This window comes from Pinus tabuliformis, chromosome Q, assembly GCF_031772625.1.
Source record: "Pinus tabuliformis cultivar Carrire ecotype Pingquan chromosome Q, CPIR1, whole genome shotgun sequence".
In the NCBI taxonomy this organism is placed as follows: domain Eukaryota; kingdom Viridiplantae; phylum Streptophyta; class Pinopsida; order Pinales; family Pinaceae; genus Pinus; species Pinus tabuliformis.
The window spans coordinates 1018822685-1018966863 of record NC_142296.1 but is presented as its reverse complement, the minus strand read 5'-3'; the positions used below and the strand labels follow the sequence as shown (position 1 = coordinate 1018966863).

The 144179-nt window shown below is 38.7% G+C and overlaps 1 protein-coding gene across 1 annotated transcript; it reads left to right on the top strand.

Annotated features, from left to right (window-relative positions):
- Positions 1-58511: 58511 nt before the first annotated feature.
- LOC149222956 (uncharacterized) lies at positions 58512-122033 on the top strand. The gene is made up of 3 exons (XM_089387734.1): positions 58512-59326; positions 112865-113152; positions 121928-122033. Exons 2-3 carry the CDS (start codon positions 112926-112928, stop codon positions 122031-122033), a joined length of 333 nt encoding a protein of 110 aa, XP_089243860.1. The 5' UTR covers positions 58512-59326; positions 112865-112925.
- The last annotated feature ends 22146 nt before the right edge of the window (positions 122034-144179 follow it).

The following is a 144179-nucleotide window of genomic DNA, read 5'->3' as shown; positions in this document are numbered from 1 at the left end:
CAACCTTTGCATGTATCCATTTGCTCCAGTTTTCCCTTGGGAAGTCCGGTAGAAATCAGTTGCATGATCTTCAAGGCCCCATGGTGCAAGTGGCCCAATCTTCTATGTAATATCTCGCCAACATCTTGGCTCTGCACCAACTCTGCTTTGGAACTCAATGCAGCACAGTCGTCTACCTCCAGCTTGTAGAGATTCTTTACTCGAACCCCAATCCTCTTGGTCTCTCCAGTGCCGATATGCCTCAGGAATGTCTTTTCATTGCTAAAGACTACACCATAGCCTTTGTCTTCCAGCATAGCGACGGACACAAGATTCTTCTTCAGACCCAACACATACTTTACATCAGTCGGGGTGAGAGGAGCTCCATGCTCCCTCTGAAAGACAACCGTACCTTCATCTGAAACATGGTACTTTTCATCATCGCCCATCTTGATCCACATCTGGAGGTCCTTCTCCTCCAAGGTACTGAAAATATTTTTGTCGTCGATCATGTGGAATGAAGCTCCATTGTCCAGGTACCAAAAACACCCCACCATCAATGAAACCATACATGCAATGAGGGTGAAATCCAATTCGAACTGTGAGTCCAGTGCCTCACCATCTGATCCCTTCGAGGATCCCTTCTTGGATTTCTTCCGTGGACAATTCGTAGCATAATGGCCCACCTCATGACAATGAAAGCATCTCACTTTCGATTTGTCAATCTTCTTCCCACCATGGGAAGAACTAGATTTGGAATGGGACACCTTCCCTTTCCCTTTCCTCGCCTTACTCGCTAAGGTTAGATTTTCTTCATCATCTTGCTTTGATGAAGATCCACCTCTGGTGCTTCTTCTTATCTCCTCCTTCATCAGATCCGACCAAAGTCGTTCCCAATCTGGAAGTTTCTCTCTTCCATTTACCGAGCCTTGGTAGTTATGCTAGCTCTTAGGAAGACCGAGGAGAGCAAGACTCACCATGTCATCATCGATTGTCGTGATCCCTACACTTCCAAGCTCATCCCTGCAGGTGGTGAGCTTGCTCAGATATGTAGAGATCGTGTCGCCCTTTTCACACTTGATTTTCCAAAGCTTGTCTTTCAGCGCCATCTTCCTCTGATTATTGTTGTTTTGATATAGATCCTTCAATGTTTTCCACATTGAAAATGGTGTTCCTTCCCTTGGAGACTCGAGACTATGTGGTCTCGAACTCCCTCCAGAAGGATTCTCCTCGCTCTAGCCACACATTTCTTCCATTCCGCCAATTCTTGGGCATTAGCAACTACTGGCTTGGGGACTTCTTGATCAATGAAGTCCTTCAAACCATTGTCCTCTAATATCGCTTCCATGCGATCCTTCCAGGCTATATAATTCAAGCTGCCATCAAGGGCATACTCGAGTCTCAAACCGTTGAACGCCATTGGTGAAATTTGAGATGTGATAAGAATTCAAATTCTATAATCAGGAACTTCAAACTTCGAGCTTCTCCCTTCTCTGTATATTGTTCTTCGCTTTGATCACCTTCGCTCTGATACCATATAGAATTTCCCACTGTAGATCACCTGATAATGCAATATACTAAAGCAAAATACTTGATCTACTTATACAAACAAACTTGCGGAAGCTTAATCGATTTTGAGCAAGATCAAATAGAACACATATAACAGATGAAGAAGAAAGCAATCACACATGAACATAGAAGAATACTCTGGGGAAAGCCTCAGTTAAAAACCCTGATCTCTGTAATATCATACAAGTGGAAATATGTTCGGATTACACAAAGCTTTAGCTCACAAGCTATCCATCTTTCAGTACAATCCCTCAATGTTGCTCATAGACTGAATACACACAACATATGCCTTCCCTCAGTCCTCTAAGCCTCCTATTTCCTTGCACAGTTTCTCCTGGGTCCTCTGGCTGCCACCTGTCTGAATTGACCTCTCACACAACTCACCAAACTCAGAAGTAACTGCGCAATCTCCAAGGAATGAATTCCTTATGCATGCAAGAGATATCCTCAATGGAATATTATTGAAACTGATAATACATTGTCCCATCATTTGATCTCAACTGGGTCTCTGACTGAACTGCCATACATGAGTTATTTATGAAAGAATATTCAGTTATCTGAAGTGCAGCAGTTACATGCATGCATGCATTAACTAACTAAACTCACAATCAGTTCCACAAACTGTTGGAACTAATCTAAGTGGACTTAACTCAGTTAACTGAGCTAACTAATTACAACTCAAAGTACAACTCATCGTGATCTCCTTAATCAAGGGATAACTTCCTCAATCAAAGGGGAAAATGTTGCATGTCTTCACATAGACTCATGTTTGATTTTCTACAACTAATTAACTCAAGATGAATAAATTAATTATTTTACAAACTGCTGCTAAAATCAAATTCGAATTTTAATTCTCAATTTTAGTTCAGGGACTAACTAAAATTGGAATGTATCCCAAAATGCTATTTATAGCAGTGCTATTTCTAGCACTTCTATTTTTAGCGTTTCTTCTTGTTATTTTCAACATGGAATTTTCCTAAGACCACCTTACCCGGTTCCCCTTCTCCTTGCTTTCCTTTTCTTTCCATTTTCCTTCCTTTACTTGCTTTCTCTCTCCTCTTGGAGCTCTCTCTCTCTCTCAAAACTGATCTAATCCAAAACTGAGAAAAATATGTGAATTGTTTCTCTAATGCCTTTTTATTATTGATGTCTCATTTTTCTTAATTTTTCCTCTAATTTCCTTAGCATGAAATTATGTGTCTATTCACCTTCCTTTTCTCCTATTTTTCTTTATTTTCATAAATAAATGCCAATTGTTGTCTCTTTTCCTTTGTCAATTTCCATAGCCATACATAAACTAAAAGTGATGCCCACTATAATGTTTGCCCAACATTCAACTTGGAATATGTGTCTCATGACCTTGGTCTTATTTTTCCTTTATTATCCTTTATTACATGAAACTTTAACTCAGGGTTGTTACAACCATAATGCCATTTGCATGCCATAAAAATGGAGTTTTGATCACTAGAACAAATGCTTCCACAAGTTTGATTTTATAGAGGTATGCAAGCTTACACCTAGATTGAATGTTTTAGAAATGCAAAATTGAACCTTATCATAACTAGGATTTGACCCTTCTCCATAAATGCTTCAGATCACATCAAACTTTGATTACAAAAATCATATTAGGCTTAGTTACCATAGACTTTGGTGGCATTTGATCTAGACCTTCTTTCTAGTAGACTCACAAAATTATCGTAGATATACGGATTAACCTTTCTTGTAGACCTTCATATGTGAGAAAAGATAGGCATGTATAGTTAGAAGACCTCAACCTTAAACATTAACTTGCTTTTCAAACGTGTCATGACTAATTTAATGAGACTAGACTAAATTCAAATTATTGAACTTGATTTAGATCACATTGATACCTAGGTTTTTCAATGAGGTATCATGCCTTGAATATAAGCCCTTTACAACTGTCACATGCCTTCTCATTGGTGACAGTACTAGGGCATCTAAACAACCACTAAAAAACCATAGAGGTGTTCATAGATATACATGAACCATCACCATGCAATCATCTATATAAAAGACATGTCATCATACCTTGTACTGAGGTTTGTACCAACCTCAAAATATCTTGTTTTAGAGACAAGAAGGTTGAGTTTTTTCGGCCCTAGTTAGGGCACCTATTACAACTCCACATTAGCCTCAAAACCTACGCAAACGTCAACTAAATACTCTCATCTTCCTTGTCGTACCTTGATGAATTTCGATCCCTTTACACAGCTCCAAAGTTCAACAAGAAACTCGACCCTTCCTCAGGCCACTAAAGAAACACAACGTTATCTCAGAGATTTCTCTGTCGATTCAGCCAGCTAGATACTAAGGCAAGACACATTCTTCTCTCCTTGCTAACTACTCTTCAACCTACGCTCTGATACCATGTTGAGTTTCCTAGGAAATTGTTGGGTAATTTAATTGTTAGTTAAATTACTTGTCATTAAATTGTCAAACCCAGGGTTCATGAACTTGTGAAGTATACTTGTACAATATATGCTAGGAATCAACTTTCAATTTCAAAAGAGAATCCTATTTTATTAAAATAAATGGCAAAACTAAAATAAAACCTATTCATGAAAAATGTCTAAGATGAGTATGTACACACTTTCCTTTTCAAAAGCCTCAAATTCAGAACTTGGGAAGAAATATTTTAATTTATGAAATTGAGATGATAATTGAAATGAAAGTAAACTTACTCTATTGAAATGAAAATAAATCTCTTATAGTGACATGAAATTCTATTTTACCAACTTGAAAGTAAATATATTATAATGGCTTGAAAGCGGAAAATCTTATACTAAGAAAGCATTGAATTATGAAACTATTAAATTTAAAGGCAATCTATTCTGAAAGCAGTGAGAAATCAATTGATATTACTAATGTGTGCATTATCAAATTAGAATAATTCATGAGTATCTATCAAACAAATTGAAAAGCAATGGATCTATGAAATGAAAGCAATAATGCTTAACCTGCAAAAGAAGATAAATAGAATGAGCATGAAAGAATGTAAACAATGCATCTAATCAAAATACTTAAAATGAACATAAAGAAACTAAATAAAACATTATAATACATCCCATACTCATTAGGTGGCCATTCCAAAGTGCATGAGAGGTGGAAAGTTGAGAAGACTCTTGATCAAACACCAAATGAAGGCACAACCATATCAAAGTGAACTACAATGGTATTCATTACATCAATCATAAGCATAATGTCAATCCTTAACATCCAAAACTCTATATTGAAGCATGAGCATAGCTCCCAAACTTTTTCACACCTTTTGAGAGGAGAAGACTCTCCTATTTATACAAAAACTAAGATAACTAATTCAAAAATGTAGATCCAAAAATATCTCATGTGGTTACAACCATTTGTTGACATATAGCAATTAACATCTCTTCATATCCTCTCACAAATCTCTCCTAGCTTTGATAGAAGACACTTATGAAAAGTTCCATGATCTTTCTCCATGAAATGTGTTTGACCAATGATCTCAATTCTTCAAAAGTTTGATCCCGGATGCGGGTGAATAGGGAGGCGATCAGCGTGATGGGACAGGGGTGGTGGGAGGCGGCTCGACACCTGCCCACCCTGTACGTGAAGTGTAATGTCAATCGGGGGAGGGTAGCCTGGCATGCAGGCCATTACATTCTCCCGTTAAGTGCTACAGGATCTGCTGTTATGGCTTCGGCTCTCGCACGCTGTGACCTGCAAGCGATGGCGGCCTCCATCAATGAGGCAGTTATGGTGTGGGTTAATCGAGAAAGGGCAGACAATTATAAGGAGGGGTAGGGTAATGCTAGCGCGATGCAGCTAGGTGAGGTGTTAAGCTGGGTCCTCTCTGTCAATTCTGAGCCTGAAGCGGAAACGTTGTGTCTGGTTTTTGCTAATTCTCTCTGGGGCACTAGCCGGAGTTCGGGCTCTGGGAGGTGGCCTCTGATTTCGGGTCTCGGGTGTATTGGTCCTGTTTCGCGTAAAGAATTTGAAAAGGGGGGGGGACATTGAAGGAAACTGCCTCTCTGCTCCCGTTCGGTCCTATTCCATCTCTGTTGGCTCTGAGGTTTTTAGTTTCAAGGTTGGCGGCATTCCTTTTGTTATGTTATCCGGCTCTGGAAGGAGGCCTCTGTATTTTTCTTCCCTTAGCTCGAACCTCCTGTACATTGGCCCTGTTTTGTGCGTGGTCCTGGAAAGGGGTGGGTGGAAGACAGGGGAGAACAAGCCATCTTGTCTCGTTCGGTCCTCTCCCACCTCTGTTGGCTTTCAAGGTTTCAGTGTGGTGTTTGGTGAATATCCGTCTAAGGCCCCTCCTATTATGGCCCACCTTCGACAAAGAATGGGTTGTTGTCGAGGCCAACCCAGGCGCGCCCCCAATGACCCCACTTCGGACTCGCCGGCCACCAGCGAGTTGTTCACTGGGCGTTATCCGAGCACCCATAGTGGGCGAGGAAGGCGCCGCGTCTCCAATCTGCCTCCAGGGCCACCTTCGACAACTGGGTCAGCCATTTTTACTTTCAACAGTTCGCTTCATCAGCCACGGGTCACTGCACACATCTCTGTGGTGTTTTACGAAACCACGCAATTGGAAGGCTCTGATAGTCATACGGGAGGTTTGGGAGCTGCTGATGGTCCTCCCCCTGCGTTCCAGCTTGGCATTGGTATGATGCCACAGCCTGCACAAGCGGAACCAGGGAGAGGTATTCAGGACACGGAGATGCAGCCTGCCGATCCCGGTCCCTCTGCTCAGTTCAACGCTCCTTTTGAGGATGAACCGGAATTCGGCTGGTGCCGAATTGTGGAGGAACGGCCTGATGAGTAGCATGCTTCTGCTGGAGGTGATCCTCCTTCTTTTTGATCAAGTTTTTGGCTATCCTCGGCTGCTTCTTAGTCATCTGGGTTATGGGTTTCTTCCGGCTGCTGACGAACGGGTCTCCTGGTTTTGTTTGGGATGTATGGGACTCCATGGGTGGTTTTAGAACATGGTCATGTGTTTCTTCTCCTCTGGAAGGAGGCTTAAGTTGGTTTTTTGGAATGATGGCTCTCTTCAGAGCAATGTACTGACTTCGGTCACCCTGTAAATACCTTCTCTCTTTCTTAATAGAATTAAATTTACTTAGAAAAAAAAATTCTTCAAAAGTTTGAAGAGGAAATTCGAATTTGAGTCTTAAAGGCCAAATATGATTGTCTTGGAATCTTCAAATATGGCTACACATGTCACAAAATTCATCCAACTTTTATACATAAGTGAATACATGTTATTTTTCTAATATTTAACCATAAATTCACTCAAACTACCAAAATAAATGTATTGGAAAATCATTTCTCTAAACCCATATTTAATTAGGAAGATGGTCTTAGTGCATGGTTATGGAGATGTGGAATATGGCAAATTCTGAAGCAAAATGAAAGAAAAGAGGGTGAAATGAATGATATTTTGGAGACCCAACATTCCCCCCAACTGAAGATGTTGCATTTCCTCGTGCAACTTTGCATTGATTGTCTTAGATTATAGCAATTTGTCATTTTGTGACTTTGAGATACTGTGTCTTCTTTATCTGAAAGATGTTTAATTGGCAGCTCTTATGGTTGGTTCTTTTGTGACAACCATAACTATTTCAAGTGTTGGTTCTTGTGTGATAACACTTTTCTTTTATTCCTCTTCTTGTTGCAACTTAAGAATGTATTCACAATGAAGACCTACTCATATACATATAATTTTATCCTTACTCATAATTTGAATCTTTTACAAAACATATCCATATTTAGAGAACCAAACATAGGAACAACATTCAATTGGGATATGCACGTTGTTCAAGAATGTATGAGGTTATGGAATATGGAAATGAAAATGGTAATGAATATCCTCCCGCTAACTAAAGGTATTTTTGTCTTTTGAAAATGAGGAAAGCAATGTCACATGGGAAATTTTCCAAATATATGTCTTTTAACATTCAAGGAATTAATGATTAAAGATTAGAAAACAACATACCTTCACCTACCTGAAAATTTGATAAGCTATGCATCTGTGAGATCTTGGACGTTACTGCTATATCATAGAATGTGGAGTGAAAATTTATGATATGATTCTTCTTCTTTTGGTTGCATGAATAGTGGATGAAATCTGAAAGTGGAATCTTTGTGCCTTTTTTGGAAACTAAATCTGATTTATTGGAGCACTGCTGCAAGCTACTGAAATCATAGTCTTCATTCATATCCGCATTGTGGCATAATTCTTATCTATGTGAATAAATTTTGTTGATGTCAAACATATAAATAAATTGTTAGATTACTGACCATTAATGAATGTCGTTAACCAACACGATACTACTCACCATTAATGTCAATGAGAGTCAAGATGCCCAAGTACATCTTACTAGGTACGAATAAATGAGTTGAAGTCGAGTCACCTAGAAGATCCAACAAATAGGGGACATTGATGTATTCCCACTGTTCATTGGCAAGAGAAATTGCCATTAAGACATGCAAGCCTCAAGGCACTAAAAATAACTCTAGTCTCAAACCCAGATAATGTGTTGAAGCCAATGGATCAAGACTTGCTAAAAGGAGGGCCTTAATGAATCCCCCATCATCTAACATGATTATAAAACAATGATGTAGAGGACCACAGATGAAAGAATTGCATTTATGTTTATTTTGCAAAAGGAAAAACAACAATGGGGTAACTCAACATTGTAAGTGAGCTAAATGAATTTATTCATGGGTTAGGGATGAAATGTAAGTGAGGCGAGAAAGTGTGAAACTTTCAAAGGAAAATGATTTTGAAGTAATTCTCTAGGAAGATAGAAATTCATGGATGAACTGTAAGCTTAGGGGAAGAGGAAAATGAATGAGTAGCAATTACATGATTGGATGTGATATGACTTGGACTTGACTTCTTCATGTTCTTCCAAAAAAGATATTGGTCTTTGAGAACCACTTGTGCATAAATTGATCTTTGTGGAACCTGCAAAAACTTAGCACTTATCTACAATAAAACATAAGATTATCGAGTAAGAGAGGTGATCAATTTCTCTCCATTCAATATATACACAAAAATTTACAAATAGTGTTAATAAAACAAATTCAAGAAAGATAAATAAAAATGAAATGCACTTTTTACCTTGCAGGAAGTGGTACCTTAAACAACTTGTCAGTATTTTGTTGATAATTTCTCAGTTTGATATCGAATTTGAGAGATTCAAAAACCAGGTTAAAGCAAATTCATATCAGAAGCATGTTTAATGATTTGATGATGTTTTACAAGTCCAATTGCTGCAAAATCCATAAAAAATGATCATTTTTTATTGTCTCAAATGCTAATGAAAACTATCCCATTGTGTAGATCTCATCAAGATATTTCTAACAATGCTTGAATCACGTCAAATGGACATCGTATGAGAAAGTTATGGATGTTTGAAATTTTAGCAAAACATTAAAAATGGAGGCATGGGTTCCACATGGCAGCACCAGGGAGTGCCACGTGGCAGCTCCAGACTCTGATGTGGACGCTGACTAGGTAAGTTGACGTGGAATGTTGATTGGATAGGGTGATGTGGTGGACAACTAGGCGATTACTGTGCAATGTTGACCAATATTATGCTGCCACGTGGACCAATCCAATGTCATCGCATCGTAGCAAAATTTTTGCCTAGTTAAGAATTGTCTAAATTGTCAAATAATTAACGAATTTTGGTTTTAGTGGATTTGAATTCATGATATCTCTTCTACAAATTCAAAGACTTACCAATAGACAACAATTCAAATTTGTAAAATAAAAGTCATAAAAACTTTGTTATCCCTGCTGCGCAGTTTATTACACATTTGATATGCGTTTGACCATGAATTAATCTAGTTTGACAAAAAAAATTAATAATAGTTTATAAAGTTCACATTTATGAGAGATTTTTCATCATAAATCACATGATATTTCATTTGTGGACGCATTTCGAACCAACCAGTGTGGTTCATCGTCAGGACAAGTTGGTTTGAAACGCATTGACAAATAAAATATCATGTGATTTACGCCGAAAAATCTCTCATAAACTTGATATGGATTACAGAACCCTCAATACAACAAAGTTCACATTATAAACCATTTTCATTTATTTTTCAAATATTTTAATTTTACATTTTTCTACATTTTGATTGGCTATGATTTTTATGGTCTTATTGAATAATGATGACAATGTACCATCATCTGCTGATAAATGATAGATCGATGTTAGTCACATTAAATGTGAAGTTTGCATGATAGATCGATGTTAGTCACATTAAATGTGAAGTTTGCATGTTTTGATGTATCTAAAAATTACTTTATACCAAGGTTTGACTACCACTCTCCCCTCTTAATTAAACTCGGGGACAGTTTGTCGCAAAATACAGCGGCCCACAAAATATTCGGCACGGCATGTTTGTGCTTTTATCCGTAAACTAATAATGCAATCCAATGATGACGAGCTCTCTAATTATTTTTCAAGGGCAAACAAAAGAAATGGTTATATCGTTATAGGAGGGGATACATTAATTAAGTTAAGACAAACAACACAACGCTAAATGAAGCTAAGAAGTCAGCTCTCCGTTTCATATTTTTTATTATAATATTTTTAATCTATAAATAAATTAATAAATAATTTTTAAATATAATAAAAATAATTATTTTATAAATTTTAATATTCAATTTTAAAACTTATTTTATAATTTGATATCAAATAAAAATTTAATTAATTTGTTTATCCATTGGTATAAGTATCATAAGATTTTGATATATTTTTTAAAGGTGATAGGGGTGGATGATGAGTGAAATTGTATTAACGAACAAGAGAATATTTCAAATCGCTGAAAAATAAATTTAAATTATTTATAATATATTAGATAAATTTAATTTTTTAAGAAAAGTATTTCAGCAGAAATTACATAAGAGAAATTTTTGGCCGATGCGTTTCGAACCAACAAGTGTGGTAGACAGAGATGGCAAAGGCTTAAATAGAGAGCAATGTAGAGACTATAATTTCAATTAACGACTATATTTGAACAATAATATTTAAATTATGATATTAATTTAATAATATATTAAAAACAAATATTGTTAAGTAACGACTGTATTAAATGGTTATTTTTTAAAAAATAATATTTAAATTATGATATAAATTTATTAAAAACAAATATTAATAAGTAACAATTATATTAAACAGCTAGCTTTTGAAAAATAATATTTAAATTAATTTATTAAAATCAATATTATTAAAAAATTCTACTACTGGAAAAAAATAATAATAATAAATAAATAAATAACAAGAATAAAAAAATCAAAGTCAAACTCCAAATAAGGAGGGAAGACAAAAATTATAAAAATGAGTCAAGACCCTAATCAAAACAAGATCATTTAATAAATAAAAATAATTAATGGAAATAAAATAAACTAAAATAAAAATAATTGATGAAAAATAAATAAAACAAAACAAAAATATGCACGAGTCAAAAGAAATATATATATATTCAAAGAAAAATAATCAATAAATAAAACATGGTCAACAATAAAATGCGGGGCTAAGGCCCATTAAACAATAACAAAAATACTAAAAGGAGTTAAGAACCAATAGGATGATAAAATACCTAAGAAAACACGAAGGATCAAGAATATAAACTCCAATGAAGAATAAACCAACAACAAATACTATAAAAAGGACACCAATACCTACATAGATAAATAAATAAACAAAATAAATCCGAAAAAGAAACTTAAAAAACTAGGAGGACAGGACAAGGACCCAACTTCGATTAATAATCCAACCATTGTCTCTATTCAAATTATTTGGTCTTTTTTCAATTTCTAGAGCCTCCCTCAATTTACGATGATGGAAATGACTAGCCGTAGCAACGACTGGGGCCTCCTCAATGCAATTGTGATGCTTAGATTTATTTTGCATACTCTCCCAAAGCAGAGGAGCAGGTCATGCCATGCTTGATGTCAGCGACATGCTCACGAATCCTTTGATTAATCAAGCGACCAATCTGACCAATGTAGGGAGTCTCACAAGAGCATGGGATAACGTAAACACCCTTCATATTAAGTATTGGGGGTTTTCGCAATGCAATATACTATATATCATTTTTGGGATTTAACTACGTTAAGTAAGTCATTCATCTATGACCATTTCCATGGAGAAATAGTCGTAACTGACTAATTTCTCATGAATCCACTAGGTCTTGACCCTTCATATTCTTGGGGTCCATTAGGTCTTTTACAAATCTAAGGGAGCTCTGGATGGTATTTAAAGGCCTAAAGGTTGAAGCCACCTTATGCTTCCTTAATATCCTCGCAATCTTGTTAGTGGTCCCTTGGATAAAAGGAAGATGAATACCAGAAAATCGATTTTTGGTATCTTTCTTAGCACTAGGACCTTTTTCAGCTTTGAGGAAAGTCTTAGTACATTGATGTCTACTATACCCATTATTAAATAAAACACTTAGGAGATGTGCTTTCTCTTCATTGGGATGGTTGTCATTAGAAACTCTTAAAGCTCTAGCCGCTAAAGTGTTGAGAACACCAAGCTTTTGAGCTGGGAAATGATAAGAATTAGCATGAAGATATTTTTTCGTTTGAGTTTTCTTATGAAATACCTGATGAGAAAAAGAGTCATCACAAAAAGAGAAAATGAGTTTTTTTTAAGTAAGTCAAAATTATATTTTAATAATTTATCAATATTTTCAAAATGTTGATTTAAATTAGTTTAAAATAGGTGAAAATTTTTAAATCAAAATTTTCACAACTATACATGATTAATTATATCAAGAATATGATATCGAATCGGAAGATGAGATCGGCACTACACTGCTGCTGCGCGCGCGCCTGAAACCTGCGCCTGAGCCTGCCTGGAGCCGACTGATCGAGCTGAACCATGGATCCTCCAGATCCACCCAGTGGGGATCCGGAGCTGCAACGAGCCTTCTCAAACCTGGTGAAGTCTCTCCCTCTGCAAAGACCTAGACCAACAACGACCAAGTTCGTGAAGAAGCTGGATGTATTACAGGAAGTCCTTCTGCCTCCGACCATTCCACGCATGGCTGCCATTTCCTTAGCAGAGAAAGGGTTAATCGGACAATTTACAGGATTATGGCCATCACCCAAGACAGTGCAAAAATGGGTCGAAAGAAATTGGTCGGACAAGATCCAGGGCAAAATATCCATCAGATTCTGTGGTAGAGGATATTTTACCTTTCATTTTGAAACCAAAGAGGATAAAGATCTCATATTCAGAAACGGGCCTTACTTTATGGATTCCAGGGGCCTCTATCTCAATAAATGGACCCCGGATTTCGACCCTGAACTAGATATACCAAGTGCGGTTCCAGTCTGGGTTAGACTACCTCATCTCCCGCTTCACTGCTGGGGGGATGACTCTGTGAAAGCAATAGGGAACGCGGTTGGAAAATACATAGACCGCAGTGAACCCAAAGACAACATGCAGGCTTGTGCGCGGATCTGCGTTGAGGTTGATCTGGGTCGAGGACTGCCGGAAGCAATCAAACTGAAAGTAGATGACTGGTGCCATATTCAGCAGCTGGATTACGAGCAAATACCCTTCAAATGCAAGGTATGCCACGAATATGGTCACTTTGCAAATAGATGTCCTAAAATAGTTAATGTTGAACCAGAAGAGCAAGATGGGCAATGGGAAACTGTTAAAAGGAAGAAATCATCCCTTCCCCTCAAGACTTCGGACTCTGAAGCCCCTGGTCCTTCCCATCAGCAACCTCCCCTCCAACCCTCTTCCCTTCAGCATCCCTCTTCCTCCTCCCAGCAGCCCCCCTTACATCGTCCTTCTTCCCCTCCTCGGATTCCCGATCCTCCCATCCCTCCATCCTCTAATCCCTTCGCTTCCCTCTCTGAGGAAGAATCAGTGCCTGATTTCCCCTCCTCTGACCCTCCTCTTCACCCCTCTCCCCCCCTCATTTCCCACCCCTCTCCTGACTCCCCCTCCACCAGGATTACCAGAAGTTCATCAAAGGATCATGGGGCGCCCAGCGATGTTCCAAAGAAACATGGGCCTGGCAGAAAATCGGCCAAACAACAGACAGAAGAAAGTACCCAGAAAGACATTGCAATGGGCTCTCAGACTCCTATAGAATCCTTTATTCTTGGGCACTTTGATAAAGAAAATAATAACAAGGGCAAAGAGAGGCGAGCAGCTCTCCATGTAACCAGTAAATCATGATGAAAATACTATCTTGGAACAGCAGGGGATTAGGGCACCCCTCCAAGATAGCAGTCCTCAAGGATCTAATCCAAAGCGAAAATCCTAAAATCGTTCTTATCCAAGAAACAAAGCAAGATCAGTCAGAAATTAATAAAGTCATCAACCAGCAAAAGCGTTACAGTGGATGTGCAAGCAAAGCAAGAGGAGCCTCAGGCGGCATTCTAACAATGTGGGACAGTAATAAATGGAACTGCAACTCCACCAGAATTCACCAGAACTGGATCCGTGCTAACCTAGAAAGTAAGACAGATGGAGCAGCGGTGGTAATCTACAATATATACGCTCCGAACCAGTATAGAGAGAAAGAAGTATATTGGAACGCTTTGGAAGCTAGTATAGAAGAAGAGCGGGACAACAATCCCATTATTGCAGGGGATCTAAACTTGGTATTGCATGCAAACGAGAAAAGAGGGGGACATTTCACCCTAGATCCTTTCAGAAATCGACTTGAGAGTATTATGCAGGAACAAGACCTTGTAGATATCAGGCCTAAAAATCGAAGATACACCTGGAGCAACAGAAGAATAGGAGTCGGCAATATCATGGAGCGCCTTGACAGGTTCCTCATAAGCATAGCTTACCTGTCCACTTTCACTACTGGACAGTCAAATATCCTCAATGTCTCCGCCTCTGATCATTATCCAATAACGCTCACTCTGCATAGTCAATGTCAGCTTGGACCTCTTCCTTTCAAATACTGTTCCATTTGGAATCGTATTCCTGCAGCAAATGACGTGGTGTGGCAGGCTTGGATACAACACGTGGAAGGCTCCCCAACTTATATCTGGGAGACAAAACTAAAGAGAGTAAGACAGGCTTTAAAAAATTGGGCAAAGAACAATTACCAAGAGCCTGAGTTGAACAAAAAGAAAATTAAGCAAGATCTGGAGGAAGTGCAGCAAAACATTGAAGCCTTTGGGCTGACCCAGCAAGCCAAAGAGAACGAAATAAAACTATACTCTTAGCTGAGACAAACTATAAAGGACAAAGAAACAAAATGGAGATTGAAGTCTAGACAACTCTGGCTTCAGGAGGGAGACAAAATTACTTCTTACTTTCATAAGCAGGCTATAGTTCGAAAGGCTAGAAACACTGTGAGCACAATTAAGGATAGTGAAGGGTACAGCTACAATACTCAGGACTCCATAAAGGAAGTAGCCACCAATCACTTCAAGCACCTTCTGACTGAGGATAAAGGTGAGGAGGACTACTCAAGTTTGTTACAGCATCTATTCAAAGGAGTCACACAAGAAATGAACAGCAACCTCAAGAAAGAAGTGGAAGAAGAAGAAATCCAAAAAGCGATTTGGAACCTTCACCCAGATAAAGCTCCAGGACCTGATGGGTTTCCAATCAGCTTTTACAGAGAGTATTGGCAGATGATCAAAAAAGATCTCGTCAAGATGATACGCTGGGTTTTAAAGAAAGGTAAAATGGGGGGATTTACCAACTCCACCTACCTAGCCTTAATCCCAAAAGAAAATAGACCCTCCACCTTTTCAAGATTTCGGCCAATATCTTTATGTAATTCAGCATACAAAATAATCACAAAAATCCTGTCAACTAGGCTCAAGCCCCATCTTCAATCCCTGATCTCAGAAAACCAAGGAGGCTTCCTTCCCAATAGGCACATTTCTGACTCTATCCTTCTTGTGCAAGAGGCTATCCACTCAAGTATAAGCAGAAAGGAGAAAGGATTTGTTCTAAAGCTGGACCTTGCCAATGCCTTTGACAGGGTAAGGCATTCTTTTCTCTTTGTTGTTCTTCACAAAATGGGTTTTGACTCCTCCTTCATCACAATGATCAAAGCCTGTATATCGGAACCCTGGATCTCTCCTCTGATCAATGGGAGGCCGTGTGCTGCCTTTCAATCCTCTAGAGGCCTTAGGCAAGGCTGTCCCTTGTCTCCTTACTTGTTTATCCTCATGGCCGAGTCCCTTAGCCAAACCCTGGACTTCAATAGGAGAATAGGTCTAATCACGGGCATCAAATTTGAGCAAGGAACAAAGAACATCAACCACTCTCAATTTGCGGATGATACCCTCCTGATTGGAGGAGCGTCCACCACTATAGCAAGGCGCTTCAAAAAGATCTTAGACCAATTCATGGAATACTCAGGGGGAAAGATCAATCAGCAAAAAAGTTGCATATATGGTTGGAATACTTCAACTCACACCATCCATAGCATTGCAAGTATATTAGGAGTCTCCTACAATCTTGTCTGGAGCCACTTCACCTATCTCGGGATGCCAGTAAGTATGGGACCGCTGAAAGCTAACACATGGAATGAAATCCTTGACAAAATAAAGAGAAAAATCCAACAATGGGGCACCATGTGGCTGAACCCAGCAGGACGGCTTGTTCTTCTCAAATCAGGTTTGGCCTCTCTTCCCATTTATCGTTTTTCTTTATGCCAAGCCCCTGCTGTTTTCCATCTTAAAATGGAAAGAGCTCTCAGACATTTTCTTTGGCAAGGAGGGAAAACGGAAAAAAGAAAATTCAACCTTGTCAGCTGGAAGAATGTCATCCAGTCTCAGGAAAGGGGAGGGCTAGGAATAAGATCCCCAAAATTGCTGAACTTGGCTCTTGGAGCTAAAATAATATGGAGAATGATCACAGGACCTACAGCATGGTGGAAGAAGGTACTAGAGGCAAAATACTTGAACAGCTCAAGGCAACAACTTCTGGAAACCAATATTCCAAGCAGAGATAGTACAAAAATTTGGCAACTCTGCAAGAAAGCCATACCCTTTATGTCTCAAAATATCTCAAAAGTCCCAGGAGGGGGGAGTAGCATCAATTTCTCCACAGACAGAATTCTAGGACAGCATCCAATTGAATCAAAAGTGGAGGCAACCCCTGCCATAAACTGGTTAAATGGAAAAGGAATATGGTATTTAGATCAAATATCACAATGGGACACCCAATCTCAAGCATGGATAGGTTGGAAGTTCCCGGATTTCCCCAGGGAGCTAGAAACCAGTCTTGCTGCCTTAAAGAACCTCCTTCACAGCAAAGCACCGATTCAGAAAGGCAAGCAAGATGGTTATCGTTGGGACCCAACCGGAACTCAATACACGGCCAAAGCGGGGCACCAGCATCTATGTGACAACACCTTCCCTCAGGATATATGGAACCAATGGAAACTTGTTTGGAGAGCAGAAGCACCCCCCAAGGTCAAATTCTTCATTTGGTTGCTCCTGAAAGGGAAAATACTAACAGCAGAGAATTTAAAGAAAAGAGGCATAATGGGACCATCAAGATGTCCGAATTGCTGCAGGTCAGAGGAAACAATACAACACTTGTTTATAGACTGCCCGGTTGCTGATGAATGTTGGAGACAGATGGCCTCAATTGGGGATGCTCCATGGGAGCCTCAGGCAACTATTGCAGATACAATACACAAATGGAGAAAGAATTGTCCATGGAAAGAGAAAAGTAGCAATTTGACGCAAAGGATATGGAATGCCATTCCTCTAACCCTCCTATGGCGCATCTGGTTGGCACGAAATAGAAGGGTTTTCCAGGAGAAAGGCTATAATATCAGAGCTATGTGCCACAAGGCAAAGCACTTAGCGTTGGAGACAGTCACAATCCACATCAAAGGTAAGATAGAGACGAATAACTACAGCATGGAAGAGAGGAACCTGGTCAGTTATGTCCAAGAGAACATAACTAGCGCACAGGATTTAAACCAAGGAAAGACTCAAACGAAAGAAACAAGCAGGGCTTGGAAGATGAGACTAAAGGAAGCGGAATTTGCAAGCTGGTTGAGAAACTGTAATAAGTTCTACTTATTCTTTGATGGCGCCTCAAAATCAAACCCGGGCCAAGCCGGTGCAGGGGGTCTAATCTGCAATGCTAACGGAGAAAGAATACTTCAGTTCGAATGGGGACTGGGGGAGCTGTCCAACAACAGGGCAGAGGGGTTGGCTTTGTACCAGGGCCTCACTCAGCTGATTAAGTTAGGGATAAAGAAGGTAATAGTGCTTGGGGACTCAGCAATTATCATTAGACTCATGGCGCAGAGGTTGAGCACGCCGAACATCCTTCTTCAGCAGATAAACTATAGGAACCAGATCCTTAGCGCCTCATTGGAAGAAGTCTCCTTTTATCATATCCTCCGTGGACTGAATAAGGAGGCTGACAAGTGCGCCAACAGAGCTTGCGAGCGCTCCAAAGGCATTCTGTGCTGTAACAACAATTCCTCCTTACAACCGTTACCATGATTACTTCACATCTAGTCAACAGCAGGTGTACCGTGGACAACAGAATCTATGACAGCAGACAAACAATCAACTCAGTTGGCAGAATAGGTATGGTAGGTAAGATTTTGATCAGAAACAAGATTGGGAGATCTACTCAGAATATGGGAATCAAGCGAATCGCAGGTGAAAATCGTCCTCGTCGACAGACCACCTGTGCAATTCATGATAAGCCTTTGAACATGAGCTGGAGCATTGGGAGATGTAAATGGGCTCCTTCCCGCTCCTATAGCCTGCGGATAGTTTCTATTTATAGATTGGGCTACATGCCTCCCCAAAACACTGAGAAAGCCTGTGCCCACGAGCAGAAGAGCAAAACTGCATCCGTCTATCCTCAGGCAGTCCGTGGGAGTCAACAAAATCACAGCAGCCCTGCGCGCGCTGTGGAAGTTGCTTACAATAAGCAGAGAAACCTGAGCTCCTGTGATAAAGTAGTGAAAAGAAAAGGCCAGACCCATTCGGCGACAATGGAGCGTTCAGAAGACTGCTTTCACTGTAGAGATCTACAGGCTGAATTTGAGGAACTGCGAGCTCAACAGAGGGCTCTGGAGGACCAAGTGCGAAGTCTGGAGACAAGACTGGAAGACCAATACCGAATTCTTAATGAGAAATATCGGGCTGAGATAAATCTATTCCTTCACAGAGTCAGCTCCTTATATGAACAGTTTAACAGCCTGGCCAATAGATGTAGCCATGCTGAAGAATCGATTACATTCCTCAAATCCATGATGGACAAGAAGTTCAAAGATGCTCCTTCCTCTTCGAGTGCCAAACAGAATGAGCCAGATCCTAACCCAGAAGCGTCCACTGCTAGGAAGATCAGTCACATAGAGATAGATTAATTATGTTATGTAGTTGTAAATTTTGGTGTCTGCAGTTTGTCCGGATTTACAGTAGTTTAAGAAGCCTCAGAGGCAGGAATACTAGAAAAAGGATCAAGGAAGAGAACATTTTTGTAAATCCTTGGATCCAGAATGCTCAAGAAGCACTATATGTATGGCGAACTGCCTTCTCTTTTTTTCAGATCAATATATAGCACCCGAACTTTGCCTAAAAAAAAAAAAAATTCACAACTATCATTTGTCAAAGAATAATCTATAAAAAAAATAAAAAAATAAAAAAAAAAGTTTATCTACTTATTAACTTGCTTATAAAAGTAAATAAATGTATATTTATTTATTGATTAACTTCCTTATAAAATTAAAATTTAATCAATTTCACAATTTCATTTATTGATAAAAGCATTCTTCATAAATAATTATAAGGGTTAAAAACCTAATTTCTTTCTCTAACATATTAGATATGTTACAATTGAGTGTAACGTGTTAGATGGAATCTTTTATTAATAGATACAAATATTTATTCAACAAGGTATCCATTTTTATTTATTTGTATGGTAATCTACAATAATAAATTGATTTTAAGGTTATAACCGGGGCTATATCAAATTGGCTTATGAGACTCTCTTATGTGTGAGACAAGGGACTTACCTCTGTGCAATGATTTGACTACTAGATCTAGGAAGGTGTACATATCTAACCACTCTAAATTATAATTTGTGATCTCTTAGGAGGAAAGGACATGTTCTCAACCATTACGCCCACTCAAGTATTTTTATAACACAAAGATATGTCACTTGGAGAATCAAATGTAAAATATGTTTTTAATGGATATAGATCCTTAATCAAAGTTTAGATAATGACATTAAAAAAAGGAAGAAGTTCCTATTGGTTTTGTAGGACAATACAATGTTACCATGATACATCGATACATTAGATACATTGCTTGGAGAATCAAACACTTTTTTTTTCTAATTGAAATAGATCCTAAACCAAAACATTAGACTCACATTCAAATGTAGAAACTAGTTCATACCTTTCAAAGTTCAATAATTAAACTAAGTAGCAAGGAACGCTAGCTATGCGACCTTGTTTAAATGTAAAAATATTAACCATTCGACAAAATGATTAATGAGGCAATAATTTGACAAACGCCTAGCAAAATAAATTTGGGATTATGAGAAGAAAAAAATCCAAGTGTCTAATCCTGGGCACTTGTCAAGCAATTTCATGCCACCAAAGTGTTTGATTTTCAATTGAACTCATGCTTTTCCAAAAAAAATGGATCTCACAACCAATTTATTCTATAAAAATTGGGAAATATTCAACCAAAACTCAGAATTTTTGTTGCAAATTTTGTTTGCAGGTTGATGGAGCAAAAATTTGCCTAACCTCTCTCTCTAAAAATTTGCTAAATTTTTATTTTTATTTTTTTGGAAGTTCTTTTTTATTTTTTCAATTAAAAATTTCTCACTCCATAGTCATGGCTTGCCTACGCTGTTGTGTGGGGTCTTGGCTTGTGCTGGGCTTGCGACATGAGGGTTTGCGTTGGGGCTTGAGGCCTTGGTCATGCTACGACTCAACGTCGGCAACCTGCACTGGGGCTTTGTCGTGGGTCATGGCCTCCTTTAGCATCAGCTATATATGTGTGGCCACATCTTATGGCTTGACCTCACATATGTATTTAGGCTAAAAGCCATGGGGCTTGATAATTTTTTTTTATTAAAATATATATATATATATATATATATAATTTTTTTAATTTTATTATTATTATTTTAATTATTATCAAAAATAAATAAATAAAAATAAAATTATTATAGAATTTTTAAAAAGGAAAAAAAATTATTGTAGCAAATTTATTTCACAATTGGAGATCAAATTTTAAGTATTTATTTTTTTATTAATGGTAAATTTAGATTTCTTAGTCATTTTTTTAGATCTATGAATTTTATTGTGAAATTTCATAGCTAACTTATCCAATTTTCCTTTCTGATCTTCTAAGTCGCAACAAGGCCCAATAGGAAAGCATACTCAACAATTCTTTATCTACTTGAAATTTGAAATTTGAAAAGCAATATAAAAAGAATTTGATTTCAGACCTCAAATTGTAGTTTTTAACACTCTAATGGTTATCATTCTTCACACATCTCTCTTCTCTTGTAAATGTTCTTGCCAATAGTTAGTGAATGAGGTGGCTCTTACTACACCACCAAATGAAAAATTTCAAGAAAATGAAATCAAAACAAAAATTCAAAAACAAAAGCATGGTTTTATTCCTTTATTTTATCCTATTCTATTTTGAGCAAGAAAAGATTTTATCAAGTGTAAGAATACTTCCAATGGAATCATGTGCGTAATAGGATGACAAATACACTCATATGCAGGTTTAAAAGATATGTTTTTATATATACCAAAATATGAGAGTATAGTTGTTTTGATTGAAATGTTGTCAAGAAATTTTGAAGAAGATAATGATGATCCAACTTAATGATTGTCTCGAACCAAATTTCAATATAGTTGTGATGATCTTGGTTCATTTGTTGATCTAGATCATTATGTATGTGTTGGCATTATGATACAAGTGTTGTCCTTGATGGCAACTCACTCAGAGGTATGATACAGGTGATGGTATCTCAATCAGAGGACAGATCTTAGTACAGCAGGTCAAGAGAGAGATATACGCAGGTTCATCGTGACCAAGCTGCGTATACACATGGGTTAGCGGAACAAAAGGCGCGTATACATACACAAGCGGTTTCACAGAAGTAAAGGTGCGTACATGTTGAAAACCATGGTTTTTGTCCGTGGTATTTGGTCCACGGTATTCTGGTATTAGTCCATGGTATTTGGTCCGAAGTGATGACCCCAGGTAGTGGGTCCAAGGTATTGGTTCAACATGGTTTTAGACCATGGTATTGAGAGAAGCCTAAACCTATATAAGGAGAAGATCATTAGGCCAAGAGGTAGGAGAGAGCAACTGATGAATATCTGATGAAGTGTGAGATCCAGATGTTGGTTATGGGTTGGTGATGCCTTGCTTGATCTGAACCAAGGTTGCACTCATGTGGAGGATGATGAACGATGGAACGAGATCTTAAGGCTTGGAATGATTATCATTATATGGTTTGATTATGGATAGACTAGATCTATTGACGCATGTTTATTGTATGAATGTTATGATCTGGGTATGACTGAGGTCTGGAACAGCTGCAAAGTTATGAGTAAATATTTGCAGATCTGTACGCGGGTTGGCCTTGGTAAAAGCACATATGTACACGAGTTTGGTTCATCATAGTAGTGTATGCATTATATTTGAAGTTGCAGTTGGATCTGGTTATTGTTGTAGAGTTCTGTTGTCTGTTATGTGATTGTGTTGTTGACAGGGTTTCACTGTTTCGGTATTGGGTGATTCAGAGATCGGTGATGCAGGTGTAATTGATGGATGTCTTGCAGTGGTGATTATTTTGTATTTATGGATCCAATATGAAAATGTATGAAACGTTGTCCCTGGATGATCATAGGTTGGTGCCTACGTACTGGTAAACATATTGGCCAGTACAAGAGCCAGGGGGTTGTAGCTCCCTTCCAGGAGCAGCTGGAAAACGAGTGAAGGTTGGAGCCTTCAGTAGGCCGGCGCCTACGTACTAGTAAATGGATCGGCTAGTACAAGAGCTATGAGGGTTGTAGCCCTCTGCAGGTTGCAGCCTGTGTGCTGGTAAAGGACTGCACCAATACATTATAAAAGAAGTTTCTTATTAAAGGAAGATAGAAACAAATTGCAGCAGGTGGTTTTCACCCACATTAGGTTTCCACCTTATATCATGGTGTTCATGTGTGCTCTTTGTGTATGATGATCTGTTCTGTTTACTGCACCTGTTGACTATTCATATGATTAATAATGTTCTAATGCACTCATTAAAGATCAACTAACTGAATCATAAGTTTACTGGATAGACGCTAGTTGCATTAAACACAGTCGTGTATATACGCAGGTATCCTTAACTAAAGTAGCATATATGAATCTTAATATGGAAATGAAAAAGTCTTATTGATTTAATAATACTGATTCACCCCCCCCAGTATTATTTCCAACAGTTGGAATCAGAGCGGGTCCTTTGGTAGAAGCTTGATCGCTTGAAGGAGATCCGTAGAACAATGGGAGAGAAAGCGCGTCAAAAGAAGAAGACAGCTCAAAGGAACAATGACAACCTGCTATTGAGTGGAAGCAAGTATTCAGATCCTGAATCACCTCAGATTGAAGATGGACAAGCAAATGGAGCATCAGACAAAATCATAGATCAACATGATCTACCTAGCAAAAGGAAGAGTGCCCTCGAAGAAGAAATTATCATCTTAAAAGCTCAGCTGGAATGTGCCTCCAGAGTACGACAAATGCTGTAGGTGCTAAATGAAGAGCAAGAAAATGAGATTCTCAAACTAAGGCAACAAGTGGAAGAAGGAAGAAAGTCTGAAGAAATTTTGAAGAAAAAATGTCTTGAAAAGGAAGAACAACATCAAATTGAGGTAAATATCTTGAAAGGTAAAATAGAAGAAAAGGATAAACTATTACGATTTCAAGATAGTACTAAGATTTTGGATGATATTCTTAGTAGTCAAAGGTCGCCTGCTATCAAAACTGGTCTTGGTTTTCATGAATCTATTGAAGGTGAATCTAGCTCACAAGGAGAGGCAAGGAACTCTAATGAGAAATCTAAAATAATCAACAAGGAGATGAGAAGACAACCCCATTAACAGCCAAGGAAAGAAATTCTTCAAAGGAAATCTTTTACTCCTGCGATGAATAATGTTGAATGTTATGTATGTCATAATCTTGGACATGTTGCAGCCAGATGCGGAAGAAGAATGGTTCAAGACCATCACTCAGGAAGATCATCACGTGCCAGGTACTTTAAGGGATATTGTTTTGCTTGCAATATGTTTGGTCACAAAGCCATTGACTGTTTTAGGAGGAATATGAAACATGTAAGATGTTATGCATGTAACAAGCTGGGACACATAGCGAAAGAATGCAGGAGAAGATTGTGGACACCAAACCAAAAAACACCATCACAGTTGAAGATATGGAAGAAAAAGGAAGTACAGCCAGAAAGATGTGGCATAGCAGTATACACAGACATGACAGACTCAGAGGAAGTTGAAAATGTGGAACCTCTGTGTTCTAAATCTCATACGCTTGTTTCATGAAGACAAGTCGCGTATATACGCGAGTTATATGCTGCACAGTCGCGTATATGATGTTCTGAAGAAAAGCAACAGTACAGAAGTCTGATATGGTTCAGTCACTGTTTTGATGATGGCATGGCACAGGTTCAGGGGGAGCATATACTTCAAATAATGCATTGTTGGCATTATGGTTAGAAGTCTTTGGTGATGATGCTTATTGACATATCTTGCTTGACCAAAAGAATGGATTGCAGGTTACAAGTCTGGATGCTAGATGCTTATAATGTAGATCATATGGTGTATGATAGCCGCTGATAACTATCATGGTCTTGTTTAGGTCCTTGGTCTTTGTGAGTCATATGATGTATTTTGTTACCCCACTATGCATGGGATGGATGATGTAATGAGTCATGTATAAACATTTGGTATATCCCCACTTGGTTGGGTGGATGAGTCAAAAATGGTGTATTCCCACTTGATTGGGAGATTGATGTATGTATAGAGTTATGTTATGCTTTTGCAGACCTTGCATGTGCTCAGGGGGAGCATGGACGGATTAGTACATCTTGGCATATACAAAGGGGGAGCTCAATCAAAAACTTCAGCATGTACTCAGGGGGAGTATGGACAGCAGAATGTATATCAAAGAAGAGAATATCTTGGTCTGCCCTTTGCCCTTGATGTCAAAGGGGGAGAGTGACTTGGTGTGGTGGTTGCCATCAAGTCCAAAGGGGGAGATTGTTGGCATTATGATACAAGTGTTGTCCTTGATGGAAACTCACTCAGAGGTATGATACAGGTGATGGTATCTCAATCAGAGGACAGATCTTAGTACAGTAGGTCAAGAGAGAGATATACGCAGGTTCATCGTGACCAAGCTGCGTATACACGCGGGTTAGTGGAACAAAAGGCGCGTATACGTACACACGCGGTTTCACAGAAGAAAAGGCACGTACATGTTGGAAACCATGGTTTTGGTCCGTGGTATTTGGTCCATGGTATTTTGGTATTAGTCCATGGTATTTGGTCCGAAGTGTTGACCCCAGGTAGTGGGTCCAAGGTATTGGTTCAACATGGTTTTGGACCATGGTATTGAGAGAAGCCTAAACCTATATAAGGAGAAGATCATTAGGCCAAGAGGTGGGAGAGAGCAACTGATGAATATCTGATGAAGTGTGAGATCCAGATGCTGGTTATGGGTTGGTGATGCCTTGCTTGATCTGAACCAAGGTTGCACTCATGTGGAGGATGATGAACGATGGAACGGGATCTTAAGGCTTGGAATGATTATCATTATATGGTTTGATTATGGATAGACTAGATCTATTGACGCATGTTTATTGTATGAATGTTATGATCTGTGTATGACTGATGTCTGGAACAGCTGCAAAGTTATGAGTAAATATTTGCAGATCTGTACGCGGGTTGGCTTTGGTAAAAGCGCGTATGTACGCGGGTTTGGTTCATCATAGTAGCGTATGCATTATATTTGAAGTTGCAGGTGTATCTGGTTATTGTTGCAGAGTTTTGTTGTCTGTTATGTGCTGTTGACAGGGTTTCAGTGTTTCAGTATTGGGTGATTCAGAGATCGGTGATGCAGGTGTAATTGATGGATGTCTTGCAGTGGTGATTATTTTGTATTTATGGATCCAGTATGAAAATGTATGAAACGTGGTCCCTGGATGATCGTAGGCTGGCGCCTACGTACTGGTAAACATATTGGCCAGTACAAGAGCCAGGGGGTTGTAGCTCCCTTCCAGGAGCAGCTGGAAAACGAGTGAAGGTTGGAGCCTTCAGTAGGTCGGCGCCTACGTACTAGTAAATGGATCGGCTAGTACAAGAGCTAAGAGGGTTGTAGCCCTCTGCAGGTTGCAGCCTGTGTGCTGGTAAAGGACTGCACCAATACATTATAAAAGAAGTTTCTTATTAAAGGAAGATAGAAAAAAATTGCAGCAGGTGGTTTTCACCCACATTGGGTTTCCACCTTATATCATGGTGTTCATGTGTGCTCTTTGTGTATGATGATCTGTTCTTTTTACTGCACCTGTTGACTGTTCATATGATTAATAATGTTCTAATGCACTCATTGAAGATCAACTAACTGAATCATAAGTTTACTAGATATACGCTAGTTGCATTAAACACAGTCGCGTATATACGCGGGTATCCTTAACTGAAGTAGCGTATATGAATCTTAATATGGAAATGAAAACGTCTTAATGATTTAATAATACTGATTCACCCCCTCCCCCCCCCCCCCCCCTCAGTATTATTTCCAACAATATGTCTTCTTCTATCATGTCATTCAGATCTATTATGGCATGGTTGATCTCTTGGATGCATAAAAGATCTAATGGTTTCTTTTCATAAGATGTGGTCCATGATTCTTTAGTCTTTTTTTTTTTTTCCTCGAAGTTGTTCTTTAATGACATCAAGAGAATCTTTTCTTTGCAATACTCTTCCCGATCTAAGATAAATATCATCTAGTTCAAGAGGATATTTATCAAATTTTGTGCCTTAACATTGTAAGTGGGTTGAGGTATTTTATTCTTGGAGTTCAGAAATGGTTGTCCAAGTAGTGGAGTGGATATGGATCTTTGAAGTGGTTGAGTAGATGATGATGAGATAAGTTGACCATGTGGTTGTGGTGGAGGTGAATAGTACGGATAACAATGGGATTGGTATTGAGGATAATGAGAAAAATATTGAGGATATGGTGGATTTCTTCCATAAGGCCCTTGCCAATCTTGTTGCCAAGATAGGTTTTGGGGTTGAGATGGCCAAGGTTTCCAAAGAAAGGGTGTGTTCCAATTACTTTTATATTGTTTTACATAACCATGTGACTGTAAATTAGGATTTTGCATCATATTGGTTTGATAAGGATGCCATAGTCTTCTTGGAGCTTCATAACAAAGTTGCACTAGTACTTGATTTGTTCCGTTGTCCTTCCGGTAAATTGCCTTCAACCTTGGTAATGATGGACAATCTTTAGTAGCATGTGATTCTGCACAGATAAAACAAATTTCAATGTTATCAAGTGGACATTCATGCAAAGCAACATTCTCAACTTTTTGCATTTTCAACATCTCTATTTGTTTACTTAAATTGCCAATAATGTCTAGCAAATTGCCAAGTTTAGTTTGACTTACCGACTCTGATGCCAACTTACTTACTCTTGCCATAATTAGATCTTGATGGGAGTTGCCATACTTTGCTTTTCCTCTTGATATGTTCTTACATAATTCATAAATCTCTTCAAATATTAAACAAGAAACATCTCCTTTACCCATAAGATTAAGGATATTTATCCACTCATCCCTAATAGTTCTAAGTAAGAGGGTTTTTAATATATCAGATCTAGAATTGTGTAATTTTGCCCTCTTAACATTATACATAAATATTCATATCAAATCCTCCAATCTCTCATCTTATTTCCGAGTCATTTTAAATCTTCTTCTCTGAGATCACAATGTATACAATAGTCTTCATATTTTTCTAGAAATATTTTTTTTCATATCATTCCATGATCTTATTGAATTAGTGTCTAAACTCACGAACCATTTAAGAGATTTATCCTTCAATGTTGCTGAAAACAATTTCAATTTTTGAGTATCTAAGTAAACATAAGATCTACAAAGTATTTCAAGTTCAAAAAGAAAGGTTTTCAAGTCTTCTGATTCCATACCATGGAGGTTGGGAAGTTCAGATGGAGAAATGTTCTTCATGTGGACATTCATGTCAGTATCCTGAATGGGAAATCCAAAAGGATCTTCCTCATCTCCATCCATTTCTTCTACTTCCTCTATCACCTGGTATTTTTCTACCTGCAAAAGTAAGAATTCATGGTGTGGGGGTGATAGGTGATTATGGGATTGATTTTATTTTATTTTGGTCCTGTAATGAATCTATTTCTAGAATGCACTAAATAAATGAAATTAATTTGATGCAACTAAGAATGTAATAAAACTAAGAATGAAATGAAATTGAAAACTAACACCTATGTATACCTCTTCGACAACTACACCAAAAATGTTGGGTAATCTAATTGTTAGTTAAATTAATTGTCATTAAATTGTCAAACTTAGGGTTCGTGAACTTGTGAAGTATACTTGCACAATATATGCTAGGAATCAATTTTCACTTTCAAAACAGAATCTTAATTTATTGAAAGAAATGACAAAACTAAAATAAAGCCTATTCATGAAAAATGTCTAAGATGAGTATGCGCACACTTTCTTTTTCAAAATCCTCAAATTCAGAACTTGGGAAGAAATCTTTTAATCTATGAAATTGAGATGACAATTGACATGAAAATAAATCCCTTATAGTGAGATGAAAGTATATCTATTTTACTAATAATAAAGTAAATCTATTCTAACGACTTGAAAGCAGCAAACCTTATACTAAGAAAGCATTGAATTTTGAAACTATGAAATTTAAAGGCAACCTATTCGGAAAGCAATGAAAGATCAATTGAAATTACTAATGTGTGCATTGTCAAATTAGAATCATTCATGAGTATCTATGAAATAAGATCAATAACACTTAACCTGCAAAAGAAGATAAATGGAATGAGCATGAAAAAATGTAAACAATGCATCTAATAAAAAACACTTAAAATGAACATAAAGAAACTAAATAAAACATTAGAATACATCCCATACTCATTAGGTGGCCATTCCAAAGCGCGTGAGAGGTATAAAGTTGAAAATACTCTTGATCAAACACCAAGTGAAGGCACAACCGTATCAAAGTGAACTACAATGGTATTCATTACATCAATCATAAGCATAGTGCCAATCCTTAACATCCAAAACTCTACATTGAAGCATGATCATAGCTCCCAAACTTGTTCACACCTTTTGAGAGGAGAAGACTCCTATTTATACAAAAACTAAGATAACTAATTCATAAACGTAGATCCACAAATATCTCATGTTGTTACAACCATGTGTTGACATATAACAATTAGAATCTCTTCATATCCTCTCACAAATATCTCCTAACTTTGATATCAAAGCTAGGAGACACTTATGAAAACTTCCATGATCTTTCTCCAGGAAATATGTTTGACCAATGATATCAAATCATCAAAAATTTGAAGAGGAAGTTCGAATTTGAGTCTTAGAGGCCAAATATGACCGCCTTGGAATCTTCAAATATGCCTACACATGTCACAAAACTCATCCAACTTTTATAAATAAGTGAATACATGTTATTTTTCTAATATTTAAACATAAATTCACTCAAAATACCAAAATAAATGTATTGGAAAATGATGTCTCTAAACCCATATTTAATTAGGAAGATGGTCTTAGTGCATGGTTATGAAGTTGCGAAATATGGCAAATTTTGAAGCAAAATGAAAAAAAAAGAGAGGGTGAAATGAATGATATTTTGGAGACCCAACAGGCACAAGCTAGAAACAATTCCTTCCATATATAACTACTTCCAATGTTTTAGTTATCATTTAATTTCACATATCATTCATTCAGTATCATTAAGTAGTTGTATAAAAGAAAATTTAACCATAAACATGAAAGCGTAGTAAAATAGCTACGAGATAATGAGACAAGAGACACAAAAATTAGGCTTGAGGCGAGGGCAAAACCCACAAGGGGAAAACCCATAAATTCTTCCTTATGAGATAGAGAGAGAGTTCATAGTTCATCGATACATCAGAAACAACATCAAGATAGTAGCCATACTAGTAACCAAGAACAAGAGAAATGCCAAGCCAAGTCCCATAGCCTTCCTCCAAATTTCCGGCCCCCTCCTTCTGCTCCCAACTTCGCTGGATCAAAGATTCTTGTATGACAGATCAATGTGTCAAATGAGGAGAGATGCTCTCGTATAAATAGACGTTCAATGGGGTCGAATGGGTGCCTCTTAGGGACCCAACTAACTTGAATAAAAATTGAGGTCGACTTGAATAATTTGTGGATGCCAAATTTAAAAATTCAAATTTCCAATTTCTTTTCAAGATGAAAATATCGACCATGGCTACGGAGGACCTTAGTCCATCGTGAGTGCAAAATGGTTGGAAGAGTTAAGTTGTGGTACCAAGAAGAGAAGGGGACATTAATGCATAGACAAACAATGTTGTGGATCCATAAGGCGTCCAATAAGGTAGCTCGACCACCATCTAAGATGGTATGCCAAGTTGTGACAAGACTGAGCCTGATATAAATAGTAATTCACCTAAAATGAGGCATCTTCCATTCAAGCCTCAATTGATGGATGACTGTTGTGGTCGCATAGAGGTTTATTTCAATTTGGGAACAATCAATTGTTATGTCATTGTGCTCGGAAACATTTGAGTAGCACGTAGGACAAACTCTTCAAGGCATCTGTTGCTTTTGGGCACTTGATCCTAGACAATTTCTGGTGGCGAAAGGAGGCAAGTATAGTTCATAAAGGTGACTTAGATTAGGCCTGCGTTGATTTGTTACAAGTTGGTAATAGTCTAAATCCTTTTCAAAATCCTTTGCATTATAAAATTCAATTGTGTAAGACCATAGTGGTCAGGAGCTATCTCATAATTATAGTGTTAAAATCATGCTTTAACTATGGGTCAACTCTAATAATTATAGGTGCATACCTCCATGTATATCCTCCTTCAATTATGAATAACTATATTGAATGCATAATATTCTATCCCCAACATATTAAGGAGTGGAAGATTAATGAAGTGTTTATTATAAAGAAGGTCAATTTAGATGGTGTGCCCTGGGGGTGTTGTGTGCTCCAGGTGGAAGTTTTGCTAGTGAAATTGAGGAAGCCTTTGCCACTGTGAGGGGCGTTCGAACAATCACACTTGACTTTTCCATGCTACATATAAATTTCAAAATGGAACCCATGAAGGCTCAACTAGACAAAATAGAAGAAAATGTTGCTATCTTGCTTTTGAAATTTAACCAATTAGTCACTATAGTCATAATTCCATTCAGGGGACAATGATGGAAAACATGTCACAAACACAGATAAAAAATGATGAGATTGATAATTTATGCCAACCACTAGAGGATTGCAATATTTCCTTAGCACAATGAACCTCCACTCCCCCATTGTTCGTAGCACAAAAAATTATGAATGTAAGACAAATTTTGGCTTGCACATGCCCCTTTTGAATGAAGGAAATACCGAAACACAATATATATATATAATGGTTATGAATATGAATCAATATTTTAATTTATTTTAATGTAATATGCATATTATGATTTTTTATTGGAAAAAAATGTTTGTAATTTTATTAATAAAATCAAAATTACAATATAACAAATTGAATTGAATTGATTTATTATTTTTATTACTTCTTACATTTTTTAATTGTGTCCACATTATTATTATTATTATTATTATTATTATTTTATCTAATACTTCATTTTATGGACACTATAACATCTCTCTCATGTTTAGCCAACATTTAAATGTTTACACTCATTTACAATTACTACAACATCTCCCTATATTGAGTTGTAGAACACCTCTAGAAGCAATAATATTATTCTATATCTCATTTTTAGAATGATTAATGTTCAAAAATATAGGAAATACCTTAAGTTAATACTTAAAGAAAAGATATCTAGCTAAAATTAAACTTATATGTGCGGAAATTTTCAGTAAAAGTTTAATATATAAATTTAATTTTCAAAGAAAATATTTTAAATGAAAATAAGAATTGGACTATAAAAATATAATATTATGATATTGAATATATCAAATAGCATTGCAACATTTTTATTTTCCCGAAGAAAAAGACACACGTGATCTTATTCATCAAAAAGAAAAACAAAATTACATTTTGTATATGTTAAATCTGGAAATATGCCTCACCACATTGAGCTATGGAGAAAAAAACAACAGATACAAAAATGCTAATCAAGAAAAACATACAAAGCTAAGTGTGGAAAAAATCATTTAATTTTTGCCTTTCCGTTTTTGCACTTTCTTGATGATGATATTGTGGGTTATTTATTAGAATATGAACTATCGGATACATGTGCTCATTTTGTGCCCCTAGACTCATCAAGTGCCTGAATATTTATTGAGACAGTGCCCATCTGATTTTGGACTACACTTTCAAACCTTTCCACAATACCCTCTTTTGTAGGGTTACATTGTTTTGTCTAAACATCTACATCTGCTTTACTCGGTTGACTTTCCACATTTCCTTCTTCTTCTTCTGAGAGGTAAAGCTCTGATAACTGCCAACCTTTTGGCATATGGACCGACCTCTTTTTCTTTTTTGGATTCCTTTTTTCCTGAGGGCATGAGTTTTGCAAGTGATTTGTTTGAAAATATGAACAACCTCTAAGTGTTTTCATAATCTAAAATTTGGGTCCATTTGAAGTTTTTATGATTTAGTTGAATGTGGTCAGGTAAACCTTTGCTAAATTTTATCTCAACACATATTTTGTCAGAAGAGGAGACCTTTTTAAGTTTTTTTAGATCCATCTTTTTAAATTTTCCCAGAGTATTTCCATTATCCTCTAAGACTTGATGGTGCCAGAAACGAAGAGGGAGATTTGGAAGTCTCACCAAAATTGGCATAGTTGTGACCAACATATTTTTAGCATCAAATTCTGGGAACCACGGGGTAATGAAGAACCCTGCTCTACCCCAAAACCATGGTCGTTCAATCAGGACATACTCCAGGTCTTTCTGTGTATCAAATTCAAATAATGAAGAAGCCTTTTGAACACAAATAGTGGTCATAGTTGGATGTCCAAGAGGAAAAAACCCACTAGTGTAGAGCATCAAAATTAGGCTAGAAACCATTAAACCTACAAATAAGAGCCTTGGTTTGGAGAGAAAATAGGAGAGAGTTTACATCTGGAAAATTTACTTCCATGACTAAACCATGTTCCATTTGCTCTACAATATAGGGGCCTCGAATATTTTGGATCTATTGGGGAAAAGGTCAGCAAAAGGCTTTCGATGAGTTAAAGAAGAAGATTAGTGAAGCACTAGTTCTAGCATTACCAAACTTGCAGTGGCCCTTTGAAGTGGAGACAGATGCGAGTGGGTATGTTATGCGAGTTGTCTTGATGCAAGGAGGAAGGCCCATTTGCTACCATTCTAAAGTATTTCATGGGGCAGTTCTTAACTACCCTACCTACGATAAGGAGCTCTATGCCATGGTGAAAGCTGTGAAGAAGTGGAAGCACTATGTGATGGGAAAGGAGACAATAATCCACACAAATCGCCAGTCGTTATAGTACTTGCAGGCCAAGAGTAAGTTACAACAGATAAGGCATTACAATGGATGGGGTTTTTACAGAAGTTTCATTTGGTGATCAAGTATAAGAAGGGAAGCACAAACAAGTTGGCCGATATGCTTTCAAGGCCACCCACATCAAAGATTACAGCTTTGGGGACTCTTATGAACATGGATCCATTCACCCATGATGCATACATAGAGGCATATTTAGAAGATGAGGACTTCAAGGAGGTGTATCAACAATTGTAGAGTCAGAGTCATGTGCACGATGGCGACAACACCGTTGACTACCATCTCCAAGATGGGTTACTCTACAGGCTGGATAAGCTATGTGTTCCTAAAGGTGAGTGTTTGCAGTTGATTAAAGAGGCTCACACCTCCAAGGTTGCAGGGCACTTTGGTGTAGGGAAGGTGTGGCTAACTTGCATAGGTATGTGTGGCCCAATATGCAAAAGCAAGTAGCTAGGTTCATAAGAGGATGCATGCTTTGTTGTACCAGCAAGCCTAGCAACAGGAAATAGGGTTTGTATCATCCCTTACCTGTACCTACTCGTCCTTGGGAAAGCATTTCCATGGACTTTGTGGGAGGTTTACCGACAACCAGGAAGGGACATGACTACCTGTTCATGGTAATTGACAGGTTCAGCAAGATGTGTGTTCTGATGCCCTGTAAAAAGACCATAAGCAGACAAGAAGCAACAAACTTGTTCTTTGGATAGGTTTGGGTGCACTTTGGGATACCAAGGAGCATCATTTCAGACAGGGATACATGATTTATTAGTGCATTCTGGACTACATTGTGGGAGAAAATGGACACAAAGTTGAAGAGATATAAAACATTCCATCCACAAACATATCACTAAACAGAAGTAGTCAACAGGACTTTGGCACAAATTTTGAGGGGATATAACCAGAAGCATCCGAAGACCTAGGATGGAAATATGATATATATACAACATTCTTATAATAGAGCAGTCCACCTTCACCTTTGGATATTGCATATGGGTAGCAAGGAAGAGTGGGGGAAGATCTTACATGAGATGCTTTGAGGGCTGAAAAATTTACAGAGAAGATCAAGCATATCCATCTACAGTACATGAAACACCGCAGAAGTTGTAGGAGAAGTATAAGGCCAGGCACAATCAACACAAAATAGAGAAATCATTCAAGGTGGGAGACATAGTATGGCTAGAGTTGAACAAGGAGAGGTTTTAGGGGCCTGGTAAGAAAATCAAGGCTCTAAGGTATGGTCCCTTTGAGATACTTGAAAAGGTGGGTGATAATGCATATCGACTCATTTTACCACCATATATGCGCATTTACCTAGTTGTGAATGTAGAGAATTTGAAACTCTATGAGTCTTCCATCCTAGATCAGGAAGAGGAATAAGTCCTACCTTTTATGGAGGATTTGGCACTAGATGCTCAGGAAAAGTTGACTAAAGATACAGTTTTGCAGAAGAGGTCCAGAACTACAAGATAGGGGCAACATGACCTTTGATGGATTGGGTTGAAGGGACAACTTTCAGGGAACGCTAAATGGTACACCAGAGAGAAGGTGGAGGAAAAATTTCTTCATCTTATTTAGTAAAAGATTTCAGGGACCAAAGGCCTCCCAAAATGGGGAGGTATGATTCGAATTGGATCATTATATTGTTTGTCATCCATCTCGATGCATTTGGAGTGGAAAAAGTGGAGGAATCAACTCACGAGATTGTTTTTACTAGCGGGACCCAGTTTGGCAAAACAACGACCAAAACCTTCCGAGAGCGTTTTGAGGCTTCAAATGACATTTCTCGGGGGTAAAAGTTCCCCCTCCTTATGCAACACCTTTTCATGTTATTATACACACAAAGAGATTTCCAACGATGCAAGAATCGTGTCAATCAGAGTCTGTATGCAAAATTTATGCCACTCATAAGTTGACCTTCCTGTTTTCACACCTATAGTTCGAGAGGATGCCACGCCAACCCCCATTATTCATGGAAAAGGGGCTAGCCACGTGTTTGTGATGTAGAAGCCTCTAGAATAGTCTATTTTGTAACTCTAGTTAAGAGTTGATGTAGTCAAACTTAACCGCTAGTAAGCTATTGGGTTGTGTTATAACGGGGCAACTAAGAGGAAGAGGCATTCCATTCTTTCAATAACATTTTGTTCCATAGTTGAGCGAAGATAACCAAAAGAGATAAGAGGTAGAGAACACAGAGAGGATCAGTGCATTGTAGCAACCCATGGGCCATAGGCATTACTTATTTGTATTTGCAACCATATTTCCAGACGGAGAAAGAGAGTTAAGCAGCCTCACCTTCCAGCTGGATTTTTTCTCAAAAGGGTTCCCCAGAGAGCATATCTTGTGTCTTATGTGTTTGTGAGCTTATTTTGTCATTCTCTACTTTTCTTCTTGATTTACTTTTACACGCATGCACTAATTACAGTAAAATCTACAGATCTATAAATGAAACAAAATTATAATAGTGTAGAATCTCAAATTTTTAATATAATAATATCATATCTGTTGTGACGAATTGTCCAGTGGAATATCCATGGCAGTTTACGTATCAACCTTGATCTCCCAAACACTTGCAAAACACTATCGGATTTCGACTGAAACCCTCGAGTCACATGCATGATGCCTACAAGGGAGTGACTACAATGTTTTTCACCCAATTTCGTGCCTGCGATTCCGGGTTTTAAGGCACTTTTTTCAGGCTAGCATCCAAACCTCTGCCCAAAATTTAATGAAACTTTCCATAACCATGAATGATACAAGGAAAAAGCGTTTCATACAAATCTTAGACAAGAACTTGACCTAACAAGGCCTAGCCATGACAGACATTCCATCAAACATACCATGAACATGAAATCCACATGTTATAAATACACATATGAACATAGGGATCTCATACTTATATGAGAATCATCAAAGAGCACTGATAGCCCCTCACAATAGTTGCATTGTTATCTATTAATTCATTCATTCATTAACATTTCATATGCTAACCAAAACATGATGAGAGGCATACATCATAACTGTCATAAAACATGCTTATAACAAACAAATAACCACAAATATATCAATGTGGAAACAACCATCAAAGCCACATAATGACAAGCAGATATACTCATAAAATACCAAAAGAAAAGGAGCTCTTATTAACATAGGAAAATCCAACCAAGTTAGGGACTTCCATGTACCACCCGACCATAGATTGGGTTGAACCAAATCTCTCTCTCAACCAATCATCCCCACACCATATTCTAAGCATGAATGTGGGATCTCATGAAACAAATCCAACAAAACCAAACGAGGGATTCCAGAGGCCAAACCACCTCAACCCTTAACCAGTGATTCCACCTCACGGTCAAACATCACTAACCATCACCAAATCAATCTCTACCTAATTTGTCAAGGGCTCTAAAGCATTTGTTCCAACCGAGACTTCCATGACTAGTAACTCAACCCACAGCTGCTACCGAGCTTTAGAGCGTTTATCCAATCGGATCTTCCAGGATCAATAACTCAACCCACCAAGGGCTCCAAAATATTTTTCCAACAAAGGCTTTCATGACTAGTAACTGAGCCGAAGCTGTTACACGGCTTCCATAGCGTTTGTCCAACCAAGTCTCTAGGAACTAGTAACTCAACCCACATCCAAGGAACATGAGCACCAACCAGAAAACAAAGATAAATCCCGCAACACCATGGTTATCCAGGAAATGGCAAGGCTAGGCAAAACCACTGTTAATCCAAGCAAACCTCTATGCCAATGAAATATCATAACCAAGAAACCATATGCATGTGTCATGCATGCCAAAACTAGCAAGGAAACCATACATGCAACTCGATACCTGTTGAGTTCCAAAACTACCTCTTTTTCAAGCAATTTCTTCATCCTTCTTCTTTGTTTTCCCATGCCAGTGCATCCTAAACCATCAAAAGCCATGGAATGTTGATTTCAGGAGTACATTTTAGTGATTTTCAAATTATAGTATTATGTGTGTTATTTGGATAGGGTTTTTTTTTTAGCTACGGAATGTAGCCACTTTCTGCAGCTAACTAGCCATTCCGCAGCCATCTTCATACTTTTGCAGGGTACAGGTGTCGAGAAGAGAAACGAGCCACATGGGTAGTTGAGAAAATGTCAATACATGGATGGAGTCCTATTCATTTGATCAAATTCGAGGAGAAAGACCCCAGTCAAAGGGGAGTCAACAGAGAAGTCCTACAGCAGCTAGAACTTTGTTTTGGCACGCAAATGAATCCGAAGCATGTTCCTGAAGCCGAGGATGTCATTTTCCACTTGCTTGCCACCTGCATAAGCAAATCCAAAAACCACTATTTAGAGATTTACTGTTCAAGCCAGCCAAAGACTAAATTCTCGGATGCACTACCTGTTCATGTGTCTATTGTAGAAGATTTTTCTCTTAAAAACAGTTATGAATTTTTCCTATAAATTCCAGCTTTTGGAACGCAGAACTAGTTAATGTTTTTGTTGCTGAAGTAGTGTAATTTCCATTTGTAAGAACGAGACATTCAGTACTCTGTTTTCAATATAAAAACTCTGTTTTTTTCCATATGGATACCTGAGCGTGTGAAGTGATTTTGCGTTGCTAGTCCTAGGCCGTGCAGAGGGCCCTTGCTTGGTCGAGGTTACTTTCATTTTTGTATATTTCCATTTGTTATTTTCTTTCGTTCAGCTGTACATTTATTGTGTTTTTATTTATGTCTATAATCATTTCTAACACTGTGTTTATTGCAGCTTTTGTCACTTGTTTCTACTAACTCAGATAGGTGCATTCTAGTTTAGAAGTAGTTCTTTAGTTTCTTTCATGCTCTAGCTTCTTAACTGTAGTTTTTAAATTGTGTCAAGTAGCATCATTTCCTCTGTTGTTCTTTAGTTTTTAAGCTTTTGAATTTAAGTAGTTTCGTGCCTTTGCTTATTAGATAGTCACTCATTACATAAATGAATGTTTCCACAACCTTTCGTTGTTGGTTTACCCTCAAACTAAATGGTGAAATATGGAGTTTATGAATGAGATTTTCTTGTTGTTCAATACCTTTTCCTTCTTAGCATAGTCACTCATGTTATAAGCAAATATTTCCAGAGCCTTTCGTTGTAGATTGATCTTCAAACTAAATGGTGAAGTGTTATGTTTATAAATGAGATTATTTGTTGTTCATTAGTTTAGAGTTAGATAGTTTGATGTCATTTTCTCATGATAGAAGCTAATATTTCCAAAGCCTTTCGTTGATGATTGATCTTCAAACTAAATGGCGAAGTGTTATGTTTATAAAATGAGATTACTTGTTGTTCATTAGTTTAGAAGTAGATAGCTTGATGCCATTTTCTTGTCAATTTAAGCAACTCATGATTTAAAGAGATATTTCCAAAAACCCTTCGTTTATGGTTGAACCTAAGACTAAGTGGTGAAATGCCTTACTAATGGCTGAGTTTTTCCTTGCACTTTTAATGTTTTTAGAATGGTGAAGAATGGAATCTCTCAATTGTTGCTATTATAATGAGTCAATTCTCCCTAAATTATATGGCAGAGTGATAACAATGCTTCATCTAGTTTTACTTTCACAAATAATACAGTTGCAGTTTCAGTTTTATTTCTTTCCTTTAGTTTAATTGCAGTAGTTCATTAGACTTTAATTTTGCAAATAGAATAGACAACAGAAGTAGTTTTTGCTTCGAGTATTTAATTCTTAATTTGATATAGATAGCTGCACTTCCATTTTCTCACTTAAGTTTTGGTTTTGTAATTAGGTAGACAACAGTTTTAAGAGTCTTTTAAGCTCATCCTTTGGAAACCATTACAATAGTAAGAAGATAAGCTTTGTCTTCACTTTCTTGTTTTAAAAACTCCACTTCCAAACTTGGCCTAAAAAGCACTTATAGACTCTCACTTCAGCAGCAGATTAAAATTTCAATTACATTGCAAAACTTTAGGAGTCAAAAAAAAAAACCCCAAAACAACATAAACTTGAAAATAATGAGGTAAGAAAGGGTTATTTAGCACATACAGTGCACTACACTTCATTAGTTTATGACACCTGGATTGATAATTTATGTAGCAATTTAGGACACTAAATTGACTAAACATTTTGGCACGGTTGACGGGGAAGTGTAACTAGGTAGCCTTACTTTTTACATTCAAAAAACAAAAACAAAAAAACAAAACAAAACAAAAATGACATGCATAGAGAAAGAGATTCTAGGGGTAGATTTATAGCTAGGGTCAGAAGTTCGATTTTCACAACTCCAACTACTCCACCAAGGACTAGAAAGGACACACCTCCATCCCAGACTCATACTCCCAGCCTTAGGGTTCCTGGAATTCAAGGGGCAACAACTCAATTAGGAGATTCTCCCACTTCATCTACTAAACCAGATCTAGGAGAAGAAACCTTTTTCTCCTCTATAGGGGAGCCTATTGTATTTGAAGAAGTAGGAATACCTAGAGAAGAAGAAGAAGTAGAAACTCTCTCTCATCAGCCATTAATAGAAGAACCAGAAGATTATGAGGAAACTATCATGGCAGAAGAAGAGCACGATGGAGAATTTTCATTATTTGGAGCAGGGGGTAGAGGTAGAGGTAGAGGAAACAATGGAGGAGGTAGAGGAAATAGGGAAGGAGATAACTCATTTGGATTCCCTATAGTAGATGAGGAAACACATACAACAATGAAAAACATTTCACCATCTGTCCTCCCAAACTTTTATGGGTTGAGAAGTGAGGATCCTAAAACATTTTTGTTTGAGTTTGAAGTCTTATGCCGAACTTATGACTATCTAGAACACTCTCAAAATCTCAAATTGTTCCCTTCAACACTAAAAGGGGCTGCTCTGAAATGGTTTATGGGATTAGTCACTCAATCCATTAGGACTTGGAATGATATGAGGCAAGCATTTTTGGATAGATACTTGGATTATTGTATGTCTACCAATCATAAGGATGAGGTATTCAAAATGATGCAAAAGGAAGATGAAAACTTAGAGGATTTTCTTGAGAGGTTTAACTACAATTTAAAAAGAGCAAAAATGAACAATTTAGATGAACAAACCTTGAAAGCTCTTTTGTTGAAGGCCATTAAAGATAAATGGATAGATATCTTAAACATGATTGGGAAGGGAGACATCTCTCAACTTCCATTGAATGATATAGCAGAACTATGTGTTCATCTCTCAAGAGGAAAATCTAAAACTGGGAAAGGACCAAGAGACCCTTCTCTTATTAGAGAAAACAAATCTGCAACTGGAACTGTAAGTAGGGCAGAAATTGGCAATATGCTTGATGAGTCCAAAACTGATATTTTAGGGAGCCTTACTGAGTAGTTAGACACCCTCAAAATCCAAAACAAGTAGAAAACAGAAGCTGATGCTTTAGCCATCCTTTGTCCAAAATGCAGAAAGAAACATGCTCCAAGGGAATGCCCCTTAGATGCAAAAATTGTAGAAACTTGTATGATTTGTTCAGAAAGTCATGAGACCAAGGATTATCCTTCAATCCCAGGTCTTAAGGTTGTCTTTCAAGAGGAAGTAGTCCCAAATTCTGTAGAACCTCTTTGTTTTGTTGCAAGAAGACATTGGCAAGGGCCACAAAATCAAGGATTTAACAATCCAATGAATTTTCAGTCCCCACCAAACTATAATTCTTGGCAACAGCCTTGGCCTCAACCTCAAAATCAGTATCAATCTCAACCATGGACACAAGGGGTACAAAATCCTTATGATAGATTTGCTCAATATTCTCAATATCCTCCATTTTATCAGAGCTATCCTCCCCCACAAAATCAACAGCAAAATCAACAACCACAACTTCCAAATCAAATCCCTCACCTTTCATTGCCATTTCCACAACAAAGTCAAAATCCTCAACTCTCACTTCCATTTCAACAAAAACCAAATCAACTACCAGCCCAACCATTGCCAAACCCCAATAATAAAAACCCTCATAATGCTTACATGGTAAAAGGACAACAATTTCCTACTTACATGATTGTTCCTCTAGATCTTAATGATGTTCAACTTAGATCTGGTAGGATTTTAGAAAAGGAAAAACCTTCTATAGATATTCAAGAGCAAGATGCTTCTGAGGAGGACTCTCTGGAAGTCAATAAAAGTTTCGAGGGGACATCCCTTCAAAACCAAAACATTCAAAAATAAAAACAAAAAGAGTCAATAAAAACAACTCCTATAATTGAGCAACCTGCATCCACTTCCACACCTCCTTTTCCTAAGAGATTACAAATTGATAGAGGAGTGGAAAAACAGATCTTGTTGCCTAATTATGATTTCCTATATGAATTAAAGAATGTATGTATCAAGATTCCCTTGCTACAAGCCATTAGAGAAATTCCTATTCTAGCAAAAACAATAAAGGAGTTGAGTATCAAAAGACCAGCAAGAAAACCAAGAGACACAAAAAGAATTCACCTGGTAGGAAAAATAGCAAATATCACGATGGGAAAGATTTCCATGCAAAAATATGTGGATCCAGGAAATCCAATTGTCAAGACACACATAAATGGGATTGAAATTCCAAACACATTGATTGACTTAGGGGCAGCTATAAACATTATGAGTAGACAGACTATGGAACAACTTAAACTTCTTGATCTTCTTTACACACCTACCTTACTACAACTTGCAGATAGATCAGTAATCAACACAGATGGTGTGCTAGAAGACATTTCAATCTCCTTAGATTCTTGGGAATATCTCGTTGATTTCATGATTTTAACTCCCAAGAATAATCTAGGTGGACACCCACTTATCTTAGGAAGACCTTGGCTGGCCACAGCTGATGCTTTTATTAGTTGTAGATCTGGTGACATGTACATTTCTGATGGTAGTTCAACAAAGAAATTCACTTTGTATCCTCTAGCAAAAGCAATCACAAAAATAGATGACAAGGAATGGATCGATGATGAAGATGTTATACATCCTATCTTTACTATATCAGAAATTAGTGAGGATATTCAAATTTTGAACACATTAGAAAATTTTGAAACATCTTCATAATATGATCATGCACAATTTCAGGTAAAATCTAATGTAGAATACTTGTCATCTAGGCAGATGTCTCTCTATTCTACGGAAGAGTTTGGTAGCTCTACAATTGAATTTTTTCCAGGTAGAACATTGAACATAAACAAAAACTTGGAGAAATTACAACAAGAGGAGCTAACCAAAGTCTTACAAAAACATTCTGCTACATTTGCATGGGAGTATACTGATATGAAAGGAATTGACCCTAAGACTTGTATCCATCATATCTATATTGAGGAAAACAATAGACCAATCAAACAACCTCAGAGAAGGATTAATCCAAATCTTAGGGAGATTGTGAAAGAAGAACTCCAAAAACTACTAAATGTAAACTTCATTTACCCCATCTTAGATAGACAATGGGTTTCTCCTTTGGTAATTGTGCCTAAAAAGAATGGTAAATGGAGGGTGTGCATTGATTACAAAGAATTGAATAAAGAAACCTTGAAGGATCACTTTCCTTTGTCCTTTATAGATCAGGTATTAGATACATTAGCAGGTAAAAAGTACTTTTCATTTTTTGATGGTTTTAATGGTTATAATCAAATTCAGGTAGCACCTGAGGATCAGGATAAGACCACATTTACTTGTCCATGGGGAACTTTTGCCTACCGAGTGCCTCCTTTTGGATTATGTAATGCACCTGCAACATTCCAAAGGGCGGTACTAGGAATTTTTTCTAATCTAATACATGATTTTGTAGAGGTATATATGGATGATTTTACAGTCTATGGTAACACATTTGAAGAAGCCTTGTAAAATTTGCAAAAAGTCCTTAAAGGATGTAAAGAAACAAACCTTTCATTAAGCCATGAAAATTGCTTTATGATGTTTACGGAAGGTATTGTTCTAGGACATCACATTTCAGGAGATGGAATTAAAGTAGACAAATCTAAAGTGGAAGTCATCTCTAAGTTACCAATTCCAAATTGCCAAAAAGATGTTAGAAGTTTTCTAGGATTTACAGGATATTACAAAAGATTCATAGAAAACTTTACTAAAGTAGCATCTCCACTCTTCAAATTGCTTACAAAAGATTGTGAATTTAAGTGGAATCCTAACTGCCAACTAGCATTTGAAGCCTTGAAAGCAAAAATATCTGAAGCACCTATCTTAAGAGGACCAAACTGGAAACTTCCTTTCCATATTTCTACAGATGCTTCAGATACAGCTCTAGGATTTGTACTAGGACAAAAAGATTTGATTCCTTATGCCATTTACTATACAAGTAAGAATTTGACTCCCACTGAATTGAATTATATTGTGACTGAAAAAGAGTTCTTAGTTGTTGTTCATGCAATTAACAAGTTTAGACATTATATAATAGGCTATGAAACTTTTGTTCATACAGATCACTCTGCAATTAAATATTTGATGAATAAACCTATTACTAATGACAGAGTTACAAGATGGCTTTTACTTTTGCAAGAATTCAATATTATTGTGCTAGATAGACCTGGAAAACAAAACACAATTGCTAATTTCTTGTTCAGAATTCAGAATATCAAAAGGACTCTTTGGTTGAGGATAAGTCCCCTAATGAATATCTATTTGCAGTAACTACTCAAACTCCTTGGTTTGCAGATGTTGCTAACCATTTGGTTACAGGGAAGTTACCTTCACATTTATTTCCTAGAGAGAAAAGAAAGATTATTCAAAATAGTTCAATATATTCATGGATCTCTAACGAATTGTATAAAACAGGGCCAGATCTTGTGATCAGAAGATGTGTCAGGGAAGATGAAATGCCTGATATTCTCAAAGCATGTCATGATGAGCCATGTTGTGGACACTTTTCTGACAAGAGGACAGCCTATAAAATCCTCTCTTTAGGATGTTATTGGCCATCCATATTCAGAGATGCAAAAGAATATGTCAGAAGGTGCGACAGCTGCCAAAGGGTAGGGAAACATGCTCCCTCAAATGAGATGCCATTACAACCTCAGATACTTATCGAACCCTTTGAAAAATGGGCTTTAGACTTTATTGGACCTATTAATCCTCCATCCAAGCAGAAAAAGTATATATTGGTATGTACTAATTATGTCACCAAATGGGTAGAAGCCAGAGCATTACTTTTTGCTAACGAAAAGACAGTAGTTAGTTTTCTTTTTGAGGATATTTTTACTTGCTTTGGTGTTCCAAGAGAAATTGTGACAGATCAAGGATCTCAATTCACATCCAAAATGATGGAGAGGCTTATGGAAGAGTACAAGATCAAGCATAGGAAATCCACTGTATAAATTTCACCTGTAGATCAAACTGATATTTGCAATGTACTAAAGCATAATACTTGATCTAGTTCTATAAAACATTAAGCGGAAGCATAATCGATTTCATGAGCAACATCAAGCATAAACACATATAACTGATCAAGAGAAATAATCAACCATAACACAAGATATATCACTGGCGAAAGCACCATCATAAAATCCCAGCACTGTATTATAAATCAAGTGGAAATCCTCTTCAGGTTACAAAAAGAATCAGCTCAAGAGCTATCCCGCTCTTTCTGGAATCAGAAGATGAAGATCATAGACTACCTAGGCCTCGATATATAGGCCACAAGTCCTCCAATCTCCTATATCATGTAATTCTCTTGGAAATAAATCCTTCTCCATGCAAGGAATACTTATTAGAAATATCCTAGCAACTGACAGTACAATGTCCCACCATCTGAACTCAACTGGGTCTCTGTTTGAACTACCATGCATCAGTGATCCATGAGAGAATACCCAGTTATCTAAAAATAATAGTTGTCACATGCATGCAAGCATTAACAAACTATATCTCATTATTTTAACAACTTGTTAAAATAATCTACTGGACTTGACTAGGATAAACTAAGTCAACTGATTCTCTCATTATAGAACTCATACTTAATTCCTCAATTAGGGGAGAGAATCAAGGATAAATTCCTCAATCAATGGAACAACTAATTGCATGTTCTCACAAAGACTTCTAGTTTATTTTTCCATAAGTAATTAACTCATGGAGATTAATTAATTAATATTTTAAACTGCTTGTTAAGACCAAACTCATTTTTACTTCCTATATATATACCAGGCACTGGTATAAATAGGAAGGGACCCAGAAATGTTATTTTTAGAACTTTCTATTTTTAGCAATTTTACCTCTCACCCAAGGTGGCCAATGACCTCACTGGCCAAACTACTATTTTTAGACATGCTATTTTAGGACTTCTATTTATAGCACATTCTAAATTTAACATTTCTTGTTGCACATTTTTCAACACTCCATCTCAACAAGAAAGGGATTATCAGCAACCCCGATCTTGTCTTTGTGGAACTAAAACTTGCCTTTTGACAATGCCTTTGTCAAAATATCTGCATCTTGTTCCTCGGTCGAAATGTACTGCAACATCATGATCCTCTTGACCACACAATCCCATAGATGATGATAGTGGATATCTATATGCTTGGACCTGTCATGAAACACTGGATTCTCATAGAGTTTAATGCAACTATGATTATCACAATATATCACTGTAGGATCCATCATCTGACCAAACAATCCCACTAGAATCTTCTGCATCCAGATGGCCTCACATGCAGCTTGACTAGCTGCCATGTACTCTACCTCCGCTGTGCTAAGTGCAATTGATCTTTGTTTCCTGCTATACCAAGAAACTGCAGCTGACCCAAGGTTGAAAATTCTTCCAGAAGTGCTCTTCCTGTCTGATGGACTACCTACCCAATCTGCATCCGTGAAGCCTTGGATCTTCACTCCCTCTATCAGCTTGTACCATAATCCATACTGTGTAGTGCCTCTAAGATATCTCAGCACATTCTTTGCCGCCTTCCAAAACAACTTGGTTGGCTGAACCATAGCTTGACTCAGCTGGTTCACCGCAAAGCACAAATATGATCGTGTGTTCACCAAATACATGAGTGAACCCACAAGCTGCCTATAAACACTAGCAGCTACTACCTCACCTGAAGTAGCATCCTCCTTCCTCCAGTTTCCTCCTAGAGGAGTCTCCATGGGCTTGCACATCTCCATGAGGAAGTGCCTGAGTATCTCATTGGCATACTTGCCTTGAGACACAAATACTTCCCCATCTCTCTGCCACACCTCCATGCCTAGAAAGTAGTGCATGAGGCCCATTTCCTTCATCTCAAACTCTCTTGCAAGGTCCTCCTAGCAAGACTTGATCAACTGATCATCACCTGTCAAAATCAGATCATCGACATAAAGTACAATAATCAATAGCTTACCTTTTACCATGATGTGGTAGAGGTTTGCATCTGCTTAACTCTTGGTGAAGCCCAACCCAGTGAAATAGATGTCGATCCTGGTATACCAAGCACGAGGTGCTTGCTTCAGCCCATACAATGCTCGCTTGAGCCGACACATATGTGACTCACGATCGAAGGTCTCAAATCCCTCTGGCTGCTCTATGTATACCTCTTCCTCAATCTCCCCATTGAGGAATGTTGTCTTCACATCCATCTAATGGATCTACCAACCCATCTGAGCTGATAGTGCTAGAATCGATCTAATCGATGAGTACCTTGCAACAGGAGCAAAGGTCTCATCATAGTCAATCCCCTCAACCTGTGAGAAACCACGGGCAACAAACCTTGCCTTGTGTTTCTCAATACTACCATCAGCTGCCTGCTTTACCTTGTAAAGCCATCGGGAAGTAACCACTAACTTGTCCCCTGGTCTAGGAACAACATCCCACACACTGTTCCGCATGATAGAATCATACTCCTCTACCATCGCATCAACCCAAACTGGCTGCTGCACTACCTCCTCAAAAGAAGAAAGCTCGGTCACTACACATTCCCCAACCAGGGCCATGTAGCCAGTGTATCTCTCGGGAGATCTCCTTTGTCTGCGCTGAGAGGATGGCTGCCCCACATTCTCTCTCGCATCTTGCATCAATCTGTCAGCTTCCCGCGAGCGTTTCCACCCATCTCTAGAAGACTCTCCAACAGTGGTGATCTCCACTACTAGAATCTCTGCATGCGGCTGATCCGCATCATCAGGAGGCTCCTCCTCCTTAATAGTTCCTCATCATCACCATGCAACTTGAGCTCCCTCTCAAGTGACACTCACATGGCTCACTGCTCATCGAACATCAGATTCCTGCATACTATGGTCCTCTGACTGGCAGGCAGAAACACACGATAGCTGTGAGGTGTATCCGTGTACCCCATAAGTATTCCCAACTCAGTTGTTGGGTCTAGCTTCCTCCGAGCATCTTTGGTCACATGACAAAAGACTGGTGATCCAAATATGCGAAAGTGACTCGCATCTGGTCTCTTCCCCGAAAAAGCCTCCATAGGTGTCTTCATCCCCAAAATATGATGAGGACTTCTATTCTGAAGATATACCACTGTATGGCATGCCTAAGACCACAGATGAAGTGGTAGGCCTTGGTCATGCAACATTGATCAAGCTGCGCCCACAATAGATTTGTTCTTCCTTTTGGCCACCCCATTCTATTGTGGGTTATGAGGTGCCGTGAGTTCCCATTTAATTCCTTCTGAAGCACAGAAGTCCTTAAACTGCTAGGAAACATACTCTCCACCGTTATCACTCCGCAAGGCCTTTATCTTCCTCCTTGATTCTTTCTCTGCCAAAGCTTTGAACTCACAAAACTTCAAGAAGGTTTGATCCTTCTTTTGCATGAAGTAGATCCAACATCTACGAGAATATTCATCTATAAAAATAACAAAGTACCTTTGCTTCGCGATGGAGGTTGTAGAGAAGGGCCTGCATACATCTGAATGAACTCGCTCCAGAATTGCTCCTGCTCTACCATCTCGATCATGAAAGGAAGATTTTGCATACTTACCCAAAGTACAACCATTGCATGTGCTCGTTTTCTCCAGCTTGCACTTGGGTAATCCGGTAGAAATCTGTTGCATGATCTTCAAGGCTCCATGATGCAAGTGGCCCAGTCTCCTATGCCATAACTTGCCAATATCTTGGCCATGCATCACCTTTGCTTTGGTACTCAAAGCAGCACAGTCTTCTACCTGTAACTTATAGAGATTCTTAACTCAAATCCCTATCTGTTTGGTATGTCCAGTGCCGATATGCCTTAGGAAAACCTTTCCCAAACTGAAGACCACATCATAGCCTTTATCCTCAAGCATAGAAATAGACACAAGATTCTTTTTCAGCCCTGGTACATACATAACATTAGAAAGAGAGAGGGGACAACCATGCTCCCTTTGAAACACAACCGTACCTAAACCTGAGACACGATACTTTTCGTCATCACCCATCTCGATCCGTATCTAGAGATCCTTCTCCTCCAAAGTGCTGAAAATAGTCTTGTCACCTGACATGTGGAAAGAAGCTCCACTGTCCAAGTACCAAACACATCCCATGCTGGATGAAACCATGCATGCAATAAGTGAGAAATCCATCTCAAATTGTGAAGTTAATGCATCACCAGCAGATTCCTTGGAGGAACCCTTCTTGGACTTCTTCTTTGGGCAACTATTAGCATAGTGACCCAACTCATGACAATGAAAGAATCTGACTTTCAACTTGTCAAACTTCTTCCCTCCTTGAGAAGACTTGGATTGGGATGACTTCCCTTTCCCCTTCTTAGCTTTAGATGCTAAAGCCAAGTTCTCTTCCTCATCATGCTTTGATGAAGAAGCTCCATCTCTAGTGTTCCGTCTGATCTCCTCCTACATCAAATCCAACCATAGTCGTTCCCAATCTGGCAGTTTGTCCCTTCCATTAACTGAGTCCTGGTAACTATGCCAGCTCTTAGGAAGGCCAAGAAGTGCTAGACTCACCATATCATCATTAGCGGTAGTGATCCCTACGCTTGCAAGCTCATCTCTGCAGTTTGTGAGCTTGTTCAGGAATGTAGTGATCGTATCACCGTTCTCACACTTGATCTTTCGAAGCTTGTCTTTCAGTGCCAGCTTCCTCTGATCACTGCTATTCTAATATAAATCTTTCAATGTTTTCCACATTGCAAATGGAGTCTCCTTCCCATGGAGGCTCGAGACTATGTGATCTCGAACTCCCTCCAGGATGATTCTCCTAGCTCTAGCCACATTCTTCTTCCAGTCTGCAACCTGAGTAGCATCAATAGGCTTAGGGACATCTTGATCAATGTAGTCCTTAATGCCATTACCTTCCAATACTGCCTCCATGCGATCCTTCCAAGCCATATAGTTTGAGCTACCATCAAGGGCATACTCAAGCCTCAAACCAGTGAAGGCCATCTGGATGAAATTTGAACTAGATATCTATATCCCGAATAATAAACTTCAAACTCCTTTCTCTTGCTTGTATACTGTTCCTTACTTGATTACCTGTGCTCTGATACCATGTAGAATTTTTCTACAAATCGGATAGCTCCGATACCATGTAGAAATTTCACCTGTAGATCAAACTGATATATGCAATGTACTAAAGCATAATACTTGATCTAGTTCTACAAAACATTAAGCAGAAGCATAATCGATTTCATGAGCAACATCAAGCATAAACACATATAACTGATCAAGAGAAATAATCATTCATAACACAATATATATCACTGGGGAAAGCACCAGCATAAAACCCCAACACTGTATTATAAATCAAGTGGAAATCCTCTTTAGGTTACAAAAGAATGAGCTCAAGAACTATCTTGCTCTTTATGCAATCACAAGATGAAGATCATAGACTACCTAGGCCTCAATATATAGGCCACAAGTCCTCCAATCTCCTATATCACGTAATTCTCTTGGAAATAAATCCTTCTCCATGCAAGGAATACTTACTAGAAATATCCTAGCAACTGACAGTACATTGTCCCACCATCTGAACTCAACTGGGTCTCTGTCTGAACTGCCATGCATCATTTATCCATGAGAGAATACTCAATTATATGAAAATAATAGTTGTCACATGCATGCAAGCATTAACAAACTATATCTCATTATTTTAACAACTTGTTAAAATAATCTAACTAGACTTGACTAAGATAAACTAAGTCAACTGATTCTCTCATTATAGAACTCATACTTAATTCATCAATCAGTGGAGAGAATCAAGGATAAATTCCTCAATCAGTGGGACAACTAATTGCATGTTCTCACAAAGACTTCTAGTTTAACTTTCCATAACTAATTAACTCATGGAGATTAATTAATTAATATTTTAAATCGTTGTTAAGACCAAATTCATTTTTACTTCCTATAGATAGACCAGGGACTGCTATAAATAGGAAGGGACCCATAAATGCTATTTTTAGAACTTTCTATTTTTAGCAATTTCACCTCTCACCCAAGGTGGCCAATGACCTCACTGGCCAAACTGCTATTTTTAGACATGCTATTTTTAGGACGTCCATTTATAGCACATTCTAAATTTAACATTTCTTGTTGCACATTTTTCAACATCCACCCCCTATCATCCACAAGCAAATGGTCAAGTGGAGTCTACAAATAAAGTGATTGAGGGAATCATCACCAAGACTGTGCATCTACATAGAAGAGATTGGGCAGAAAGGTTTCCTGAAGCCTTGTGGGCTTATAGAACTACATGGAGGAACACAACAGGACATACACCTTATGAACTTGTTTATGGTAAGCAAGTCATGTTCCCCATTGAGTTCCAAGTCAAAACTTTCAAGATGGCAGTTAAGTTGGGGATGGATCTATCAGAAGCTCAAAAGCATAGACTGGAGTAGTTGAATGAACTTGATGAAATTAGACAAGAAGCAGTTCAAAGGACTGGTCTAGTTCAGCAGCAGAGAGCTAAGTGGCATGACAAGTACATCAAGGACAAAAGGTTTCAAGAGGGAGATTGGGCATTGCTATTTGATTCAAAGTTCAAGGATTTTCAAGGTAAATTTCAAACTCATTGGCTTGGGCCATATGAGATTGAAAAAGTTTTTAGTAATGGAGCAGTAAGAATCAGAACCATAGATGAGCATCAAACTCCTCTCCTTATGAATGGTCATAGGTTGAAGATTTATCAAAAGCCAATCTCAAAGGAGGAGTTTATCAAGATCTTTCAAAATAATTCTGAAATGAAGTTGGTGAAGAAGAATCATTCTTCTCCACCAACTTAGTCTTTGTTCTTTTCATCAATTAAAAAAAAATGAAAAAAATGTATAAGGTTGAAAACCAATCACTGATTGGCATCCTTATACAGAAAATATAGGGTGAAAATCAAAAGACTCTGACACCCTATATTTTCCAAAAAAAGTCCCTCATTATATTCATGGTTTATTTCATTTTTAATTCCATTTTATTTCTGCAAATTTCACTCTGTTTCACCACCACATTCCATCAATAAACTTTTCTTCGGTATTTCTTCATATCCACTTTTCATTTCCATTCTGCCATATTTCATCCACACAATCATTTTCTATTTTCATTCCATTCATCAAGTCATGTTTTGTTCACTGTGTTACATTTCGCAGTTGTTCTCCAATTCCGCAGTTGTTCTAATTTCGCAACTATTCTAGTTCCACAACTAATCCTGTTTTGTAGCCAATCTGACCCTGCAGTAACAGTTTGATCATTAACCAAATAAAAATAAAAGGCCAGATGCAGGTATTGAAGGAGAAATCAATTTTTGAAGACACATCAGCACCCAAGCACCTATAAAAGCAAACAATCAAAGGTTAGCAAATGGAAGAGGTATGATTCTAGAGGTGAGAATAAAACCCATTTCAAATAGCATTATAAAAGCATAAGTTGTATAATTTGAATAATCACTACTCCTTGTCATCATGCGATTTGATTGTTGTCATAACTCCACCATGCCTCCCGATTAATACTTAAGGGTCTCATGATTTACTCTCCGACTTTAACTTGTACCTCACTGTACTTTTCTACTCCACCTGTTTAAACGACTAATTATGTGAATGAAACCCAATTCGATACAGCTTTTTTACACACCGAGTTTTTCATTTTTCCTTACTCCCGCAGCCTTCTTATAAACGCAAAGCACTTTGACTTTACATGAAATTTTTGGTTCTGTGTATACTCTGCCTCCACGCAGTCTACGTGTGCACCAGTCCTTATAGCCTCCACACTGTTCCTATGCATACAGTCTTCCTGCTTCGTATAGCCTCCATAATCCATTCTCATATCCATCGTTTTTCCCAGTTCCATATCCATCGATTTTCTCTATAGTTCTCTACCATTTCCGTCCCTATAACTGCTCTGTTCCCACATAACCACCATTTACAGAGTTTCTACATAGTGAAGAAAAGCATAATGGGTCTCATTGTAAGAACAGAGCCCATAGGAGTCAAGTTTATGGAGGGATACCCTCAGTTGAAGGGGACATTGAAGAAGGTTGGCTGGCTGAAGTTTATCAAGAAATTCAATGGCCATCACAAAGAAGTCACCAAAACATTTGCAAGATCTTTTGATGGGGTAGAAGTGGAGATTGGTGATATAAAGTTCTCAGTGACTGAGTCTTCCATTGCAGCTGCAACCAAACTTCCAAAAGATGGAGAGAGGTGGTTCAAAAATAAGGAATTCAATGATGAGGCTTGGAAAGTTATTCTCCAAAACCCAGGTATGGATATCTCAATTTTCAAAAGAGGAATCCCCATCTCTGCATTAAAGGATAAATGGAGTAGTTTGCTCTTGATTATTCAGAAATTTATCACATGTGAGGGTAGATATGGTTCAATGTACATGTATCACATAAGGTTGTTGATGAACTTTTTGGAAAACAGAACCATCAATCTCCCTTACTTTCTATTGAATAGCTTAAGGAAGATGTCCACCACTGTTCAAAAGAAAATAGAAGATATAGAACCTCACCTTTATCACCATGGTCTCATAAAAATTCTAGTTGAAAATTACTTGAAGGATATAGGAGACACATGGGAAAACTTCTTGATCAGGAACTTTTTCCAAGATCCACCTGAGTTACCTGAAGGAAGTTCAGTTAAAAAGAGTAGGAGGAGGAGAACAACTCTAGCAATTCAGAACACTCCTACAAGTTCAACAAAGGAAAACAATGAGGAAGAACCTCTCTCTGAAACTCTAACCGAGATCATGAAGCAAACAAAACAGAGAGGAAAAACAAAAAGAAAAGTTGAGGAAATCTATCAAACTCCTGAGCCTTCATCAGAAGAGGAACAATTGCTCTCTGAGAAATTAGTCCACATTAAAGAACAGTCCAAGAAAGAAAAAGAAAAAGGGAAAAGAAGACATGTCATAGAAGAAGAGAACATAGGCTCACAAAGTCGAAGAAGAAGCTCTAGGCTTAAAGGCAAAATGAAGAAAACAAGGACAAAAGAAGCCCAATTCATAAACTTGGGAGGGGAGACTCCAACTCAATCACTAGATAACACCTCATTTGAGCAGAGTCCACAATATTCTCCTCAACTAGACTTTGAAAGTAGTCCAAGAAGAGCATCTCCAGAGATTGACCCAGCTCAGCAGCAGATCTATGATTATATTGAATCATTGGAGTAGAAGAACACAACAGTAGATCAGGGGACTTCATCTAACCAACGAGTTACATCACAAGAAACTCTGATTCACTCACTAAAGAAAGAAATCTATGAATTAGAGGTCTTAAACAAGCATATTCAGAAGGAAAATGAAGCTTTGAAGGAACAAAACAAGCTGGACAAAATCATTCATGACAATACCATGCTTCATTTGGGTCTGTGGCATAAGAAAAATAGAAAATTGAAGAGGAAAAATAGGAAGCTAAGCAGGGCCCTCATCAACCTTAAATATAGATTCCTTATGAGAAAGCCTAGAATGGCAGTGGTAGCAAAGAGAAACAAGAAAAGGTTGGATGTTCTAGTAGAGGTTTCAGAGCAGATGCAATAGAAGAAGGATTGTTACAATTTTAGTTGCATGAGGACATACAACAACTTCACAGTGGGGGTATGTTGACTTCCAAAACTGCCTCTTTTTCAAGCAATTTCTTCATCCTTCTTCCTTTGTTTTGCATGCCAGTGCATCCTAAACCATCAAAAGCCATTGCATGTTGATTCGAGGAGTACATTTTAGTGATTTTCAAATTATATTATTACGTGTGTTATTTGGATAGGGTTTTGTTTTTCAGCTACGGAATGTAGCCACTTTCTGCAGCTAACTGGCCATTCCGCAACCATCTTCATACTTTTGTAGGTTATAGGTGTCGAGAAGAGAAACGAGCCACATGGATAGCTAAGAAAATGTCAGTACATGGAAGGAGTCCTATTCATTTGATCAAATTCGAGGAAAAAGACCTTGGTCAAAGGGGAGTCAATGGAGAAGTCCTACAGCAGCTATAACTTTGTTTTGGCACGCAAATGAATCCGAAGCATGTTTCTGAAGCTGAGGATGTCATTTGCCACCTGCATAACTAAATCCAACAGCCACTATTCAGATATTTACTATTCAAGCCAACCAAAGACTAAATTCTCCAATGCACTACCTATTCACGTGTCTGTTGTAGAAGATTTTTCTCTTAAAAACAATTATGAATTTTTCCTATAAATTCTAGTGTTTGGAACACAGAACTAGTTAATGTTTTTGCTACTGAAGTAGTGTAATTTCCATTTGTAAGAATGAGACATTCAGTACTCTGTTTTCAATATAAAAACTCTATTTTTTCCATATGGATACCTGAGCATGTGAAATGATTTTGGTTGCTAGTCCTAGGCCGTGCAGAGGGTCCTTGCTTGGTCGAGGTTACTTTCATTTTTGTATATTTCCATTTGTTATTTCCTTTTGTTTAGCTATACATTTATTGTGTTTTTATTTATGTCTATAATCATTTCTAACACTGTGTTTATTGCAACTTTTGTCACTTGTTTCTACTAACTCAGATAGGTGCATTCTAGTTTAGAAGTAGTTCTTTAGTTTCTTTCATGCTCTAGCTTCTTAACTGTAGTTTTTAAACTGTGTCAAGTAGCATCATTTCTTCTGTTGTTCTTTAGTTTTTAAGCTTTTGAATTTAAGTAGTTTCATGCCTTTGCTTATTAGATAGTCACTCATTACATAAATGAATGTTTCCACAACCTTTCGTTGATGGTTTACCCTCAAACTAAATGGTGAAATATGGAGTTTATGAATGAGATTTTCTTGTTGTTCAGTACCTTTTCCTTCTTAGTATAGTCACTCATGTTATAAGCAAATATTTCCAGAGCCTTTCGTTGTTGATTGATCTTCAAACTAAATGGTGAAGTGTTATGTTTATAAATGAGATTACTTGTTGTTCATTAGTTTAGAGTTAGATAGTTTGATGTCATTTTCTCATGATATAAGCTAATATTTCCAGAGCCTTTCATTGATGATTGATCTTCAAACTAAATGGTGAAGTGTTATGTTTATAAAATGAAATTACTTGCTGTTCATTAGTTTAGAAGTAGATAGCTTGATGCCATTTTCTTGTCAATTTAAGCAACTCATGATTTAAAGAGATATTTCCAAAAACCCTTTGTTTACGATTGAACCTAAGATTAAGTGGTGAAATGCCTTACTAATGACTGAGTTTTTCCTTGCACTTTTAGTGTTTTTAGAATGGTGAAGAATGGAATCTCTCAATTGTTGCTATTATAAGGAGTCAATTCTCCCTAAATTATATGGCAGAGTGATAACAATGCTTCATCTAGTTTTACTTTCACAAATAATATAGTTGCAGTTTCAGTTTTATTTCTTTCCTTTAGTTTAATTGTAGTAGTTCATTAGACTTTAATTTTGCAAGTAGAATAGACAACATAAGTAGTTTTGCTTCCAGTATTTCATTCTCAATTTGATATAGATAGATGCACTTCCATTTTCTCACTTATGTTTTAGTTTTGTAATTAGGTAGACAATAGTTTTAAGAGTCTTTTAAGCTCATACTTTGGAAACCATTACAATAGCAAGAAGATAAGCTTTGTCTTCACTTTCTTGTTTTAAAAACTCCACTTCCAAACTTGGCCTAAAAAGCACTTTTAGACTCTCACTTCAGCAGTAGATTAAGATTTCAATTACATTGCAAAACTCTAGGAGTCAAAAGAACAAAACCCCAAAACAACATAAACTTGAAAATAGTGAGGTAAGAAAGGGTTATTTAGCACATACAGTGCACTACACTTCATTAGTTTACGACACCCGGATTGATAATTTATATAGCAATTTAGGGCACTAAATTAACTAAACAATACCTGCAAAGCAATCTAGCTATAACCGCTGATCCCGCTGCCACCTTGCATATTCTTGCTTTTCATTTGCCTTCTTGCTCCAAATTCCAAGTGTGCCACACTCCTCCAAGAGTGCTCCAAGAAACTTAATTGTCCAAGAGTATGAGAGAGAGAGAATAAAATGAGAATGCCAAAGACTGCATTGAAAAAGCCCGTGAACTAATCCTTAGAAGCCTTTTTATCATTGAGGCCTCTATTTTCTTCATTTTCCTCCATTTTTCTTTCAATTTTCCTCTTATGCAAATTTTGTGACCTTTCACCTTCCTTTTCTCCTATTTTCCATTATTTTCGTAAATGAAATGGCAATTAAAGCCTCTTTGCCTTTGCCCATGCTTTTGCCAATTTACTTAGCCATAATAAACCAAATGAACACCCACTAGGATGTTTTTCCCGCCATAAAGCTTGGAATACCTATCCCATGAGTTTGGTCTTATATATATATTTTTACATGAATTTTCAACCAGGGACTGTTACATAGTACACCTCTTGCCCCACTTATCCTAGGATCCCCTTAACAAGTATCATAAAAAATTCCCATGCATATGATTTCTCGATGTTTAGACTTACAACTATCTTTGGGGACTTTAAATTCCCTATTTTCCACAACACTCCATAGGCATATCTAATTTCATGGATGGCCTATATATCAATGTTATGGAAATTCATCTAAATCTTGGATGGCCAAGTGGCCCAATATACTATATATGGTATGGCCATGTGGTCTTTAAATGTTTTATTCTTAAACTAATTGTCCAAATAGATAATTACAATGATTCCTTGCGATATAACTCTTCCATTAGTTAGCTGCAATGCTTCCTCCCTGACCACTTTAGTGAAGGGATAGTCTACCAATAGGTGAGTTATAGTCTCATCATCATTTTTATAGAGAATACATCTTTATTGCCCTGACTAAACTCTTTTTTAAATTTTTTTTATGTGTGGACTTTTCTAGAGAGTGCTAATCAAAGAAGCATTCTCATTTTTAAGGGAACTTTAATTTTCCATATGGGCTTTTATGACCACTTTTGTTGCCCTCCATCCTCTTCTAGAAACATTGCCTTGTAACTTAGCTTTTCAATGAACCTCATCAAGGACCTATTTTTAGACAATACTATTTTATCATCTTCTTCCCTAATCCTTATTGCACTATGTTGAAATCTGCACAAAAAGTTTCCATATTACTGCTTCCTCTTTGTGAAGTCCTAAAACAACTTCTCCTTTTCATCCTTAGTTTCAAATAGAAGCACCGTTTGGGTTTACAACATCTGCAAATTAATGAATTCCCATTAGATTTAGTGTGTTAATCAATGACTTAAGTAATCTATATTATATAGCACAACCAACTCAAAGATCCCACTTATTTTTACTGTATCTCTATTTCCCACTTTTCATGCCAAGTGATTTCCCACCACAGGAAAAGCTGCTTTAAGCTGTTTTGACTAGAGCTTTTTAATTTTCACTTTCTCTCTATTTCCCACTTTTCATGCCAAGTGATTTCCCACCACAGAAAACGCTGTTTCACTAGAGCTTTCCATATTATAAAGGCTCCTACTATTGTTTTAATTGGAAGTTTGATGCATTCGTGAAGAAAGATCATTGTATTTTTGAATCATCACTCCCTTCCATAATTCATCATGCTTTAGAAACCTCTCTAAACTCTTTGCTTCTAGAGCTTAGCCAAAAAAATGTATATTAGTCCATGTTCTCTTGCTTCCTTTGGTTTTACCATCTTGTTCGATTTCACTAGGGGTACAACTTCCGTTTCCTTTTTCTTTTTTTTATAAAAAATCTCATTGAGTAATTTTAGATTCTTCTTGAGTTTGCTCTTGCTAAAATTGGATGGCAATTGGTTATGCTCTGTTATAGTGGCAGCGTTCATTTGATCCTGGGTCTCTCCTAGATTAGGCGGGAGTTACCGATTCACCATGGGTATAGCCTTTTTGGAATTTTAATTCTTCTAATATGCCTTTTTGGATGGCAATAAACAAGAATAGTTCTACGGACTAAGGATGCAGCTCAGGGCTGGTTTGATAACCAGGAAGACATAATTTGTGTGATTTCCGTGTGTAACGAAGTCACCTTGCGGATATCCTACTTCTACCGAAGGTCTGTTTTAAGAAGCCAGGGTTCTCTGTGTGACCCTGCGACCTCTATTCTAATTCGGTGAAGGGCCACCCCTGCGCAGTTGATGAATGCCGAATTACTGGACAAGACCCCGAGTTCTTGTTTAGCAAGCGAGGACGTACTCAAAGTCGGTGGTGTTGGAGATAGTATTTGGAGCAGCGGATATTTGTCAGGTCCGAACAAGGTTCTATAGTACGCTACGACTCATTTTCTGACCTTTGTGTGCATCCGCTCTGAGGTTGTGCGGACAAGGTTATCTGATCAGTGGTCGAAGTAAGACAGTGGTTTTAGCCTCCTGCGGCAGTGTCAAGCTCCCTGAAAGTCACCCTGAGGCCTGTAACTCACAAAGGGGCAATCAAAGTGCTCTGGAGTTGAAATAGAAGGTAGCAAATCCCCGCACTGTAACAGGCTATTGGATATTTAATCATCGCTGCATTCAACTGTTCGGGTCTCAGGATTTCCCACGTAGATATCTGGTCTCTGCGGCTCCCACAAGAAGGAGGTTCGGCCCTGGAGACAGTAAGCTTTGAGCGAAGTTCTGGAGGAAGTCGAAGGCCGAAACAGGGATTGGATCACCCATTCTTAAGCGATTCGGATATCCTTATGTACATGACTCGAAAAAGGTTTCCTTTTACAAGTCGGGAATCAGTCTAGAACGGCTCGGATTCTGGTTAGTTAAGCTCTGTTTAATTCAAGGTCACACTGGAATTATTTGAAATATAGCGGAACTGTTGAATCTGGACTATTTTGGTACTATTGGCTTTGTGACAGCATTATATTGAATGATTATTGTGTTGTTGAAAAGAACAGTAACGCTATACTGAAGAATACATTTTTTTTTCATTTCCTGAAATTAAAAAGGAAATTTTGTGAAACCCTAGTCCTTAAGGAATCCCAGGGCAAAATTACCCTAGAATATTGCATAGTGGATTTAGGAGTGCATAGGTTTCTTATGGTTCAACAACTTCCTTGCTTCGACTTTCATCAGATTCTGAGGACTTGCTATTTTTTTTTTTAACACATGGTGAATCGGTAACTATCAAGTTTAATCCACGGGAGACCCAGGATCAAACCTCATAGCTGCCACTATAACACCAAGAGCATAACCAACCACCTGCAAGTCGGTATACTAATAACCTATGATTTTAGCAAGAGCAGAGCTGGGAAGGGTCCGCTCCTCTAGCCGCCACCACAGCAGGTCAATGTACTCAATGAGATTTGAACTTCGGTTTGGGCTTCACCCATGTGACTTACCGTCAAACCACACTTTTTTAGGAGTAAGAGTTCTAGGGCTGGCATGAGAAAGTGAGCTATGTATTCATTGTCCTTGTGAGCTCACAATTCCTATGGGTCTTCTTCCAGTGACATGCAAGGTATTCTATAAAATTGCTATATATAACAATCAAGATGACGGGGTTTGCATGTCAAAATGGAGCACATATTTGGGTTCATTATAGGTAGACGAATCTAATGAGACCATCTTCAGGGACATGTGAGGCATTGCTCTTTTTAGTATTGTCTATTTTTAGATGTGCTATTTATAGTAATTATTGTCATCATTGTTATATTAACATTTCGAGACTCCTATTTTTTAGGATGTGGCACTGCTTCTTGTTGGCATTTCTATTTTAGCAGGTGGAGGGGCAATATCAAGGTTTTGAGGTGTAGTGCTGGATTTGTTTTTCGGTTTTGTTTTGGATAGGTTACAGGTAGTGTGGTTTGATTTCGGCTTAATCATCATCAAGTGGAACTTGCATCATGATTGGACATGTCACATCTATGTTGCAGGAAACTTTGGGCAAGAGGGCATTTCAGTAAAAAAATGAAACTGAAAAATGTTTCGTATAGGGCCTTGAAACGCGTTTCAGGCCATACTGGCACATTTCATGAGGCTGAAAAGTGGTCCAGTATGGTCTGAAATGCATTTCAATGTCGTATGACCACGTTTCAGCCAAAAAGTGACTCTTTTTTTCCATTTGTTGCCCTGAATATTGAGGACCGAGAGCCTAGAAGTGGAATTGGCCAATCATCTTCTTCAGCTCCACCATCCATTGTTGAGCATGCTTTTGCTTTTATTTTTGACAAGGATTATGATGATGAGGAAGAAGATTGAAGACAATTAGTTTTTAGTCCTTATGGTACTTGCAACCTCATAGTATTTATTGTACTTGCAGCTTCATATATATAATAAAGGTTGATTTTGAAATTTGGATATATAATAAAGGTTGATTTTGGATATTGCTATTTCCATTATGCGATTATTCATGAGCAAATGTGATGTAAATTTAAAGACTTACAATTTATGCATTGACCTTGGACAACTTAATCATAATGTAATAAATTATAATGTATAATGTATGCTTTATGATTGCACATAACATTTCTTAAATGTTCTAACATATATATATATATAGTGTTTCCCTGTTTCCAAAATGGGGGGGGGGTGGCTCATGTTTCGTAACCGTACCCGTTTCTCCGTTTCCGAAATTGGGGGGGGGGGGGGGGGGGTCATGTTTCGTACTCGTACCCGTTTCTCCGTTTTCGAAATTTGGGGGGGGGGGGTGGGGGGGTCATGTTTTGTGCCCGTACCCGTTTCCCCGTATTGTGCAACTTAGTGTCACATCTAAATATAGATGTCAGAGCACTCATGAGATATTGTTGATTTGTGAGATTGCATGTATGACATCATCTAGAAGGAGCGAGTCCCTTTTTTTTCCAGTTATCTTTAGCACTCCTTGGAGGTTCAAGTTGACTTGATAGACATGCATGCATGCATGTTACTTTTTCGAGAAAGTTCAAATATGGAAATCATAAAATAGAGCTTTACATAAATGCAGAGTTCACTTGTTTTAAAGGAGGCCTTGCATGCATTTGTGGAGGTCTAAATTTGTCAAATCCCAAGATTAGGTAGTGTCCCTTGCTAAGGGCAGATCCATCTTATCTTTATCACACTTCACCTTTGATAATTCGGCCCCTAATTCACTCTCCTACTTTTAGCTAGAACATGTGCCATAAAAGCCTTAACTCCATATCTTGTATGTGAATTATTAATGGAAATATCCGTTGAGAAATAGCTTGGACATGAATTTCTACATAGTTTTAGTGTGAATGTGCGAGAAGTAGTTTGAGATCTTTTCTATTTTTAAAAATTAATTCTATTATATATTGCTGTTGAGTCTAAAAAATATATTTCATGCATGCATGACTTGGAGTAATTTCAAAAGTAGATTAGGGTTTTGGTCTCAGCTAAAAGTATTAAGACAGGTGAAGATATAGGGTTTATCACAATTGAGGAGGTTGAGCCACTGGGAGGGAGAGAGGCGGGTAAGAGAGGGAGAGAGAGCAGGGATTCAGGAAAGAGATGTTTTTGGGTAGTAGGTAGAGACCATAGGGAGTTGTATGGCATGGGCAGGTTTGTATAGTCCATGTATCTAGGTTTTGTAGTGGTACAACAGACTGTACAAACTTTGTTCAAGATGATTTATTAACTGTGCAACTACTAGTTTTTAGTAGATTGTGGAGGTTTCATTGTAAGTTCTTCAAATGAATGAAAAGCTTATTTAAAGGAGAAATTACTTGTGTATGTCTCAAACTATTTTCCAAGTCCACTATTTAATTTCCAACTATTGTGTGAGTGATGTTATGGTCTGAATTTAATTTCTGCATTAATTAGATTCAAACAATTTAATTATTTAATTGAGATCATAAGGACATTAGTCATCTAGGTTTGTAATTTTTACATGTATCATAACATTTTCTTTGATTGAGATTCTTAAGGATTTGCTGTTATAGATCTAACCCAGAAATATATGAAAATGCAAATAAACTCAAGAAATAACAAGATCTGAATATAGAAATTCTTATTTATTGATATCAAACCCTTAAGGTAGGGCAACACCATACATTCACTCCTTAAGGAAGGAGAACACTCCACAAGCCATATGCCTGTTCATACAATAATCTTTGACATCCCTCAATGTGGAGTCTCTGACATCTATATAAGCCTCATACATACAATACCATGGGTCATTACCATGGTTCCCTCAATACCATCTATCTAATACCATGGGCCCATAACATTATTACTAACTACTTGTGGTCCCTTACATGATACGGGTTAACCACCTTATTTATTACTATGGTCCATCCCATTATTACATTATTCCCTTGAGTACCTCTCTTTGTACCCCATATTAGCCCCCCTAGGTATATAACATTCCACCCCCCTTAGCATGTTTCGTCCCCGAAACTTGGGAAAAACACAAATAATAAGATCTACTCAAAAGAGTAGTCCATTGGTACCATGCACGTGCATCTAGCCATCCAAGAAAAAGGTGAATCCTCGATTTTGCTGGTGCCTCGCTCGCTTGAGATGGAAGTTGACCTTGGCAGCTCTTCTGTGTTGATGTATAGTAGGTGGATCTTTGCTCCTCTCTATCTGTCATTTGGGGTTGTTGTCCTTGCGGCTAATTGGTTGCCATCTTGTTGGTTGTTTTCTTGCGGGGTGATGTGGGTGATGATATGTTAAAGTTTTAACCCACGTTGTCTTTTTCTTTAATTCACCCTTTACTGGAGCCTGACTGTAATCTGGTGCATGTTGTGGTGCTTGCTGTGGTGTCTTATCTTCCAATATTACTTCAATCATTGAGCCCTCATCTGATGTGTTAGCACCTGTAACCTTTTCTGCTTCAACTTTGTGTTTGATTGTCAACCATCAACTGCTCATCATCTGATGTGTAAGTGTCCTTAGAGCTTTGTGCTTCTGCCTCCATAGTCTCTACTTGGGTCTTAATGGAAATATCTTACAATGTAATTTTCTTCTTTTTATACCAGAGCTTCAGGAATTTCTTCTGCACATTAATATTGATAGTACCCACAGATTCCATCCAAGGATATCCCAAAACAACATCCATGTTATCCATATTTGAAGTATAAAAATCACCATGCAACACATACTTATCCATAGAAAGCTTCAAATCCTTATAAACTTGAACATCCTCATCATCAACCTGTGTGTTTTCAATGTGTTTTGCTGGTACTTGCAATTTTTTGCTAAGTTGACATTTATGAGATTTTGCTTGCAACTTGGATTTATAGACAATGATTTTCTCCTTCTAAATCAATCCATGAACCTGCAATAAGGAGACACTAGTAGAACATAACCTTTGACGTGTCTCATTCTTTTTTCTAGCACAAGACCATTTGTCCATAAGGAGTTTTTCAAATTCTTCATCCGAAAATTTGGACAAGTCTTTGATGCCAAGTGAGTTCCACCATATGGCGGCCTCTTCTTTCAAACTAATTGGTACGATAGACTTCCAAAATACTCCATATATGCTCTTTAGTTTTTGTATGAATTCTTCAATAGTAGGGTTATTATCTTTTCCTGTAAAATTTTCCATGAAGAGGGTTTGAGAAAAATTCACTTACTTAGCGAAAATTTGAAATGGCCACAATTCCGTCAATATTGCTTAGAATCTCTATTATGACCTATTTTCTGAAATGGAACAACCATTCTGCATCTACCCATGTGATAGAAATCCTGATTCGGGCACTGGAATTTTAGATCTGTGCTTCAACTCTCCCGCCGTCACCAAAATTTATGAAAAAAGAGCTGATTTTAAATCAGCGATATCTCCCTCATTCGGACTCCGATTCGACTGATTTTTTTTCGAAATTGGGTAATTTTTCACAAACAATCCAGATCTGCAATTAGATTCTGCAGATTTTGCACCAAGACGTCCACATTTGCGCCGCAAATTCGCTGCCCTGAAAAATTGTCTGCAATATTACTGATTTTTAAATCAGCGATATCTCCTTCATCCGGACTCTGATTCGACCGACTTTTTTTTGAAATCGGGTATTTTTTCTCAAAGAATCCAGATCTGCAATTAGATTTTGCAGATTTTGCCCCAAAACATATAGATCTAATCTGCAAACTCACCGCCCTAGAAAGTTCCTGCAAAAAAATTAAAAAAATTCTCCCACTTTTGCCCAAGAAAGTGCTCTGATATCACTTGTTATAGATCTAACCCAGAAATATATGAAAATGCAAATAAACACAAGAAATAACAAGATTTGAATAGAAATTCTTCTTTATTGATATCAAACCCTTAAGGTAGGGCAACACCATACATTCACTCCTTAAGGAAGGAGAACACTCCACAAGCCATATGCCTGTTGATACAATAATCCTTGACATCCCTCAGTGTGGAGTCTCTGGCCTCTATATAGGCCTCATACATACAATACCATGGTTCCCTCAATACCATCTATCTAATACCATGGGCCCATAACATTATTACTAACTACTTGTGGTCCCTTACATGATACGAGTTAACCACCTTATTTATTACTGTGGCCCATCCCATTATTACATTATTCCCTTGGGTACCTCCCTTTGTACCCCATATTATCCCCCTTAGGTATATAACATTTGCAATAGTAAATTAATTGCAAGGAAGAAGAACCTATTAATTTCTAACCCCAACCATTGGTAATTTATCACCTAATAAATTCTCTTGTTGCAAATTAATTTAGTGCAAATCTATTAAATAAAAGCAGTGCTGATATTTTAATAGTTAAATAAAAGATAAACAACAAAAGCAAAAATAACACCAATCTCATACACATGCACACAAATAGCTTGTAATGTTCCTAAGAAATTAATTGCCCAAGAGATGAAGTAGCCTATTTACCCCCCTATGCTATAGTCTTAGATAAAGAGGAAAACCCCAAAATACCCAATGTTTGGGCAATAGAGGGCAAGTTTTTGGCAGATGGGCAAAGAAACCCAAATTGGGGTTTGGTGTGAATGTTACTCAATTAATTAAGGAGAGAATCCTCTCAAGGGAATCTATAAATACAAGAGGGTTGAATTCATTTCGATCATCATTGGATTGGATCATTATTTTCTGTTTTTCTTTGAGCCTGAGGCTCTGAGAGTTTTAAGACCCCTTTCCTCCTATCAATTTCAATGGTGAAAGATTCCATCCTAGTTGATAAACCTATTTTCTCTTTATTTTTCCTATTTTTCTACTTTTTTTGGCACAAGTTTCTCTTCATATAAGAGCAACAAAATCTACCTTAAGTTCTGCAATGACGTCTTGAAGCAAGTCAAGCTCTTCATTGAAACCTAAATCTGGGCAAATTGTAGTTCTTTGTGAAATGGGCCGCAATTCCTAAGATAGACGGATTTTTGAATTATAATATTGGGCAAGATAATCTTCTTTTGGTTAATCTACTTGCGGTTTTTGTTTGAAGACAAGTCGTAGCATGAATTATGGACAAAGTTGAGCATTGAACAATGATACAAACTTTCTATGTGCATCACCCTAAAGCAGATCACATATTCTGAGTAGTCACATAATCTGAGCGTATTCTAATTTGTGCATTAGTTGGTGTCAAGTCGTAGTTTGAACTTTGGACAGTCCCCCTGTGGTCGACCAAAAGACCAAATCTAATTCTAGGGGCGTTGAGTTTCTTGAGGTAGGAGCGAGGAGGGTTTTTGAGATTCGTTCCATAGGACCAAAGCCCTAACAATAAGCGAAGATCCTGTGCAGTCGTTTGATTCTAGGGACATCGAGTTTCTTGAGGCAGGAGCAATGAGGGTTTCTGAGCTTCGTTCCATAGGGTTGAAGCCCTAACAATAGGCGAAGACCCTGTGCAACAGGTTCAAGAAATAGGCCGAGCACAAACCTAAGGTCAATTCGGGTATCTAATGTAGGCTGGGTTGAATTAGTTGTTAGTTTGCAGAGAGGTTAGGACTACATATTAGGACATTTTTATGCTATTGAATTTGGGAAGCGTTTGGTTCACTTTTGGAATTTCACTGGTGGTTGAACTGTTGAATCATATTATTAGCAATTTGAAGACATAACTGTTATTGGGATTAAGTTTTGTGTATTTTGAAATTTTATTGTTTGTATATGAAAGAGAAAAATTATATTGAAACCCTAACTATTGAACAAAATCTAGGGCAAAAGCTCCTCATAATATTACAGTGGTATTAGTGTTGGCTCAACCTGTCAACTTTTGAGCAATTAGGTTGATGTCATGAGCCTAAAGCCTTTAGGAAAGGCTCAATGGACAACGAACAATATTGGGAACAGTTAGGGCAGTAGCACCACTAGATGTTGTCTCAACTTCCTGCCCCATTTGGGATTAATGCAAACAACAATCAACATATCCCTAGCACTGGGATCAGTTTACAACGATCAAAGATTGCAAAAGATTGCAAGGGACATAATTCAACTTGTATTTCAATGAAGAAACTGAATTTTGAATTATGATTTATCACCCATTGGTCAATCATCTCAACTTGCATGTCTTTTTGGGTCAATCCCATCACTAGGGTCAACTCCTGCATAAGAATCAAACACACCTCTTAGAATTACTTAGTCATTTGGAATGTTTTAGTCTTCAACACCAAATCTTGGTCAAAGCACTCCCGTTTTTGGGAACAACTTGTTCTCTAGCAGCACATCGACAATGATGTAATAGAGCAAGCCAACAAGACTTGTCCAATCAACTCCTTCCCTTTGCAATGGCCTTGAATCACCAAATCATGCCCTGACATATAGGGTGCATTTTCTTTTGGTAATTTTGGGTAGGGCATCTTTGGGCAACCCACTCAACAGAATATAATGGCTGCCACACTTGTGATTTTTGAGATTGATCAAACACCTGAATTAAAGAATAAGGGCACACAACATAAAACAAGTATATGGAACTATTTTTTGGCTAGTTACAAGAAAGATAAATCGAGCTATACTGATCATAAGCCCAAGCCTATAAACCAAAGTATAAGAAAAGCTGAAGCAAAGGCAAAAGTATGGACATGGTTGTATCCCCCTAAAGAGAAGAGTACGCAATTAGCCAAACTTATTTGAAAGGAATGAAGATAGTGGTTGTGATGGATTGCCAACTTTAGCTTCCACAGCTAGTGCACCCCTTGATTGTGAAAATGACATGAATTTGGGGGCATCTTGATGATGAAAGTGGTACAGTAGGCAATGATTCTTTTGTTGGATTATAGGATGGACCACTAAATGGAGAAAAACCTCGAGTTGGGTTGCAACTTGAACCTCAAGGAAATCTAGATTTTGTGGTTCTAAACTTGGGCTCACGTGTGGAAGGGAAAAAAGGAATGGAAGGCCTTTCTATTGACGTGGGTGGTATTAATGAGACAAAGGATATAACACTAAATGTATTTTCACAACCTTGTTTTCCAGTAGGTGAAATTAACAAAGCAGATGTTTTAACACAAGGTGATGCAGGAAATGGAAACAAAGTAGGCAATGGATTGTTTATTCAATCACATGATGAGTTATTGAATGCAGGTGTTGAGACGGTGGACACGAAAGTCAATGATGGATTACAAAATGGGGCAAATGAGATTCATGATGATTCTGGATTGTTGAATGGTATGAATAAAATTAGAAGACAAGAAGGATCTCAAAATTTGTCATGGCAACCACCTGAAGAATCTGTGCAACATGTTTCAGGGAACAATAAGGGAGAGAAAATTGTATTTGTTCAAGAACATAGGGAGAGTATTTTAGTCTCCCAGGAGGAGACGGGTATAGGTGGAAAGCAACAAGAATCAGATGCAGTGGACTTTATAGAGAAAGAACACCTTGTAGAGCAAGATGGTGCTTTAAGAGAGTTGGCGGTTGAACTTGTCGAGCCTAAGGAGCCAGATCAAGATGGAGACTTCAAGGCCACTATTATTGACCAAGGATGTTGTCAGAACAGTTGTGGGACTACTGTGGAACAACATCAGGAGAACAATACTTGTGTGATTGAAGTTTGTCCAACAGTAGGCCACGTTGTTGAATCCCACCTCTTCTTGCCTTTGGTTGATGAAGTGTTGGAAGGAGAACTTAGAGACCAACCTTCTAATGTGCAACATGACCCTATGGTGGGAAACTTAAATCCATGTGTAGAACTAGAACCAAATCATGCCTTGATGCATTTGCTCCGTCAGAGGAAGTGGAACTAAATGAACAACTTCAAGGTGAAACACAAGTCAGTAACACTGAAAAACCCTCTGTAGAAAAAGTTTCTATAAATATTGGTTCTGCAGCAGTACATTCAAGAAATGTTGATGAGAAAGGCACCTCCAAGGGAGTAGCTTTTGATCAGGAAAAATAAGTTTCTTCTGTGAGGGACATAACGCAACCAGAAGGACATGGGGAAACATCCGATCTGCAGGAAGGAAAGGAGAAAAATATCTAGGATTGCTCATCAACATCACCTTTACCACAAACTGCAAATAAATGCCATCATAGAAGGTCCTTTAATAGAGGTTTTACATCTGAAAAATTGACTCTTGTTAATTATGTATCAGAGCGTCAATTTTTTGTTGGGGACTTGGTATGGGGTAAAGTGAGGAGCCATCCCAGGTGGCCTAGACAGATTTTTGATCCCATAGATGCTTCAAAAATTGCAAATAAATACTTTCGAAATGATAGTTTGTTAGTGGCATTTTTTGGTGATGCCACCTTTGGTTGGTGCGAGGAATCTCAATTGGTACCTTTTCAATCTCATTTCTCACAGAACGCAAAGCAGACTGGTGCAAGGGCTTTTCGCAATGCATTGATGCATGCATTGGATGAATTGGCTAGGTGTGTGGAGTTAGGATTATATTGTTCTTGTCAGTTTGAAGAAGTGCAACATATACTTGAAAATAAAGCTATCGCTAATAGTGGAATACGCGAGGGTGCAATTGTGAATAATCCTACAGACATTTCCCATGCCATTTATTCATTTGATCCCTCAAAGTTCCTTTCAACTATCCAGAGTTTTGCTGAATCTCCCCATATGGAATGCAACCTTGAAATTACCGTAGCTTGTGCCCAAGCATCTGCTATCCTTGCTTATAAGGGACTTGTATATTCTGGTAATATTTTCGTGAAGGCTTCAGGCATTCAAACTGCATCTTTAGGTAAGCAGGGCTTCCCAAAGTCTGTATCCACATCAGAAGGTACACTAGAAGGCCGTATTCGTCAAGTGAGTAATTCAGGTGCCAAGAGAGTGCGCTATAGCAACAACTTTTATGCAAATCGTAAATGCTGCTTAGAGGGAAATCAACCAAGAAGGATGAAGATGAGGAGCATTGGTGACCTGATTGCAGGAAGTGAATCTGCAAGAGAGGACATGGATGGTGATGAAACACTATTTGAGCTTATGGGTTCCAAGGACAAGCTTTTGAGGAGACTGCTTGAAATCTCGTGGAAACATTTGAAGTTGGACTCTTGCTCAACTGGTTCAAGTTTGAAGGGCATGAATGCAGGTGGTTGGATGGTCGAAAAGATAAAATGTTACCCAGCCAAGTTATGACAAGGAGAAGAAGAAGAATCTTTGCCTAGAAGAATGAGTCCATTGAAGGAAGCTGCAACAAACTTATCATTGCTCGAGGACAAGCAATGTCGGGAAGGGGGGACTGTAATGTTCTCGAGAAATTAATTGTCTAAGAGACAAAGTAGCCTATCGATCCCCGTAGGCTATAGTCTTAGATAAAGGGGAAAACTCCAAAATATCCAATGTTTGTGCAACAAAGGGCAAGTTTTGGGGCAATTGGGCAAAGAAGCCCAAATTGGGGTTTGGTGTGAAATTTACTCAATTAATTAAGGAGAGAATCCCCTCAAGGAAATCTATAAATACAAGAGGGTTGATTTCATTTGGATCATCATTGGATTGGACCATTAGCCTCTGTTTTTCTTTGAGCCTGAGGCTTTGAGGGTTTTAACTTTTAAGACACCTTTCCTCCAATCAATTTCAGTGGTGAAAGATTCCACCTTGGTTGATAAACCTATTTTTTCTTTATTGTTCCTATTTTTCTACTATGTTCTGGCGTAGGTTTCTCTTCATATAGGAGCAACGAACTCTTCCTTAATTTTTGTAATGACGTCTTGAAGCAAGTTGAGCTCTTGATTGAAACTTAAATTTGGGTAGATCGAAGTTCTCTATGAAACAAGCCACAGTTCCTAAGATAGATGAATTATAATACTAGGCAACATAATCTCCTTCTATTTTGAGGTCGAATTATGATTAGACTATCCGCGATTTTAGTTTGAAGACAAGTTGTAGCATGAATTATGGACAAAGTGGAGCATTGAAGAATTATATGAACTTGCTATGTGTATCACCCTGAAGCAAATCACATATTTTGAGCAGTCGCATAATCTGAGTGTATTCTATTATGTGCATCAGTGGGTGTCAAATCGTAGTTTGGACAATCCTCCTGTAGCCGACCAAAAGACCAGAAGTAATTCTAGGGACGCTGAGTTTCCTAAGGCAGGAGCGAGGAGGGTTTTGAGTTTCGTTCCATGAGACCTAACAATAAGCGAAGATTCTGTGTAGTCGTTTGATTCTACGGATGCTAAGTTTCATGAGGCAGGAGCAAGGAGGGTTTATGAGATTCGTTCCATAGGGCCAAAGCCCTAACGATAAGCAAATATCCTGTGCAGCAAATCCAAGATATAGGCCGAGCATAGAAGGTCAATTCAGGTATCTAATGTAGGCAACATTGAATTAATTGTCAGTTTGTAAATAGGCTAGGACTACAAATTAGGTCATTTTTATACTATTGAATTTGGGAAGTACTGTTTGGTTCACATTTGGAATTTCACTGGTGGTTGAATTGTTGAATCATATTATTAGTAATTTGAAGACAAAACTGTTATTGGGATCATGTTTTCTGTAATTTGAATTTTTATTGTTTGTATACAAAAGAGAAAAAATGTATTGAAACTCTAACTACAGAAGGAAATCTGGGGCAAAATTCTTCTCATAATATTACATAGATTATTCCCTTTAAATTTATCATTTCATTAGTAAATTATATTCAACATGCCGTCCCTTACTGGAAAAGTGGCTCTCTAAGGAAAATAACAAATAACAAAACTTAGAATATTTTCAGCTAATTAAACCCTCAAAATCTGCCCTTCGATCTTGCTGGCTACTGGATTTAATTTTCAAAAGAAAAGAACTATTCTTGGAGGAGAGCCCTAATGCAAGCTATTTGCAGCTTGCTTTTTTTCGGACACTAAATGGCAATAGATATTTTTTTGATATAGGGTGAATTAATGGAGGAGCTGGAGTGCATCATGCAAAGAGGATGTTAGCGTGTCACGTGGAGAGTTTGACTTTTAGTCCCAGCTTTTTTAGACCTCTTGATTGCATGCCTTGGGAGGTTCTTACTTCTTCTATAAAGATGAGTTAGAGACTTTTTGTGCCTGAGATTTGGAATATTTTTTATAGGTTTCAGGAGCTCTTTGTGACCACTTTCTTCCATCTTTTCCACACTTCACAACTTTTCCATTACATCATGCCACAAAGTGATAGGGTGGCCTTGGCAGGTTCTTACTTCTTCTATAAAGATTTGTTAGAGACTTTTTGTGCATGAGATTTGGATTATTTTTTATGGGTTTCAGGAGCTCTATGTGACCACATTCTTCCATTTTTCCAGTCTTGACAACTCTTCCATTACATCATGCCACAGAGTGATAGGGTGGCCCCTGTTGTGTTGCATCTATGGTGGATTTCCTGCCCCTATTTTAATATATTAGATGAGTTTCTTCTATGCTTTTTAGCTATTTGAATTTTAAGGTTGTTTCCAGTATGCCAATCATGTTGTAGAGCTTGTGTTATAATCTTTAGGCATTTATTTTGAATTTTCCTATCACCCAAAGCCTATATTCTCTCTCATTTTCGCTGATGAAATTTACTAAAGAAACTAATCACCTTTTTTGCAATTTTATTTTCAAGATTTACCCTATTCTTGGGCGATTATGGTTGTTTTGAGGACATGCAGAAAAACAACATACCTGAGGGACAACCCCTTATTGTTCGCAAAGCACCAGCCCTAACAAAGAGGCAATTAGGACGTGATAGGAATAATTGGCCTACAATTATTGTTCGGATTGGTTCACCATTTTAAGGCAGATTTGTGTGATAACACCCATGTAGTATTAATGTTTTTCCTGTGCTTTGCATAGTTCTGAAAGAACTTAGTGTTTTCATCCCCTTCTGTGAACCTACCTTTCATTCTTCATTTGCTTCCTCCCTCTCATCCTTCATTTTGCTTCATCCCTCTCCAATGGCTTGCTCTTTTTCTCCCCCAGATTCTTTAATTGTGCCTTTTCTTCTTTTGTAAATATCTATTCTATATTTTGATTAAATATTTACAATTTGAGCCTCTACCCCAATTTGAGCCTTTATGTTTTTATATACTCTGCAAATTGAAGCATAACTGGATTTCCATTTGATGGATCATATCTTCTATGGTTTTGACCAACCAAGTTTTTGAATTCATCATTTTCCAGACGTTTTGGGTTGAATTTAGAATTACTGGTGGTTTACTTTCATCTTTCTTAATTTTAAGAACTAAGAGATGGTCTATTGAAACCCCCCTCCATAACCCATGTCTTCATCCTATCTGCTTCCTCATTGACCCTTTCTGCCACCAAGACCTTTTCCAATGAGAAACTCTTTCATCTTCAACCCTCAAATTTCTGTAAGTAGGACCAAGTTTAACTGGCACCACATCACAAGTACCTCTTTCTTCAAAGTTCCAGAATCCAAACATATGAGTAAAATCTTTGCCAATGGATTTGCTCCTGCATTGTGCCCCATAAATCTCCACTTTTAGCGGTGAGATTTATGTTGAGAAAAGGTACCAAGGAGTTGTTTCCTGGTGCTTTTGCCTTTTGCCTAGGAAAACACATGAAAACACCTTTTTATTAAGTGACTTTATGAGTTACTAAAGTCATGTGACTTAAAAGTCACTTTATGAGTTACTTTAATACTTTGTACTATATATTATTAAAGTCACTTTATGTTTTTAAAGTGAAGTTATGAGAAAAAGGTACAACTTAAAGTTATGAAGTGACTAGGAAAGTAATTAATGAGGGGGGACACATGAAAAAGGGGGTCAAGTGAAGATTAGATCTCCACCATTGGTCTATGAGAGCTGAGATCTAATCTCAACGATAGATCAAAAGGGTTAGGGTTTCTCCTCATTATGAGAGACAAAAGGGAAAAAGGCAAAGGGAGCTCATCATTCTTCATGTGCATTTGTGGAGGAGAAGAGGAGCAAAGTGAAGGAGAGGGAGGTTGTGATAGCCAAGTGTTGAAGGGGAAATAGAGGTACAACAACCAAGAGAAGTTTAAACAAGCTCGAATCTCAAGGCTGGGAGGCAGTGCACAGGTCGAGGTAGCACAGGGAAGTGGCATGCAGGTTAAGAAGGTTACACCAGTCATTTCTAGTGCTGAAACCAAGGAAAATCTTAGCGGATTTTTTAAGGGAGACTGTCAGGAGAGCAACCCAAATTTTTAGGAGAAATTTCTGGGCTGATTGACATGTATTTCAAGGACAAATTCTGTCAGCAGAACCACGCAGTTTGAGGCAGTGATTGCTGATTGAAAGCACAGTTTTCAAGGGCATTTAATGCTGATTTGAGGACCGAATTTTCAGGACATTCAGGGCAGAGAACACGAAAATTTAGGCTGGAGCTTGATGACAGTGGTAGAGACTGCTGGAGAGTGCACTAATTTCCAGACAGTGGTACGAAATCCAAGGACTTGGGGAGGGTTCTAGACGGGAGATAAGTACCCGAGTTTTATTGCTATGTAAAATTTTCCTGAGAAAAGCATAATGAAAATCTCCTTCAAACTGGTTTTCCCCTTGTGGGGTTTTCCAGGGTCAAAATTGACCAAAAATAAGTGTCTCATTTAATGTGTGAATGCTTGCCTTATTTTATCAGTTGTAAAGTGAAAGGAAAAGAGAAGTAGAATTAGTCCTGTTATTTTTTTTTTCTGAAATTTGCATTATCAGTATGACTATGTGGGGTGCTGTGGGCATTAAACCTTGTGCAAAGAAAACTGAAACTGGGGAGGGCTACAAGGAACCGTATTTTTCTACATGTTATCAGAGCAGTCAGTGAAATGTTCAACTGATAATTAGTGAACCTACAACAAGCATACCTTCTGCTAAAAGCAGTGAATAACAAGCCAAACTGCCTACATATACCCAGAGATCTATGGTTGAGAGGGAGGAGTTTGACAGTCTTCAGTGATTGTGAAATTGTGTTGGTTGTGGAGGTCAGATGGCTATTGGTTATAGGGTGGAGGATAGGCTTAGTGGGGCTAAGAATTTTGGCCCATAGGAGGAGAGAATGATGTTGCTGCTTAATGAAGTTGAGGTGTGGGATATTGTAGAGAGTGCAGTACAACCTCGCACTAATCCAATTCAGTTGGCAGACTTCAACAAGTAGAGTGTGAAGGCAAGGGGAATCATTCTCAATGCTATTAATGACCACTTATTACCTCATGTGACAGGGAAGAAGTTTGCCCATGAGATGTGGGATTCCTTAGTGACACTTCACCAGAGCTCCAATGCGAATAAGAAGATGGTGTTGCGTCAGAAGTGAAGAAACACCTAGATGACCAAGATTGACAAGGGGACCTCATACCTCACCAAGATCACATAGGTGAGAGATGAGTTGGTTGCAGTGGGAGAGATTATCCCTGAGGACCAGTTGGTCAGGATGGCAATGGATGGTTTTCCCAAGCAGTGGGATGGATTCAGAGATGGTATTGTTTCTAGAGAGAATTTTCTCGATTGGAGGAGGATGTGGGATTATTCATCCAGGAGGAAACTAGGAGGAGTGCCAAGAGTGGCAACCAACATGGTCGGGTAGATGAGGAGGAGAATGTTGCGTTCACAACCAAAGGCAAGAAGAAGGCTAAGCAGGGTTCTTCTGGTGGGGCCCAACAACAGAAGGGGAAGTAGGAGGCCAAAGAGAAGGACATGAGCAAAGTGAGATGCTTTTCTTGTAAGAAGAGTGTCCCACCAAGAGTGGGAAGAAGGGTGTAGTAGCTTCAACAGAGATGGATGAGTTTTCCACCTGATTTGACTCTGAGTTTACTTTAGTGGCGAGTCTTGCCACTAGTGTCACGATTTCCAGTGTTTGGTTTGTAGACAATGGAGCTTCCTGCCATATGAAGGGAGGGAGGGAACACTTTACGAGTCTTACAAAGGATGATGTAGACTTGAAGGTGGTGCTTGGAGACAACTCCATGGTTAGAGTAGCAGGAGTTGGGACTGTATCCTTTCAGAGGGAGTCATCGCCTCCCTTGAAAGTGACGAAGGTCTTATATGTTCCAGCGCTGAGAAAGAACCTGATTTCGATCTCGAGTATTGAGGACAAAGGATATGTAGTGGTATTCTGAGATGGATGGGTGGTTATGTATCCTAAGGGATCCAATATCACTTGTGCTAGAGTGATTAGAGTCCGTAGTGGAAGACTTTATAGGTTTATGTGTCAGCCTACTATAGCCTTAGTGGCACAAACCAATAATAGTGAGTTGTGTGAGATATGGCACAAGAGGATGGCCCACTTGTACCATGGAGCATTAAGGATGTTGGGAGAGATGGTTACAGGTTTCCCTAAGTTCAACACTGAGCATCATGAGGTGTGCAGGGGGTGTGCTTTGGGAAAGTATACGAAGACATCTTTCCCAAGCAGCGATAGAAGGCTAGCAGGTATTCTGGATTTGATACATATTACACTCTAATGTGTGTGGTCCTATGTCTCATGCATCATTGAGAGGATTTGAGTACTATGTTACTTTCATTGATGACTATTCCAGGAAGACATGGATTTTCTTTATGAAGACCAAGGATCAGGTCTTCAAGAGGTTCCAAGAGTTTAAGGCTCTTGTGGAGAACCAAGCGAGGAAGAAGATCAAGGACTTGAGGACAAACAATGGGGGCATATATACTTCCAATGAGATGGAGTTCTGTGGGAATGCGTGTATCAAGAGGGAGTACATAGTGCCTTATAATCCCCAGCAAAATGGGGTGGCAGAGACGAAGAACAGGGCCATGGTGGGTGCATCAAGAGCTATGTTGCATGATTAGAAGTTGCCTTTCTTTTTATGGGCCGAGGCATGTAACACTACATTGTACTGCAACAGGTGTCCACACAAAGTCTTGGGGAGTAAAACTTCTAAGGAGGATTTTTTGGGAAGAAGCCTATAATTGGGCACATTAGGATTTTTGGGTGCTTCACATATTCACACAGTCCTGAGGAGAAGAGGACGAAGTTGGAACCCATGCAAAGAAGGGTATTCTTGTGGGTTACAATGTGACTTCTAAGGCCTACCGCATATACATTCCCGCACAAAGGAAAGTTGTGATGAGGAGGGATGTAAGGCTTGAGGATGAGACGGCCTTGAGGGGGTCGAGGGAGGATGATTAGGTAGAGCAACAGGCTCCTCACTAGGAGGCCACACCGTTGGGATCAGGATCTTCAGGTGGTACACCAGGGTCAAGGGAATCACCTACTTCTGGGTTGAGATGGTTATAGGTTTACCTGAGTTCAACACTGAGCATCATGATGTGTGTAGGGGGTGTGCTTTGGGAAAGTACACCAAGATACCTTTCCCAAGCAGTGATAGAATGGTAGCAGGTATTCTGGATTTGATACACTCTAATGTGTGTGGTCCTATATCTCATGCATCATTGAGAGGATTTGAGTACTATGTTACTTTCATTGATGACTACTCTAGGAAGACTTGGATTTTCTTTATGAAGACCAAGGATCAGGTCTTCAAGAGGTTCCAAGAGTTTAAGGCTCTTGTGGAGAACCAAGCGAGGAAGAAGATCAAGGTCTCGAGGATTAACGATGGGGGCGGGTATACCTCCAATGAGATGGAGTTTTGTGGGAATGCGTGTATCAAGAGGGAGTACATAGTGCCTTATAATCTCGTGCCTTATAACCCCCAGCAAAATGGGGTGGCAAAGAGGAAGAACATGGCCATGGTGGGTGCATCAAGAGCTATGTTGCATGATCAGAAGTTGCCTTTCTTTTTATGGGCCGAGGCATATAATACTACATGGTACTGCAACAAGTGTCCACACAAAGTCTTGGGGAGTGAGACTTCTAAGGAAGCTTTTTTTGGGAAGAAGCCTGAGATTGGGCACATCAGGATTTTTGGGTGCCTTAAGTATTAACACATCCCTGAGGAGAAGAGGACGAAGTTGGAACCCACGCAGAGAAGGGTATTCTTGTCGGTTACAGTGAGACTTCTATGGCCTATCGCATATACATTCCCGCATAGAGGAAATTTATCATGAGGAGGGATGTAAGACTTGAGGAGGAGAGGGCCTTGAGGAGGTCGAGGGAGGATGATCAGGTAGAGAAGCAGGCTCCTCACTAGGAGGCCACACCGTAGGTATCAGGATCTTCAGGTGGTACACTAGGGTCAGGGGGATCACCTACTTTTGGGGTGAGATGGTTACAGGTTTATTTGAGTTCAACATTGCGCTTATGATGTGTGTAGGGGGCTTGCTTTGGGAAATTACACCAAGATACCTTTCCCAAGTAGTGATAGAATAACAACTATTCTGGATTTGATACACTCTGATGTGTGTGGTCCTATGTCTCATGCATCATTGAGAGGATTTGAGTACTATGTTACTTTCATTGATGACTACTCTAGGACTTGGAAATCCAAGGATCAGGTCTTCAAGAGGTTCCAAGAGTTTAAGGCTCTTGTGGAGAACCAAGCGAGGAAGAAGATCAAGGTCTTGAGGACAAACAATGGGGGCGGGTATACCTCCAATGAGATGGAGTTCTGTGGGAATGCGTGTATCAAGAGGGAGTACATAGTGCCTTATAACCCCCAGCAAAATGGGGTGGCAGAGAGGAAGAACAGGGCCATGGTGGGTGCATCAAGAGCTGTGTTGCGTGATTAGAAGTTGCCTCTCTTTTTATGGGCTGAGGCATGTAACACTACATTGTACTGCAATAGGTGTCCACACAAAGTCTTGGGGAGTAAGACTAGGAGGCTTTTTTTTGGGAAGAAGCATGAGATTGGGCACATTGGGATTTTTGGGTGCCTTACATATTCACACATCCCTGAGGAGAAGAGGACGAAGTTGGAACCCATGCAGAGAAGGGTACTCTTGTGGGTTATAGTGAGACTTCTAAGGCCTACCGCATATACATTCCCCAATAGAGGAAAGTTGTCATGAGGAGGGATGTAAAACTTGAGGAGGAGAGGGCCTTGAGGAGGTCGAGGGAGGATGATCAGGTAGAGAAGCAGGCTCCTCACTAGGAGGCCACACCGTAGGTATGAGGATCTTCAGGTGGTACACCAGGGTCAGGGGGATCACCTACTTCTGGGGTGACATGATCACAAAGTTCAGGATCTCTAAGCACAGGATCTCAGGCTATAGGTTCACCACAAACCACAGGAGGGGCATCCTTGTAAGGAGGAGAGGCTCCAGGGGAGGATTTTCCCATGGCAGTTGAGGAGGCTGTTGAAGAATCTAGGGCATGCATAATTACATTGATTCTTCGTTACATGATAACAATTTGTGAAGTATTTAAACAATTTTATCTTAGCTTGATGTTTACTTCATTATTAGCATGTGAATGTTAACTTCATCAAACTGCTATCAAAACAAAAGAGACAAGAACACAAATGTTTGGCTTTCTGCCAGGGCCAAAACCTCTCCCTCTTGGAGAGGAAAACCCATGCGTAAATTCTTCTTATAGAGATTCCATTGACGAATACCAAGACCATGACCCTTGACACACACTCTGCCTCTCCAAGACCAAGATATCAATCCTCCTTTCTGTCGCTGTCAAGATCATCCTTATTGCTGATGTCATCATTATTGCTCTTCCAAGATCTTCATTGCTGCTGCAAGATTGTTGAGAGCATTATGCATAATGACTGCACCTTGATATGATTTGCTGCACCTTCCTTGAGATCTTGACTGCACTTCACTGCACTATAAGATCAAGATCTTCATCTCTTACCTTTGACTGGACCAATTCTCTTTATTGTAGTGATCACAGTTCTGTTCAGATTTGAGACTGCATCTGAGATATATGCTCACATTGAGATCACTAGAAGGCAGATCTAAGTACTGTGATATCATTGTGACTGTACATTGACTTTCACAAGTGTATCTAGCACCACTGTCCTTACAGAGATTTATTTCATCATTATTATAATGTCATCAAGATCATTGCATTCGCTATTCTTGCTGTGACATAGACAAATCCATATACTAGGTCAAGAATGTAACTCTTGTCACTCTTGATTACTGTTCTCATCATGCCAAGGCTGCAACATCACTTGGAGATTTACCACTGCTGTCCCATACACCTAGACTGCTGCACGAGAGCCACCTAGATCTGATGTTAGGACTACTCCTTCAATCTACAGGTATGCCGAGAGGGTGACAAGCCTTGATCCTGCTGCTCCTTAACCCATTCGAGGAGGCAGCTTGATCCCTTAGACATACCTTACCTCAATGCGGATCTGACTGCAGCTTCTCTCTCCATGACTGCGACTTCCCTCTTCATGACTGCGACTCCTCTTCTTCATGACTGTGGCTCCATGCCTTGACTGTGGCTTCATGTCCTCATGACTACGGCTTCACCTTCTCATGACTGTGGCTCCATACCTTGATTGCGGCTTCACCTCTATGCGAGTTCTGTCCTTGCTATTTGCGGATACCCCAACAGGGTATTTATAGTAGTTTGCATCATATATTTGAGCCGACGTGAACCACGAACCGTTGTGACTATAGTTCCAAGCTGACATGACTTATTTATGTATTTAATTCATTTATTTTGAGCTGACATGATCATTTCTCTCTTGCTTTGCTTGCAGACTTCGAAAGGCTTGTTTTGAGGCATTGATCTTGGTCTTGGAGGGTTGTTAGACAACTTTGAAGACTTGTACATATTTACATAAACTCATGAAGAGTTTCTATACACATGACATGACTCTTTGATATTTAAATAAATCCTAAAGACACTAAGAAGAAGTCTTTCACCTAGTGACACTTGCTCATGAAACCCATGTAGCAAGATTACAAAATAAATTTATTTCCTTTTATTACATCAAATACAAAGATCATGTCATTATGAAGACCGAACCTAGTTACACTTTCTTCAATAGAGGCTACTTTAGGGAAGAGGAAGCCAAGATGGCTTTTTGAGACCCTGAAGGAAGCACATGAGACTGTGGGGAGACCCAAGTGGTCAGTGAGGGAGAGCAAACCATCAGAGAGGTTCGATGGCTATGTTGCGGATGTTGTGGAGACTGAGCCAACTAGCTATGAGGAGGCTGCAAGTCAACATATCTGGAGGGATGCCATGGTGGAGGAGTATGCCTCCATCATGAAGAATGATGTGTGGGAGATAGTGCCGAGACCCGAGGGGAAGTCAATGGTGACTTCTAGGTGGCTCTGTAAGATCAAAAATGCTATGGATGGTAGCATAGAGAAGTTCAAATCTTGTTTTGTGGTGCGGGGGTTCTCACAAGTAGAGGGAGTTGACTATGAGGAGACCTTCACACTAGTTGCTCATTATACCTCTATTAGAGCAATGATCTCCATAGCAGCTGAGATGGGGTGGAGGATCTACCAGATGTATGTGAAGACCGCCTTTCTCATTGGGGTCATACAAAAGGAGGTTTACATTGAGCAACCACAGGGCTTTGAGGTGCATGGGAGAGTGTCTCATGTGTGTAGGCTTAAGAAAGCCTTATATGGACTGAAGCAAGCACCGAGAGTATGGTACGAGAGGATTGATGCTTTCTTGCAGTAGATGGGTTTTTGGAAGAGTGATGCTTACTTGTAGCAGATGGGTTTCCAAAAGAGTGATGCAGATCCAAACCTATATCTCATTATGGTTGGTGAGGATCCACTTATTCTGGTTCTGTATGTGGATGATTTGTTTATTATAGGAGAGGAGAGACTCATTCAACACTGCAAGAGGGGCTTGTTGAAGAATGTAACTAGTGCCGATCTTCATAATTGTATTTGAGTCATAATGAAATGTATATGTCAAAAGAAAAAAAAAGAAAAAATTATTTATAAAAGAAAATTATTTTGAAGCATGAGTTTCATTCTCTTTTATTTATTTTCTAGGTTTAAAGCCTCCATTGTAGGCTTTCGGGGTTTATGTCATAAGTCATAGTCCTTGTCATCATGTAATAGACCCTTCTTGGGCTTTGCTTATTAAGAAATGAATTTATTTTGATGTAAATAGAGTCAAATAAGCCTCCTCCAACAAGTCGGCCTCATCAAGAGAATTCGACCACTCAAAAGGATTATATATTCGTAGTTACTCGACCTCATTCAAAAGACAAGACAAGCAAGTTCGATCTGCAATAGCTGGAGAAGAAAAGGAAAATCAAAATACTTAAGGAGAAGAAGAAAACCCTAGCGAAGGAGGAGGAGACTTTTATCAAGCAATAAGAAGTCAAATTTATCTCTTTTTCTGCCATGTGCGAGTTTTTGGGTTGTTGCAGGGGGGCGAAATTTCGGATTTGCTGTAAGGCCAAAATTCTAGACACTAGAGGGCTGAAATTTTGTGTTGTGGCTGAGTTAATGTTGTTTGACTGGAAGAGATTGCTAAAGTTTGGTTAATCATCTTGGAAGGATGACTTGGTGGAGTGAGGGAAGTCTTTTGGTCTAGTCTAAGGTCTTGGATTGTCTCAATTTGATTTGAATCTATTAGTGGAAGAGTTTGACTGGGTTTTCCCCTTCATAGGGGTTTTAGCCCTGGCTGAGTGCCTACTTCTGGTGTCATTGATCTTCATGGTTTTGATTTGATGAGAAGAAGTTAAAGAAGAACATAAAGAAAGTTAATAAAAATATAAGAATATCACAAGTAATTGTCAATATAAGAAAATCTTTCTTCCTTTTTGATTTTCTAACAAGGTTTTAGAGCTAAGGCGAAGAAGGAAAGAAAAAGGCAGCTTGAAGGTTTATTGAAAGAAGGAAGGATCAAAGAAAGGATTCAAGACAAGATCATAAGTAGAAGGCTTATTAAAGGGAAGAATCCACATCTAGAAAATCTATGGAAACTTCAATGAAGACAAAAAATAAGCTAGAAGGGGCCACCAACTATAGAGCATGGAAGAAGAGGATGGATCTCATCCTTGCAAAACACAAAGTATTGGATTTTGTTCAAGGAAAGGTGAAGGAATGCACAAATGATGTAGGAAAGGAAAAATATAAAGAGACAAACATCTTAGTTATGAATCTAATTGTAGATGGAGTAAAAGACAACCTAATCCCTTATATATCCAATATAGAAACTGCGAAAGGGATGGATGAAGCTCTCTCCAAACTATTCACTATCAAAAACATTGAACACATTGCTAGTCTCATGAATGAACTAAGAATAATAATGATGATAGAAGATGACATTGTATCTTCATATTTTGTGAGAATCTCCCAAATAAGAGATGAGCTTCAAGCTATTGATGAAATCATACCAGATAAAAAACTTGTGATTGCTCCTCTTTTAGGTCTACCAAAATCAAAGAGCTCCTTTGCATCGGGCATTAGAAGTTGGAAAGAGACACCATCATTTGAAGAAACGTGGAATGCATGCAGTCAAGAAGAAGCTCGCATCTCATTAGCAAATAATAAGAAGGAAGAAGATGGGGACAACATTTCAAATGCATATTATGCTCAATATAAGAAAAAAGGAGGAAATAAGAAGTTTAAAGGGCCAAGAAGAAGATTGACCTATCTAAAGTAGAATGTTATCATTGTCATAAGATGGGACATTATAAGAATCAATGTCCTGAAAATCCTAGGAACAAGAACAAGAAAAGAGAAAGGAAACATGCAACAGTGGCTGAAGAAACTCAACCTAAGAAGAACAAGATTGAAAAATCCGAAGTCAAAGACATACTATTAAGTCTTTCCTTGCATATTCTTCTAGATTACTGTTTTAAGTTTTGTAAGTTTTCTTCTTGATTTCTAGAGTTCATAAATCTAATATGTCTTGTTAGAAATTCTTGAATTTTTTTGATAAGTTGTAGGTATCCCTCAGAAAGATTAGTTTAAGAGGGAGCCTTCACCATTTTATCAAAAGATAAGTATATTGTTCTTTGTTTCCTCTTTTATGTTTGATTTCTTCCTCATATCAAAATTTATTTGTATTGCATGCTCATAATCCTTTCTTTGTATTTTTCTTGATAAGGAAAGGCTATGGAGGAAACTTCAAAGGAAAGGCTTGAATCATGAAGGAAGCTCTATTGTCATTTGTTTTGATAAAACCCTAACCTTAGGGTTCACTGTAAAACCCTAATCTTTTGCTGCTTAGGGTATGTTAACAATAATTATGAAACCTTAGTCCTCTTAGGGTTTGAACCTATGATGAAATCCTACTCTCTTGATGTTTAGGGTTTGTTGATGTTATGAAACCCTCATTTTTTTGGGGTTTGTTTTTGATGTCTAGGCTATATGATAAAACCCTATATTTTTAAGGTTTGATGAATTAAGGTTTGTGACAAAACCCTTGTAATAGTCAATATAAAACCCTAGAAATGGAACTCAAGTGTATGTGCTTCTGTATAATTGAAGCCCTAGCCTGATCAAAATTTGTTGTATATCTAATTTTGGAGTTTGATGTTTGTATCTAGGGTTTACGATAAAATCTTAGTAAGAGATTGATATAAGAAAATATTAATGAAACCCTAGATATGAAATGCTAGTATGCTATATTGATTGTTGATATTCATGATTTAGTTTTTATTAATGAAATCTAGGGTTTTTGACAAAACCCTAGTAGAATTTGACATAAATTCTAGGGCATAATATTGAATCCCTAGATGTAATGATTGTTGACTTGATTTAGTTGCTGATATCTAAGACTTTAAAAGTCTCGTTGATGGAATCTAGGGTTTGTAACAAAACCCTAGCAAATTGTTGAAATCTAGTATGTAAAAATGTAACCCTTGTTGACTATGAACCTAACTAGGTTTAGGTATTTGATGTCTAAAGCTTGATTGTTTTGATGCTTCCTTTATAATGACATGATTTTGATATAGTTAACTTCATGTTTCTCTATACTTGTGATTGGTTGTACTTGCTCTTCAAGATGTTGAAGATATTCATAATTAAAGATGTTTTGATAATAATGATGATGATGATAGATAAAGGAAGCTACAAGAATAATGTTTTGATGACCTTGTTGCCATAAAAAAGAATGATGTTTTTGAAAGAATGAAGCTTTGAACGATTAAAGTTTCTTCGATGATATGATGATACAACTAAAAGAGTCTATGTGGCTGGAAGAAAGAAATTTTTGTATATCTCCCCAGTTAAGAGGGAGGGAATAATGTGTCAACTTAGTAAAAGACCTTGAAGAAAGAATGAAATCGAAGAATAGCTAAAACACTACAGATGGTTGATCTTTGAAGTCATAAATAGAGACTTGGTTGTGTTGAGAAATGCTAAGGTTGGTTTTAGTGCTGCTAAAGAAGTTTCTGACGAGATGTGATTAATATGATGATGATCTAAGTAACATCAAAATGATTAAGCACCCCTAATGTTTGTGTTAAATATGAATATATGGTGAAAGTTTATTACTAATTGGGGTTGTGTTTGTGCATATCTCTCCATAAGAAGGTTGAACGGTTGAAGCATGCTTCGATTGGTGGATATATCTGGTTTAGTTGATAAGGAGAGATGAAAGCATCTTGGGGTGACAAGATGCTTGGGAGTACACTTGGCTGGCCTGTGATGATGTCTACATCCTGAAGTGGGGAGGGTGGCATTGGTCTTGGAGCTTCGACCTTGGATACACACTTAGATCCCTGGGTTGGTGTTAGAGCTAAAGCCTGATGGTACCTAGAGTGGCTAAAGCTTGGAACACACCTTAGTCCCATCTGATTAGATACCTCGGTCAAGTATCTGATTTGTAGCACTGCGGGTGTAGGGATTCTTCATAGAGCACGCCATTTTGAGATCTTCCATGTACCTATGTATATATGTAATTATGAATACCTCCCTAGTTAAGAGGGAGTGTTAAAGAATGTAACTAGTGTCAGTCTTCATAATTGTATTTGAGTCATAATGAAATGTATTTGTCAAAAGAATTTTATTTATTTATTTATTTATAAAAGGAAATTATTTTGAAGCATAGGCTTCATGCTCTTTTATTTTTTTCTAAATCTAAAGCCTCCATTGTAGGCTTCTAGGGTTTATGTCATGAGTCCTAGTCCTTGTCATCATGTAATAGGCCCTTCTTGGGCTTTGTTTATCAAGAAAGGAATTTAGTTTGATGTAAATAGAGTCAAATAAGCCTCCTCCACCAAGTCGGCCTCATCAGGAGAATTCGAACACCTAAAAGGATTATATGTTGGTAGCTACTCGACCTCATTTGAAGACAAGACAAGCAAGTTCGATCTGCAATAGCTGGAGAGGAGAAGGAAGAGAGAAATAATTAAGGAGAAGAAGAAAACCCTAGCGAAGAAGGAGACTTTTATCAAGCAAGAAGAAGTCAAATTTCTCTCTTTTTCTGCAACATGCGTGTTTCTGGGTCGCTGCAGGGGGGCCAAAATTTCAGATCTGCAGTAGGGCCGAAATTTTGGAAGTTGGAGGGTCAAAATGTTGCGTTGTAGCTAGGTTAAGTCTGTTTGACTGGAAGAGACTGCTGAAGTTTAGTTAATCATCTTGGAAGGATGACTTGGTGGAGTGGGATAAGTCTTTTGGTCTAGTGTAAGGTCTTGGATTGCCTCAATTTGATTTGAATTTACTAGTGGAAGAGATTGACTAGGTTTTCCCCTTCATAGGGGTTTTAGCCTTAACTGAGTGTCTACTTCTGGTGTCATTAGTCTTCATGCTTTTGATTTGATGAGAAGAAGATAAAGAAGAATATAAATAAAGCTAATAAGAATATAAGAATATCACTAGTAATTGTCAATATAAGAAAATATTTCTGTCTTTCTTATTTTCTAACAGGACCTTGCTACATAGTTTAACATGACCAATATGGGATTGATGCCCTACTTTTTGGGGTTGGAGGTTTGACAGGAGGATGGGGATATCTTTGTGGGCCAAGGCAAATATGCAAGGGGACATATTAAGGAGATTTCGTATGGAGGATTGCAGGCATGTGGCTACTCCGATGATCACCAACTGGAAGAAGCTGCATGCTTCAGATTCTGAGTTGGTGAACCCCACTATGTATCGTCAGTTGATTGGTCCGTTGATGTATCTGGTCAACTCTAAGGCCAAAATCTAGATATCTGTTTCACAGTCAACACATTCAGTCAGTTTATGATGGAGCTCAGGAGGGTGCACTAGGTGGCTGCAAAACATGTATTACGGTACCTACAAGGCACAATGGGCTATGGACTGGAATATATGTATGGGGATGGAGTCAGGTTGACAGGTTGTACAGACTTAGATTGGGCAGGCAGTGCTAGTGATCGAAAGAGTACTTTTGGATGTTGTTTCATGTTGGTTTCGACAGTGGTGTTGTGGTTCAACAGGACACAAAGATCAGTGGTATTGAGCTCAGCGGAAGCTGAGTACATTGTAGCTAGTCAGCCCAATTGTGAGCCTCTTTGGCTTCGCAAGTTGTTGTGTGGCTTATTTGGTCAGAGGATGAGACCAACTATGATATATTGTGATAATCATAGTTGCATTAAACTCACAGAGAATCCAATATTTCATGACCAATCAAAGCACATAGAGATCAGGTACCACTTCATCTGGGATTGGCTTTAGGAGCAGTGAAGCTTGAGTACATATCCATGAAGGAGCAGGTTGCAAACATTCTCACCAAGTCCTTGCCAAGGGGCAACCATGTATATCTCAGAGACAAGTTGGGAGTGGTGAGAACCACCTTCCTCGGTAAGAGGGAGTGTTGAGAAAAGGTACCAAGGAGGTGTTTCCTAGTGCTTTTGCGTTTTACCTAGGAAAACACACGAAAACACCTACTTAGTAAGTGACTTTATGAGTTGTTAAAGTCGTGCGACTTAAAAGTCACTTTATGAGGTACTTTAATACTATGTACTTTATATTAATAAAGTCACTTTATGTTTTCAAGGTGACTTAATGAGAAAAAGGTACAAGGTACAACTTAAAGTTATAAAGCGACTAGGGAAGTCATTAATGAGGGGGGGACACATGAAAAAGAGGGTCAAGTGAAGATTAGATCTCCAGTATTGATCTATGAGATCTGAGATCTAATCTCAGCCATAGATCAAAAGGGTTAGGGTTTCTCTTCATTATGAGAGACTAAAATGGGGAAAAGCAAAGTGAGCTCAATCATTCTTCATGTGCATTTGTGGGGAAGAGGAGCAAAGTGAAGGAGAGGGACGCTGTGATAGCCAAGTAAAGAAGGGGAAATAGAGGTACAGCAGCCAAGAGAAGTTTAAACAAGCTCGAATCCCAAGGCTGGGAGGCAGTACACAGGTTGAGGTAGCACAGGGAAGTGGTAAGCAGGTTGAGAAGGTTACAGCAGTCATTTCTAGTGCTGAAACCAAGGAGAATCTTAATGGATTTTTCAAGGGAGACTGTTAAATTTTTGGTATGTTCTATGCTTAGAGCAATTTATTTCAATTTTTCCATTTAGCTCAATATCATAGCAATCACATCAGCATGATAGTAAATCGCAGATAGAACATAAACATAAACATCAGAAAACAAGCCAAGACAAGAGGACACAATATGTGGCGCCAGCCAGGGATAAACCCCAATGTGGGGAAACCCTTGATCAATTCTTCAATGCTTCAACAGAGAGAGAGAGAGTACATATACATCATAAGTCAACATTTTGACTTGTCATAATAAGAGCAGAGATATTCTCTTATGAAGATAACACATGAGGTAGCTGATCTGAACTCAGGTGAAGGCATATTGCTTCAACTGATCTTCCAAGGTGATTCCATCACCATGCTGTACCCATCACTGTGCTGCACTATGCTGCACCATCACACCATGTCCATCATCACTGTGCTGCACCATGCTGCACCATCACACACTCAATGCTTCATCATCATGCTGCTGCACCTATTCCTGTTGCTGCATCCATCACACCATGCTGCACCTATTCATGTTGCTGCACCTCATTACATCATGCTGCACCATTCATCATCATGCTGTCTTCAAACTAAGACAGGAGCCCCAAGGTAGTCCTAGCTATGGTGCTATGGCCTGCGGCCTAGCACATAGCAATGCTGAAGAGAATGTCTTCGAAACATATAAAGACTATGACTTTACTTTCATCAAACCATGAAAGAGTACAGACACACATATATATATATTATACCAAGGCTATTTACTGAGCTGTTGTAATATCAGTGATATATATTGCAAGGAGGCAGATCCATATACTGTAATAGTGTCCTCGTCTGAAGTCATGCCTCCGAGAGATCACAGGGATACTGCTCTTGTCATGCGAGGCAGATGAGTCCAGACTTTTACTCCTTGCTGCAGCTAGGTGTCTTTTGAACTGCATATAGGTTTGCTGTAGGCAACACCCTTAGGACAGCTTATAGGCTTCCTTTTGACAGTGTCTTAAGGTCTCTTATTAGACCTGCTTTCAGCGTTAGATAGGCTGTATATATAACTCCTCTTTTCTGCTAATAGATCTTCTCACAGGCGGCGGTTAGGGCACATTGTGACAGCAGATTTAGACCTGCGTTATAGATGCCTTCTCTACTGCATTAAAGCCTTCTTCACCATGACCGTGTTAGAGTCTAGGGCATCCTTACATGACAGCGTATTATATTTCTTCATTAGGCTAGCGGTCAGGGCTTCAGAGCTTCTCCATACCAGCGTTAAGGTTCTCTATGGCAGCGTAGAGCTAGGGCATCTTCTTCTTAGGGCAGCATATACTTTTAGGATCTCTCCTCCCACCAAAACCAAAAGACAAGTGGAGAGGAAGAGATCACAAGAGGTGTGTTCCAAATGACTTGCAAGCCACCTCTTTTATACTAAAACGTTGAGCACAAGTGGGGGCAATTTGGTCGCTGGCCGACCTTGAGGAATTGTCCCATAACACAAATAAATTCATATCTCCATGAATACATGTTGGAAACGGATGATATTTAGATCAATCCTACACCTCTCAACGAGAGGAATCCAAGAAAAATACCAGCTGCCATAAATAAGTAGACCCACATGGAGTTTGGCCCTAGTTGCCAATTTTAACAGACTGTCAAGAGAGCAGCCTGAATTTTTAGGAGAAATTTCTGGGCTGACTGACATGTATTTCAAGAGATTCTGTAAGCAGAGGCATGCAGTTTGAGGCAGTGATTACTGATTGCAAGCATGCTTTTCAAGGGCATTTAATGCTGGTTGGAGGCCCAAATTTTCAGTAGCACATTCAGGGCAGAGAACATGAAAATTTAGGCTGGAGCTTGCTGACAGTGGCACGCATTCCTAGTGGCAGAGGCTGCTGGATGTGCACTAATTTCCAGACAGTGGTACAAAATCCCAAGAGCTGGGCAGAGTTCTAAATGGGAGATAAGTACCCCTGAGTTACATTGCTGTGTAAAATTTTCCTGAGAAAAGCATAATAAAAATCTCTTTCAAACTGGTTTTCCCCTTGTGGTTTTTTCCAGGGTCATAGTTGACCAAAAATAAGTGTCTCATTTAATGTGCAAATGCTTGCCTTATTTTATCAGCTGTAAAGTGAAAGGAAAAGAGAAGTAGAATTAGTCCTGTTTTTTTTGTTATTTCTTCGTACCTTTCTCTTTTTAATCTTAAATTTGCATTAAGTTTATATATATCAGTATGACTATGTGGGGCTGTGGGCATTAAACCATGTGCAAAGAAAACTAAAATTGGGGAGGGCTACAGGAAACCATATTTTTCTCCAGTTTAGGTCCACACCCAATATTACATTATCTTCTTTAAGGATAACCTGAGTGAATACATTGTCCCAGAAAAACTTCGCCTCCTCATAGGGGCTATACAGGGTGATGATAGAAAAGGTCTTGGCTAATTCCATTTATCAAGGTTTTGTTAGCAACCCTGCCTTAAGAACATAAGATTTAATAAGGTATAGGGAATTATTCTACCCTATTAATACCCTCCCCCTCAGATCTCCCATTGGAATCTAGAATAAGAAAGTTCCAACCTTTATGAAGGCTGATAAAATTCCCTCAACTTTTCCCTCTTTGCACATTGTCTCTTGGATCAAAAATATGTCTGGTTTGAATTGAGCAATCATTCTCTCAAGGGCTAGGCTTTTGTGAGAGCCCCCTACCCCCCTCACTTTAAGGATAGGACAATAATTAGTTCACCCTTGCTGAGGTACTCCTTGCTCTAAGTGCCCCCTTTATGGGCTGTTGTCTTCCTTCTTCTCTTTTTGCTGTAGCCTTGAAAGATTTTTGACCCATAGAAATGGGTTGTCCTCTGTCTAGAGCCAGTCTACCTTCAACACCCCATCAAAATCCCTCTGCAATTCACCTTTCCTAGATCACAATTTTATAGAGAGGGCTGGTTGAATAACTTTTATGACTTTTACCTCCAAAATTGTTGGCTTATTTTCCATATGCAAGGGAGCCCTATTAATCTTGGACAGGCTTAGTTGGGAGGGAAAGAAGGCTACCTATAATCTACTACAGGGTGCTTAATGCGGGTTATTTCAAATTTGTGCATTCCCCTTGACCCTGAGAAACACATTTCGCAGCTGCAAGAAGAGAATCTACAACAGGGAGACTTGGTGGCAACATCATTTCAGTTTATGCAGTCCAATGACAACAATTTTGGGCTTTTAGTTATTTATCAAACCCATATGCATTTTGGCAGTAGCAATTTTCCAAAGGGCAATAACATTAAAGAAATAAATCTGGCGACAAACTTTCTTATCTTGATGCATATAGGAGCAGCGTAAATATTTATAACCAACAATTGATCTACTGCAGTGAGTGAAACTGAGACTAGCGATTGGGGGCAACAAAAATCAACCCTATTTAGCTAGGATACCTCAAGCTATGTATTTTTTATATGGAAACAAGGTGACAACAATATACATATTTTGACCTGTAAAAGGGAATATACATGACAAAATATATGAATCCATGAGGATGACAAATGGACATGCAGATTAAGAAACAAATTTATAGACTCGAAAAGTTTTTGTCGCAAAATGAGTAGAAATCAGGAGAAGAAAATTGACAATTTTAATGCGGACATGCAGAGTTTTCAGAGGTAGATATAAATTCTTTGACATACTTTAAATCATGAGGTAGAACCCGTGATCCAATATCAGAGAAGACATGAGATTCGTTGACTCAGGCATACCATATAAAATTGCAACATAGTTTTCCACAATACGGAAAAAATCAGAAATGTTAGTCTAGGTTGAAAACACCAAAAAACAGGAGAAAAAGGCCTCAGAGAGATATCTTAGTCAGGGGTATATTAAGGATGTTCTAGACATAAATTAGTGTACGAAAAGTTCACAAACAAAAGGACTAAAGTGTTCTTCTTTGACTGTAAATAAGGGAAATGGGTTGAATAATTTGGCATAAGTCTTGAAATTCTGGAATGTTTGTGATGATACAGTTAGTTTTCCTACCTAGCACCTTACTATCTGTTTCAGATGGCATGTTTTCCAGCTATAGAATAGATGCACAGCATATGACGGAAAGCAATTTAAAGATTGAATGATGAAAAAATGTGAGTTTATAGAGTTTACCCTTGATGGAAACAAAGAAAATGTTCACCCTGATGAAACAAAGAAGAAAATGGGTATATTATTGATTGGTTTGCTAATAGAAAAGTATTTATGCAAGGGGATCTCGGTATGGACGGTTGTCTAGGTGAACTCACCTCAACGTCAACATGAGGGTGATGAGTACTTGATGAAGCACTAATGACAAGTTATGGAGGAGAAGTAGTTGTTGTTGCATTCAAGACATGTTGTGTACCTAGGTGACCTGTTTAACATAAGATGAGATAATTTTATTAATGTCCAATGAGTGACCACAAAAGTAGGTCAATGGGACTGAAGAATACAACTAGTATGAATACAATGTGGGAGGGCCACTGCAGGTCCTAGAGAATGCCTGAAATAACATAAAGGAAGAAAGCAACCTATAGTAGTATATCCTCAAGATAAAACACAAGTATATATAATTGTGACAAAGGTATGGGATACACAATATCAACGAGTATGTCCAACGCTGGAAAAGTGGAAAAATCAAGAACTTGTCGAGAGAGAGAGAGAGAGAGAGATATCAAATGGTGGCTAATAATGTGAGGGTTGCTAGGGTCTGATGGCCGAAGGTGAGTGGGGTGAACTGGGTATTGGCATGTCATCGGAGTCCTCTACAACCATCATGGAGTTCAACTGTATGATCTTGGGGGGGGGGTATAGGAGTGGGGGATACTCCTAACATCTGAGGTAAAAAAAAAAGAAACTCTAGATAGATTTGTGGCTACTCCTCTAGATTTTGGAGGTTCTTTGATGGGTAGGTTCCCTGCTTAGGGTCCGTATGGAGTTGATCCCTCTACATCTCTGGGGATGTATGGATTGATGTAGGGGTGGGGGATACTTCTAACATCTGAGGTCAAATGAATGACCACAAAAATAGGTCAATGGGACTGAAGAATACAACTAGTATGAATACAATGTGGGGGGGGCAACTGCAGGTCCTAGAGAATGCCTGAAATAACATAAATAAAGAAAGCAACCTACAGTAGTATATCCTCAAGATAAAACACAAGTATATATATAATTGTGACAAAGGTACGGGATACAAAATATCAACGGGGATGTCCAAGGCTGGAAAAGCGGACAAATCAAGAACTTGTCGAGAGAGAGAGAGAGAGAGAGAGAGAGAGAGAGAGAGAGATCAAATGGTGGCTAATAATGTGAGGGTTGCTAGGGTCTGATGGTTGAAGGTGAGGGGGTGAACTGGGTATTGGCATGTCGTTGGAGTCCTCTACAACCATCATGGAGTTCAACTGTATGAACTTGGGGGGGGGGTGTAGGAGTGTGGGATACTCCTAACATCTGAGGTCAAAAAAAGAAACTCTAGATAGATTTGTGGCTACTCCTCTAGATTTCGGAGGTTCTTTGATGGGTAGGTTCCCTGCTTAGGGTCCGTATGGAGTTGATCCCTCTACATCTTTGGGGATGTATGGACTGATGTAGGGGTGGGGGATACTTCTAACATCTGAGGTCAAAAGAAAGAAACTCTAGATAGATTAGTGGCTACTCCTCTAGATTTGGGAGGTTCTTTGATGGGTAGGTTCCCTGCTCAAGGTCCGTATGGAGTTGATCCCTCTACATCTTTGGGTATGTATGGACTGATGTAGGAGTGGGGGATACTCCTAACATTTGAGGTCAAAAGAAAGAAACTCTAGATAGATTTGTGGTTACTCCTCTAGATTTGGGAGGTTCTTTGATGGGTAGGTTCCTTGCTCAGGGTTGATCCCTCTACATCTTTGGGGATGTATGGACTGATGTACGGTTCGAAACCTTCGAACCAGTCTTGATGTGGAGAGACATAGTGTCTGACCAATCTACTATGTGGTGCACTGTGCGACTCTCCTGTTGCTTGTTTAGAAAATAGGCAAGCATCACAGTTGGTTACTTAGGTGACTTGGTGGATGGGAGTTGACCCATATGGTGGAGGTACAAAATATAATATTTACTTTATAATGATTCTTCGACATTGGATCTGTACTGTAAATCACCATAAGTGACATATTTAAAGCACCTTAAGTTGGTTAAGTGGATTCGCCACCTCACCAATAACCTTAACAGTGAAAATTAGATTGGCCACAAGTCACTAACACATAAAGTGACAAATATTGATTATCCCTAACATAGATGTTATTTAGTGCTACCACCCTGACATCATTCAGCATGACATGACACTTTATTATTACCCAGATTTTATACCCCCTCTGGTAGAAAAGTGCAAATTTTACAACTAAAGTACTGTACACATAAATGTTTAAAATTTTACAACTCAAGAGTTGTGCCAAAAGCTATTGATATAAACATTACATATGGTTCATCTCATATCGACAATGGGTAACCAACCATGATGCTCATCGATTTGTAGAAGGGTATGTGATGCATCTTCAGTCCAACATTAACTAAAACATTTAATTCTACTCCTAACCTATCATTGTTGCCCCATCATCATATAATTACCTTCATATCGAAGGTAGAAATCTCCTAGACAACCATCCATATTAAGCATCTCTTGTTGAAATTTCCTTGCATATTAGGTCAGGTCTATATGAATTAACCATGCGCATAAACACACTAGAGATGCTCGACTATGAAGAACTTTGCGCAAAGGAATATAACAATAGTGAAATCAACAAAAATACACAAGATATATTGGCCCAAACACTTTCTTATTGGTCCATTAACTAGAAATCATAGGGCTCCTGTACCAGGGATCATGGCCCTTCAGAAACCCTGATACAATGCTATAATATAACAAATACAAGTTTGTCCTTTGACTATTTAACTAAGGCCGAGGTCGAATCCTTCAGGTCCTCATCAGCCCATGAAAAACAAAGAAAAAACAACTTGACTTGCTGGTTGACTCTCCTTAGCAATCAGCCCTTTAAGTCCTCTTTGTCCACAAATATCAGTTCCTTTAGATCTCTGTCCAACTGCTGTAGCTGTCAATAACTGCTCCTTTAATCAACTGATCATAATAGCCACTTGTCACCGTGTTGTTAGGCCCTTCCTTTGCCTGAAAAACTTCGTTTCTTTCCTTGATCAACCCTTCTTCTCCTTTCTGCCTTCTGCTCTAGGCTTTGGCCTACCTTTCTGCCACAGTCTAGCCCACAACTGGGGCTCGAACCTGTTCTCTAAGCCTGCGGACACTCAGCTTGCCTCTCCACTAGTTTCTGAGGCCATTGGCCTTCCTTACAAGCCTGCGTCCAACGCTTAACAACCTCAGATACCTCTCGGCCTATGTCTTTGAGGCCCTTGGCCTGCCTGAGCATAACTTCTGAGACCCTCGACCTTGCTCCTAGGGCTGCAGCCAATCTTCCTTGCACAAAATAGACTGCGGCCAACACTCTTCACAATGAACAGACCTCGGCTTACTCCCTGTCGGGCAGATGACTTGACTTGGCCTCTTTAGAACAGACAACTTAAGAACAGATCACAAACTTGGCCTCCTCTTGGTTTTGTCCACCTCTTCTAGGCTGCGGCTCTCTTATGCTTTCCTTTCTTTCGGACAAGTGTGTCCATCCATCTTGTGACTAGCCCATCCATTGGATTGATATTTGTAGCTCTCTAAAAGGTGCCTTAGGAGCCCTCTTTATCCATTAAGAATCTCCTCAACAACAAATAGAACATAATATTAATTATCTTGGGTTCTAAGCTCACAGCTTTGGGTCTAAAACCCCTAGACTTGGGTTCTTTGCCCACAAACATATATTTTTGTGGATTTCTCCTGATAAACCTAGCACCCAAGGTTTGTAGGAGTACCTCCCAAGCTGCCCAATTTTTAACACTCCCTCTTAGCGAGGGAGGTAATACAGAGTCACAGACCCCATACTGTGCAAGGTTTGCAATGCCTTCAGACAGGGGTTGGCCCTGAATATAATATCAAATCCCTAACTCAACTCGCCCCTAATATAATAGCTGATTCAAATCAAAATATAGGTCGGACCTCCATCAAAATCATCTCTATTAGTTTGGATTCAATGCAAATCTTTTCCAGCATTGTGCACATATATATACCATAATATATTCAAGGCTGAGTATATTAGAGTCCACCATATATGCCTGCTGGGGATATCCCTCAAATGATGCATCATCAATGAAGTAAAAAATATACCAATCTTTCCTCACATGTGGATGTAAGGGCTCCATAATTGGTATCTATGCCTTAAAAAGGTAGGACAGTCCCCATATTATGCAAGGTTTGCAACACTCTCAGACAATGGTTGGCCCTGAATATAATATCAAATCCCCAACTCAACTCGGCCCTGATATAATAGCTGATTCAAATCAAAATATAGGTCGGACCTCCATCGAAATCATCTTTCTATTAGTTTGGATTCAATCCAAACCTTTTCCAGCATTGTACACATATATACCATAATACGTACAAGGCTGAGTGCATTAGAGTCCACCACATATGCCTGCTGGGGATATCCCTCAAATGACACATCACCAATCAAGTAAATGGCATCCCAATCTTTCCTCACATGTAGATGTAGGGGTTCCATAATTGGTGTTTATGCGTTCAAAAGCTAGGACAGCTCGCATATTATGCAAGGTTTGCAACACCCTCAGACAGGGGTCAGCCCCGAATATAATATCAAATCCCCAAGTCAACTCGACCCTAATATAATAGCTGATTCAAATCAAAATATAGGTTGGACCTCTATCAAAATCACCTCTCTATTAGTTTGGATTCAATCCAAATCTTTTCCAGCATTGTACACATATAAATACCATGATACATCAAGGCTGAGCGAGTTAGTCCTCCAAGGTGGGGTTGCAAACTCTGTGTGAACAGTCTAGTCGGATTGGTCACAGCAAAATGCAGATCATGAGGTCAAACAGATTTGAAATTACGGATGCACCCATCACATATCCCTGTTATATTTCTGCTGGTTTCTTCTGCAAGTCTTGTGTTTATAAAGGTTCCATACATCTTTAGACAGTCATCTGTAAAGGTTCCAAGTATCGATGAACATCAGTTGGTTCACCAACAAGGCATAGATACAATGCTCCAAGCATTCACACATACGTATAATCTTCATTCTTGATAAACTTGACAACAATCTCCTTTGCTGGTTGTACAGAAGGCACCTTTACATGCCTTATGATGAACATGCGTCTGAAGTGATCAAGTTCCATTGCTTTTGTCTACCAGTGTTTATGCTGTCAGCTCCAAATGTTGTTCATTCAATATGAACTTTGGTAGATCTTTGAACATATAATCTTTTCCACCAAATTCTGCAGTCTTTTTCATCTCATCCAGCATAGAAACACTAGCACGCCTCAATGCAATTGAAATTTGAAACTCCCTTTAAACCCTTTGTTCTTTTATGTTGAAGAATCTAAGGCAAGATGACATTAATGATTCTTCTAACTATGATAATTGCTTGTGATTTCTTTTTACTTATTAGGATTATCTTCTTCTTCTTATTATTATAGTGTATTCTTCAATCATCAAACAGCTACTAAAACAAGAAGATCAACAAGATTCAAGTACACAAGATGTAGGCTCCAAGCCAGGGCAAGACCTTTCCTCTTGAGAGGAAAAGCTTTCAATCTCTTCTTATAGATTCTTTATTGACGAATAACAAGACCCTTGACCAACACTGAAGCCCTTCCTAGACCAAGATCAGCTTCTCAAGAATATGCTTGCTTCACTGCTTTCCAAACCCAACAGAATCTCTTCTGGCAACACTAATTCGACCTCCAGCCACAACTTTTCGACCCTAACTGCATATCTGCAACTTTGGCCCCCCGACAACAGCAACTACTTTGCACGTGTGGACTATAACTGCTTCTTTGCCTCCAGCTGCCTCGCTTGACCTAATTTGTCATCCGGATCCAGAAGGGGACTTTGTTGGCCCTTCCTTCAACTCTTTTTCACCAGATTGAACCTCCAAAAAGAAACTGTAGCCCGGCAACAAAAACCCTAGCGAAAAGCTGCAGAATTTCAGCCCTCTTCTTCGCACGTGTTGAGAGAAAGAGAGAGAGGAACTCAAAACACTTCTTCTCCTTCTTTTGCCTTCTTTGCTTGCCCTTTTCTACTTCTTCCTTTGCATGAGAGAGAGAGGAATGAATGTGTCCAAATGAGGTCGAATTGTCTTCTATATATAGGTCTTCCAGGGGTACGAATTCCAACTTCTAGGCTGACTTGGTCTTGGAAGGCTCAGTAAAATGCAAAATTAATTCCTCTTACAATTTACAAGATGCACGATGGGGTCTTCATATTATGACAATGTCCCTATTTGATTTCTTGACCTAGGACAATCCTAGAAGCACTTTAAATTAGTGCTTGAACTATAAAACAAATTTTTTGGACAAGAAACCCGAGCTCAATAGTAATAATAATCATTTTCTTTCTTTTAAAAAATACAAGAATCAAAAGTACATTTCATATTTATGAAGACCGAACCTAGTTATACTTTCTTCAACACTCCCTCTTAACTAGGGAGGTATTCATAAATGGTACATGGCTATTCTCAATACTGAAGAGATCTCATAAGAAGAGTCAGATTAGTAATCCATCTGTATAGCATCATTATAACCAACATTGTCACATAGCAAGGCCTTTACTAACAACTCTATCTCTCAATAGATCGGAGCACAATGTTGGTGAGACCAATGATTATAGACACCTTTATCATTGTCTCTCAGCGTACGTACCCACCCGGGTGTTCAACGAGTATGAACTTGTAGGACTATTCTTATCTTGGGTCCCTAGCCCTAAAAGAATATCAGTGCTCTTGCCTACTCTTATCTCGGATGTCCTACCACATCCTCAAAGAGTATCAGATGCCAGATGATTACTCAATCCTCCATTATTTCTTCCAAAATGAAGACAAGAATGATGTGTCTATCTCACCCTCTCAACTAGGGAAGATATGTCAACCAATCCAAGCTTGTTTCTAAAATACACAAGTTTCTTATTAGGAAGAGATTTTGTCAAGATATCAACAGTTTGATCATCAGTGGGGATATACTCCAGCTTCAGTACACCATCTTGTACCAACTTTCGAATGTAGTGGTACTTGTTTATGTGCTTCGTCTTTCCATGAAATACCGGGTCCTCAGATAGTCTATACAACTGGTATTATCACAATGTATTATAGTAGGATCCAACGGTCTTGCAAACAGATCAGAGAACATCTTCCTTAACCAGACCGCTTCCTTGCTTACTTGACAGGTTGCAATGTACTCGGCCTTAACACTACTCAAAGTCACTGTCTCTTGCTTTCTGCTTATCCAAGAGACCATGTAGGATCCCAAGCTAAAACATCCTCTTGTAGTGCTTCTTCCGTCCTTCTTGCTGCCTCCCCAATCGAAATTAGTAAATCCTTCAAGATGAACATCTTTTCCTTTTTCATACTTTAGGCAGTAATGGACGGTTCCCTGCAGATATCTCAGGGTATGCTTGGTAGCTATCCAATGATCATGTCTTGGCTCCATTTGAAATTGACTGAGAACATTTATTGCAAAGCATATGTCTGGCCGAGTATTCACCAAATACATCAGGGAGCCAATCAATTGTCTATACTTAGTAGGATCCACTGGATTGGATTTAGAGTTCCTTAACATTTTCAAGTTTGTGATCATTAGAGTTGTCATGGGTTTGCATCCCATCATATCAAACCTTTTCAATAGCTCGATCACATACTTTCCTTGTCCGAGGAAGATTTCATTTTGTTAATTTTAGGTATGTTTTATGCTTAGAGCAATTTATTTCAATTTTCACAGTTAGCTCCATATCTTTTCTAGATTAGCAATCACATCAACGTTAAAGTAAACTGCAGATAGAACATAAACATAAATTGCAGAAGGCAAGCCAAGACAAGAGGACACAAGATGTGGCGCTAGCTAGGGACAAACCCCAATGTGTGGACACTGGAAACCCTTGATCAATTCTTCTTATATGTTCTTCAATAATTCAACAGAGAGAGAGAGAGAGAGAGATAGTACGTTTACAACAGAAGTCAACGCTTTGACTTATCTAGATAAGAGCATAGATCATCTCTAAGAAGATGATACATGAGATCAATAGAAGACATGCTGCTTCAACTGATTCTACAAGGCGACTCCTTCACCTATTCTGGCAGTTCCAGTTTTCTGCCCTCTGGATCAGGGCAATGTTACTCCTTATGATCTCTCATCCTACTAAAACCCAAAGACAAGTAGAGAGAGGAAGAGATCCCAAGCGTGTTGAAATGACTTGAAGGCCACCTCTATTTATACTAAAAAGTTGAGCACATGTGGGGTTTATTTGGTTGCTGGCCAACCTAGATGAATTGTCTTATAACGCAAATAAATTCATAACTCCATGAATACTTATCGGAATCGGATGATCTTTAGATCAATCCTACACCTCTCAATGAGGGGGATCCAAGAAAAATATCAGGTGCCATAAATAAAATGACCCACATGGAGTCTGGCCCTAGTTGCCAATTTTAACACATTTGGTTCTTGCCAGACTTCCAGTCTATTAATTTTAGGTATGTTCTATTCTTAGAGCAATTTATTTCAATTTTCACAGTTAGCTCAATATCTTTTCCAGATTAGCAATCACATCAGCATTAAAGTAAATCGCAGACAGAACATAAACATAGATCGTAGAAGACAAGCCAAGACAAGAGGACACAAGATGTGGCTCTAGCCAGGGACAAACCCCAATGTGGGGAAACCCTTGATCAATTCTTCTTATATGCTCTTCAATAGTTCAGTACAGAGAGAGAGAGATATACAACATAAGCCAACTCTTTGACTTATCTAAATAAGAGCATAAAGCATCTCTAAGTAGATGATACATGAGGTAGCTGAACTCAATTGAAGACATGCTACTTCAACTGATTCTCCAAGGTGACTCCATCGCCTTGCTATCATTGTGTTGCTCCTCATCATCATGCTGCACCTCACTCTGCTGCACCATGCTGCATCCATCATCACTATGCTGCATCTCATCATGCTTTACCAATCACGATTGTACCATTGTTTTACAAAACGGCCGAATCGACTCCGACTCGGCCGAGTCGAACCGAGTCAAAGGCCTGGGGAGTGACTCGGCCAGCTACCCGGTTCGGTTGATCGAGTCACATATGACTCGGCCGATGACTCGGCCGAGTCATATGTGACTCGGTCAACCCGGCCGGGTAGCTGGCCGAGTCACTCCCCAAATCACAATATAAGTGCTATCACTGAAGGTGAAGATTTGCTGAAGGTGTATAGTGTTATTACTGTTGCCAAAGTTTCACGGTCATAGTCACATATCAAAGTAAAGGTTGTCTCGTTGTCAATACTAATAGGTCACTGTCTCACAATATAGAAGTCACTGGTGTCAAATTTCAATAGGGTGACTAATGCTGTCACATACCAAGGGCATTGTGATGTCATGTAGATCAATGGTATTGTCTAAAGGTAATGTCAACATGAACATCCAGTCATACATCCATGCAATGCATCTATATCATGTCAACTTTATTATATACTACCATACTATTGATAGTGTCATTGTCACTGTACTCAGAACTTACTCCTGTAGAGTTGTAGTACTAGTGACTGTGAAACCAGGGTATTGATAGTGACTACGGTAGAGTCAATATTTAGACCTAAACCTTCACATGTGATGGATCAAAAGTTACAGAAGAGAAGGCTGCATCTTCTGTCTATCACAGTATGGACAATAATGTTTATGAAAATACTCATATCAACAATACAAACCCTTTCAGAAATTCTGATCAAGGATCCAAAGATCAATGCACATGTATGTGCTCCACCACCATACTGTTACCAAGACTTCTTCAATCACCTTAATGCTGCAAACAATAGGACTGGTTAATTGTGTAACTTTTACATGCTGTTGTAGGATGAAGAGTCACCAACAAAACTGTTAATGCAAACATTGTCATAACCTCAACAGAACTCATACTTAGCATGTGCAATGAACATGGAGATTCAAGCATTTTATGTGACTGCTCAAGATTATGGTTCCAGGTAGCTTCAATGGAGCCACAGATACTTCATAATACATATGTGGTCTAGAAGAAAGGGCCAAGCACCTTCAATAAATTCCAAAACTGTCTTCACCCACTGTGTGTTTGGAAACATGAATGAAAATCTTTAAAATTATGTTTAAAATATTTAAAATTATGTTTTTTAATAAAAAAATAAATATTTAATGTATTTTTTACAACGACCGAGTCATTGAAATCGAGCCGGCCGAGTCATTACCGAGTCGGAGTCGGAGTCGGAGTCGATCCTCGGCCGAGTCGGAGTCGGAGTCGGAGTCGTAAAACACTGGATTGTACCCATCACTGCACTGCATCATGTGCCATTGCTGCACCATGCTTGTCACTGTTGTCTCACATGCTTGCCACCATGTGCTCGTTGCAATGTGGAAAAAGTCGAAGTCGGGATTAATTCGGCAAGGGTCCAAAAGTTGAAAAACTCGGCAAAGTCGGGAGTTTTTCGAAAAAGTCGGCAAAATTAAAAAAATACAAAAATATTCATTTTTTAAAAAATTCGGACTTTTTCAATAAAATCCCGACTTTTTCAATAAAATCCCGATTTTTTCAAAGAAAAAAAAATCATTAAAGAAACTACCACGATTTTTTGGAAAAAGTCCCGATTTAATCCCGACTTTTTCGATTTAATCTCGATTTTTTCGACTGGGAAAAAATCGGCCGATATAATCGGCCAGCCAAAAAAATCGCGTTTTGGGGATTTAATCCCGATTTTTTCCCGACTTTTTCCACACTGGCTCGTTGCACCTTGCTTATCATACTGCTGTCCCAATGTGCTTTTAGCACCATGCTTACCATGTTGTCCCATTGTGTTTGCGGCACTATCCTATTGCTGCTGTCCCATTGTAACATTGTTGTACCATTCCGTTGTCCTAATTTGCAGCACCATGCTATTGCTGCCATGTGCTTGTTGTACCTTGCTTACTGTACTGCTGCACCATGTCTTGCTGCTATCCCATTTGTTAGCATGCCATTGTTGCTGTCCCAATTGTTAGCATGCCATTGTTGTTGTCCCAATTGTTAGCATGCCATTGTTGTTGTCCCATCATTGCTGTTGTCCCAATTGTTGGCATTGTTGTGATTGCACTTCTGGTTAGGTTATGTGCCACTTCCCTTAACCCAACACACAACAAGACTAGCCCTCTAGCGCTGCGGCCAACCTTGAAGAGGCTCCTCCCATGCCACGTCATCCTCTCAACGCAGCCATGAAATAACTCCAACAGCTTGCTATGGCCTGCGACCTAGCTTGCTGTAGCTTTCAGCCTCCTCAACGTGCCCAAACAACCTCTCAAATTCCAGCGTTTAGCTTCCCTCTACTTGGCCTAGCAGCCTGCGTTTTCGGCCCTAGATCCTTGGCCCTCCTTCCATCAATTCCGTCACTTGAAGTGGCCTGTGGCTAGGGCATCATGGACTTGCGGTTAGGGCATCATAGTAACCCTCCTTGACTGCGGCTAGGGCTTCATAGTAACCCTCCTTGATTGCGGCTAGGGCTTGTAGAGACCAGTGTATAGGGCAACATGTAGGCTTCCTTCTTGACTGCGTCTAGGGCTTGTAGAGACCAGTGTATAGGGCAGAATGTAGGCTTCCTTCTTAATTGCGTCTAGGGCTTGTAGAGACCAGCGTATAGGGTAGTGTGTAGGCTTCCTTCTTGACTGTGTCTAGGGCTTGTCCTCCTTCTTGACTGCATCTAGGTCTCATACTATGGCTCCTTACCTTCTGCGTTTAGGGCTTCCTCTCTTAGATTTCTCTTCCACTACTCAGAACAAGTGGAGAGAAATCAAGAGTGAAGTGTGTGTGAAATGACTCTCAAGTCATCTCCTTTTATGCTAAAATGTTGAGCACATGTGGGGGTTATTTGGTTGCTGGCCGACCTTGACGAATTGTCTTATAACACAAATAAATTCATAACTCCATGAATACTTATCGAAATCGGATGATCTTTAGATCAATCCTACACCTCTCGATGAGAGGAGTCGAAGAAAAATATCAGTTGCCATAAATAAGATGACCCACATGGAGTTAGGCCCTAGTTGCCAATTTTAACACTCCCTCTCAACTAGGGAGAACTCCATCCGCTGATCCATCTGCTAGAGTGTATTATCTTTGCCATCAGTGCCCTGCACTACTCTACTCTACTTTGCTCTGCTCTGGTGAATGATGAAGAAGAAGAATTGATCGAGAATGTCTCATATCATTCTCTACTGACCTGAAGTCAGTTCCATATGAAGAGAGTGTGTCATACCACTCTTACTGATCCCAGATCAGTTCCAAGAGAGTGAGTCATATCACTCTTACTGACCCGAAGTCAGTTCCAATTGATCCCAGATCAATATCAAAAGAGAGTGTCTCAAATCACTCATACTGATCCTAGATCAATGGAGGTCATCCTAGCATAGGGAGTATGGTAGATACAACGATGCGTCCATCGATAGTACTACTATGGTCCCTAACCCCATTTCCCTACTCATTGGCTAGATGAGAGGTACTTCCCATGAGTCCCAGATTGCATGGGTAGGATGCCTCGACAAGAGAACCACTCATCCTGTCCATAAGTCGCCACGGGGTATCACAGGGGAAGGTTGATCCATTCACCCTGTACACAGCGCACCATTAGGGGAGGGTGAGTCACTCTATGGTCGCTTGTTGCTCCAAGAAGTACCCCAAGCCCCACGGAGCTCCCAGAGCTCAATGCATGCATCATGCAGGACCCTCATAAGAGGGTCTCTCAACGACTCCAAGTCGTTTGAGAAAGTCACAAATTTGACCTTTCACTGGGGCTTCGACAGAATGTCTGCGACTTGTACATCAGTCTTAATGAGATGGAGCCTTCTCGCTCATCGATGTACCATATCCCAGATAAATGTCTATATGCTGGAGCAATCATAGAATACGGGGTTCCTCAACAATCGAATCCCCCTCAGGTTGACACAGAAGATCATGGTAGTATCCATCATGTGTACAAGTAGCTCACTGAAGAGCTTCCACAACTACGCAACTTCACACGAGATCATACTCGTAGCTATGTATTCAGTCTCAGAGGTGCTCAAAGCAACCGTCTTCTGCTTCTTGTTCATCCAGGATATCGAGCAGAAACCAAAGAGAGTCAGCAACAAGAAGTGCTCTTGCGATCCTCCACACTGCTTGCCTAATCATCATCAGAATAATCATGCAGCTTCACATTTCCGGTAGTGTATCTCAATCCATGAGAGATTGTGCCCTGAATATATCTCTGAAGATTCTTGGCACCAATCCAGTGAGGCTCAACCAAATATGAGCCCAAAATGCTAACTGTAAAACATATATCCGGACAAAAGTTCACCAAGAACATCAATGCGAATGAGTTTATGAAACTCAAAGGCATTTCCCAAATCTGGTCTAGCATCACTACCACATAAATTCTGAACGTTAAGCTCCATCGAGGTAGTCACGGGCTTGCAGTTCACGATTCCTAATTCGGAATCCAACTCCCTCTTACTTTTGCAAATAAGAGGGTCTACACCTATCAAAAAGAGGCCTTCCTCAGAAGGTGCCGGTATGAGAGGTCTATCATCCACAACCTTTAAGCAATGGTTTGGATCGGCTTCACTCCTAGTGAATCTTAGCTTGATCAGACAGCGATCAATCCTCTCATATTAAGCCCAGGGTGTTTGCTTTAAGCCATAGAGGGATTTCTTCCACCTGCATACATGAGAATCCCAATCATGAATATCAAACCCCTCGGGTTGTTCCAAACCTGTGGACCTGCTACATGAGGGGAATGTCCCCTTGTAAGAATTTCCTTCGGTACATCTCAGACATGTACCTTCATGCTCTTCTTGAATTCAGGCATCCTTGTCAGCATCTGACTCACATCTGGTAGGGCCCCATAATAAGTAGACCTCCAGTGCTATAGATGAGATGTGACAACTGATATGGTCCCCAATGGACTTCCTACAACTTGATACAAATTGCCAGCCCTGAACCCATGAGTAAAAGCATCTTTGAAAATTCTATTTTCAAACACGTACCTTTCCATCGATGAATGCCACCATGAAACCTTTGACTTCCATTGCCGAAATGGACACTAGGTTCTTCTTGTGATTAGGTACATTAAGAGATTCTTGTAAATGAATCGAGTTACCCTCATTCAATTGAGGGGTAACATTCCATGCACCCTCTCTGGGATAGGTGGCATTGACTCCAAGTATAATCCCACGATTGTTTCCATCTCCACCAAATTAGAGAGAGCACCCTTCTATTCGGTGCCTTGAAGCACTACAATCAATCAGCCAGATTCCCAAAGAGTTTGAAGGAGAGGGCCAATATAAGATAACGCTTCTTTATCTTATCAGAAACAACATTTGATTCTTCATACCTAGGGTTCCTTGCTTTCTTTGAAGAGTCGGCTATTTCCTTGATGACCTGCATTCCTTCGATCATTGAAGATGTCCCTGGAATGATTGTTATCGTCATCAAGTGATGTGTGCCTACCATTCAGACACTCCTCAGCATAATCGCTGAACTTATTATGAGCAAGGCATCTTCCTTTCCTTCCACCCTTAGATCCAGACTTCCCAATGAAGTGATCTTTAGGAAGGCCATCAGAAGCTTCTGCTGCGCCATTCTGATAATGTTCTCTGGTTCGGCTCCACCCTTGATGAATTTGAAGAGGGATGAGGAACCCATTGAGCCTTTTGTCCTTTCGCAACTGTCTTCGGTGATTGCTTTTTCACTCTTGCTTGGGCTTTGTCTTCACCTCAGCTCTGATACCATGTTAATTTTAGGTGTGTTCTATGCTTAGAGCAATTTATTTCAATTTTCATAGTTAGCTCAATATCTTTTCTAGATTAGCAATCACATCAACATTAAAGTAAATTGCAGATAGAACATAAACATAGATCGTAGAAGACAATCCAAGACAAGAGGACACAAGATGTGGCGCTAGCCAGGGACAAACCACAATGTGGGGAAACCCTTGATCAATTCTTCTTATATGTTCTTCAATAGTTCAACAGAGAGAGAGAGAGATAGTACATATACAACATAATTCAACTCTTTGACTTATCTAAATAAGAGCATAGATCATCTCTAAGTAGATGATACATGACTTAGTTGAACTTAGTTGAAGACATGCTGCTTCAACTGATTCTCCAAGGTGACTCCATCACCTTGCTGCACCTATCATTGTGCTCTCCTCATCATCATGCTGCACCTCACTGTGCTGCACCATGCTGCACCCATCATCACTACGTTGCATCTCATCATGCTTTACCAATCATGATTGTACTCATCACTGTACTGCATCATGTGCCATTGCTGCACCATGCTTGTCACTATTGTCCCACATGCTTGCCACCATGTGCTTGCTGCACCTTGCTTACCATACCGCTGTCCCAACTTGCTTGCAGCACCATGCTTACCATGTTGTCCCATTGTGTTTGCAACACCATCCTATTGTTGCTGTCCCATTGTAACATTGTTGTACCATGCCGTTGTCCTAATTTGCAGCACCATGCTATTGCTGCCATGTGCTTGTTGTACCTTGCTTACTGTACTGCTGCACCATGTCTTGCTGCTGTCCCAATTGTTGCCATTGCTGTGACTGCACTTCTGGTTAGGGTATGTGCCACTTCCCTTAACCCAACACACATCAAGACTAGCCCTCTAGTGCTACGGCCAACCTTGAAGAGGTTCCTCCCATGCCACGTCATCCTCTCAAAGCAGCCATGAAATAACTCCAACAACTTGCTATGGCCTGCGGCCTAGCTTGCTGTAGCTTTCAGCCTCCTCAACATGCCCAAACAACCACTCAAATTCCAACGTTTAGCTTCCCTCTAATTGGCCTAGCAGCCTTCCTTCTCGGCCCTAGATCCTTGGCCCTCCATCCATCAATTCGGTCACTTGAAGTGGCCTGCGGCTAGGGCATCATGGACCTGTCGTTAGGGCATCATAGTAACCCTCCTTGACTGCGGCTAGGGCTTGTAGAGACTAGCGTATAGGGCAACATGTAGGCTTCCTTCTTGACTACGTCTAGGGCTTGTAGAGACCAGTGTATAGGGCAGCGTGGAGGCTTCCTTCTTGACTACTTCTAGGTCTTGTAGAGACCAACATATAGGGCAGCGTGTAGGCTTCCTTCTTGACTGCGTCTAGGGCTTGTATCGACCAACGTATAGGGCAGTGTGTAGCCCTCCTTGATTGCATCTAGGTCTCATACTATGGCTCTTACTTTATGCGTTTAGGGCTTCCTCTCTTAGATTTCTCTTCCACTAAATCTCAGAACAAGTGGAGAGAAATCAAGAGTGAAGTGTGTGTGAAATGACTCTCAAGTCATCTCCTTTTATAATAAAACGTTGAGCACATGCGAGGGTTATTTGGTTGTTGGCCGACCTTGACGAATTGTCTTATAACATAAATAAATTCATAACTCCATGAATACTTATAGGAATCGGATGATCTTTAGATCAATCCTACATCTCTCGAGGAGAGGAGTCCAAGAAAAATATCAGCTGCCATAAATAAGATGACCCACATGGAGTTAGGCCCTAGTTGCCTAGATAATAATGCATAAGTCCTAGATCCTTCATATCGAATTCGGCTGCCAACAATTTCTTACGCCCTTGAATTCTTTCTTCATTACCAATTAATAGAAGATCATCTACATATAGAAGAATGATGACATGTTCATCATTCTCTACTTTGATGTAGAGATTGAGATTTGCTGTGTTTTTCCTGAAACCCAACCTTTGCAAGTATGCATCCATTCTAGCATACAATGCCCTAGTAGCTTGCTTGAGGCCATAAAGTGCATTTTTCAACCTGCAAACATGAGTTTATCTGTCCTTTACTTCGAATTCCAATGGTTTCTCTATGTAGATTTCTTCATCTATCGTACCATTCAAGAATGTTGTTTTGACATCCAGTTGATGTACCTCCCATCCCATTGATGCTGCCAGAGATATCAAAGATCAGATCGTGGTATACCTTGTTGTGGGAGCAAAGGTCTCTTCATAAGTTCATAGTCAATGCCTTCTTCTTGAGAGAAGCCTCGAGCCACGAATCTAGCCTTGAATTTATCTATGCTTCCATCTATAGCATGCTTGATCTTATACGACCACTTACAGGTTACCATTGGTTTTTTTTCCAGTCTTGGGACAATTTCCTAGACTCCATTCTTCATAATAGATTGGAATTCCTCATTCATTGCATTCTTCCATTCTTGGTGTTTGGCTCCTTCTTTGAAAGTGGAAGGTTCATCTTCAATGAGCTTCAACTTGTATGCTACATATCCTGAGTATCTTTTTGGTTTCTTGCTCTCCCTAAACCTTCCTCTTGCGGTGTGATCTTCTGCTTCTTGAAGTGTAGAAGTTAACTAGTTAGGTCTCTTTCTTCTTTCAAGCATAGATATTGGTTCACTGGGACCTTCTTCTTTAAGATGAGAGACTTATTCTTCCTTATTAACTTCTTCCTCAAGCATAGGAAGATCCTCCTCATCAGAATCAGATGGGAGATCTTTGGATTTCTTGAAGGCAATGCTCTCATAAAAAATTACATCTCTACTTACTTCTATTTGATGTCCTTTCTTTATGTAGATCTTGTAAGCCTTGGAAGAGTTGCTATATCCAACAAATATTCCTTTCTTGCTTGCGGGATCTAGCTTCTTTCTTTTGTCCTTGGGAATGTGAATATATACAGGACACCCAAATATCCAGAGATGATCAATATTTGGTTTCTTCCCAGTGAAGACTTCTTCTGGAGTTATATTGCCAAGTGACCTGTGAGGACTTCTATTTTGAATGTATACTGCAGTCTTCGTTGCTTCTCCCCATAGGAATTTCGGTAGATCTTGATCATGGAGCATAGCCTTGACACTTTCTTCTATAGCTCTATTCTTTCGTTCAGCTACTCCATTTTGCTCGGGATTGTATGGAACTATAAGCTCCCTCTTAATCCCAACCTCCTTACAGAAAGCAATGAGTTCTTTGGAAGTATACTTGCCTCCATTGTCTGACCTTAGAATCTTTATCTTTCTTTCTGTAAGATTTTCTACCTCTGCCTTGAATTCTTGAAATTTGATGAATACTTCGTCCTTGGATTTAAGTAAATAAATCCAAGTTTTCCTTGAATGATCATCAATGAAAGTAACATAATATAGATGACCTCCAAGTGATTTAGACATGGGACCACATACATCAGAGTGGATGAGATCTAGAATCTCTTGAGCTCTAGATGTACTATTTGCAAATGGTTTCTTTGCATTCTTTCCCAGAGCACAACCTTTGCAGACTCCTTCATGGTCTTCTTTGAGATTTGGTATCCCATTTACAATGGAGTTTGGAGTTTGCAAGATCTTGTAATGAAGATGGCCCAATCTTCTATTCCACAATTCACACAGAATTATCTCAATGTGGACAAGTGCTTGATTTAGAGGAGATGAGAGTTTGTAGAGTCTTCCTTCTCGAACTCCAATGGTTCTAGCTTTTTCAATGCTAGAATCTTTAGCCCAAACCACTACTTTACCATCTATAAAAGCAACTCTTTTTCTTCTAATGGTGAAACAAAAATAAGATTTTTGCACAAACCTAGAACGTATAGAATGTTGTTGAGATGAATGCTACCTCCTCCTTCCAGCTCAATTGATGTAGACCCAATGCCTTTTATCGGATAGCTCTTGTTGTCACCAAGCTCCACAGAGTATGAGGAATTTCCTTTGGATAGGGTTTTGAGTTGCTTGTGATATCTAATCATGTGTCTTGAAGCTCCACTATCTATCACCCATATATTTTCATCTTGAAACGTTCCGGTGAGGGCTGAGAACAATCCTTCATTCTTTGAAGATTTGAGATCTTTGGAAGAGAAGAGACTATTCCATACTATGAAACTTTGTTTGATGAGCCTTGCTAATGATGAACACTTCTTTTCAAACTTCTTCATAATAGAGTTGACATTCTTCATGCCTTGTGCGAACCATAACTCCAATACCATGTTGAAGAATCTAAGGCAAGATAACATTAATGATTCTTCTAACTATGATAACTGCTTGTGATGTCTTTTTACTTATTAGGATTATCTTCTTCTTCTTATTATTATAGTGTGTTCTTCAATCATCAAACAACTACCAAAACAAGAAGATCAACAAGATACAAGTACACAAGATGTAGGCTCCAAGCTAGGGCAAAACCTCTCCTCTTGAGAGGAAAACCCTTCAATTTCTTCTTATAGATTCTTTATTGACGAATACTAAGGTCCTTGACCAACACTGAAGCCCTTCCGAGACCAAGATCAACTTTTCAAGAACATGCTTGCTTCATTGCTTTCCAAACCCAGTAGAATCTCTTCTGGCAACACTACTTCGACCTCCACCCACATCTTTTCGGCCCTAACTGCAGATCTGCAACTTCGGCCGCCGGGCAATAGCAACTACTTTGCATGTGTGGACTAGAACTACTGCTTCTTTGCCTCCAGCTACCTCACCTGACCTAATTTGTTTTCTGGATCTAGAAGGGGACTTTGTTGGCCCTTCCTTCAACGCTTTTTCACCAGATTGAACCTCCACAACGAAACCCTAGCTCGACAACAGAAACCCTAGCGAAAAGTTGAAGAATTTCAACCCTCTTCTTCACACGCGTGGAGAGAAAGAGAGAGAGAGGATCCCAAAACAATTCTCCTTCTTTTGCCTTCTTTGCTTGCTCTTTTTTACTTCTTCCTTCGCATGAGAGAGAGAGGAATGAATGTGTCCAAATGAGGTCAAACTATCTTCTATATATAGGTCTTCCAGGGGTACAAATTCCAGCTTCTAGGCCGACTTGACAGGTTGGTAGGTTGACTTGGTCTTGGAAGGCTCAGTAAAATGCAAAAATAATTCTTTTTACAATTTACAAGTCGCCCGATGGGGTCTTCATATTATTACAATGTCCCTATTTGACTTCTTGACCTATGACAATCCTAGAAGCACTTTCAATTAGTGCTTCACCTATAAAACAAATTTCTGGGGCAAGAAACCCAAGCGCAATAGTAATAATAATCATTTTTCTTTCTTTTACAATATACAAGAATCAAAAGTACATTTCATATTTATGAAGACTGAACCTAGTTACACTTTCTTCAACATTTTAAACAATATGGCATCATTGTCACTGAAAAAAATAAAAGAAAAAACAATTATTACCTAACCAAAATGGTGGGTAACAGTGCCTACCATAAGTTGTACTAAAGTTTCAATTGATTGTTTTAAAAATCCCATTTTATGTGGGTCAAACTCGTCTGTCCTAGAAGGATTAGATTAGTTTGAGATTCCTGAGATGGGTGAAGTATTTGGTCCTTGAGGTATTCTATCTCTCTCAAGTACTCTCTTGTTTTTCATGCTATATTTTATCTATTTCATTTTCTTGCTTTTCTTCATATTTTTGTGGTACCTCTTTTAAGAAAATTTTGACATAAGTTCTAGGGATGGAGCTATACTTACATGACCAAAATGTCTTCCTTCTATTACAAGTGTGTTTAAAGTTATACAAATGATGTATTTCTTGCAATATTAAACATTTCTAAAATTCCATTTATATGGTAATATCTTGTTCTATTGACATGTTTATTTCACACACACACACACACACACACACACACATATATCCTAAACACATGATTACTGTATTCTTTCGTTCGAAATGCATTTATATCCTAACAGAGCATCCTGTTGATTCTCAGAGCGACGAATTCCTAGATGCAATAAGGTGAACACAAACAATTTTAAACAAAGGAGATTGGTATGGGCAGAATAAGTGGGGCAGAAGGGGATAACCTTCTTCCAAATAAAGGTTACAGTTATTTGGAGGAAAGTTATAGTTTTGGTGAACGCATCAAAGAGACCGATGATTGTCTGAAAACTTGTGAGCAGAAAGATGAAATTGATGGTAGCTGTGCTCAAGTAAATCGATCACCTTTGCCAATACATGTAGAATGTGAAGACTTTCCATTGGGAGAGGAATATGTTAGGTATGGAATCACTTATCTCATGGCTAGTTTTTCTATACCTTTGATATGTCAACCAACATCAGGTTGGTGTTTTTGCCTCGTTAAATGCATGACTAGGTAATAAATATGCTTACATGTAATAATTTTTGTGCTATATAGAAAGAAATAATTTACTATAATATTGCCATTTTATTGAACAATCTTAAAAATGCATTTTCTAGTACGTTTGTGTCTTTGTTGGGCACTTGTGGAAGTCTAAGTTGCACCGAAACCGATACGGGAACAAATACGGATACAGATACAGGGTTTGAAACGGATACAACAAATTTTTAAAATATCAGGATACAATACGGCAAGGAAATGGCATGCATATATATATATATATTTCATAGTACCATTCATCTTTTAGAATCTAGAATCTATATCTAAAAATACATAAACATTGTCATGAATTCGACATAAACAAATCATTATCATCAATTCAGCATAAAAATTGTCATCATCATTAGTGATTATTATAACATTCAACATATTATCATCATCATTAGTAATGTAATAAAAAATGCTACAGTCTTTGTGCTTTCGGGTCTGACTCCTTCAGAGAACGTATTATGCATGGCAGATTATATCTATCTTCCTTGCATGACAAGTAAAGGCCCATGGGATCATTGGGATATTCCATCAAGGCCTATTTGAACATTTCAATCTTCTCAACGTCAGCTTGGTCTCTTGACTATATGCAGGCAAAAGATTGGCTAGAGAAGATTTGTTATATTGGAGGGATTTATGAAATCAAGGGCAAAATCAATGACAATTAACAAAACCTTAACCAAACTGAAAATTAATCGCTCAAATAAATCTCTTTACGAAGACATTCATCAAACTATTTTGTTTGCATTTTTGAACATCTATCTTTTTCTTAGTAAGAATCCTTGATAAATATATGGAGTGGTTGTTTCTAAAGATTTAGAAGAGACGTTATGAGGCTGTGTTTATAGTGAGTTTATTTGCAAATCTGATTTCTTCATTTTTATTATTTATTTATGGCTATACAAATTTTCACACTTTTTAACATTTTAAGGGTGGATTTTGATCACGATTTTCGTGGATCCGTTTCCAGATTTCCAAAGATGGATCCAAAAAAATTAAATCCCTTGTAAACGTATCTAATTCCAAATCTGAAGTTTCCGTTTTTTTGAAACGGCACAAAAATGTTTTTACAGCGTTTCAGACAAGAATTGTATCTGTTTCCATATCGGAAATGGGGATCCACGTTTCTGGCAAATTCTTCAGGCGTTTCCGGTAACTTAGGTGGAAGTAGCTAAAAAAGCAGGGGAGTATTTGGTCCATATTTATTACTTGGATCACTGCCACAACTAAATATTTGTTTAATTCACTAGTTATTTGCATTATATTGTTTGCTTGGTTATGAGAAACTAGTGGAACAAATGGTTGTGTTGATTGGAATACCCTTTGGAAGTTTGATTTAGAAGTTGTAGTTTGAATAAAAAAGCTTCTCATAATCAGTTTGAAACCTATTACAACTATCAAATCTTTGTACTTCAGCACAGCAGGTAAAAATTATGGTATGAATGTAAGAAATACCAGTGTAGATCAATCTTAAGTCTGGAGATGTCAAGCAGCAAAAGGGATCAAATCTCGAGTTGTATTTTTTTATCATTTAAGATGGATCTAGGCATAGATGAAGAGGGGTAGCAATATTTCTTTGTAGATATTTTATCTATAGTATTTCTATTTATGTATAAATCTGGTATCTCTCTTTTTATCTCTTTATATAGCAGTTCTTATATCAGGTGTACATATATTTGGCTAACATACAGTAATATTATTATTTGTTATAGTTGTTATATTTTCTTGAAACTGACATGTAATTGTTACTCATGTGACAAACATGAGAAATCTCTATCATACTGGGCTGTAGATGCACTTCACTACTCATGGTGAAATAAGCATGGAATAAATATGATGGAGGACAGAAGAACAATAGGGGATGCCCTTGAGGATGTGAGGCGTATCCCCTTTTTCCAAGGAATGTCATTTAGCACATGAGATGTCCCCGTCATTGGGACATCTGCCACTAAAACGGGAGCCTAGGGGATGTGCCTTAATAGTTTTGGTGACATTTGGATGGCTCCAGTACAAGTCAGCATCCATGAGGTGTCAGTTTTAAAATCAATTCCCTAATCTAACCATAACTATCCCTTTATCGTCACTTATGATTTAATGCATTGCTAACCAAACCGATTACTGACCTACTTTTAATGTTTCTTTTTGTTTATATTGGGTTGCCCCTTTTCTGCAAAGCACAAAATCAGAACAAACAGATTGTGGGCAATCTTGGAGCACTTTGGTTGTGGATTTTAGAGTTTAGAAACTTTGGAGAGCAATATTTGCCCCCTGGGTTGCAGATGCAAGTGTATAGCAAAGATAATTTGAGGGGTGTATCTTGAAGATTGAAGAAAATCTGAGGTGGGTCACTACAGTAATCTCCACAGCCTTCCAAGTTCCAATCTAGAAAAAACCCTTTTTACAAAATGCGAGAAACATCATAATGGTGATTCCCATGCACTTATACTCTTGAAAAAGAGCTGAAATGGCTAAGCTTCACATGGTTTCCCATGATGCTACATATGAATTTTAAGAAACCCAGACTTGGAGATTTCTCTCAGTTGAGTGAATCGACATTCTATCAATACTATACATGTTTATTGATGTTGTTCGGTGCAAATGCATATGCAAAGAAGCATATGTTAGAGATAAGATAACATAAGATAATTTTATCAATGTCCACAAATGACCAAGTAATAGGTCAATGGGACTAACTAGTTCAATCCGTGGCTACTAAATAATGGGAGTGACTAGAACACTCGAGCTAAAATGTTTTAAAAATACAAGAGATATGGATGACAATAAAAGAAAAAAGGAGCAAGATCTATGTGAATCCTAAAAGGTGTGTGGTCCTAGCTCGACATCATGAAAATCAATAGAAGTAGAGGAAGAGGTATCACTATTCTCGTCAATAACTATAAAGGTGCCAATGCCAAGATTGATGATGTTGCTTGGAGAGTGCTTGAGGATGAGGTAGCCTAGTTGTACAATCTTGGGAGCACTAGGGTGAGGTAGCCCTCTTATCATCAAAGGTCAATGGGTAGATTCTTAGGATGGAACTTTCGATGCTCAAGCTAACTTGGGAAGCCATACTATGTCGAGGGCAAAATTCGACTTTGAGGTCTCGTAGACGTGATGTGTTTTCCAACTAGTGGAGAGGAAGTCTATTGTCGAATGGATCTACTGCCTTTTGAGTCAGAAGAGAGAAGAAAAATGATAGATCTATTAATCCTAATGTGGGCATATACATCTCTCTCACCATGTATCATTTCTCATGGTGGAATATTACACCACCCTTAAAATGGTTAGGGTGGTTTAACCACCTAGCTCCTAACCACAACATCTAAAAACGCATTTGTCACATGTCACTAACATATAATGTGACACAAATGTTTTTTTTTCTAAATGAAACTGATCTATTTATAAAGACATAATATACAGAGAGGCACCGCCCTCGGCGACACTGGGTTAGTTGCATGACCATTTTGGGCATCAAACTTTGAAATTGTGACTGCCCCAGATGGGGAAACCAGTCCGAGTACAAAAATTAAGACAATTCAATTTACCCTCGCAGGGGCTACAGTTCCATAATTCAAAAAGTCTAACCAAAAAACTGTAAATTCCAAAACTTAACTCAGAATTTTCCACTGTAAATCGACAATTGGGAACAAAATTCAAAATTTTGTCGCCCGAGTTGGGGACATAACCAGAAAAAGACCCGACAGGAAACAAGGTTTAAAATGACATGTAACCAAACTATCAGAAACGGAATCAAGGCTTGCCATGTAACCTGGCCAGCAGCTGCAAGGTTTCTTCTGTTGGCTCTTCCTCCACGATCGGACACCATCCATATTCCTTAGAGCCAGCGTGACCAGTCGTAGTGCTACCTGTGCCCACCTGCATTGCAGACGTGTCACCTTGTCGGCTTCCCGAGGCCCTTGTGTCGCCATGCTTGTTATCCGCATCTGGTTGACTGCCAGCTACCGCTTTGCCATGCAGGGCTGCTTTACCATCGTCATGCTGCTGATTACTAGGGATTCTAATACCACGATTGCTTGGTGCCGCTCTATTCTGTTCGTCCTTGTGCTCAGGCAGAGGTGCTTGCGGATCAATTCCTTCCGAGAAAGAAATGGTCACTGTGGCAGTGATTACAGGCCGGATTAAAGTGCTGCGAAACTGGAACTGAGTGACATGGGGAGCAGGTTGCGGAGGAAGGGAGAAATCCACTGAGTGAACTGCAACGTCCCTCCCTTCTGAGCCTTGGAGCCTGGCGCGTCCCCTTCCACTTCGGGTGTTTGGGTAACGGCCATAGAGAGAGCTGAGAGGATTGGGATTATCGGTGGAGGAGTCAGGGGAGGCAATGGCAGAGCTAGTCGAAGCTGGTGGGCGAATGATGCCTCCGCGAATGCGTCCGCGTCTGCTTCGCATTCGGTGTCTGATGCGAGCCATGGCAGGGTTGAGAGCAAGGTTGGCAGCAGAGGGGTTGGTGGAATTTCGATGCAGAGAATGAACAGGGGAGGTCTGAGCCTGGTTTAAGTTGCAGAGACTGGAATGAGAGTAATGAAACCCATTGCCCAGATCAAGACAACTCAGCAACCAGCATCGGCTTCCTGTCACAGTGCGAGAGCAGGGTTCTGTAGCTTGCGGAGGGCAAACGCAATGGAGCAAGGGGGGAAGAATGGCATGGTGCTCTGCAGGTTCCATGGCAATGAAGGTTGTGGAGGTGTCTCGGCCTTCAGACACAATTAATGGCTGCTACAAGGTGGTTTGAATGCGCCGGAGGTTGGCATGGGGGACGACACAGGTGGCCATGTGGCCATCTCGTCCTCCGGCCGACCGTCTTATCATATTAATTACTATAGTAATCATCCGCATCCGGGTAATGTGACACAAATGTTAATGGGTCCCAACATAAATATTATTGTAGTGTTAATACTTGAGCACCTCCTTTTAATATGAAAATAATATTTCTTAGGTGTTACCTTTTTTTAACACAAAACTTCAAAATTTTACAACTCAAAATTTTGAGAAAGAAGTAATATAAGATGACAACAAATATTGTTGATTCAAAGTCCTCATTTGGCTCCACCTTCATCCACCAAGGCATGTAGAGAACATGCCATGTTGTTTGTTGGTTCTTTAGGTAGGTGACTTCTGTACGTATCATGTCATCAATTCAATAGGAATTGCTTCTCCTCTAGAACCCCTCATTAGTTCTTTGTCAAATTGCCATTTGGAAATGTCTCTATCTGCCCTTTTGGAACTGTTACATCTCATATTCTATGAGGTATCATATTATGATTTTTATCACATTGATGGAGATTTGTAGTTGGTAGCTTGGAGTGTTGGACTGACGAGTGGTACATCTTCATGAAGCCTTTTCTCTTCATGGCATCAGATTATTTAATGGAGGTCTTTGATTGGGGGAGTCTCACTTCTACTTGGTTGGATGGTTATGCTTGCTTGTTTGGTGGTCTTCTGCATGTGTTTTCCTTGTTGAGCATTAGTTCTTCGTCAAATTGCCATCACCCTCATGCTAAATGTATAACTTCACTAAGCTTCCCTAGAAAATATTCCATATTGAGCACCCCACTAGTTGGATACTTGCATAATAGGAACCGATAAACCATAGGTTACTATCAATTTTATACCTTCTTTATTATCATTAGTATTATAACATTCTTTTTGTTCTGTCATTCTCTATAAAAGCAACAATGGTTGTAAATTAGAAATGTCTCTATATGCTCTTTTGGAACTGTTACACCTCATATTTTATTTCTTTCCACCTTGTGCTTTTCATCACATTCATGGAGATTTGTAGCTGGTATCCTGGAGCATTGGACTGAGTTGGAGAGATAGATTTTCATGGGGCCCTTTCTCTTCAGGGTATCACATTATTTGATGGAGGTCTTTGGTTGGGGGAATCTCACTTCTACTTGGTTGGATGGTTATGCTTGCTGGTTTGGTGGTGTTCTCACATGTGCTTGCCTTGTTGATCTTGACACCATAACCCAATTTAGTAGACATTGGTATTGGTAGAATCCACTGTACCTTTTATTTTAAAGAACATCATAAAAACAATCCTTTCTAGGGTTGCCCCCCTTATGCTGAAAACAAAACTGATCTAAAGTGAGAGAAGAGTTGTGTGGTGACAACGGACAATCTTCCTAACTCACCCTATGGTTACACTTGGTTAAGGGAATTTGTAACATTTGAAGTACATGTTTGGAGGTAACAAATTGGTGTTATTGTTGGGGACAAAGTCCAGTACCTAAGATCTAGTAGATTGGCTACAATGATTTGATGAGGTCATTTCTTTGAAGTGCTTATTCTCGTCTAGTGACTTCACAAATGAATGGAAGAACCATATTCCAAAAGATTTGAACTGACACACTGTTTGAACTTTGGAGAGGTGAGGATATCCAAAAGAATTTGAAGGTATTTGAAGACTCACTTGGTGACTCCACTTACATGGAAATGAGGTGTGATTGTGATATATTTTCAAAATTTCGCAGCAGTTTATTGGCATCATTCCAAGAAAAGTTAGATGCCAAAAGGTACAGCCCTTGGACTTCTTACGGTTTCTTGGATATCCAAATTTGTACCCTCCTCTGAAATAGGTCAAGCATGGTCCAAAGTTTGATGGACACCCTCATCTAGTTACATAATGTGTTGCATCCGTCATTAAACTTATTTCAGATTTCAACGTTGTTCATGAAAATGTCACGATGAAAACGTTTGTATTTACTTTGAATGATTATGCGTTGGAATAGTTTGATGATTGTGGTCCAACGAAGATATCTTCATTGTTAGGATTAATGAAAGCATTTTGTAGGTTTTTGGTTTTTAGTTATGAAGAACAACATGTTGAAGGATAACATGATACATATGTTTTGGTTGAGATTTGCAATAAAATGTGAAGAAAATTTGATGATTTGGTGCCTTCATATCAAAGTAACCCTTGTGACCTTTTGTTTGCTAAAGTCAAAGATAAATATGATGCTCCAAATTTGTTGTTGTTATAGAAGAGAAATACCTGAAATCAGCCCATGTGAAGCTTGAAAAGGAGTACCAGAGGAGGATTTCTTAGTAGATGGCCGGCTTTTATTTATCACATGAGACTCTTGCAAAAGATTCCAGATCTGGATAAAGAGAATTGTGATGAAGTTTTTCACAGATTTAGTTGCTGTCATGTGTCATCTGTGGATGTGGATGGGGAGCTTGCTTGGTGCTCAAAGGATTATGTTAATAAATAGATCAATGGAAATCAAATTCTGCATAATTTACATATTGCACAGTGCTTGGAGATATAGAAAGCAACCTACAACTGCATTTCATTATAATGAGATGGTGGTGGACAGGAAACTGATAACAAGTGAGACAAAGTGGAGGACAGTAAATCATGCACAGGAGAATGATAATCAATGCCCAACACAAGGACGTTGCGCTATCTTGTTAGAGGTCCTTTCTTTCATATTTTTTATATTTTCAGTCCTGTTTTATTGATGTAAACAGTTTTCCAAAACTATTCTTCTTGGAAATGTCCATTGTGAATTTCTTTTCCTTAAAATCATTTATAGAATTATTGCAGATGCCAGCACATGGGGTCCCTGCATCATTTTTATTTTGATTCTGTGATCTTATTTTAGCTTTTTTCTTTTAAATTAGTACTAAACTAATATTGAAAACAATTTGACCCTTTGTTGGAGTTATAAACTTCTAATTATGGATTAGTGCCACATATTCCTACTACCTTCCCGAACTGATAACTTTTAGTGCAAGTTCCAGATTGCAGATTTTTAAACATAAAAGAAAGGAATATAGAAGTGCTAGTTGCAGCAGTGATTTCAAACTACTAGTTTATGTAAACGTGAATCAATATGCAATCATATAAACTATACAACAAAATAAACATACAAACTGCTAATTGCTATTATTCTTTCTTTTGGACTTTATGCAAGAATGTTTTTCTTCAATATACGTTAGTCTAAATGTTTGATGTTTTGCCCTTTCGTGGGCACATTTTCTGATGAGTATTGCCCGAAATCTGGCCAAAAAATGTTGGAATGGCAGATTTGAGTTGTTAAATTTGTAGAGACTGAGTGCCGTGGGGTTTTCCAGGGTTCTGAATCTGTTTATGCATTCAAAAATACATTTTAAGCAACCAAAAACAGTGATCTCACAAAGAATTGTATCACTAGGTTCTGGCGAAAAAGGCAAAAACATAGAACAGTTAGACTTCACCTTATAGTTTTATCTTTTGGACTTTATGCAAGCATGTTTTTGTTCAATATACATTAAAGTTCATATATTCAGATACAATAAGAAAAACTTTAATTTTGGATATCAAAGTTCAAACAATCACCTACATGTTGCTGGTAAAGTTCCTTGGACTCGTGTGACAATATTAATCATGAATTGAATGTTCAAAAAACAAAAACTGGCACTGTATTACAGGTTCATTTCCATGTATTATGTAGGCAAATTCAAAATGTGGTCTAATTGTTACCCATGTTTAGTTTTTCACTTGATTGTCCTTAATAGCTAAGCAATAAAAGCTATGTTGGCATTTTTTGTATCTTTTGGTATGCATTAAATCCTTTTTCTTAGTCATTCTATTGGAGTGTGAGATCTTCTTGAGTGCCAGTTTTCTTGCAAATGTTGCAGTACTGAGGACGACGATGGTGAAAGTGACAACAATGATGAGGAGATAGCTGAGCAACTAGCGAAAGCTATGAAAGTTCATCTAGCTGAAGTCCTAAACAGACAGTGAGTGCTTTAGAATTTATTGTATGTGTCTTCCCTGGGTGAATGTTTTGGATGGCTTTAGCACATCATGACAATTTCTGTGTTAATATTTATGGCTTTTATTATGCACTGGTAACTATTCTTATAGTTTGGTTTTGATTTTTGATTTTTCCATTGTGCTCAGTTCTTCTGACAAAATATGCTCAGATTTCATGATTTTTTTGGAATTTTCATACTTACCCTTTTTTCGTTAAGCCATTTGACATCATCCTGGCTTAGCACAGTCAAATATGAAATTTATAATTTTCACAGATGGTAATCAATGTGTCCTTGAAAGAAGCTAGTTAATGCATTTACTCGGAAGTGTCGAATCTGTTGCAAACTTGAGGCAGTCAGTCTTTATGAGTTAGCAAAGAAAAAACACATGTTCTTTTTAAAGGTCACTCCAAGAATACATATAATCTGAGTTTTATTGTAAGCCATCAATGGTAAGATGAGTGGATGAAATGAACAAAGCTCATTTGCGGAAATATAAACCAAGTTCATTTACTGAAAATATCCATGTAAAAAGGACAGTATCTTAAAATCTATATAGGACAAGTATTTAATAAATTGAATAAGATAGATGTAAGTCATATCCCTTGATTAGGTGATCTCTTTTAGTTAGGATGCGTCACTTTATTCATTAATTATTATTTTCTATTGTAAGCTAGCTAACTTTAGTATCAATATAGTACAAAGTTGTGTACATTCAGCATCACCTGTGGCCTGACACTAGGGAAACCAGGACCAATGTTGCATGATTTCCCGCCCCCAAGGATCAAGGCCAGAAATGCCCCCAAGGTTCCGCCGTTTTGAGGAGATTCCTGGAAATCTGGAATCGCGTGAGCCTGATCTGTGTTTTGGATTCCCGATCCATGGATCTAGAAAAGGATCCGTAGCGAATCCGTGGAGGTTCGGGCACAGAGCCACGCAAATCACTAGCAGATCCAGAGGGAGATGGGCGGTTCTGCGGGGTTCTATTTTTTTTTAATTTTTTCTTTGACTTAAGTTAGGTTGGGGCTTCCGGGACACTCCCAAAGTGCTCCCTTGATGCTCCTTAGATGCTTCCTCATGGTAATGTTAAATTCTTAAAGTAAAAGTGAAGAATGTCACTTTTACTTAAATTTTTAACCTTACCATGAAATGACTTAGGATGTTTGAGAGTGGTTCCAGAGTCATCAGACTTCATATGGAGAAAATAGAATTTCATATCCTATTCAAAATTCAACAGGCTTAACAGTTTTCAAAAATTCAGGATCAATGAGATTGTGGCATTTCATTAGATTATATCATGTATGAGGGTATGTGATTGGCATTTAATTAAGAGCACCAAGCCTTATACGTGCTCATGTACCCTAGTATTGGTGGTGTTAATTGTTGAACTCCATTTTCATGGCCTTAGCAAAAAATTACCTTTCAATCAAGTCAAAATCATTGATCAAGCATGTTAAGCTTTTTCCTCCATATTTTAAAGCTTGGATTAGGTAGTTTGATCAAAATTGGTCAATGTTGACTAATATTCCTAGAAATTTGAGGTAGAGACAAAGGCAAGACAAGAGGAGAAGAATCTAGATTCTAGATGGTTGATGCTCGAATAATTAATCGTTGATTTATGTACTAATATGCATGTTTTCATATCTTCTACAACTAATTTGGTATTTTGCATGTTTTTTGAATATAAATGCAAATATATATATAGTAGACACTTTTGAGATGCTTTGCTTCCTAGATATTTGGGAAATGACACTTCCGTGTATCCACTTCCAAAAAACATCCCCGCTTTGTCTCTGCTTCGTGCAACATTGACCAGGACCACAGGGTTAGCAACATATTGAAACATGTTTTGTAATTCATATTGACATAGTTAATGAGGACAAAAAATTGAAATAACAATATTTCTATCTTACTGTATGCTACAAAAAACCAACAAAATAACAAAGATTGAAAGGGTGCTTGGTGCCCTTTCTTAGCAGTTGTAGTGCAGATGTTAAAGCAATGTTTCACCATGTTTCCAGGACTAGGGAATGCAGGAGTGAGGAGACACTCATGGGGGACATGTGGAAGCACGCTCAAAGTTTGGGGAAATTCTGGGGGGATGGGGAGGACGTTTGGGTCATTGTCTCTAAAAATATAAAAATAAAAACAAAAATGATAAAATCCCAATAATAACAATTTTTCCCATGCAAATTCATCATTGTGCAATGTAAATAAAAAATAATAAACAATAAAATAATAGTGAATTCAAATTTGTAAATGATATAAACATAATCCAAATTCATGTTTGGTAATGAAGTACATTGATTCATAAGCCATAAATAGAAAATAAATAATAAAATTCTTGTACACTCATTTAAATCCAACATTCTGTAATCTAATTAGTACTTAGAGAAATAGTAAAGACTAAAGTTTGAAAAAATTACTGAAACTCAAAAATAGTAATGAGTGACAAGTCAAAGACTCGGTTCGAGGTCAGCAGTATCTAGAGTCAAGACTCAAAAAATTAACAATGGACAATGAACATTGAAAATAAAATGAGGATGGAGTGAAAGTGAATAAAGAGTAAATAAAAGTGAAAGTGAGGTGTATATATATATCTCATAGTTTTAAAAACCGGAACCGATCCACCTAATAAACCGGGGTCAAACCTGAACCAGTCAAACCAGAATTGGTTAGATCTCAATGACCTAGTTTAAAAAAAAACATGAAATAATTAATTTTTAATGAAAAAAACTACTTTTAAGATTTAAATCCATGATTCCAAACCAATAGGGACAAAATATGCAAAGTTTTCTCATCTATATACCATGTAAAGGTGAATATATCAAAATGGCACAGAGTGCAATACATATCATTGACAAATACATAAGCAGTGAGGCTCTAAATGGCCTATAAAGTCCAAAAACAATGCTACAAGCTATGGGGCCATTGGCCTACAACAAGACTACAGGTCTACTGGTACATATCAATGATCAACATGATCATTCCTCATCATGATCAAATTCATCACCACTACTAGACACAGGATCATCAACAGGAACTACATAAACATCATCTGGATCATAGTCTGAGGATGCCTGAGCGTCATCTGCAACCTCAGTAGTAGCTCTGCCACCAATAACAATAGAAGTGGACCTAATGGAAGCACGAGTTGGTTGAGTTGAACGACTAGTGCCTTCCATTGGTTGTTTGCCTTTGCATGATGCGACTACTAATTCTGGTTCCGATGGTGTTGCCGCTACCAAATTTGCTTTATCCCCCACAATGCCATGTCAATATCAAATTCAACATCAAACTTAGGGTCTTCAGTCCTCCACCCATTTTGATGGATTAATATTGTCCAACACAATGGGATCTAAATCAGGTCTTCTATTCATCATTTGGTTGTGCCTTAGTGAAGGTTGTATTGCACAGAGACAAGATCATTAACCTTTTTTATTCCAAATGGTTTCTCTTCTTCGTGTGTATGCGCTCAAAAACAAACCAATTGCTCTCACAATCTAAAGCGCTACAAGTTTAGCTGAGGATTCTAACTGCAAACTTTTGCTATTGAGGACATTTGCCGCCATATGACTCCCACCAATGTGCTGCAAAGAAAAAGACATTAATTAGTAACTTAGTTCATTTCATTACTTATTTACAAGTATTTTCAAACAATTTGAATTGAAAATTTGTAAACAATTGAACTTTGAAAGAAAAACAAATTGGAATTGCTTACCTGGTTGATCCACATCTCTTGCCATCTTTGCCAAGTTTTTGCCAAAGGTACCTGCTGCCATATTGAAAAGAGTAAGTTGTTTATGTATTTCCAACTGGTCTGCATGGTTAGGGACCATGCACTCCAAGCAATCATACAATCCATCTCTGACCTCCCCAACTTGTAGATCTCCTGGCCAAGCTTTGTAATGATATTTTGGGTTCCAAAAATACCCAACTACATGTATAGGACGATGGAGTTGATTGTTCCATCTATTATCAATGATCTCCCATATACACCCATATTTAGCTAACTTATCGTTGTAAGCTGCCGTTTTTGCTCCTTTGCCTGATCCATAGCCTCATCAATGTAGCCCATGGCCAATTTTTCCCCATCCACCATCCGTAGCACCTTAACAAGGGGCTCGGTAATTTTCACAAGCTCTGCAGACCTTTTCCAAAAATAATTATCAAAAACTTTCTTCTTGGTATCTTTGCCATCTTGTCTACGAGCCCACCGAGATGAAATCCAATCATCAAAAGAAAACATTTTCTGCAAGTTTTTTTTGTTGAGAATTGAGAAACCGCAACGTGAGGAAGTGAGTTGCAAATCTCGTAATTGTAGGGCTAACAAGCCCTTTGCCCCCAGTGTTTTTCCTAGTAGGCTCAATACCCATGAGTGGTTGTAGATGTATTTTGTAATGTACTTGGCATGCTCTACAATGTTTTTTACCTCATGCCTATGCCCTCTAGCATGAGGTCTATGCAATGTGCAACACATGGAGTCCAAAATATGGCCTTATATTTGGACTCAAGCATCTTTCCAGCAAGAACATAGTTTGAGGCGTTATCTATGATGATTTGCACAACATTATGCTCCGCCACTCCTTGAATAATCTCATCCAAAAGCTCAAATAGAAGGGTTGCATCCTTCACCTTATCAGATGCATCAATTGATCTCACAAACATGGTTCCTTGAGGGAAAGAAACAAGGAAATTAATGATAGTGTGGTTCTTTCCATTGGTCCATTCATCTGACATGATTTAACAACTTGTTTTGAGCCATGACTCTTTATACTCAGCGAAATACTCATCAATGGAATAAATCTCTTTTTGCAAAAGATCTCCCCTCAAGTCATGCATAGTAGGGCCTTTGAAGCCCTTTCCTGTAGCTATAACAGAGTCCCACATAGCTTGGTAATAAGGTGAGTGAGCAACATTAAATGGGATATCTGCATCATACCACCATCTAGCAATGTATTGAAAAGAAGATTCTTTGCATTGTTTTTTCCAATGTTCATCCAAAGTGGGTTGACGACTTGGCTGGGAGGAAGTGGGATTAGCAAAGGCAGTGGTGGCAGAGGATGAGAAATAACTTTGGATGTTCAGCCTCTTTGTTCCTTTAGATTGTTGGCCTTGATGATAAGACCCAAGAGCAGGAGGAACATAGTGAAAGGGGTCATTGGTGGAAGGGATAGAAGAGGAGTCTTGAATCTCAAAATCATCATACCCACTCTCTTTCATGGCTTGTAAAATTTCCTTCTTCCTTGCAATTTCTTCTTGGATAGCCTTCTCCCTAGCCTTATTCTCCTCAAACTTCTCAAACTTGGCAAGGTATTCTGCCCTAACTGTACCTATCACTTCCTTTGGTGCATTACATGGCTTTGCTTGGCCTCTTATCCCAGCCAAGTGTTGTTTCAACCTGAGAATATTCCCACCTCCAATAGATTTATTGCAAAATTTGCATATCATTTTTCCGTCAATCACATCACAATGAGCCCATGCACTGTCCTGGGCTTTTGGAGTCATGGTGGCTAGAAATATTTGAAATTTGCAAAGAAATCTGCAAATTAAAAAAAAATAACAGCTAAGAAAAATGGAAAACCTAAGACAAATTTGGGGAAAAAAATAAGCATATTTAGCTTACAAAATTTGATAGCAAAGAACTAGAGATTTGATAACAATGTGCATAGAACGCATACAAAAATTAAATACATGGAGAACAATGAAATATGAATTTTTTCAAGTCAAAATCCTTATCTAAAAATGGAAAATAGCTTCCTTAGCTTCCTCTTGAAGATGCCAAGTCTACTAACAACTCCACAATAGCTCCAAATCCAACTCCAAGCCTCCAAGATGACTACTTCAGCAAAAACTCAAACCCTCCAAGCTCCCAATGAAATTCACAAAAACTCCAAATGAGATGTGTGAGACAAATGAGAGGGGGACCTCTTTTTATTGGCTTGGAGGGGGTGTTTTTTGAGGGAAACAACCCTTAGTTTCCCCCCAAAACCACCTTAGAAGCCACAAAACAACCCCCCGGTGGGTCCGCGGTCGGCGTGGCAATGAGCCGGTTGGTTTATGACGAAACCGGTTGGTTTCGTCATAAACTGGCCGATTAGGCTTGATTTTTGTGAAAAAATGGAGAAATCAGCCCTCTAACCTAGTTTTTTGCCCGGTCCAGCTGGGTTTGCCAATGACTCAGCCGGTTTGACCATTTTCCGGTCTAGACTGACCAATTTTTAAAGCTATGATATATATATATATATTTTTTTTCTCTTTTTAATCCTTTATAGGTAAACACTTGTAGGGGGTGGGGGTGGAGAGGGGGCACCTAGAAGCACTATTTTTTTGAGGGGATGCCCAAAAGCACCCGTTTTCAGCCTTGGGGGTGTTGAGAAATCCAAGGAGGTGGTAGTTAATTGGTTTTCTTATTATGACATTATCTTGTGATGTTTTTTGTTATTATTATTAGATCTTTCGATTCATCTTTTCTTATCATCAAGACTAATGCCAAACAACAAATAGAAGAGGACACAAGATGTAGGCACGTTGCCAGGGAAAAACCCCACTCTTTGGGGAAAACTTGGTCAAAATTCTTCCTTCAGTAGATTCAAGATGAGACGACCAAGACCTTTACAATCTAGACCCAAGACATCCTCCATCAAGTCATCCTTCTAACTATGAGAGCACCGAGTCCTTATCACTGTGATAACAAAGAAATCATCTCATTGTGAGACCTTGTCACTTCGACAACACCGAAACTTTCTTCATTGCATCTAGATCGTGTCATTGTAGTAGTATCGAAACCATCTTCTAATAGCATTGAACAGTGGTTACTGTGGTAACACCGAGATCATCCTTGTGCCTAATCTGAGCTCCTTACTACGATACCGAAACATCCTCTATGAGATTGCATCGAACTACTCACTTATTGTGATATCGAAACTGTCAAAAGAACAAGCCTTCTCACAGTTGAATACCAAATCCTTCTCACTGTATTTGCACTGAAATCCGCATTACCTTACTGTGATATTCGAACTTCAATTTCAGAAATTACATTGAACCTTCTTCTGAGATTTTATGTGACCTACTTTATTGTAATTTATGCGAAATTCTCACGCTGGTATTTATAGTAGTTTTCCACAATAAATAAGTTGACATGACTTTGTGAAGAGGTGTGTCTTTGCTTTAGGCCGACATGAGTATATTTGAGGAAACCAACTTGAAGATAATTTATTTGAGGCCGATTTGAAGGGGCTGACTTGATGAAGAGGCCGAGTTGATGACTTTGCTAAAGAGGATGACTTGATGGAGGAGTCTTTAACCAATAAATGACTTTGACAACAACCTAAAGCCTACAATGGAGGCTTGAACTATAATTGACCCAAGCATGAAACCCATGCTTTAACAAGTCCAGTTAATAATAATAAAAAAATTCTTTTTGCTTTACAAATATATATTACATTTGACTCAAATACAATAGTGAAGACCGAACCTAGTTACATTCTTCAACACTCCCTCTTAACTAGGGAGGTATTCATATTTACATATAATCAAGGAGGTACATGGAAGATTTCAAAACACATCATCTACGAAGAAGTTTAGGCACCACAATGCCATGGACTAGATTCCTGACCAGGGCAATCTATCCATTGGTCTCTCAACAATTTAGGCACCTCAATGCCACGAACTAGATTCTGACAAGTGCAATCTATCTGGGTGGGACTAAGATGGACTCAAGCTTTTAGCCTCTCTAGGTACCATGAGGCTTACTTGCTAGCCATCAACCCAAGGACCTAGGTGCATAACATGGTCAGAGCTCTATGACACATGCCACCCTCCCTACTTTGGGACCTAGACATCAACACAAAGTGTCGACCAGATGTCCTCCTAGGAAATGCTTCACTCACATAGCCTCTCCTTGATCCAACAGATCTAGGGCAACAAATCTCTCCCAATCAAATTGATTGGTAACCAACATGCTATCAAAACCTTTGAGAGATTCACCTGTACACACACAACCCCAATCAATAATATACTTTCACATATTCATAAATAAACGCAAACCTTCCGGGTTGTCATGATGTTGCTTTTCAAACATGATATGCCCATGAACCGAATCTTTCTTTTTCAACTTCACATACAACAACATATCCTTCAAACTTCGTTCTCCAATCAAAACTATGCTCTCCCTCTCAACTAGGGAGATTTTCTCTGTCCAGGCTCCCTCTTAAAGTAAGGGAGATCTCTTCTATCAACTTCTTCTTTTCGACATCAGAGAATGTTTCATGGTTTCCATCCTTCTCATCAGAGTCACCATCATTGTTCATATCATGCTTATCACATCAACGTTTCTTTTGATGATCTTCACCCCTAGAAGACTGTGTCCCTGCACAACTTAGATAACAAGTATAACCAAAACTATAGAAGCATGAAGTTAGCCATAACATAAATCTTATAATAACAGAAGCATTAGACATAATCAGCAAGAGCCTATACTTCAACTTCTTGCCCAGGTTTAGTTACAAACCCTAAATCACAACCATAACTCGTCAAGATATCAAACTCATTATATCTAGGGTTTCAATATTCTTTCAATGACACGATCTTTCATATAGCAAACCCTAGAAACAAATCAGATTAATACATCTAACAATTTTCAAATTTCATATCTTAGACTCCCTACAAGTATTTCATGTAAACCCTAGATTTTATACATGAGCTCCAACAATCAAAGCCAATCACAACATAATCAAAATCATGACTAGAATCTACTAGGGTTTGATGTAAACACTAGATTTCCATCTACAATTTCTTAGCAATCACTATATAGATTCAAACAACATCATCCTAGAATATTAAACTTAGACAAGGGCTTATATTAAACCCTAAGACTTATGACCATCAATAATTAGGTCAACACACATATCTAGGCATTCATCATCAATCATAAGCACATCATATGTCAGGCAATATTAATATGTTAGACATATATCGACCTAGAACAAGCTAGGGTTTCAATCAAATGTACACATACCTAGAGTTTCTCCTAGGACTCTAAATACATAACAAGGTTTTGCTTATAGACCCAATGAAACCCTAAGGATCTAGGGTTTCAATTCATAACATAGCAAACCCTACTTTATCAGAACTTCAAAGGTTCGGGATTTTAGACAACATCATTTCAACCCTAACAGATTAGGGTTTTCATGATCATACCAAAACCCCAAACATGACATCATCAATAAAAACTTCAAATAACATTTTCTGGTAACCCTAAGTAGTTTTAGGGTTTTAGATATTAACATTAGCATACCCTTAGGTTAGGGTTTTCTAGAGAACCTGTCTAGGGTTCTATAAAGTCAATTAAGAATATGAGGGGGGTAGATTTATCAAGTGATGAATTACCCAAAGCAAGAATCATTATGATTCAATATCGCTAGACATAACAATGTTAGTAATGTAATGCAAACTTCAAGAAATAAGATGATCATACCTTTAAGAGAATCTTGTAAGGTGTATAATTTTGAGACATACTTGGAGATGTTCCTTGGCAAACCTGGTAAGGATTCCTTTAAGTGTTCTCTTTGTATTAAGTCATCATCTTTTATACCATAGTACATACGTACAAGCACAACATGTGATACCAAGGACATAATTTAATTTCTTAAGTTAGATCTTCAAACATTATTAGGACCTTTTATTTGACATCCTAGATTACATGTAAATCCCAGAGGAAGAGGATTAAGGGTCTAATATGCTATCTAGAGAATACACTCTTTATACTAGACTAGCTATAAACAAGAATCATTGAAAATCTAAACGTTTATGTACATACTTACATTGTGATTATATACCTCTGATTTGACACCTCATTAGACTTGCATGTGCATTTTGACAATACTTACTTGATTTTCCTTACACTGGTCCCTTGTGCTTATATTAAGATCCTTGATATATCTCTATAGGCAGCTGTGCTCAGTTCTATTTCTTCAACGAGTGGAGGACAAAATATTTTTCACTGCTTTGACCTTATCATTGTAACACCACCAAGACCTGATTAAGAGCACCAAACTAAGGTCACTGTCATTGTGATGGTTTTGAACTGAGGTCACTGTTGTGACACTGAAGTAGCACCAAGTCACCTTGTAATATCACCGAAATTGTGGTTACTGTGGAGGTACTGAATTGTGGTAATACCAAATCTATAGCAGCACCAAACTGTGGTTAGCATATGAGCTTATCCTTGTAGTGCCATCGAAACTCTGAAATGCCTTGTTCGAACTTTTGTGTAGGTGATGCGAAGTTCTCACCCTTGTAATAGCATCGAGTCACTGTGAGAGTAGTGCTGTAATAACATCACTGTTATGTATTAAGACCTTCTCCTGTAATAGCATTGAGCCTTTCTTATTGTGATAACACTAAACTGAAGTATCACCGAACTGAGGGAGCATAATATCAAATGTGGAAGCATAATAGCAAGCTGTGAGAGTATGGGAGCATAACACCGAACTGTGGGAGCATCTCATGGAACTGTGGAAGCATAGAGATCATCTTTATACCCTATCCGAGCTTCTTGTAATAACAACTTCTTCTTTGCGCAAGGACCGAACTTCCTTACTAAGGTTTACTGAAATTCATTATTGTGGTATTGAACCTGAACTTCTTTTCTCTGAATTGGGTCCAAACTTGTCACCTTGAGGGATCTTTAACTGTCATGATCTTTAAGACAAATGTAAACAAAACCTCTCACTGAGAATGCTTCAAAGATGTATGAGTGTTCTTCAAACTTCCTTTGACCTTGATCATAGCTTTGAAACCATGTTGAGAAATCCAAGGAGGTGGCAGTTAATTGATTTCTCTTATTATGACAATATCTTGTGATGTTTTTCGTTATTATTATTAGATATTTCGATTTTTATTTTCTTATCATCAAGACTAATGCCAAACAACAAATAGAAGAGGACACAAGATGTAGGCACATTGCCAGGGAAAAACCCCACTCATGGGGAAAATCAGGTCAAAATTCTTCCTTCTGTAGATTCAAGATGAGGCGACCAAAACCTTTACAATCTAGGCTTAAGACATCCTTCATCAAGTCATCCTTGTAGTTGTAACTATGAGAGCACGAGTCCTTATCACTGTGGTAGCACTGGAATCATCTCACTGTGAGACCTTGTCACTTCGGCAACACCGAAACCTTCTTCACTGCATCTAGACCTTGTCATTATAGTAGTGCCGAAACCATCTTCTAATAGCACTGAACAATGGTTACTGTGGTAACATCGAGATCATCCTTGTGCCTAACTCGAGCTCCTTATTGTGATATCGAAACATCCTCTTTGAGATTGTACTGAACTACTCACTTACTGTGATATCGAAATTATCAAAAGAACAAGCCTTCTCACTGTTGTGACACCGAATCCTTCTCATTGTATTTGCATCGAAATCCGCATTACCTTACTGTGATATTTGAACTTCAATTTCAGAGATTCCACCTAACCTTCTTCTAAGATTTTATGTGAGCTACTTTACTGTAATTTATGCGAAGTTCTCACACTGGTATTTATAGTAGTTTTCCACAAGAAATAAGCTGACATGACTTTGTGAAGAGGTGTGTCTCTGCTTTAGGCCAACATGAGTATATTTGAGGAAACCGAATTGAAGATAATTTATTTGAGGCCAACTTGAAGGGGCTGACTTGATGAAGAGGCCGAGTTGATGACTTTGCTGAAGAGCATGACTTGATGGAGGAGTCTTTGACCAATAAATGACTTTGACAACAACCTAAAGCCTACAATGGAGGCCTGACCTATAATTGACCCAAGCATGAAACCCATGTTTTAACAAGTCAATTTAATAATAATAAAAAAATTCTTTTTGCTTTACAAATATATATTACATTTGACTCAAATACAATAATGAAGGTCGAACCTAGTTACATTCTTCAACAGGGGGGATGTCTAGAAGCAACCTTTTTTTATGGGGGGATGCCTAGAAGTCTGCGTTTTCTAGGGGGATGTCCCAACATCCTCATTTTGGTGAAACATAACCCTTACACTGGGGAAACACGACCCATGTGTTTCCCTAAAAGGGGGACATAGAGAAATGTTTCCCTGGGTGACCCCTGCCTTGGGAGCACAAGAAGTGTGGGGAGATCGCTCCCCACCTTGGGAGCACAAGAAGTGTGGGGAGATCGCTCCCCACCTTGGGAGCACGAGAAATGTGGGGAGCACCCCCCTTTGGGGGATGTGTCATCATGGAACGTTGGGTTAAAGAGACCTAGCCTGGGAATCATTTCCTTGCTTTGAATTAGATGGAGAAGCTCCAAACAAGTTGTTTGGATCAACATGCTACAATAGGGGGCATTACAGGGCTAGAGAAACCTCAAAAAATTCCAAGCTGAAGAATTCTTTACACATAATGTCAGACTTTTGTTCTATGCAGTGAAGGTTGTACCAGATGGTAGAATGAGGGTCACCATGTTCCTCAATTGTTTGAGCGATGAAGAACTTGTTGAGTTAGTAAAGCTTGGTGATTTTGACAATTTTGGTCTCCTTGGTTTGAGAAAACCTAGAATCATCTATCCAATCTTTAAACTTAGCATTCACATGCTCCTTGGAGATCTACTTTCTTTTCCACTTAACTTTCTTCATGTCCTCAATTTCTTGTTTGGTCTTCTTAGAAAATTGAAGCTAGAAATTTGTGCCCACTCGAATTACATCCTTCTAAGCATAAGAAGCTTGGTGAGGTAGCTTCCCCAAAGGCAGAGGAATGGGTACAACAAGGGAGCACCTGTAGATTTTCTTGTGGTTATCAACAACACTAGGGAGGGAGATGCTAGGTTTCAGGATTGAGGGAGACCAGAGAAAGCTACAAAACAATGTCGCACTAGAAAATTGCTATCTGAGAGATGAAACCACACCATTAGGCTAAAATGGAGCTTGGGTACTTAAAACTCAATGAGACCTTCAAAGAAATTTTCAGTTCGTGCAGAGAGACATACCCATGAACTCAACAAAGTTCCCTTGTTTATCAAGATTTTCCATTATTGCCCCCTCTATTGCTTTCAACTCAAAGTTGAAGGTATGTATCCAGTTTGCAACAACAATCATCAATTTATCCCTTTCTTCTGGCAATTGAGGAGGATTTGCACTAGACTTATTTCCTTGTCTTTTAACCCCTAAAGACGTTTTCGTATAGATGAAAGGAAATTTTCATCATTGAACTCATATATAGGCATACGATGTCGATATTCCTCATTAGAATTAGGATTATGATCATATTCCATGGATTTGGACCTTATCATGGCCATAATTTTCCATCTGACAAGTTCTTTTCAATGCCATATGTAGCAAAATTGACTAAAACATGTATGCTTAGAAATCGGGCCCTAAGTAAACTCACTGAGTCCTTGTTAAATGCATAATCTTCTTCTTTAACAAGATGGGTATGATAACCATAGTATCAAGCTTCAACTAGTATTTATTTATTCCTTATATAGTTATATATAGGAATGTTTTCACTTTGTCACTTATGAGTTTAAGTTTTGGTGAAGCTTTAATTTCTTGAATTGGTTCTTTGGGAGTATTAGACTCGCCATATGTAATTCTGAAATAAAGGTCAACCCATTGATCAACTTGACCTCCACAATATTTTAACGTTGCTTTTATAATCTTTAGAGCTGGCTCAAGGTCATGAACTTCAATATTTTTATTCATCAGAAATGAACTACATGTGAATGGGCCAATTGACTTTCCTCTTGCTTTAGCATCTCCACAAGATCTGAAATCTGGCTTGCAACATAGTCTCAATTCCCTAAGTGGAGAAGACGAAAGAGTATTCACCCAATATTTATTTTAGAAGAGGTCTTAGAAGTGAGAATCAAGGGATGATTTGAAGTATGTAATATCTGTTAAACACACATGGACAACAAAACAATGTGAAAGATAAATCATTCAGTACATTTTTTATTAACAATAGATATACATTTATAGTACAAATATGTGACTCTTGGGTTTCAGATCCCAAGGTCTCTTGGACTTCTTTGTCCATTCAACTTCCACACTAACCATTTAGGATTAGGTGTCCAACATTCCCCCCCTTAATCTGAAGGGTTATGTATGAGTCCAAGAAAAGAGCTGTAATACAAAATGTGCAAAAATGCATGGCAGCACTAGGCTGAATGTGCTCTATAAAATGTTGGTATAAAGGGCGGTGGTTTAAGGATGACCACCAACACTGGAACGCTTAGTGCAGTTCCCGGAACTCTTCCAAAACTGGCAAGAAACTGAAGTTTTCTGCTAGAGGAAGTGATCCTATTGTTTTAAAGAGGGAAACCTTCAACCATAAAAGGGAGGTCTCACCCCGCATAAAAGGTAAAACTTCAACTTGAAAAGGGAAGTCTCAACCTGTGATGGTTTAAGGATGACCATCAACTCTGGAATGCTTAATGCAATTCCTGGAACTCTTCCAAAACTGGCAAGAAGCTGGTGTCTTCTGCTAGAGGAAGTGTTCTCAATCTGTGATGGTTTAAGGATGACCAACAACTCTGGAATGCTTAATGCAATTCCTAGAACTCTTCCAAAACTGGCAAGAAGCTGGTGTCTTCTGCTAGAGGAAGTGTTCTCAATCTGTTCACGGGCATCTTTGTCTCTGGCTGCAACTCTGAAATTGGTGTGGCAGGTTGTGGCTCAGGGTCGCTTGATGTGACTTTGAAGCTTGTAGATGACCATCATTTCCCCCCCTGTCAGATACAAGGTGAGAAGATGGAGAAAACTCAACTGCAAGACTGTTCAATACTCTGGAACAAATTCTGATATGTGTTTGGAATATCTTCTTGGCTGTTGATGCCCATTGCCAAGAAGCGATCCATCCAAGATGAATCTTTGTTCTTGCAGGACGTTTATTTCTGAAGCATCTGTGTGAGGAATGACTGGTTTTATGACAGTGCTTACATGGATGAAGATCAAAACAATGATCTTTCAAATGGCCAACTCGGTCACAGTGTTGGCATTTCTCAATCTGTTGTTGTTGCTGTGGAAGAGGGGCAGAGTCTGGAACAGCTGAAGCTGAACTGTCATGAGGAGCAGGTGAACTGTCATAAATGAATCCAGCACTCTGAAATTGAATGGGCTTGGCATAGTCTGGAATATGAAAGGACAAGTCCTTGTCATATCCAAGACCAGTTTTGTGCTTGTTGTGGACAAGCTGTTCCCAAGGTCTGATGATGGGCTTGGGAAGTGCAGACTGAGTTTCTGCATCTGCATATACAACTGCTGCTTTATTTGAATGAACTGTACCATTATTGACTTGTTGTACATGGGAGTCTGTTTCATTGTTCTGAACAGAAATAGGTTCAGAATGATGACTCCACTGCTGTAATTCTTCCTGCTGCAGTTGTGATTCAAGCTGCAAAAACTCTATCTTTTCTTGTGCATATTGCAGACATGTTTGAATGTCTGAAAGAGAGGCTTTGTTAATTTTGACTGTGCTGTTAGCAGTGGACATGATTAGAGTTCTCAATAATTCTAATATTCTTTCAAGCTTAGCCATTTTTCTACACCTTAAAAATCTCCAAATCCCACAGAAAAATGTAAGCTGCTAAATATCTTCAAGTTGCACAAGAGAGCCCTATAGCTTAAAGGGAAAAATCAACCAGAGATATCTTGAAACTGTCAAAATTGTACAAATATCACCAGACTTTCAGAGATTCTGTTCTTTAAATTCAGCAAATGTTAGGAAGAACAGTGGCTGTAGATAAGTGTAACCACAGAAAATACAAGTTTGTAGCCTTGGGGCTAGATCATTCTTTATGGAAGTCGCTGTAGAAAATACAAAGTTGGCCTATGCAAGTCACGAACCAACTTTAGAAAGATTGCTTTAGGCCTGGAAGTTACAAGGCTATTGGAGGAGTACACCTGGTATAGGCTCCTTCTATTAAGAAATTGAATAAGTTGATTGCATACGCCACTGAAATAAACTCAATCTTCTGTATAGGCAGTCTGCTACAGAATTATGGCAGAATACTCAAATCAATCAGCTTGCAATACTGTGTACAAGAATACTCTCCAGCAAGGTACCTTACCAACGTACATATGAATAAGACTTAACTCTTTGACCACATACAAAATTCCAACTCTACTATATTCTTGTTGACAACACAAGCATCATACATTATTCCCACTCAGCACCTAATACATGACTCGGGTTTGTACATGATATAAGGCTCACAATCATTGTACTATTGTAAACAAATTTCTTCAAATCATTTGAGAACAGGATTGATAAGAATTTCGAAGACAGAATTAGAAGGAAGAATATGACTGAATTATTTCAGATGTCAGCGCCAGTACAATCTGAAGCAGAGAACTATTCACGTGGTTGTAATGGATGCAGCGGGCTTCTTCCAATTGAACCAACCACACAATGAATTCACCCACACTTTTTAACCTAGATCTAGATCTGGCTTCTCAGATTTCACCGGGTCTTTCTGCGCATCACACAACAGGTTCTGGGTTCTTTCGATGCGCTCTGCCACTGAAACACAACACATAAATTTTTAAGTGATATCACCACCTACGTTGGACAGCTACAAGCAGCGGTTGTCAACTTCTCCTGAGAAGAGCTTTATCAAAAGCATCACTGTAAAATACATATATCCCAGCTCAAATTATAGTTGCGGCTTGTGAGTGAAAGGATCTTTTATCTATGTTACCAGAAAATTCTCATTTCGATCCAACAGCTACAGTGATAAATAGAAAAAACAATGCCAGATGCGTGATTTGCCACATGGTTTCTATCAATATTGAAACCCTTCAGAATTGCTCACGTACACTTCAAACCTTTAAAAGAACGCTAAAGAAACGCCCTAGAAACATCCCATGCAAAGAAATGCCAACTCAATCTCTTGAATGCCCTTTTTTTTTTTTTTAATGACTGGATCAGAATCAATATCACGGGAGATTACTGTGTCATTTTCAAGCGAGCTGTTGCTAGGAGCTATTACATTACCAGTGTTGCGAACGGCGTTAGTTTTTTTTTCAAAGAAATGTATCTTTCCTCATTGTAATAGCAAGGGCCGGCCTAGGTTCTATCATCATACAAATGTTGACGCTTAAACCAGTGATCTAAAAATGTTCACCAAACAACATTCTTGAACAAAACTTCAGTAAACAAAGAAATACTCGGAATTTTAGTCCCACAAAGGCCAAATCTGAGTGGCAATAAATCTTACTCTTGTTTGTGAACATACCAAAATGTCCAAATACACATACGGCATAAACAACACCTCTTCCACCTAATAACAGACGAGGAACACACTAACTGGTTTTGTCGGTCTTTGCAGCAGCTGATGCAGCTTGTCCACAAAACGACCAGTTCTTCTTGCAGCAATAAGACCAAAGATATACACGTCGCTCTGGTTGATTAAATTCAGATTGCCAACACAAGAAACCACATGACTGGTCCACATGTAATTACTGAAAAGACTTGTGAGTTAGCTGCAGATTCCCAGCTTGTTTTTGAAGTTGGGTTACTGCTTCTGTGCAAGACGGCTCTCCTCACGGACCACCAAGACACAAAATCTTTAATCAAAAACCCCAAATTCATGAAGATTACTTGTAATTTATAAGCTCACCGGAGACCGAGAGAAGGGAATTCTACGAAGAATCAACAGTCGCATGCGCCTTGGGAAAGGAGATTGACGCACTGCTTGCGCGAAACCTCTGGTCAAAATTATCATATATTCCTCCAACAAACGTGCGAGTACTCCAAGTAGGATCATTTTCTGGGATCTAATGCACAAAGAAATACTATTCGACAGGCTGAAAATATTAAAAAGAGCAAGCTTGGAGGTGGCCAAATATCCATGTGGTCTGAATGAAAAGGTTAATGATTTTGAAAAGATAGTCCTATCGCAGCAGCAGAGTGACTCATATCTTTTCCAAATCACATTTCTGGTTTCGCGAATTCAGAGAATAAAAGTACATCGCAGGTGGTGCAACGCTTTTAAATGGAGCGAGAGCGTTATGCAGATGCGTTATGGACAGAGGGGGTGAGCGTTATGCAGATGCGTTTGGAAATGATGCGTTATTCAACGTAGCAGATGCATTTTGAAAATGATGCGTTATGACAGATTCGTAGCAGATGTATGCGTTATTCAACGTAGCAGATGCATTTGGAAATGATGCGTTATGACAGATACGTAGATGACAGATGCGTTATTCAACGTAGCAGATGTATTTTGAAATGATGCGTTATTCAACTAAGTTTGAATTCAATGGTAGCTTCACCTGCAAATCTGCGAGGATTAAGATTTCACTTCCACAAATAGATGAGAAGAAGAGAGTCAGAGAGGTTGTAGATGGCGATAGATGCCATGCCATCGATGCTGCAATAATCCGGACAACAGAGGCTGAGCGTATATGGACAGTGAACGCAGAGCGTATATGGACAGTGAACGCAGGTCTCATAAATAGAATATGGAAGACAGACATCTCAGAACGGCTAGGACAGATGCGTTATATGGCAGAGGCAGCATGTCAGGAGCGCTGGAAAAGAATATGGCAGAGGGCCAGGACTGACATGCACATAACAGGCCACAGAAAAACAAGTGGCTCTGATACCATGTTAAACACACATGGACAGCAAAACAATGTGAAAGATAAATCATTCAGTACATTTTTTATTAACAATAGATATACATTTATAGTACAAATATGTGACTCTTGGGTTTCAGATCCCAAGGTCTCTTGGACTTCTTTGTCCATTCAACTTCCACACTAACCATTTAGGATTAGGTGTCCAACAATATCCATAGCATAATAGTGCTTTAAATGTACACCAAAATCCTCAATCTTATTCAGATGGATTATTTGATACTCAGAGAGAGGTTCATTAGGACACTTGTATCATTGGGGTTATGTTTGAGAAGCACCAATCTCAACTTTTCCAGTGGATTCAGTTCTTGTTGGGTCTATAGCTACTATTAAAAGAAGGGTTCATGAAATTGTTGATTAAGCATTTGCATGTTCACATCAATACTAGAAAGCCAGCAATCATATCCAAGATTTGAATGATACCACCCTATAACATTTTCCAAGCGTACAACTTGCTTGTTAGTGTGGGCCAGTGTTAAAATTGGTGGAATTAACCAGTCCAATCGAATTAGAGGAAAAATTGGTCCAACTAGTGGCCTCAAATCGAAAAGGGTTGGTTCGGTACTAAACTAACTAGTTCTATACAACATCGTGAAACAACCCACAAGCTTGATTGTTTTTTTAAAGAACTAATTTTTTGAGTGGTTTACCTCCAACTAGACCCTAGGATCCCTTAAAAGCTATTTAAAGAGACCCCCCTCTATTTCACTTGCTTCCATAAGGAGAAGTATCACTACCTTCAGGGCCAGGGAATCAAGCTGGAATTCCACTGTAGAGTCTATCCATTTTGAGCTTGAGGATGAGGAGGGTAAGGATTATGATGATTTCTATGATACTCACTTATAATTTAGTAGTATTATGCTAAATTTGGGTTCTAGAGGTCATGCAGCGCCTGTTTTGTTCATACATTTTGGTTTAGATATATTTTAATTCATTTGAATATTTTATATATTTTGGTTGAACATTTTTTTGGTTTGTGTTTTTTTTCTTGGTTATCATTCGGTTCACATTTTTGGGGTTCGGGTCAATGACTGATCCAATTCCAATAACATTGGCGGCTTGGCCTAGGCATAATCCACCATATATTCATATTTGAAATTGCATTCTACAACCCTATGAAAATCTACTTCATTTACTGTACTCAATTTTCCACATGCCAAATTGGTGGGTAACACATATCAAACAACCCTAGAAACTAATTATCTTGAGAATCACCTAACAAACATGCTAATGTTCATGATGAACTAGCATAACAAATAGCCCTAGGGTTTGTATCCCATAAACCCTAACTCTTCTTCCCTTGCATCACACAAGCACCAAGACCTCTTGACAATGTTACAATGGAATTTCAAAAGTATTATCATAAGCTTCGAGTCTTCTTCAAGCTAAGCATCACATTGAGCTCCAAGATTACTCTACTTCTTTGGTGCCACATATTCTTTCTCTAGCTTTACGTCACACAAACACTAGGTCTTTTTCTCTTTCATCACACAAGTGCTAAAACTCAAGTTCAACCTTAGCACTGGCATTCATTGCCATGTCTCATCTAGCTCTGAAATCATAAACCTAGGTCTTGCTCCATATAAGACTTATCTATGACAATTACAATGACAAAATAATGAGTACATTGATAATGAGTAATGACAGAGTCTCTCCCCCCCTTTATACAAAATAATTGAAGGAGGCCAACATAAAACATGGACTAAGTTCACACAAGTAACCCTAGACCTAAGTCAACAAGGCAACCCCACATGGAGCACTCTATAATAAAAGGACAACAAATGTCACGCTAGTGTTTTATTCAACCCTAAGATGGTGTTCTCTCCAAGCATGATATGCTCCTTGGTCCCATTGACCCTCCTTTAAGATGGTGTACTATGCAACAAGTTGTTAGCCCAACACTCCCTTTTTCGTGGTGGTTTGATCTCTAACTGTCCTCATGCAAGGTGCCCCTCCTCTAGTTGTGTGCCATATGTTCTTGTTAATTTATGGTATGTTCTATGCTTAGTGCATTTTACTTCGATTTCTTCTTATTAGCCACTGTTTAGCAATCACAAAAACATAAAGTAAAATGCTGATAGAACATTAATAGATCAACATAAAACAAGCCAAGATAAGAGACAAGATGTGGTGGCTAGCCAGGGACAAACCCCAATGCGGGGAAATCTTTTGATCAATTCTTCTTTAATCTTCAATAGTTCAGCAGAGAGAAATAGTACAAATTCAGAAATCTGTAATTTTATGACAGCAGCAACAAACCCTAAATCAACGAAGTCAAACTTAGTCAAACAACCCCTGATTGACCTCTAGTCAACCTTGAAGAACTTGGTCTTCAACAACAAACTTCGGTAGCCCAAAACAACCCTTGGTCAACGGTCAAAACAATAGTCAAAGATCAACAGTATGCGGTCAGCCCTAACTAGTCAACATTGGTCAACGCCGGTCAACACAACACACAAATAGCTTGCACAGGTCAACCCTTGGTCAACGCTTCACAAAATAGCCCAACACTTGGTCAACACAGCTCTAGAAAAGTCAACATTGCCCAGAAAGTCAACACTGTCCTAAAATCAGTCAACATTGCCCTAAACAGAAAATGCGTCCTTCTTGCACGTGTGAGAGAAGCTGCTCCTTTGCTGGCCCAATGAGATGAGGAGAGAGAAGATGAGTTGAGATGAGATGAGTTAATAATGACTCAACCTCACTTGTACTTATATGATGTGTTGGGCATGTGTGCCACACATTTAGCAGCTGGCCGACCTTGACAATTTGTCAAGTAAATACAAATAATTCATATCTCCATAAATACTTGTTGGAATCGGATGATCGTTAGATCAATCCTACACCTCTCGATGAGAGGAATCAAGGAAAAATAGCGGCTGCCATAAATAAGATGACCCACATGGAGTTTGGCCCTAGTTGCCAATTTTAACACTCTCTCTCAACTAGGGAGAACTCCAGCTGCTATTCTGTCTGACTGTCGGTACTATCTTTGCCATCAAATGCACTGCTCGACTCTGCTCTGCTGAACTATGAAGAAGAAGAAATGATCGAGGATGTATCATACCATCCTCCACTGCCACGAAGTCAGTCTCAGAGTGTGTCATACCGCTCTCATTGATCCCAGATCAGTATCATTGATCCCAGACCAATGGAGGTCATCCTAGCATAGGGAGTACGGTAGATACAACGATGCGTCCATCGATAGTAGTACTAATGGTCCCTAACCCCATTTCCCTACTCATTGATTAGATGAGAGGTTCTTCCCATGAGTCCCAGACTGCATGGGTAGGATGCCTTGACATCAGAACTAATCATCCTGTCCCAAAGTCGCCACGGGTTGTCACAGGGGAAGGTTGAACCTTTCACCCTGTACATAGCGCACCACTAGGGGAGGGTGAGTCGCCTTGTGGTCGCATGTCGCTCCAAGAACTACCCCAAGCCCCCCGAAGCTCCCAGAGCTCAATGTATGCATCATACACGACCCTCATAAG

Coding starts and splice junctions, on each gene's coding strand:
- LOC149222956 (XM_089387734.1), top strand. CDS start 112,926: ATGGGCAGAATAAGTGGGGCAGAAGGGGATAACCTTCTTCCAAATAAA. Junction 113,153..121,927: donor TTGGGAGAGGAATATGTTAG/GTATGGAATCAC, acceptor CAAATGTTGCAG/TACTGAGGACGACGATGGTG.